This window comes from Podarcis gaigeae (assembly GCF_964106915.1).
Source record: "Podarcis gaigeae genome assembly, chromosome: 1".
NCBI classification, from domain to species: domain Eukaryota; kingdom Metazoa; phylum Chordata; class Lepidosauria; order Squamata; family Lacertidae; genus Podarcis; species Podarcis gaigeae.
Window position 1 is genome coordinate 352,453 of NC_139678.1, and position 142,710 is coordinate 495,162.

At 49.6% G+C, this 142,710-nt stretch overlaps 1 protein-coding gene across 3 annotated transcripts; it reads left to right on the top strand.

The window, feature by feature from the left end:
* The first annotated feature begins 42,337 nt into the window (after window positions 1-42,337).
* Window positions 42,338-117,450, top strand: LRFN5 (leucine rich repeat and fibronectin type III domain containing 5). 3 transcript variants are annotated; one of them, XM_083733183.1, is made up of 4 exons: window positions 42,338-42,545; window positions 97,960-99,382; window positions 110,624-111,399; window positions 116,956-117,450. In XM_083733183.1, exons 2-4 carry the CDS (start codon window positions 97,980-97,982, stop codon window positions 117,075-117,077), a joined length of 2,301 nt encoding a protein of 766 aa, XP_083589309.1. In that variant the 5' UTR covers window positions 42,338-42,545; window positions 97,960-97,979; the 3' UTR covers window positions 117,078-117,450. The 3 variants fall into 3 exon arrangements, with proteins under 3 accessions (XP_083589309.1, XP_083589307.1, XP_083589308.1); XM_083733182.1 differs by having other exon boundaries at window positions 42,386-42,545; window positions 110,624-111,639; XM_083733181.1 differs by lacking the exon at window positions 116,956-117,450 and having other exon boundaries at window positions 110,624-112,250.
* Window positions 117,451-142,710: the final 25,260 nt, after the last annotated feature.

Consider the following 142,710-nt stretch of genomic DNA (forward strand, 5'->3'; position numbering starts at 1 on the left):
CTCAGCATCAGGACGTTCTTCCAAAGGTTGACTTGGAATCTCCTCCCCTCGGGAGCAGCAGAAGACACTGCAATGCTCCTCCAGTGGAACTGGATTAGCAAACGCCTTGGGGCTCAAACAACTTGGAACCCAAACACTGCAAACCTGGAAATGTTCCGATTTGCGAACTTTTTTCGGAAGTGCTCCATTTTGAGCGCCATACTTCTGTTTTGAGTGCTACGCTGAGGTCTGTCTGTTTTTGCTATTCATTTTGAGCTCTGTTTTTGTTTTTGTAGCTCTTTGTTTTTCTTTTGGTGACAGTGTGGAACCCAGTTCAGCTACTGATTGATTGATTGATTGATTGATTGGTTGGTTGTGTCACTGCAGTACATTGTTTATTGCTTTCATTTTATGGATCAATGGTCTCATTAGATAATAAAATTCATGTTAAATTGCTGTTTTAGGGTTGTTTTTAAAAGTCTGGAACAGATCAATCCGTTCTGCATTACTTTCTATGGGAAAAAGCGCCTTGGTTTTGGAACGCTTTGGTTTTGGAACGGACTTCCGGAATGGATTAAGTTTGAGAATCAAGGTACCACTGTCTCCTCCTCCTTGGCAATGCTGCTGCCCAAGTGATGCTCCACCTGAGGGGCCTTATGGAGGGAGGGGGGCTAGGGAGAGAAGATTCTGCTCCAGCACCTGGTTTGGCAGCCCCCCCCCCCCCGCATCTCAGAGCAGGAGGGAAAAGGGGTTATGAGTCCCTGCCTCAGGATTGGGCCTTTGCCCATGACTTTCTTTAGGGTTGCAGGACAGAGGCAGGATGGAGGGGGCAGCACAAAGGGAGACACCCACTATACCCCCCCCCCCCCCGTTTGAGCACCCCTGATGTCTGGGTGGGCTCTTAACTCAGAAAGAAGCCTTGCTCAGGCCCTTTTCACACACACCCTCCCCACCTGTTGTGTTGGAAGCAGGAAGGGGGTGGGGCAAAGGCAGCCAAATGAGTGGCAGGTGATGCTCCCATGGAGGGAGGGAGACGCAATCAGGAGAGACAGAAATCTGTTGAAAAGGTTAAAGAATGCATGAATAATGCAAATTTCAATTGCTTCTGAATAAACGAGGGGCTGTTTGAGGCTCTGCTTGGGAGTTGCCCAGGGAGGGGCTGAGGGGAGCAAGGTCTGTCTTCCTTCATGGGAGAGAAATCTGGGGGTGGGGGGAGACAGAAAGAGGGGGGGAGGGGGAAAGATGTTGGCTTACCATAAATAAGAGCATGAGAGCATGAGAAGTGCCTGCTGGATCAGGCCAGTGGCCCATTCTGTTCCCACAGTGGCCAACCAAGTGCCTGTGGGAATTGTTATGGCTAAAATCCATAACAATCCCCCTTCCGTAACAGAATCCTGCAAGCAGAACCCCCAGCCCAAGAGCAGTTCTCCCCCTCTTTTAATATTCTTCTAAGATGAGTAGTGCCAAATCTTCAGAAGTCTAATGGGGGGGGGGAGCAGTTTTAATCACCTTCTATCTTAGAATAATCTCAGCAAGCAAACAGAGTTCAAACCAGCAGAACCATTTCAAAGGCAAACCTTCCTTCCTTCCTTCCTTCCTTCCTTCCTTCCTTCCTTCCTTCCTTCCTTCCTTCCTTTCTTCCTTTCTTTAAAGTAAGAGTCACAGTCTGATCTTCTTTAGCAATCTTTAATGCTTGCCTCCTCCACTGTTGCCAGAGCGAAGGGTCGTTCTGTTGTCAGTGCAATACCTACAATGAATGAGAGAAGAGTTGAAAATGGGACAGTCCTCTCTGAATCCTCATCTACATCAGCCAAGAAACACGACATCAGCTGGTCACTTGCTCAGCAAGTTGAATCTTCTCGCCAGCCGCTTTGTCTCAAAACACAATGAAGAAATGGCAGCTCAAAGGCTCTGAATCAGCTTCCAGACTGAGGCATGTTCAAATAGTAAACAAGGCCAAAACTGCCAAGCCAAGTTCAAAACTAGAGACTGATAGACTCCATTTTTTTAAAGTGGCATGGTATTGGGAGCCTGGATGCAAAGAGAGCCAGTGTGGTGTAGTGGTTAAGAGCGGTAGTCACGTAATCTGGGTAACCGGGTTCGAGTCTCCACTCCTCCACATGCAGCTGCTGGGTGACCTTGGGCCAGTCACACTTCTCTGAAGTCTCTCAGCCCCACTCACCTCACAGAGTGTTTGTTGGGGGGGGAGGAAGGGAAAAGGAGATTGTTAGCCGCTTTGAGACTCCTGAAGGGGAGTGAAAGGCGGGATATCAAATCCAAACTCTTCTTCTTCTTCTTCTTCTTCTTAAACTTTGCCCTTCAGTGGGAATGCAGGAGGCTCACACACACACACTGAGGAAAAGCTGACCTTTGGAAGACTGAATGAAGGCCCCACCCCAGCTAGAACCACATATTACTTCCATCCCAAAATTGCAAAGAAGTAGAGCTATAGAACCCAAACACACAATTTGACAGTCCTTGGGAAGTTATTAATTTGATGGAGAGGATACAACACACATTAGGTGCGGGGGAGACGGACCAAAAACTGTCACCAGGCCTCTCTTTCCCAATTTGGTGACAAGAAAGTGCAAGAAAGCGTTCCTTGGGTCCCCTCCTGCTGTTTCTAGCAACTGGTATTTGAGAGCATCCCTGCCTCTGACTGGGCAGGACAGAGCAGAGCCATCATAGCTAGGAGCCATCGATCGCCCTCTCCTCCTTCATGGCCCAATCCTCTTTGGGAGCCATCCAGGTTGGTGGCACTGCTGAGGAAAGGAGTTCTGCGAGTTAACTATGAAGAAGGACTTCCTTTTATTGGTTCTGAAACTTCCAGCATTCAGCTTTCGTTGATGCCACAAGTTCTTGTGATAGGAGCGAAGGAGAAAGACTTTTTTCTGTTCACTTTCTCCATGTTGTGGATGATTTTAGAATTCTCTTACTTGTCTTTTCGCCAGACCAAAAAGTTCCAGATGCTGCGGCTGGTCTTCATAGGGCTGCAGCGTTGATCATTCTGGCAGCTCTCTTCTGAACTTTTCCCAGCTCTGTAATATGACCAGAACTATGCACAGCATTTCAAATGTGGCTGCACCACAGACTTGTCTGACGGCATTCGGATACTGGCAGTTTTCTTTCCCATCTATTTCCTATTGATGCCTAGCATGGACTTTGCCTTTCTCACGGCTGTTGCATCCTGGGTCAGCATCTTCCTGGAACCACCTGCTCTGACCCCGAGGTCTTGTTCTTGGCCTCCCTGTGAGACTCACCACATCTTTTTGCAAGGGTTGGGCAGGTGATCTGTCCAATGCCTCATGCGCAGCATATCTTTATATTTGTACTTTGGCCCATGGTGCTTCCTCCAAGGAGCTCATCCTGGCTCTCCTGAAGTTGATCCCATTTCATCCTCGCAACAGCCTGCTCGTGGCAATTTGTGGAGCTGCTCGAATTCTGCACGGATCCTCTGCTTCCCAGCCAAACCCATCTTTCATGTAACCGGCTGTGATTTATTGATTTGCTAGTGTTTGACGCTGCATCTCCCAGCAATAGCTCCAGGGGAGCCCACTTGGCAAATATTTCAGAAAAGCAAAATACTTCTCATAAAAAACTAGAGAAAGTGCAAACTGTTTTCACCCTGCAGAAAACAAGGTTCCATAAATCAGTAATTGCTTTTTTTGATTGGCAAAGGCAGGTCTGCAAACGGGGCTAGGATTTTAATTACTGGGGGAAGTCAGTTCACATTGCATCCCTTCACCAGGTTAGGAGAGCTGGACTCAGGAGGAAGCAGCAAACTCTTGCTTGAGATGGGATTTCCATGTTTGCAGTGGCTGCGGGGCCTGATGACGCCCCTGGAGAGGAGGAGCCTCGAGGAAGCGGAGCACAGAGCAGCTGCCAGACAGAGCGGGCCATAGGGGGCTAGGTGGATCAATGGCCAAACTCCGTGAAAGGCAGGCTTATAGGCTCATTTAGCTATTAAGCACAAGGAAGGGAAGGGGGGAAATATTTCCATTACATTCCTAAATAAATACTGATCCTGATTCTTTGTTGTTGGTATCTGTCTGTTTCGATAGACAATGGAATGCACCTCAGGGGGCAAAGTATAACTGCTGGAGAATGGCAGTGTCTGCCGTGGCGGCAGAACCGGGTGACTCCTTAACAGCTGCCTCCTGTGTTGTTTTTGCTGCATTAGCAGCACCAAAGCAGCCTCTCTGGGGTGCAAGGCGGGACAGGGGGTCTGGGGGTCCCGGGCTGCCCAGACAACAAGACCCCCTCTCTCAGCCTCAATGATGGGGTCCAAAAGAAAGCAGAGCAAGACATTTGACACCAGCTTGGCTGCAGGAGTTGCTGCAAGGAGGCTTCCGAGGCACCACCAAAGCACCTTAAGAACTCCACTCTGGCTTTGAGCAGAGTTTACTCCTTTGCCTTTTATTCTCCTAAAGTCATCCCACAAGGCAGTCAGTCTGGATTTTCCCTTGGGGTTTATTTCCAAAGCCACTCTCTAATTATTATTATTATTGCATATGCCCCCAGATGCCCCACTCCTGAAAAGCTTGATCTTCTTCTTTGGTGATCCCTTGTAGCTGAGTAAGTTTGTCTTCCATGAACACGGTCTTAACAGTGAGTCCGTAAGTGACTGTAGAGGCCAATTCTGGATCCACATGTCCTTCCACAGTGGGGACATGGGTTTCCGGGTGGGAGTTGATCCTGGTGAGGGTTTGCCAAGTGTGCCTTCCTCTTAGCACGTTTCTCCCTTGCGTCCTGAGTTCGAGTGTCTTCAAAGCCCAGGACACCTTTGGTAAAGGCTGATCTCCAATTGGAGCACTCGCAGGCCAGTGTTTCCCAATTGTTGGTGCTTATACTACGTTTTTAAAGATTTGCCTTGAGACAGTCTTTAAACCTCTGAGAGCCAGTGTGGTGTAGTGGTTAAGAGCAGTGGTTCATAATCTGGTGAACCGGGTTTGTTTCCCTGCTCCTCCACATGCAGCTGCTGGGTGACCTTGGGCCAGTCACACTTCTCTGAAGTCTCTCAGCCCCACTCACCCCACAGAGTGTTTGTTGTGGGGGAGGAAGGGAAAGGAGATTGTTAGCCGCTTTGAGACTCCTTAGGGTATCAATAAAGTGGGATATCAAATCCAAACTCCTCCTCCTCCTCCTCTTTTGTTGACCACCAGCATTACGCTTTCCATTTTTAAGTTTGGAATAGAGTACTTGCTTCATATCACCTGCATCAAATGAGTGAAACTGTCTCCTGTCACATCAATAGAAAAAGCTTTACCAAACAGGTCAATGTCAACATAGGAATGTCAGAAAAGCTGACAGCTGCAGCTGGATGTAGTCAAAGAGAGCCCATTTCACTCTGACTTCCTGTTTAATCCCATTTTAAAGCCATGTAAGCTGATGGCCACCATTTGCCTCCTCCTCTTGTAAGAACATAAGAAGAGCTTGCTGCATCAGGCCAGAGGCCCGTCTAGTCCACCCTCCTGTTCTCACAGTGGCCAACCTGGTGCCCATGATGGGAAACCAGCAAGCAGGATCTGAGCTCAAGAGAATTCCCCTCCCCTCCTGTGGTTTCAAGCAACTGGGATTCAGAAGCACGACTGCCTCTGACTGTGGAGGCAGAGACATCCTGGCCAATAGTCCTTGATCTCCCTCTGCTCCATGACTTTCTCTAATCCTCTTTTAAAGCCATCCAAGCTGGTGGCCCCCACCACCAGCTGCAAACTCTGCAAATTCCTTGTGTGCTGAGGATCCGGCAGACTCTCCTGCTCACTTCCTCCTCCTGCTGCTGCTGCTGCTCCTCCTCTCTGCCTTGTTGCTCGGTTCGCTTCCCCTGCTCTGCCTTCAGCCAGAAAGAGCTCACAGAGTGAAATAAGTCAGTTGCACGCTGTACAGCAACTCCTGCCAGGCCCTCCTGCCTGTCTCTTGCTTTCAACCTCAGCAGCATTTGTTGTGCTGTGTGTTATCGTTGGCTTGACCTGCCAGGACTCTGCAGAAACTTCCATCACCCCCAGAATGCAGCAGTCATGACTCCCAAGCCTATCCTGAGCCATCGTGGAAAGGGGGGAGCTGTGCCGCTTTGCCAGCGGCCTTCCCCTGCCCCCTTTGTTTTGTTTTGTTTTTTAACATAATTTTTATTAACAGGCCAATCATATCACATTATTTCAAATCACATTAATTCCAAATTATACAGCCGAATTTTCAAATTTTGTTGGGGGTACCCATACATCAAGCTCCGGACGAGAATCCAAACATCACTTCTATTACTGCATTAATTAAACAGCTGTATCCAGTTCTATCCAGATAGTCTCGTTTTTACTTTCTTCATTCTTGTTGTTGTCATATATTCCTTTCTTTGCGATCTCTGATAATCTTCACAGGCAGGTTAAGAACAAACATCGTCTGCGTGGGTTTTACGCACTCCATAAGTCATATTTCATAGGGACAGCCACCATTCCACTCCTACTTCAAAAAATTATTTTCGGTCTGCCCATTAGTTGTCCCAGGCTTGTAAAATATCTCCCAGAGGGCTCTGCCAGGTTAAAGATCAAATTCCATAGAATCATAGAATCATAGAATCATAGAGTTGGAAGAGACCACAAGGGCCATCGAGTCCAACCCCCTGCCAAGCAGGAAACACCATCAGAGCACTCCTGACATATGGTTGTCAAGCCTCTGCTTAAAGACCTCCAAAGAAGGAGACTCCACCACACTCCTCGGCAGCAAATTCCACTGTCAAACAGCTCTTGCTGTCAGGAAGTTCTTCCTAATGTTTAGGTGGAATCTTCTTTCTTGTCGTTTGGATCCATTGCTCTGTGTCCGCTTCTCTGGAGCAGCAGAAAACAACCTTTATCCCTCCTCTATGTGACATCCTTTTATATATTTGAACATAGCTATCATATCACCCCTTAACCTCCTCTTCTCCAGGCTAAACATGCCCAGGTCCCTTAGCCGTTCCTCATAAGGCATCGTTTCCAGGCCTTTGACCATTTGGGTTGCCCTCCTCTGGACACGTTCCAGTTTGTCAGTGTCCTTCTTGAACTGTGGTGCCCAGAACTGGACACGGTACTCCAGGTGAGGTCTGACCAGAGCAGAATTCAGTGGCACTATTACTTCCCTTGATCTAGATGCTATACTTCTATTGATGCAGCCCATCGTTCACTTTCAAACAGTCCTGGTTCTCCTCCCCCCGTCTTTCTTAAACAGGCCTGTCTTGCGAGACGCCATTTTAAAACTGCATCATAAAATTTTCCATTCTCCGATCTTTACCAATCCTCTCTTCATTCATCATTAATTCATCCCACACAGTTTTTAGATTCCTGCTTGTGTAGTAAAATACGGCGGTTCTTTTTTCTTTGGGCTGGAGGGTTATTAATACTCACATAATATAAAGAAAGAAAAGTTTTTCCTCCACCCCACCTTCTTAACTCCCAACAGACCCATCTCTTAATGGCGCTTCGTCTCTTGATTTATTTGTCTTTTGCCTGCCGCTCTGATCCCAGAAATCCATTAATCAGCAGTCTTATCTCCCGACCTTTGCTTGACATATGTGCCACAATGCGCCACATCTCCAATTATATATTTCCAATTATATTTTTGTGTTAAAGCAAACCAGCACGCGCGAATTGGAGACGGCGTCCGGGAAGAGCCGAACACACCGAGGGCTTAGCCAAGTGACCGGCGCACCCCCTTCTCTTGAGTCTGGGGGTGCATTGTGGCCACCACTGGCAAGGCAGTCCCCCCATATCCTTGGGGAGGGGGAAAGACTGCATACTTCCCATAGCAGCCTCTTAATTACCTCGTATGGGTCAGAGAGTTGTTATTGTCGGCCATCTTCCAATGCGCCACCTGGTGGCTCCCCCGTCCCCTTTGTTTTGACAGCTCTGCTAAGTTAGGAACCAAAGGTTTGAGTGGCTGGGGAAACCCAGCCAGATGGGCGGGGTATAAATAATAATTTATTATTATTATTATTATTATTATTATTATTATTATTAGAGTGGCTTCTTGGCCACGCTCCCAGTGGGCTTGAGGGGTGGAGGAGGGCTCTCCCAGGCACAGGGGAGTTGAAAAGGGGTGGCCCCCCGGGCAAGAAGGGGCTCTGCCTGCTGGCTGTGCTGGAGGTCCTTTGTGGAGAGTGAGGAGGCAGAGGAGAGGCCCCTCAATATGTTGCCCAAGAGCCGTACCGCCCTCAACTCCCAATTCTGTGTGTCGGTGTGTGTGTGACAAAAAAAAAATATTCTGCACCAGGTCCCACCTGACCTTGCTCCACCTCTGCTTGCAGACTTCCTGTTATGGGAATCTGGCTGTTCACTGTGAGAACAGGATGCTGGCCTGATCCAGCAGAATTGTCCTCTGCTCTTACCGTTCTACTCCAGCTTGGTTCTTGCCTTGCACAAGAATGCTGAGCTGATCGGGTGAACTTGACCAAATTCCAAAAGACAACTTCATAATTAACAAACTCAGTGGCTTTGAACGATGCCGTCCAAATCAAAACAGCTTTTCAGATTATCATTAAAATTCAAGCTATCTGACAGGCGCTCTCTGGAAGTACTTGGGCAGTGAACATTCCCAAATGGATGCCTGTATTTTTAAAAAGGCATTATTTATTAAGGGAAAGTAGAGAATAATGTGAGACACTTTCCTCAGGGAAATCACTAAAGTTCCTTATGTTGCTGACGATCAACATTCATGCGCTGCTTTTGAAGCAGGCGCTGGGATGTAAATCTGAATGAATTAATGAATGGGCTTTGGGAAGAGCAAGAGGCTCAGCCCTCTATAGTCATTCTCGCCTTCACCACCAAGCAATCCGCCTGGGACCCTGACGGCAGCCACGCTCCAACATCTTCATCCTTTGCAGGTCTCCTCCTTCCCCAGAATACAGAAAATGCATCACCGCCCCCCCCCCCCCGAAGCTCCATTCCAGCCATGGGAAGGAGGTTCCACAAGCCAGGGCCGGGCTAAGCCCTCTGGTGGCCTCCAGGCAGTCAAAATCTTCTAATAGGTTTTTGTAATTTTCTTCCAAGATCAAATCAATATTATTTTGATCCGTTGTCACGGGGCCCCTAAAAGGCGGAGGACCATAGGCTGCTGCCTACTCTGCTTATGGGGTAAGCTGGCCCTGCCACAAGCTGCCTCTGCTCCTTCTCCGGGGGGGGGGGGGGGCTATAATCAATTCTGACCAAACTAAGCCTCCTAGGAGGCATTTGCTCTCGGAGGCTTAGTTTGGTCAGAATCCAGTAGACACTTCCAGAGTCAATGCTAAAGACATTCCTTCTGGAAAACGAGGGCCGTGAAGATTTGTGTTCCGAGCTTTTTAGGCATGTCTATCCATGTACTGTCTGAAACCAAAGGGGCTCATTGGTTGCCAGAGGCGAGCTTTTTCCAGCTCTCCTACCCCACTACTATGGCAACTAGCCTGTGCTCTGCCCTCCCCACTTGGAGGCAGAAATGCTTCTGAATCCCAGTTGCTGGAAACTGCAGGACGGGAGAGTGATCTTGTGTTCAAATCCCGCTTGCAGGTTTTCCATTGGGGCACCAGGTTGGACATTGTGAGAAGAGGATGCAGAACTAGATTGGCTATGGGCCTGATCCAGCAGGCTCTTCTGATGTTCTCATGTTCTTAACTGCCTCCAGTGTGGCAGAGAGCCAGTGTGGTGTAGTGGTTAAGAGCGGTAGTCACATAATCTGGGGAACTGGGTTCGCGTCTCCGCTCCTCCACATGCAGCTGCTGGGTGACCTTGGGCCAGTCACACTTCTTTGAAGTCTCTCAGCCCCACTCACCTCACAGAGTGTTTGTTGTGGGGGAGGAAGGGAAAGGAGGATGTTAGCCGCTTTGAGACTCCTTAAAGGGAGTGAAAGGCGGGATATCAAATCCAAACTCTTCTTCTTCTTCTCCCCATCAGGCAGCCTCTCTCACATCCTTCAAACACCTCTTCCTATCCCGCTTCCACCCGGGCTCAGGTGGCGCTGTGCTCTAAAACGCTGCTCTGTCCCAGCACCTGCCAACCTAGCAGTTCAAAAGCACGCCAGTACAAGGAGATAAATAGGCATCTCTGTCACGGCGTCCTGTTGCGCCAGTAGTGGTTTAGTCCTACTGGCCACATGACCTGGAAAGCTGTCTGCGGACAAACACCCGCTCCCTCGGTTTGAAAGCGAGATGAGTGCTGCAACCCCATATTCACCTTTGACTGGACTTAACTATCCAGGGGTCCTTTACCTTTCTTTACCTATCCTGACTTTCTTTCAAAGTCTTTGGCACAACCCCTCTGCCCCCCCCCCCATTGAATCAAAGGCTCAGGCTGCTCAATTTCATTTTGGTGCTCAGCAGATCTCAAGGTCTTCGATATTAAGGTGTTTAAAAGAAATGGAAAGGTTTGGATTGACACCCCCTCCAAATTATTTGTCCATGTGGATGAGTGAAATGGGGGTTATTTTCTAACAAAAGTGTTCCATTATCGGGTGGGGGTGGGGTCACACTGAGTCCAGATCAATGAATGAGGAACACCATCGTTTTTATTTAAGAAATGAATAGAAGTGTCCTTCCTTCAGTTCTTGGCAACCACCCAGTAGCCTAACAAACAATGCCATGTGCAGGCCTAACATCATATCCATAAAACCCACACGGGGGAAAACAGATCTACAAAAAGAATTCATGGCAATAAGCACAATACCCAATAATATGCAATGCATAATAACAAGACATAATCAGGAGCCTTTTCACAGTGTCAACCCAGATATAAATTACACAACTCAAGCCCTGCAAAATGCAAGAGTCTAACAACATGCATTATTATCTACTCCTCCCAGGTGCTGCTCTAAAACATAATGCATATTTAACAACAGCAGTGGGCATATATATATATATATATATATAGAGAGAGAGAGAGAGAGAGAGAGAGATTTTTAAAAATGTGGTCATTAAGCTTCTGGAATGAAAATGGAGACGAAAGAAGGATATCCCAGACAACAGGTGATTGTTCAATGCTTGCAGGCAGAAATGCTTCTGAATACCTTTTCTGAAACTGAAGAAGGGGAGAGTATCTCTTGTGCTTGGACCCCACTTGCAGCCTTCCCCTATTGGGCATCTGGTTGGCCCCTGTGAGAATAGGAAGCTGTTTTTATCATGATTATTTGTATGGTTTGACTGCCTGTGCATCTTTTCTGGCTGCTGTATGAGGAAGCACATGAACCTGACCTTTGAAGAGTTTTGTAAGTAAAACCATTTTATGACTTACCAAGTGTGTGGTCTAGCTCTGTGCTAGGGAAGTAGGATAGCTTCAAAAGAGATTTTAAAAGGGGACATTTTGGGGACTCACTGGAAAGGCACATTTTAAAGGATTTACAGCCACAGTTCTATGCTTTTCTTGGCTCCATGTTTTGCAGCTGGGGTTCTCTCATCAAAGATTGCTGGCTCCAAACTTTGGTCTTGGCTTCCAGGACTCCAAAAGTATCATGGGATCTCCAAAGAAAGGCCCCCACCCCTCCAACCCTGAGCCCCTTGCAGATGTTTCTCTCCCAATTGTTTGCCATCATGTGTTCCCTCCTACAGATGACATTGCTGGCCTCATTCCCATTTCTGCTCAGGCACCCAATTAACATGGCAGAAACCTTGGCAGCTGCACCAGGCAGGCAGAATTGCACCTGTGGAGAGTCATGAGGCAGCCAGCCGGGCAGATACTACAGCAACACGTGGCTCTCCTCCCTCCCTCGGAAGTTTCAAGCTCATGCCGAGTCACCGGGTCACCTGTGCAGAGTGTAATTGGCTTCCCTAACTGCTGCTCATTATGCAGATGTGTTATTTACAAACACCATTAGGCTGAAGCGGCTGTGATCTGAAAGCCTAATCAGCACCACTTTTCTTGGGAGCAGGAGAAGCCACCCTGTGGGAAGGCGAGAAGGAGCTTGCCTAGGAACATAGCAAGGGAAGTAATGGTGTAGCTCTGTTCTTGGGGCCTGATCAGGCCCCACCTGGGGTCCCGTGTCCAGTTCTGGGCACCGCAGTTGAAGGAGGATATGGAGAAGCTGGAAGGTGTGCCAAGGAGGGCAACCAAGGTGATCAAGGGTCTGGAAACCAGGCCTTGTGAGGAATGGCTGAGGGAGTTGGGAATGTTTGGAGAAGACAGGATCGGGAGGGAGTGTGAAAGCCATTTTCAACTACCTGAAGGGCTGTTGCAGAGAAGATGGAGAGGACCCAAACAAATGTATTCAAGTTGCAAGAAAACAGATTCTGACTAAAGCTTAGGAGGTTTGACGGACACCCTTGGAAGATGGTGGACTCTCCTTTGTGGGGGATGTGATACATAAGTAGCAGTCAAGTACAACATTCCTTGTTTTCCTAGAGTGGACATGCGGGGAAATGTTTGGTCCAGCCAGTCGAAAACGTCTTGTTTCCTTCTGGCTGGGACATACATACTTCCTTTGCATGGGACTAGAGGTGGGAGTGACCTTACCTGTCCAGGTAACCAAAGGACAGTTGCCTGTGGGAAACCAGCAAGCAGGATTGGAGCACATGAGGACTGTTCAGCCCACTGCCTGCAGGTGCTGCTGTCAAGAGGTCTCCATCCTCCTGCTGGTGATTTGCTCCAGCTCCTTCCTACATGAGGTTCTTGCCCGGTGGCCCTCATTAAACCATTGCAGAGACCTGACAGCCAGCATAGGTTAGAGCAAGGCTGTCACAGCTCATTAGGGGCCTGGCAGTGCTTCAAGAAAGTTGCCGCAGATGCCATTGTCTTTTGACAGCCCCCTCAGCCTCAACAGGCTCCACATCCCCCTGCCCGCAAAGGACAGGGTGACCACTTCATCAGGGAACTGGAGGGCCTGGTCCTGGGAGCAATCGGCCAAATCCTGCTGAATGGTGCTGGGATCGGGCACCCCGATGCTCAGGAGTGTTAACCCCTGGGGTTTCTGCAGATAATGCTTTTTTTATTTATTAAAAGATAATATTCTCCAGAAACAGCCAGTGAGACAAGGGCCTCCCACTGCCAAGAGGAGTGTTTTCCCAGGTGTTACGTAATCTTTTCTCAGGTGCTTCTGGAAAAGCATAGAATCATAGAATGGTAGAGTTGGAAGGAGCCCTGAGGATCACCTAGTCCAACCCCCGCCATGCAGGAATCTCAACAATGCTCAGCCTGCCCTCCCTCCTCCTCTCCCTTCCCTGTGGGCCAAGAGAGGCCATCCTGCTAGCATGGCCAGGACTACCATCCCAGGCACATTGGGGGGCTACAGATGAAGCTTGTGAGACCTGGTGGTCCTCCTGCCATGGACAAGATCAAGGGATGTCTGACCAAGGCTTGCTAGCTTGGCAGGGGAAAGACTCGCCTAATTATCTTCCTGAGAAACTTTATGCACTGTGATAAGTGGAGAGTTGTCATTCCGCTTGATGATCCCAAGGCTGCTCCGTCTTCCTAATGATTACAACTTGCTGTGTTTTTCCTTCTGCCTTGACACAGGGAGCTGGTGGGCTGCTCTGCTCTCCTGCTCCACTCACAGGAAAGGCACAAAGCCCCTCCCCCACCCCGATGATGATGCACTGCATGGCCAGGCACTGGGATGAAGCAAAATGAACACCCCTAACCCACCCTGAGAAACCCAAAGTCCTGGTGGCCAGGGACCTTCGCTCTGCTCTGCCTTCCTGCTGCTGAGGCACCTCAAATAGGTGATGGAGGACACCATGAAACAAATCCAAGTGTCGTTCTTTTTTTTTTTTTAAATAATAATTTTTATTAAGGTTTTCCAAATTAAAACAAATCAAACAAATTAAATCCAATCTATAAACTTTTTGCCAATAACTAGGACTTCCCCTCCCTACCCCCTCTTGTGTTCCAAATCTTCCAAATAAGCAATTAAATTCAACAAGTTCTTATCCCCAAATTACACTCATCATCAATAACCCAATTTATCCAAATTCCCATCCCCTAAGATCGATCTATACCCTTCCACGAGTTTCCCCCTTTCAAACATAGTACAGATGGAAATAAGATAAATATGAATAATAATTTTACAGCCTTTGGATTCCAATTTTCCCTCCCCTCTTTCCCCTTTGCGTTTCACCTATCCCTCCACTTCTAATATCTTCCTGGAGTTCCCACATTACACTATGTCCCTCAGGTTCTTTGCCAGTCTTTAATTACGGATGTCCAATCGTAGAAGGAGTCTATCAAATAAGGGCCCATTTCTTCTATCCAGGTTTTTATATCCAGGAGTAAAAACTCCAATTTTGTATCCATAAGCTTGTCAAACCTGAATATCCCAAATGTTCCCCCAGTTCTGTCCAGTTCTTGTTATTTCCTTGTTCTTGTCAATCATTCTCCTCCTTTTTATTTCTCTGTTCTCCCACAGAAATGTTCTTTTTCCAAAAGTTTCTAATGTCTCTGCAGAGGCTTGTTATTCATGGAGCAAAGCATTGCATCATGTTCCTTTCATTTTCCAACAAATAGTTCCATTGTTTCCTGTAGTGTGTAGACCTCTGTAGACAAAATAATGTTCCATTCCTGCAGTTTCCCAGGAGATTAAAAGTTCCATTCAACTGTTCAAGTTTCCTGTGAAAAACACATGCAATATCCCTCGGCTCCTCTAGGTGGATTGCAGTAGCAAAGTTCCCTTCCAGAATCACATCCACCAGACCAAGTATCTTGTTGACCGATATTTAAAACAGTTTATATTCAATTTATGACAAATATAACCGGCAAAGTCCTCATAACAAAATCTCTATTTTAATCTTCCTTTTTGACAGCTCTTTGACAGCTGTCAAAACCTCCATCGCTTTTCTCCAGGCAGTTTCACGAATCGCTCCAGGGATTCCGGGGGGGGGGGGGTTGCTTTTTTTAAAACAATTCCACTTTTCTCCTCCAGCTCAATCTTATAATTTTCCCTCGCGAAGTTGCTGATTCGACAAGATAAGGTTACACTCGATCTTAGTTGTCCAGTCCTTTGTTTTGGCTCTTCTACAATTTAGGGGTGGGCTGACTTCCTTTTTTCCGCCTCCCCCGTTCGCTCCGAATTTTAAAAATTTATCCCCTTTTTTTAGTCCATATTCCAATTACTCACGGGTTCTTCTTTAGAGCCGAATTTTCAATAGAAGAAGTCAGCGCTCTCCGCCGGATGGCATGCGGCTGCGCTCGGCAGGGATAGCAGAGAACTCAAAGCACCACGCTTCTCCCCGGCACCCGATCCGTAGCCTTTAAAAAGGCTCCTTCACGAGTCGGGAGAGCGCTAATGGTGCCAGCCGAGTCTCCATGTCCACGGCCTCCTCTGGCCGTGGTTTTTGAGGGTCCCCGCATCGCCGGTGCGGTAGGACCCAGCCCCTGCCAAGCCGGCTCCCTCCGGAGCTCGGAGGGAGTCCGCCATTCGGCGATGGCGCCGACCCGGAAGTCCCAAATCCAAGTGTCGTTCTTAATTGTGATGTGGGGCTTCCTGCACCCAAAACATTGAGCATGGCATGTAATGAGAAGTCATTACATCGCTTGATTCTGCCTTGGTTAGACCCCACCCAGGGTCCTGTGTCCAGTTCTGCACACCACAACTTAAGGAGGTTGTTGACAAGCTGGAAGGTGCACAGAGAAGTGGCCAAGATGGCCAAGGCTCTGGAGACAAATCCTTGTGAGGAACTGTTGAAGGAGTTGCGTCTGGAGAAGAGAAGACTGGGAGGCAATATGAGAGCCACCTTCACATATCTAAAGAGCTGCCCCACAGAAGATGGAGCATTTTTTTTATTCTTTTCAGGGGAGAACCAATGGATTCAAATGACCAATCAGGAGATTCCAACTCAACAGTAGGAAGAGCTTTCTAACAGTAAGAGCTCTTCAACTGTGGAACAGACTCCCTCAGAAGATGGTGAGCTCTCCTTCCTTGGAGGTTTTAAAGAGAGGTTGAGTGGCCATCTGCCAGGGAGTCTTTCGCTGTGATTCCTGGACCACAAGGGGTTGGGCTGGATGACCCTTAGTGTCCCTTCCAGCCAACTCTGCAATGCTGCACTTCTCTGATCCACGTGCGCAACCCACCCAAAGCTTCATGTGTCCTTTCAGTGATGCAGTTTCAGGTTGGTGCCGATGCGCAATTTGGATCTTGGCCAACCCAGACTGTTTTTCTTTATGCTGTTGAGTCTTGGAAAGCTGTTAAGAGGCTGTTAACATTTGGGGTTTGTACACTGTGGTTTTATTTTAATGTTGATTTTGATTATTTGCTACTTTTCTCATGTGACAGCATAATTGCAGATGTAGAAATCAAATGTTTCCATGCAGTCATTCAAGCGGAATTTATGGGAAATAGGAAATGTTTGCTTCCTGGCAAACAAGACCAATTCAGTCTAAATACAGGAACCATTTATCACACACACACACAGACACACACACACACACACACACACACACACACACAGAGAGAGAGAGAGACTGTCTTAAGAACCTTAGAAGCCTGTTTTTATTGTTGTTGTTGTTTAGTCGTTTAGTCGTGTCCGACTCTTCATGACCCCATGGACCAGAGCACGCCAGGCACTCCTGTCTTCCACTGCCTCCCGCAGTTTGGTCAGACTCATGTTTGTAGCTTCGAGAACACTATCCAACCATCTCGTCCTCTGTCGCCCCCTTCTCCTTGTGCCCTCCATCTTTCCCAACATCAGGGTCTTTTCCAGGGAGTCTTCTCTTCTCATGAGGTGGCCAAAGTCTTGGAGTCTCAGCTTCAGGATCTGTCCTTCCAGTGAGCACCCAGGCTGATTTCCTTAAGAAAAGCCTGTTTTTAGGATTTCTTTAAACTTCCCCTTCATTTATTTATTCTGCTTTTCAGATGTGCTCAGCAAGAGTGGAGGGCAGCTTTGGACCATGCCAGAGGGGGGTAGAATCCTTAGGTCAGTCCCAAAATTGCAGTCTGGTGGAGTTCCCAAGAGTCAAGCCATGGTCCACCAACAGTGAACGTTGAGAGGACACAGAGTCTCTGACTTGCTTCTCTTTTTATTCCTCCCCATCTTCTTAGATGCCCCTGAGCTTGTGCCAGCCAAGTAGCCTTGTCTCTCCCCTTCAGGAAGCATGTGATCCTCACTTGCCGGGAGCTCCACCCAGCTGAGTGATCACAATCCTCCCCCCAGACCTCACCTGTCACAGTCTCTTAAAGAGCACTTTTTGCTGATCCTGATGCCTCAGAGCCCGTCTGTTCATGGAGAAAGAGGCATCTCCCACTCTGGTGATGCGTCAACTCCTCCTGGCTCCTGTAAACTGTCAGCTGTCTCTTGGACTTCCCCCGATGTCCTCTGAGTACCTCCTAAGTCCCCAACCTGCCCTTCCCCATCTTCAGCTTGTCCCGGTGTGTCCCAATCATGGCCACACACCCCAATTGGGATCCTCTCCCCCTTTCTCGGTGCCCTGCCAGTACTGACCATTTGTGTTCCGATTGGCAGGAAAGTTTGGGGTTGTCAGGCTGGGTGAATCTGCTGTGCAAAGAGGCCAGAGAAGATTCCCCACCCCTGTGAATGTTGGACTAGCCAGTAGAAAACCAGCTTTCTGTGTCTGCCATATGCAAGAGTGTCGTCCATCGAGGGAAAGATAACCTAAATGCCCAAAAGGCTAATGCCACAACCAGAACTATCTTTGCTGACTTGAGGACTTCTTGAAACTTTGCCTCCCTCCAACAGCTGTGGTGATCAGGCAAGTTTTCTTGCACTTAAATTGAAAAATACTACTTCTCTGAGCGTCGAGTTGTTAAGACTTTTGCAAAAAATAAAAAAATAAAAAATGTGGAAGCAGATTTTTGTGCAAAGGGCATCAACAAAGTGCTTATTAATACCCTTTGCAATTTAAATGCAATCAAGGAATGGCTCTTTCTGTGAAACTGGCTCAACTAATCTGCATTACACACTTGTTCTCTCTCTCCCTCACCAGTGGCAAGAATTCTCTCCAACAAGCAACAAGCGATACGCCCAAGGGTGGGGCAGAACTGTGTGCTGTTTGCATTGGGCTGATGCCGCAGGGAGGACCTCCAGACCTGCCTGGAAGTGAGACCCACAACTTCATGGAGACTTCCTCAGGAGGCGGTGGCCTCTCATTGGAGGGTTTTAAGCAGAGGTTGGATGGTCGCCTCACGCTTGAGCTGTGGTTCCTGCATTGCAGGCAGTCGGGCGAGATGAGGATCCCTTCCAGCTCTCAGTTCTGATAGCCAGCCCCCAAGGGATTCAGGCCTAGGGGGAGATGAGTGGACAATCATTATCACCAGGACGTTTCTAACATGTAGTTTTGTTTTGCTTTCCTGTAAGTGTCCCCCCTCCCTTGTGGCATAGCAGAAGCCTTGCTATGCTTGCATGAATTTGCAGACTACTCTGGTAAGAGAGATAAGAATCTACCAGCTTAGCAAAATACAATGAATGTGACCCTTAGGGTCTGGAAAGTACTCGGGTCCTGTAACCACAGAGCACAATAGAAAGCTGGGGGCTTGCCATAGTCATGTATGAAACTGCGAATGCAAGCAGGGAACAAACATGAAGCCCCCACAAGTGGGGAGGAGACCAATAAGAGCTTAGCATGCTTTGTCCGTGCCGGCTTCCAGCCAGTTAGGAAGCTTACAGAGATCGAGAATGAGCTCAAGTCTATCTGCCAAATGTATAGGTTCCTGCTTACCCCAATGCTCAGTGCGCAGGCTGTCTTGATTGGTGCATCGCTCAATAAACTGAATACCTTTCCCACCCATTGTCTCCTCAATTGGCTTTAACGGGGGAGACCCTTTTGAGGGGTTACAATTCTATGATTCCCTTCTGTGGGAATGTTTAGGGAGACAGGAGAGGATATATTGTTTATTAATATCCTTCCTAACTTGTGCTAGCAAGTTCTATAACTTAGCAGAGTTTTAACATTCCCCTTTAAATGCACAGCGGGTAGCTGGTTGCAGGCTTGCTTGAGCATCTTAATATTAGATTCCTGGTAAGTTCCCTTAGATCCCTCTTAAAAGAATAAACATGCCACAATCTTGGGTTAAGTATATAAAAGAAGTTTACTCACACCATCAGTTCACAGCTGGATCCCTAAGGCAGAACTAAGGCAGACTTAGTTACAAAGTTTATACATGTGGAACATGGAGATAATCCCAGTGTCCTCTCTTGGTTGGAAGCCAACAGATCATCTTTAGCTAAAAGCTGCTGTTCCAACAGCGAAGAAAGTCATAGAGAGAGAGTGGCTGGACCAAACATTCCGTCGCATGTCCACTCTAGGAAAATAAGGAATGTTGTACTTGACTGCTACTTATGTGTCACATCCCACATCTTCCCCCACCCAAGACCTACCTCCTTCAAAGCATGATGCCAAGTCTCTCCCCACACCCCCCCCCCTGCCGCCCCAGTTTTCCTCTCTAGGGTAAAATACTGAAGGCTGGCGGCATGCAAGTCTCCTTCCGCTTCATTTCATTACTAAGTCATTCATTTTCATGAGTGATTCAGAACTCCCTCAACTGGCGTGACTTTCTGTCAGTCCCCCTTGCTTTCGGCAGGAGACCCAGACATGCTCTTGCAGCCGCAGGTGAGGGGTGGATGGGAGGAGTGGCAGTTCTTACCTGACCTCCGGACACCTGAGTCACTGCCGTTCACAGTTAGTGCCATTCCAGTGCACCAGTGGCCCCAATCCGGTGCTTCCACTGGTGTGTTTGCACCAGGCTGAGCTCCGCTGCGCATGGCACTGCCCCCTCCAGGATGCTGGGCAATTTTTAAAAGGCTCCATTTCCCTAGCCTGGCCATCTGTTATTTATTTAATTGTTTAAATATGGTCACAAAACGGCATTTGACTGAGAAAGAGGCCCAGCAAGCCTCTGACCGAAACAAACAAGAAGCTAATGAAATGAAGGCATTCGGAGCTTTTCTGCTTGAATTCCTTCTGTAAAAAAACAGAAATATTTGTTTCCTTTTCTGTCTATTTTGTTGAAGGAAGGCTGGTTCCAGGTAAGCAGCTCTAGGACCCAGCACCAAAGGGCGCTGGCAGTGTTGCCACGGGGGCTAGGGATGTGGCCATTAAATTAGGGTTACCTTTTTTTTTTTTAATGAATCCAGGGACACTTTTCAACTTCAGTAGGAATGGTAGGATTTTGTATGGGGACTGATTTGTAAATCCGGGGACTGTCCCCAGGAAACGGGGACATCTGGTAACCTTATATTAAATACAAGAAGTTTTGTAAGGAGAACTATATGAACTATTGCAAAAGAGAACTAAGTAGGAGTTTATTTAGGATTTGGATTTAATAGCAATAAGTATAATAATAAAATGCAAAATTAGAAAGGAAGTTAGAAAACCATCAGTTGAGGTTGATGGAAGTCCTAGGCTGTGATAGCCAAAGGTTTGTTACGTTGTTTAAAATGGGATGTTATGTTTGGAAAACATGTCTAAAAACCAATAAAAAATTATATATATAAAAGGGATGTGGCTATGATTGGCCCCCAGTGCATTTTTTTCCCAGAGGGGGTGTCCCCCTGTCCCCACCTGTCCTGAGGACCAAGTCTTGGGTTGGGTGGCATTGGGCTTCCTCAATCCCAGGGATGATCCATTTGCAGGTTTGCTTGGCCCGATGAACACCATCTGTGGGGAAATTAGGGGTTTAGGAAGCGGCCACACACTGAGCCATCCCCTTGGGCTGCCTGCCAGGACTTCGGAGAGGACCTCTAGAGCCCCTGGCCACTGTGCAGATCCCAGCATCCAAAACCATGAACCTGGGTCTTCAGGGGGGATTGAGAAGCATCACTGCCCTGATTGCATTTTAGAAAAATTTGAAAAATTAATGAAAAATATTATGAAGGGGAGAAAAATATTCTTGAAGAATGGAAACATTTTGTGGAATATTTGAGAAAATACCATATAAAACATATGCAGGATGTGTCTAGCAACAGATGAATAATTTAATAATTAAGTTTGTTTAATAATTCTAAATTTAATAATTTTGAATTAATGTATACAATGGATGAAATATAAGTAACATAGCAGTTTGTAAAGGAATAAAAGTACATCATGGGAGGGTGGTTGGGAAGACAACGGATATAAGAGATCTGTTCTGAATGCATTTTTAAAGTATTTGTAAAATTTGAAAATTTAATAAAATATATATTATGAAGAAGCACTACTGCCTCTGGCACATAACCGTTGTAGCCAAGAATTTGTCTGGCCCTCTTTTGAAAGCACCCATGATGCTGCCCCCACCGATTTGTTCAAGTCTGCTCTGCATGAAGCGGGACTTTCTTTTCTCTGCCTTGAATCTCCCGACTTTCAGCTTCTGCTCTGCTCTGGGGCTCCTGCAGACTCCTGGCCGCCCCCTCCTGCCTCGCTCTTTGAGCAGACCCCCTGTCACCACCAGAACGGCGCAAATTCGACTTTGCTACAAGTTGACGGGATGCAAAGCCTGATTATGGCTCACATTTGGATGACATTTCATTAATGAAAACAACAAGGCGCATCAAAGGCGAAGAAGAAAAATTAATATTTCCAGTGACATTTTCAGGTTTCGTTTGCATAAGTAGGAAGAGGGCCCTCTGGTCAAACGCTGCTGCCTGGGCGATGGCTGCTCCTGCCCAGACTCCCCCATGGCCTGAAGGGAGGTTTACCTGTATGGCTTTTCACTCAGGTGATCTTCCCCGAGGAAACACTCACGGCAAACACCCCCCAAAGTCCTTCCACCCTGAGATTTTGCCCTGCAGACCCAGAGATGGCTCCAGTTTCCCCTCCTTCTTGTGTTTACGGCAAGAACTGAGATAGCTGCTTCCCTGCTCCCCTGACAAAAATTCTGCTACCTACTGCGTGTGCTCTCAATTATTTTTAAATTTTATTTCAGTGCATTTCCTCCGAGGAGCTCAGGGTACAGTATCTGGTTCTCCCCCTCCTCATTTAATCCCCACAACAACCCTGTGAGGGAGGTCAGGCTGAGTGGCAGTGCCCGGCCAGGGGGGGATTTGAACCCTGGTCCTAGTCTGACACGCTAATCACTGCACCATGTTGCCTCTTTGGAGAACAACCCACAGGGCATCCAGGCACAGAGTATTTTGAGGGGGTGCAGGGTCACCCAGGGCCAGATTTAGGTTTGATGAAGCCCTAAGCTACTGATGGCAATGGGGCCCTTTATATGTCCAGCTGTCCTTTGTCAACAACTGTTTTTTGAATATATGCTATATGGTAATTTATGGACCTAATAAGTATCTAAAGCCATTTGCACATGCAGAATGTAGGCACCCTAAATAATAATAATAATAATAATAATAATAATAATAATAATAATAATAATTTATTATTTATACCCCGCCACTCTGGGCAGCTTCCAACAAAACACTAAAATACAACAACCTATTAAACATTAAAAGCTTCCCTAAACAGGGCTGCCTTCAGATGTCTTCTAAAAGCCTGGTAGTTGTTCTTCTCTTTGACATCTGGTGGGAGGGTGTTCCACAGGGAAGGCGCCACCACCGAGAAGGCCCTCTGCCTGGTTCCCTGTAGCTTTGCTTCCATAGGCGCCGACTCCATGGGGCCTGAGGGGGCCCGAGCCCCCTCAAAAATTCGTTTGGGGGGGCTCTGCCCCCCCAATAATTTAAGAAAATTATTACCGTATTTTTCCGGCCTTCTGCCTCAGGGTCTTACTGCCCACCCTGCTCTGTTTCCTTGCTGTGTTTGCTCAAACGGAACAAAGAGCAGGGAAAGCCCCTCCCCTCCAGGCAGAGGGAAAGCAGCGTGTGTCTCTGTGCTCCGTGCAGGAGGGAGAGAGAGAGAGAGAGAGAGAGAGAGAGAGAGAGAGAGAGAGAGAGAGAGCTGGCTGACTTGGGTGGGAAGGTGAGGGAAAACTGTTGCCTTCCTTTCCTCCCTCCTCCTGTTATACCCCTCTCCTGCATTCTTAGCCAGCTGCTTCTCTGCACACCCCTCTCCTGCTCCATGTCCCTTCTGTGTTTTTCCTTCCCTCCCCACTTAAAATGTGGTTAAAAAGCATGGATCCACATGGATCCTCAGGATCTTTGCATTGGGTCAGCCCAAATTCACCATCAGAGCACATAGCATGTCCATGGCTACAGCCTGCCCCCCCAAAATCACGCACCCACTGTTGCCTGGGGCTGCAGTGGTGCAAAAACGTGGTTACAAAACATGGATCCACATGGATCCTCAGGATCTTTGCATTGGGTCAGCCCAAATTCACCATCAGAGCACATAGCATGTCCATGGCTACAGCCTGCCCCCCCCAAAATCACGCACCCACTGTTGCCTGGGGCTGCAATGGTGCAAAAACGTGGTTACAAAACATGGATCCACATGGATCCTCAGGATCTTTGCATTGGGTCAGCCCAAATTCACCATCAGAGCACATAGCATGTCCATGGCTACAGCCTGCCCCCCCAAAATCACGCACCCACTGTTGCCTGGGGCTGCAATGGTGCAAAAACGTGGTTACAAAACATGGATCCACATGGATCCTCAGGATCTTTGCATTGGGTCAGCCCTAATTCACCATCAGAGCACATAGCATGTTCATGGCTACAGCCTGCCCCCCCTCCAAAATCACGCACCCACTGTTGCCTGGGGCTGCAATGGTGCAAAAACGTGGTTACAAAACATGGATCCACATGGATCCTCAGGATCTTTGCATTGGGTCAGCCCAAATTCACCATCAGAGCACATAGCATGTCCATGGCTACAGCCTGCCCCCCCAAAATCACGCACCCACTGTTGCCTGGGGCTGCAATGGTGCAAAAACGTGGTTACAAAACATGGATCCACATGGATCCTCAGGATTTTTGCATTGGGTCACCCCAAATTCACCATCAGATCACATGTCTGTGGCCACAGCATGAAGCACAAAAAATGATATATCCACTGTTTCATTCAGAATGTTTTTTCCCCTTGTTTTCCTCCTCTAAAAACGATGTGCGTGTTATGGTCAGGTGCGTGTTATAGAGCGAAAAATACGGTAGTTATATTATGCTTTGTAAAATCACAAAATTATGTTGGTATTTTATATTTTCCTTGTTTGATGATAGTTACCTTTTAAAATACATTCAGTAATGAGTTAAAACAAATAATTATTACGGTAGTAAAAGAGGCGGCGCGAGTAGTTTTGCTCGGTGCGTGCGACTGGCCCAGCCCCTCTTTCCTTTTCCTCTCTTCTGCTCTCCCGCCGGGCGCCTGAGGGAGAGTTACTTAGCGGTTCTGAGGAGCCGCTGTTGTTTCGGCAGGGGAAAAACCGCCGCCCGCGAACCGCCGAGCTCCCTCTCTCTTTCCAGCCTCTCTCTCTCTCTCTCTCTCTCTCGCGCTATGGCCAAGGAGGAGGAGAAGCCCTTCAGCCAGTCTATGGCCGAGTGGCGGAGGTTCATCTACAACCCCAACAGCGGCGAGTTCCTGGGGCGAACGGCCAAGAGCTGGGGTGAGGAGGGCGAGCGAGCGAGTGCGGGCGGGGAAGGGAGGGGAGGGGGCGGCCGGCACGAGGGGCGGTGGGAGGCGCGGCGCGGCGGGCACTTGCCTTGCCCACCACGCATCTCTCTCCTTCTCGGTCTCTCTCCCTCCCTCAGCTGGCGAGGGGGCCACGAGGCGGGCGGCAGCAGCAGCAACGGGCCGGGAGCGGATCTTAGAAAACTTCCCGGGGCAGGACCCCAGTATGGGCCCCCCCAATATTTTTTATAAGTCGGCGCCCCTGTTTGCTTCTCACAGTGAGGGAACCGCCAGAAGGCCCTTGACGCTGGACCTCAGTGTCCAGGTAGAACAATGGGGGTGGAGACGCTCCTTCAGATATACTGGACCAAGGCCATTTAGGGCTTTCAAGGTCAGCACCAACACTTTGAATTGTGCTCAGAAACGTACTGGGAGCCAATGTAGGTCTTTCCAGACCGGTGTTATGTGGTCTCGGCGGCCGCCCCCAGTCACCAGTCTAGCTGCCGCATTCTGGATTAGTTGTAGTTTCCGGGTCACCTTCAAAGGTAGCCCCACATATATATAGAAAGGAGCAAACCAGTGATATTTTAGGGAGCAGGCTAGCAGGAGGGGCCCATGACTTGCATCATAGGAGCCTACACAACACAAAACACTGTTGCTGGATGAAGGTTTTATTTTATTTGGATTTTATCTTTTTTTTGGAAATGTACATCCAGTTTTTTCTCCTTTAATTTTTTTGGGGCGGCCCCCAGGAGAGTGGAGCCCTAAGCTATAGCTTGTTTGGCTTATACATAAATCTGGCACTGGGGTCACCATCCCAGGTCAAGAAAAGGGGAGATGGAGTGGCTTCGGAAAAACCGCTTCTGAAGGAAGGGAAAAGGTGGGATCTGGATTTGCCCCCCCCCCCCAAGGCAAGTTCATCCTCAGTGCAGTTGTCGTGGCCAGAGAAGCAGAAGAGAAAGAGCCTCTCTGGGTGAGGACTTGACAGGCGAGCGGCGGCAGGAGGAGGCAGAGCCCGGGAGACCCAGGAAAAGACCTGGCTGGAGGCAACAGGCCTGAGCAGGGGGCTCTTCCCTGTCCCTCCCCCCACTCAGGTGCCTGCTGCCTTGTGCCTCCTTGCGTGGGTGAAGAGCTCTCCGGGCGCACCTTGGCCCAAGTGAGCAGGGCGACGTGACAGCCCCACCGCCATCCTGCCAGCCACTTAATATATGCGGCTGCGGAGCAAGAACAACAGATTCCATCTGACAGCTCAGACGGGCGCCCGGCCCCTTTGCGCACACGGGATTAAACCGAACAGAAAGGTGATCATATTGAGTTTGCGCATCTCTGGAACCAGCTGGGCTGTTGCGGCAGACAGTTCATGGGGAAGCAAGGAGAGCCGGCTGGATCCGGCCAAAGGCCCATCTAGCTCAGACCAACCAGAGGCCCCGATGGGAAACCAGGGGGCAGGAGTGGAGCACCAGAGCCCTCTCTCCTCCTGCCATTTACAGCCATTCAGAAACATCGCTCTCTCTGACTAGGCAGGGTGGAACACAGCCATCATGACGAGCAGCTCAATGACCATCCCTGCCTCCTGTGGGAGGGAGTTCCACAGTTTAAACTGTGCTGCATGAAGAAGGACTTCCTTTGACCTTTCTGGAATCTTCCAACATTCACAAGTTCTAGCTATAGGAGAGAAGGAGAAACATTTTTCTCTATCCACTTTGTCCATCCCATGTCATTAAAAATAAAAATAAATAAATGTCTGTCACGTTGCTGTTTACTCACATTTTCTCCAAACTGAAAAATCACAAACACTGCAAACTTCCATAGCTGAGGTGACCCTTTTCTGAGCCGTCTTCAACTCTACAATATCCTTTTTGAGGTGAGGTCACCAGAATTGCACACAGTGCTCCAAATGCAGCCACACCATAGAATGAGGATATTGACAGTTTTATTTCCAACCCCTTCCCTAGTGAAGCCCAGCATGGAATCTGCAGGAAGCTGGTCTGAGACTTCAGTGCCATTATTCCTGAAACTCTTAGTCAATATTTCTTCTTTCACTTTTAAAAATAATAATTAAAAAACCTAGCCACCAACACAAAAGAAGCTATCCTGGGGGTTATTCATATAGTTGCCCAGAAGAAACTTTGTCTGGACTGATGCTTTAGTGACCAGCTGTGTTAGTGTCTTCTTGGTGGCTGCAGCAGACAGAGGCGTAGCAAGGTCAGCTCGTACCCAGTGCGGAAAATTTCTTGTCACACCCTCCTGCCACATTGAACTTATTAAAAGAAGGAAAAATAAGATACTTACAGTTGCAAGTGTTACTTTCTGGTTTATTTACTGAACATTGTGAGCATAAGCAGCTTTGGCTTAGCAGCCCAGGAGGTCGTCCAGGTCTAGCTTGTCACTCCCCTCAATGGGGACACCTGGGGCAGCCCACCCCTATGCAACCCCCTTCCTCCACCACTGGAAGCAGGTAGTGTTAAGAACGCAAGATGAGCCCTGTCACTGGATCAGGCCAGAGGGAGTCCATCTAGTCCAGCCTCCTGTTTTCACAACTGCCAGTCAGACGCCCCCATTGGAAACCAGCAAGCAGGATCTGAGCACCGAGTCCTCTTCCCTCCCAGCTGTGGAGGCAGGGCAGGGCCATTGTGGCTAGGAGATCTTGGTAGCCCTCTCCTCCTCCATGATTTCATCTAATCCTCTTTTAAAGCCATCTAGCTTGGTGGCCATCACTGCCTCCTGTGGCAGGGAGTTCCAGAGTTCTATAGGGCAAGGCAATGACTATGGGACACATCTTCTTCTTTTTCTTCTTTGGCGATCACTCATAGCCGAGTAAGATTGTCTTCCAAAAACACGGTTTTAACAATGAGTCCGTAAGTGATGGTAGAGGCCAATTCTGGATCCACACATCCTTCCACAGTGCAGACATTGGTTTCTGGGCAAGAGTTGATCCTGGTGTGGATTTGCCAAGCGCGCCTTCCTCTTAGCACATTTCTCCCTTGCGTCCTGAGTTTGAGTGTTTTCAAAGTCCATGGCACCTTTGGTCAAGGCTGTTCTCCAACTGGAGCGCTCGCAGGCCAGTGTTTCCCAGTTGTCAGTGTGTATACTACATTTTTAAAGATTTGCCTTGAGAGAGTCTTTAAGCCTCTTTTTTGACCACCAGCATTACGCTTTCCATTTTTAAGTTCGGAATAGAGTACAGTAGTTGCTTTGGAAGATGATAATCAGGCATCCACACAACATGACCAGTCCAATGAAGTTGATGTTGAAGAATCATTGCTTTGACACTGGGGATCTTTGCTTCTTCCAGTACACTGGCATTAGTTCACCTGTCTTCCTGAGTGATGTGTAAAATTATTTGGACACCCTTCCACCCACTGCTCAGAGCACTCCCTGCACCTGCAGTTAAAGCTCAGCTCAATCCAAACTCTGGAATTTCCATAATCCACATTTTTACAGCACAACGGCATCTATTTTTGGAAGCAATAAAGGCCTGACTGCCTTTTGCACACAGACACTGGTTTCACCAATGTCAAAATCGCAACAGGAGCAGCAGCTCATCCACCTGGCTTGCAAAGGCAAGTGGAGAAACCTCAAGCAGGTAAGCGGGAGCAGCAGCTGCCACCCCCTTTGGCCATCCTGAGCGACTCACAGAGTGAGTCAGGCATGGGAGGGGGATTACTCACGACAACATCTCTCCCCCATTTCATTCATGGGTCTCTCCAGCTGGACTTGTAAACAGTGACTCAATTCTCTTTGGAAAGCTGAGAGAGTGGCAGAGAGAGAAGCCTTGTCCTTCAGATCTGCCAAAGACCCAGAAAACACACAAAGGATGGAGCCTAAGCAGAGGCTGGGTGGACATCGGTCAGCGATTCTTTAGCCCTGAGGACCAAAGCTGCAGACCCCTGCCGGGCACTCCTGGGCACCTTCTCCACGGTGGTCTTGCAGCAACAGGATTCCTGAGCTCCCATGCTGAACCTGGCACATGTCAGAGCTGTTGAGTGAACTGGGAGCTCTTAACTCAACAGAGGTATTAAACGAGACACACATGTAAATAGCCAACTGCCAAGAAAATCCAATACAGTCACGTTTGGGTGCGGCAGCCCTTCAGGTATTAGAAGATGTCTCTTAGGTCACCTCTCAGCCGGCTCTCACCTTCCCTTGGAGAGGCTTCCATTGGATTGAATGGGATTTGCTTCTGAGTGGAGATATGTAGACAGGATTGCTCCGTTACTGGTCTGGGCAGGAGGAAGTTCTTAGGATGGGCCTGAAGACTTAGCAATAGACGTGTTTTATTGTAAGGGACGCGGGTGGCGCTGTGGGTAAAACCTCAGCACCTAGGACTTGCTGATCGTATGGTCGGCGGTTCGAATCCCCGCAGCGGGGTGAGCTCCCGTCGTTCGGTCCCAGCTCCTGCCCACCTAGCAGCTCGAAAGCACAATTAAGTGCAAGTAGATAAATAGGTACCGCTTTATAGCGGGAAGGTAAACGGCGTTTCTGTGTGCTGCACTGGTGCTGGCTCGCTAGAGCAGCTTCGTCACGCTGGCCATGTGACCCGGAAGTGTCTCCGGACAGTGCTGGCCCCCGGCCTCTTAAATGAGATGGGCGCACAACCCTAGAGTCGGACACAACTGGCCCGTATGGGCAGGGGTACCTTTACCTTTTATTGGTAGCTGCCTTGTTAATGTTGGCCATTCCTTTTAGTTAATTAGTCAAATTGCTGCTCTCTTGGAGAAGAGGAGGTTAAGGGGTGATATGATAGCCACGTTCAAATATATAAAAGGATGTCACATAGAGGAGGGAGAAAGGTTGTTTTCTGCTGCTCCAGAGAAGCGGACATGGAGCAGTGGATCCAAACTACAAGAAAGAAGTTTCCACCTAAACATGAGGAAGAACTTCCTGACAGTAAGAGCTGTTTGACAGTGGAATTTGCTGCCAAGGAGTCTCCTTGAGAGGTCTTTAAGCAGTGGAGTCTCCTTCTTTGGAGGTCTTTAAGCAGAGGCAACCATATGTCAGGAGTGCTCTGATGGTGTTTCCTGCTTGGCAGGGGGTTGGACTCGATGGCCTTTGTGGTCTCTTCCAACTCTATGATTCTATGATTCTTTAATGTCCCCATATATCTCCCTATCTCACTCCACAGATTAATTTTCTATTGTTTCTGTACTTACAGCTCATTCTACATTTTTGCGTTTTCTTTTTCCAGTTAATCATTGATTGCACCTCAAACGGCACTTTCCCATTTGCATGCCTCTTTCCTTTATATTTCAGAGTTTGCTGAGTTTTCATTGTTTATCCTCTGTGATTTAAATACATCTTGCCAATTGTATTTTTACTCTTAGCCTAACTCTGGCCTCTTCCTGGTCCTGGAGACAAGGAACTCACTGGAGCAAGAACTCCACTCAGCTAGAAATATACTTGTGTTATCAGGAAGGGTGACTCTTTTAATGGAAACAAAAAAAATTCCTTCCAGTAGCACCTTAAAGACCAACTAAGTTAGTTCTTGGTATGAGCTTTCGTATGCATGCACACTTCTTCAGATACCAAGTGTGCATGCACACGAGAGCTCATACCAAGAACTAACTTAGTTGGTCTTTAAGGTGCTACTGGAAGGAATTTTTTTTGTTTTGACTGGCAGACCAACACGGCTACCTATCTGTAATTCGTTTAATGGAGACACCTGGAGGTGCAAAGGGAAATGGTCCCCCTCTATGAATGGGAGCACTTTTAAATTCACTATTTTTGTTAGCAATTCACTGTCCGCCAACATGTCCCCAGATTTGCAAATCTATCCCCAGGAAACGTGGCAGCGGTAGCCTCAGCATCCCAGAGCCAGCCTGGTAGCACAGTTGGCTCTGGCTGGCTTCAGGAGCTGCTTGCTGCCATGTCACCCGCTATTTTTCCTTGCCAGAAGTCCCCGTATGATTTGTCTTGTGTGCAACACATCATATGGGAACTTCCGGCGAGGAAAAATGGTGGGCACCATGGCAGCAAGAAGTGAGCAGCTCCTGAAGTCAGTCCGGGATGCCGACTGCCACTGCTGGTGGACGTCTGGTAGTACAGATCTCCTGCCCCCTTCCCCCTTTGTTTTGACTGATGGGGGGAGGCTCAGGAGTCATGGGTGGGCGGCTCGCTGTTGCCCAGTTTTTCAAAACTCTGCACATTTATGTTTCACAGGGTCTGAAGGAAGGGCTTTGCACCTTTATACAATATGCATGTGTGCTTGGGCCCAGGGTCTTTGGCCTCACCTTCCCCACTACTGTATCCCTGTTGCTACTCAGCTTCAAAAAAGAAAAAAGGAAAGAAAAAGGCCCCGGATTCATTGAAAAAATCTGGTAACCATAAAGTAATAGTCCCTCTCTATTCTGCCTTGGCCAGACCCCACCTGGTGTGCTGTGTTCAGTTCTGGACACCCCAATTTAAGGAGGATATTGACAAGCTGAAACGTGCAGAGGAGGGTGACTGAGAAGATCAAGGGTCTGGAAACCAAGCCTTGTGAGGAACAATTGAGAGAGCTGGGGGTGTTTGGAGAAGACAGGATTGGGAGGGGATGTGAGAGCCATCTTCAAATACATGAAGGGCTGTCCCACAGAAGATGGAGCATGCTTGTTTTCTGTGCTCCAGAGGAGAGGATCTGAAGCAATGGACTCAACATCAGGAAGAACTTTATGAGAGTAAGAGCTGCTCAACAGTGGAATGGACTCCCTGGGAAGATGGTAGATGCCCCCTCCCTGGTGGTTCTTAAGCAGAGGTTGGATGCTTTAGTTGAAATCACTGCATTTCTACAATTCTTGGATTCTAGGTTTTGAACAGAAGAGCCCTCTCTCCTCCTGTACCTTGGTACCTTGGTTCTCAAACTTAATCCATTCCAGAATTCCGTTCCAAAACCAAAGCGTTCCAAAACCAAGGCACGCTTTCCCATATAAGCTTTCGTATTTTGTGTACCCAGAACAAACTTAGTTGGTCTCTAAGGTGCTACTGAACAATTTTTAAATTTATTTCAAAAAAGTTTGTTGAGAATAGGGGAGACCAATGGTTAGAGGAAGGCAGACACTGGGCTGCTAAGAGGGAAAAGATGAGCAGGGTAGGGAAGGCAGCCCAAACCTTCCATGGTGCTCCTGGCCTCTCTCTTCTTTGTGCAAGAAACATTTATTCACAAGTATTGCACTCTCTTTTTCATTGATGTCCCCTTGCTGTGCAACACTCTGTCTCTGTGAGGGAAAGCTGAGTGAAATGGCCTGGAGGCTGTGATGTTGGCTGGCTTGTCTGAGCAGTTCCTGCTGCTGCTGCTTCTGGTCAGAGGGGGAGATGAGTGGATTTTGGCCCAATTATCTCTCCAGTGAGGAGGTGTGAATGTGAGGACAGAGTCAGAGACTCCCTTGCAGCAACAGACAGCAAGAGGTTAAACAGTTACACTCACCCCTCCTTAATTATTCAAAATACAGATAATTACGTGAGTCATTTACATGGAATTATCTCAGAAAGATGTGCCACAATTCCCATTAATTGCTGAATATCTCAATTTCCCCTAATTAATGACTGTTGCTCCCAGAACATCACAACTTAATCTGGTAAGAGAGATCTCTATTTTTAAAATAAATCCAATTCCGCGTTAATCTCTTGGGGAGGAAGGAGGCGCAGGCAGGCCTTCCTTAGAGGAGGAAGAGGAAGAAACACACCCAAGCTTGCAATTCTTGAAAATATCAGCCAGCCAAGGCTGAAGAGCAGGAAATGTGCCTCCTTCTCCGGGATTTCTACCTCATCCCAGGTAAAACAAGTACAGTTTAGAATCCAAATACATTCAATCATGGAACCATAGCGATGGAAGGGGCTGAAAGGGTCCACAATTCTATGGTTTTATGAAAGGGATTTGGGTTAGGATAATAACCCCATTAAATGGGGAAGAATGTGGAGCAGGGTGCCTAGGAAATCAGCTGCAACAAAGATTCAAGAATCGACTCTCCAGATCATCTTTAGGTGGCACTGCACACCAGTCATTGTGTCACACATTAACCCTGGTCTGTCCCCAAAATGCCGGTGCTGGGGGAAAAAACATCAAAGAGCACTGTAGTATTTCCACTCACAGTGGGAGTGTCACTCAGGGCAGTTTTTGGGAGGGGATGTTCCTAGAAATCAATTTATAAACTCAACCACAATGGGATGGTCAAGCAAAGATGTTTGGATAAAGAATGGATTCTGTATTTATATTGTGACTCACAAGAATGGCTATTGCAAAAAATAATAATAATGGAGAAATTTAGAGGAATAAGGATTTACGATGTAATCAAATCTAGTCCGTAGCTATTGCAGAAAAATTAACTCAAAATTCAAGGCATGCTAGAGGACAAACGGGGGGAGGGAATCATTTTCAACCACGTGGCAAAATATTATTTTGCATATGGGCAATAGTAACTATGTTCAAAAGCACCTTAAAGACCAACTAATTTAGTTCTTGGCATGAGCTTTTGTGTGCATGCACACTTCTTCAGATGCTACTGGAAGGAATTTTTTTTGTTTTGACTATGGCAGACCAACACGGCTACCTATCTGTAATTGGAACTATGTTCAAAAGCTTCCTGTGGCATATGCTTCCAAGGGGATCTCGGAGTGACTTTTCAGCTTTACGTGAGAACATCAGACCTCGAGGGCAATTTCCCTTATATTTACAGATGAATCAATATTTTAACAATGTTTCTCTCCCTCACAACACCAACTTTAATAAATAAGTTAATCCCTTTTTCAGGGAATGCGAGTGAAGCAGCGCGAATTGGTACCCTCTGTGTGCAGCTGTGTAGGCTTCAGCTTAGTTTTCGCAGAATCATAGAATTGTAGAGTTCAAAGGGTCGTCTAGTCCCCGAGTGAACATGTTTTAGTTTAAATAAATAAATAAAACTACATATATACATATGTGGGCAACCCCCCGCCCCCAGCCAAGGTCTTCAGGCCCCTCTCCGTGAGAATATTCCACCCCCAGTGACCGGGTCTGGGGTTAGATGCGGGGGGCGGGGGCGGACACGCGTATCCCGACCAGGGCCTGCAAAAAGGGGGTCCCTGAGCAGAGCAGGAACTGTGGGGCAGCAGGGCAGGGAGGGAAGAGTCAGAGGGGATGCCAGGGAGGGCTCCCTCCCCCGCGGGAGTCTCCTCGGGAGCCGGGCTGGTTTGCGGCTTCCCGTCTGTCGGGCAGGGTTTTCTCCGAGGCAGCAGCGGCCCCAGCCTACAGACCGAGGAACTTCAAGATAACGTCGGGGGAGAAGGAATCCGAACTGGGCAAAGTCTTCGCCCCCGGCCATTCTCACTATTCCTAGCAAGAAGGGGCAGCAGGCCCGTCAGGAGGAGGCGGGTGTGTGTGTGTGTGTGTGTGTGTGTGACATTTTCTCTTTTGGAAGAGAAATGGGGGTTGGGGGTTGGGGTGGGAAGTCTACTAAATCTCAGCTTTGCAGAACTTGGGTGTGAGAGAGATCAGGGCACTGGGGGGGGGCTTGTGAGGAAGAGAAAATGGGGGGGGGGCTCCTCGAGGGGGGGGGGAATATCCAAGATGGGTGTGGGCTGTGCAGGAGGAAGTGCGCCCTGGAAGGATTCTGACAGTTCCTGCGGAGAGAGAGAGAGAGAGAGCGCACCTGGCTTCCGATTTCTAGCAAAGCTGGAGGCTCTTCCAAGAGTTTGAAACACCTACAAGGTGTCAAGTCCCTGAGAAGCAGAATTTGGAAGGGATTTCCTTTCAGGATAACATTGCAAAAGCAGCCGCTTCTGGTTCAGGTGGGAAGAAGAGCAGAAACACGTGGCTTTCTGAATTTCATCAACAGAAGCACCCCAAATGGCGCCCTCCTTTCGCACCTATTGAAATGGTGGCCAGGGCTTCAGGCACAGTGTGGCACTGGGTTCAAAGTTCATAGGACTTTGAGATGGTTACAAATCTATCCATATATGTCTCTAAAATTCAGGGCAGGTCGCAGAGTATTACTGCATCCCAGAGAGAAAAGAGATGCTTTTGTTGAAAATATAGGAATGCAAGATTGTAATATTTGCAGAAGACTGGGAGGGATAGCTAATGCTGAAGAAGACAGAGTTTGGATTCAAAATGACCTTAACAGATTGGAGAACTGGGCGTAAGCTAACAAAATGAATTTCCATAGGGACAAATGTCAGATTCTGCACTTAGGCAGGAAGAACCAGATGCACAAATATAGGATGGGGGACACCTGGCTTACTAGCAGTACATGTGAAAAGGATTTAGGGGTCTTGGTGCATCACAAGCTGATATGAGCCCACAGTGTGATGCAGCAGCAAAAAAAGCTAATGCTATTCTAGGTTGCATCAACAGAAGTCTAGGGTCCAATCAAGGGAAGTAATAGTCCCACTCTATTCTGTTTTATGTCAGACCCCACCTGGAATACTGTGTCCAATTCTGGGCACCACAATTTAAGAAGGATAAATTTAGGAAGCAGAAGCTGGAATGTGTGCAGAGGAGGGCGACCAGGATGATCAAGGGCCTGGAAACCAAACCATATGAAGAACGGTTGAGGGAGTTGGGTATGTTTAACCTGAAGAAGAGGAACCTGAGAGGTGATATGATGGCCATCTTCAAATATCTGATGGGCTGCTTCATGGAAGATGAAGTGAGTGTGTTTTCAGAGGGCAGAACCTGAACCAATGGATTCAACTTGCAAGAAAGGAGATTCCCGCTAAACATTAGGAAGAACATTCTGAGGGCAAGAGCTATTAGACAGCTGAATGGGCCACCTCAGATGGTGTTGGACTCTCCTTCATTGGAGGTTTTTAAGGAGGGGTTGGATGGCCGTCTGCAAGGGATTCTTAGGTTGTTCTTACTGCAATGCTGAAGGTTGGAGTAGATGACCCTCAGGGTCCCTTCCAGCAGTTCTATGATCCTATGCAATCCCAGCCTGCAGGATGCTCCCTCTCATCACCAGCTCACCACCACACAGAGCTGGTGGTCTTCTCTGTGGACCCCACTCTGCCTCTCCATCTCTTTATCTGTGGAGAAGCATCCCTGCTCAACGCGTTGAGTCATGCTGCACACAGCAGGAGCCGCTCGCCATGGAGAGGCAGACGGCTGCCACAGCAGGCAGCAGAACACAGGAAACTGCCTTGGTGCATCTGGCTCAGTACTGCCAACACTGGCTGGCAGCAAGAGCTTTCCAGGGTTTCAGGCAGGGGGGCGTTTCCTATCATACCAGGGACCTTCTGCATGCAGAGCAGGTGTTCTGTGGGGGTGGGACTGTATCCCCCAAACAGCAAAGCAGCCTCCATAGACTGTCTCCTTGAGGCTCACAATGACTCCTGTTCTGCAAGTTACAGGCAGAGTGAGGGATGGAGAGCCCATAGATTCCTGGCAAAATTCACCCTGGTCTATGGAGTGGAGCCTGTCTGGCCCTCCTGCTCTGCAATGCAACGTCAGGCGTCCTGGCTGGATGTGGATTATGTGGTCCCTTGGAATCAGCCCTGGCCCAGGTCCAAACTCACTCCATGGGGTGAGACACCTGCTTTCCAGGAGGAAGGTCCCAGGTGCCAGGCTCTGGGAGGAGAAGAGGGCACTGGGCTAGACAGGCCCTCTTTGGCCTGATCCAGAAGGCTCTTCTAGTGTCTTTATGGAAACTGCGGGTGGGGAGAGGGCGTTCTTGTGCTTGAGTCCTGCTTGGGGGATTCCCCTGGGGGCCCCTGGCTGGACACTGTGAGAGCAGGATGCAGGGTGACATGGGTCCTTGGCCTGATCCAGCGGGATCTGCTTATGTGTTTACCCAAGGGATGAAAGAGGAAGCTGGGCAATTGGGGCCAATAAAAAGAGCAGCTCAGTCCTGGAGTTTTGACTCAACCCATGCTGAGGCTCCAAGACTTTGGCCACCTCATGAGAAGAGAAGACTGCCTGGAAAAGACCCTGATGTTGGGAAAGATGGAGGGCACAAGGAGAAGGGGACGAGAGAGGACGAGATGGTTGGATAGTGTTCTCGAAGCTACCAGCATGAGTCTGACCAAATTGCAGGAGGCAGTGGAAGACAGGAGTGCCTGGTGTGCTCTGGTCCAGGGGGTCATGAAGAGTCGGACACAACTAAATGACTAAACAACAACAAATGATGTGGAAAGCCCCGCTGTGTATTATTTCACATCCCTCTCTTTTGTTTCCCCAGTAACTTGCATGTCGCTTCCTCCAAATTGAAAAGGCCCAAACATTTCCATCTTCCTCACCTTTGGCCATTGCAAGGATAGGGTGCTGGACTAGGTGGGCTCCTAAGGGCTGACCCAGTTGCCTGTTGGCCTCATGCTCTGACGGGGGAACCCCCCCCCCTGCATTCTGATCCTGAGGCCACTCACTTTTTTCACTTCTGCCATCCCTTCCTCAGGCCAGGGAGCCAGAGAGCAGCACATGCCATTCCAAGTGGAGTCACATCATTGATGCACATCAGGGCGTTACGGCACCGACAGGTTTTCCTCGCAGCCCCCTCCCCTGACAACCCCCAACACAGAACCTGCCTTTCTGCAGCTGCCACACCCCACATGGGGGAATACTTTCATTGAGCTGCCCACTGTGACCCCCAAATCCATTTCCCCATTAGTCACTGCTGGCTCTTTTCTCTATATCGGCGTGTATGTGAAGTCGGGGTCATCCTTTCACAAAAGGTCTGGCCAGGAGAATCTGTCTATCAGTTGCTCTTCATCTAATGGTGCCTCCGGGCACAAGGGATGCAGTGAATGAAAATGCGGCAGTTCTACGGCTCAGGCCGTTTCGGTATTTATTTGTTGACACTTTTATGATTTTTCATACATTTGGGGTCCATCTGGATGTTCTGGGCTATCATTTCATCTTCAAATATCTCCAGGGCTGTCACATGGAAGATGGAGCAAGATTGCTTACTCCTGCTCCTGAGGGGAGGATCTGAACCAACGAATTTGAATGACAAGGAAGGAGATTCCAGCTAAACATCAGGAAGAACTTTTTGATGCTAAGAGCTGTTTGACAGTGGAACCGTCTCCCTAGGAAGATGGTGGACTCTCCTTCCTTGGAGGTTTCTCAGCAGAGGTTAGATGGTCATCTGTCAGGGGCCATTTTGCTATGATTCCCTCATTACATAAGGTTGGACTAGATGACCCTTGGGGTGCCTTTAAACTCAGGGGCGCCGACTTATAAAAAATATTATTTTTCCTGCCCCGGGAAGTTTTATAAGATCCGCTCCCGGCCCGTTGCTGCTGCTGCCGCCCGCCTCGTGGCCCCCTCGCCAGCTGAGGGAGGGAAAGAGACCGAGAAGGAGAGAGATGCGTGGTGGGCAAGGCAAGTGCCCGCTGCGCCTCGCTTCCCACCGCCCCTCGTGCCGGCCGCCCCCTCCCCTCCCTTCCCCGCGCGCTCGCTCGCTCGCTCGCCCTCCTCACCCCAGCTCTTGGCCGTTCGCCCCAGGAACTCGCCGCTGTTGGGGTTGTAGATGAACCTCCGCCACTCGGCCATAGACTGGCTGAAGGGCTTCTTCTTCTCCTTGGCCATAGCGAGAGAGAGAGAGAGAGAGGCTGGAAAGAGAGAGGGAGCTCGGCGGTTCGCGGGCGGCGGTTTTTCCCCTGCCGAAACAACAGCGGCTCCTCAGAACCGCTAAGTAACTCTCCCTCAGGCGCCCGGCGGGAGAGCAGAAGAGAGGAAAAGGAAAGAGGGGCTGGGCCAGTCGCACGCACCGAGCAAAACTACTCGCGCCGCCTCTTTTACTACCGTAATAATTATTTGTTTTAACTCATTACTGAATGTATTTTAAAAGGTAACTATCATCAAACAAGGAAAATAAAAAATACCAACATAATTTTGTGATTTTACAAAGCATAATATAACTACCGTATTTTTCGCTCTATAACACGCACCTGACCATAACACGCACATCGTTTTTAGAGGAGGAAAACAAGGGGAAAAAACATTCTGAATGAAACAGTGGATGTATCATTTTTGTGCTTCATGCTGTGGCCACAGACATGTGATCTGATGGTGAATTTGGGGTGACCCAATGCAAAAATCCTGTGGATCCATGTTTTGTAACCACGTTTTTGCACCATTGCAGCCCCAGGCAACAGTGGGTGCGTGATTTTGGGGGGGCAGGCTGTAGCCATGGACATGCTATGTGATCTGATGGTGAATTTGGGCTGACCCAATGCAAAGATCCTGAGGATCCATGTGGATCCATGCTTTTTAACCACATTTTAAGTGGGGAGGGAAGGAAAAACACAGAAGGGACAAGGAGCAGGAGAGGGGTGTGCAGAGAAGCAGCTGGCTAAGAATGCAGGAGAGGGGTAGGGAGGAAAGGAAGGCAAAAGTTTTCCCTCACCTACCCACCCAAGCCAACCAGCTCTCTCTCTCTCTCTCTCTCTCTCTCTCTCTCTCTCCCTCCTGCATGTTTTCAGCTTTCCCTTCTGCTTGCCTGGAGGGGAGGGGCTTTCCCTGCTCTTTGTTCTGTTTGAGCAAACACAGCAAGGAAACAGAGGTGGGTGGGCAGTAAGACCCTGAGGCAGAATGCCGGAAAGCAGCTGCTTCCTCTTTTCAGATTTCCCTTCTAGGAGAAGCGCGATTTGATTTTTGCCTGCTTTTTTTTGCCTCCCCTTGCACCAATTGGCTCCAGGGACCACACATTCGCTCAATAACACGCACAGACATTTCCCCTTCCTTTTTAGGAGAAAAAGTCTGTGTGTTATAGAAGGAAAAATACGGTAATAATTTTCTTAAATTATTGGGGGGGCAGAGCCCCCCCAAACGAATTTTTGAGGGGGCTCGGCCCCCTCAGGCCCCATGGAGTCGGCGCCTATGTTTAAACTATACAATTCTATGATTTCACAACAGCTAAATTTCACTAAGCGGCTCAGGAGCCTGGTGGGCTCCTTGTGGACTGCAGAACCTCCTTTTACATCTTGAGTTGAAGAATAAATTTGGGTCTTGGCACAGGGTGTATGGCTTCCCTTCAGCTCAGAATACAGACAAGCATTAAGAGTTGGACAGAGGCCGATTCCAAGCCAAATAATTAAAAACTCACTATTCCCTACTAATTAAGAAGCCGGCATCTCTCTGCATGGAAGAGGAGGGCTTATATTGTAACTGCTCGAACAGGGAGTTTGGAGATTCAGTGGAGAGAGTGTTGGATTAGGACCTGGGAGATCAGGGAGATGAAGGCGTCACACATGGTTCTTCCCCTCCTCATTTGATCCCAACAACAACCTACAAGGTAGCTTAGGCTGAGCTTCATGGCTGACTGGGTGGGTGGAGATTCAAACGATGGTGTCCCACGTCCTAGATGAACACTTTAACCTGGGCCTGGCCAAACTTGGCCCTCCAGATGTTTTGGGACTACAACTCCCATCATCCCCAGCTAACAGGGCCAGTGGTCAGGGATGACCTGCTCTAACCAAAACAAAAAAAAATTCCTTCCAGTAGCACCTTAAAGACCAACTAAGTCAGTTCTTGGTATGAGCTTTCGTGTGCATGCACACTTCTTCTGCTCTAACCACTACACCACACTGGCTCCCCCACTGGTCCACAGGGAGTCCTGCCTGGCCTACTGCATTAGGATCTGCTGTTGCCAACAGGTCCCCTCCATTTCTCAGAGAAGGAGGTCACCCACTTTCCGGCTCTTATTCCAGGATCTCCCGCTTACTCAGGGAGCAGAGGGTGAGTCACCCAGGTGAGTCACCTGCTTGCAAGGTGCATGTAGCTCCTCAGTGTCCCTCGGGTGCTTTTGAGTGTTCATAGTGCTTCATATCAATTGGAACAACCTTGTAAGGTAGGTCAGAGGAGGCCAGGTCTAAGAGACTTGAGGCCTCTTGGCAGAGGCAAGTTTCAAGCCAGCCATTTCCTGCCTCAGGAGGTATTCACCCCCCCCCCCTTGGAAGTCGACTCCCTTCATCCCTGGAGAGGCTACAGCAGAACTCCAGGATGAGCTCCTCCCCACCTCAGGACTTTCTACCTTACCCTGCCAAGGAGGACTTGACTGTGTGCAGGGAGCTGCCTTCTCCTCTCCAGGCTGCTCCACAGTACCATCATCAGCAGACCAACTCAGGGGGCTGTGGGGAAGTGAAAGGATCTTCCTGGACCTCAGGCCACCATTTGCTGCCCTCTTGACCTGGGTGTCCTGGCCTTCAATGCAAGCCCTGCCCTGAGCTGTCAAATGAGGGGACAACACTGCAGGGAGAGTGGCTGGCCTAGTGGTTTCAGCCAGCATGTTCCTTGGAGAGAGAGCAGGCAGCTGCCTCAGGCCAGCCAAGCAGGCAGGGATGAGGGCTGCACAGAGGCTCTGGAGCTCAGCCTGAGAGATGCTCAGTTATTGCACAGAATCATTATCACAGAATTGCAGAGGTGGAAAGGACACCCAAAAGGTCCTCTAGTCCAACCCCCTTCAATGCAGGGCCATCATCCCCACCAGGATTGTGCTCTGAAAGAACTTCCAAGCCCCCTCAGCACTCCTACAACCCCTGCAAGGTTGGCCCATGAACTTTATTATCATTATCATTATTTATTAAACCTGTATGCCACCCTTCATCTGAAGATCACAGGGTGGTTTGCAACTTAGAATACAAAATGAGAACAAAGCACACATGATAAAAACAAGAACAAATCAATACCCCCCACTCCCACAAACACATTTAAAAGGATGTCGCCGCTGTCAGCTAAGAGTCCGGCCTGCTGCCCGCTGTCCCTCCACGCAGGCAGATCGCCTCGGCCCCGTTGCCCGGTGAAAGCGAAGCAGCACCCCTTCGCCACCTCCGCCACGGAGCGGGGCTCCCGTCCAGCCTCCCCGCCGTCGGAAGAAGCGCCCGCGCCGCGCCCTGGAGCGGAGCTGGAGAGAGGCCGGCAAAGCGCGAGCCCCGTCGGGAGGAGCGCTTCCCTTCTTGGCTCAGCTAGCTGCCCTCGGGCCCGCTCCGGAGGACAGCAGCACGTCGCAGAACCACTGGCCCTCGTGCTGTTGGCCCTGCGCCCCCGCCCCACGCCGGGCACCCCACACACTCCATCCTCTTCCGACGGGGCGTCCGGCCGGCGTTCCATTCGTCGCTTGGAAGCGCGGCGCCGCGGACCTTCTCCCGCGCCCCGGCAGCTCCGCCGTCGGCGTCCTTGCCATCCGAGAGGGAGCAGCCCCCGACGGAGCCGAGACCCTGCGCCCCGTCTCTTTGTTGCTGGAGGCGGGGAGGAGAAAAGAAGCGGGGGTCGCGGCAGAACAGGCGGGCACCGCCCGGAGGAAGAGACCGGGGGTGGGGGGCGCAGGAAGGCAGCCCCCTCCCCGACGGCCTCGGCGGTGCGTCCCGGCTCAGCCCCGGCCGCCGCCGAGTGGAGGGGCGTCTGGGCGGCGGGCGCCTTTATTGGAGGCCGGGCTAGGCGGGCGCCGCCTCGCAGCTCCTGCGCCGGCGCCGCCCCCTCCCCGCCCGCCCGCTTGCCCGCCCCTCCGCGCCGCCGGACGCTTCCCGTCTCCGCCACTCGGGCGCGCTTCGGACTGCGGAGGAGACGCCGCCGCCGCCGCCGCCGCCACAAGGCTTCATGCGGCAGCGAGGCGAGCGGGCTTCGGCCGGGCGGCAGCCGCCTCGTTCCGGGGCTTCTGGTGGTGCGGCGCCGGGGATGGAGCTGGCCGCGGCGGGCGGCGGCGGCGGCGAAGGAGAGGCTCGGTTCGGCGCGCTCGGAGGAGCCCAGGCGGGCGGCGCTCGGCTGCCACTGTCCCCGCGCCGCCGCCACTGAACGGCGCCCGGCCGAGGCTCCGGCGCGCCCGCTCCTCTCGCTCGCGCTCTTTCCTTCGTGCCTGGCGGCGGCTACGACGGCGGCGGGGATGTGATCGGCTGCCGGGGCGGCGGCGGCGGCGCTGGGGCGGAGGGGCCCGGGGCCAGCGAGGGCGCGGCGCGCCCGGAGGGATCTTTGCGCATCGCGGGAGCGGCGGGCGAGGCGGCGCGCAGGGCGTCGGGGCCGGGCAAGGTCACCCCCGGGCCGGTGGAGCCGCTTCCCGCCGCCCGCGCGCTTCCCATGGGGCGAGCTCGGCGGCTTGAGCGCGCCCGCCGAGCCGGGCGCTCCGGCCCCGAGCGCAGCCGCTCTTGTGCCGCCGCCGCCCGGGGCCGCCGCCGCCTCTCGCCTCTAGGATGCGGCGCCTGCCGCGGCGCCTGGTGAGCGGCGCACCGGAGCAGGGAGCGGGCGGACGACGAGGAAGGCGGCCAGCAGCAGCAGCAGCAGCAGCAGGAGGAAGGCGGCCGCCGGAGACGGAGCGCCCCGGGCGGCCGGTCGGATTCCCCGGGAGGCAGCAGGTAAGCGCCTCGGCTCGCGCTCTCTGCATTGCAGCCCCCGCGCGGGGAGGGGGGAGGGGGCGAGCTACCTCTTCCCCACGGGGGCCTGTTTCCTCGCGCCCTCCCCGTCGGAGGGAGGGGGAAGGGAGGGGAAGGTCCCGCTGGGCACGGCCAGGTGTGGCTGCTGCGCCCTTCTCCCGGTCTTCCTGCGCGACGAGGGGGCGAGCGCTGCCCCTCCTGATCTCTTCCCGGTTCTGTAACAGAAGGACGCCCCCGCCCTCCCCGTCCTGTTCAGGGAGAGAATGGAGGTTCCTGCAAAGCACTCCCTCCCTCCCCCCACCTGCCAAAGCCTCCCCCGTTTTCGGGGCTCCGGAACTCGCTTCTCCGCTTGCCTGCCGCTGCGGCTCTGGCAGGTTGGGGGAGCTCCAGGGTCGGTTTTGAAGGGTCTGGATGCGGGAGCGGCACCCCCCCCCCGCACCGGGGGGAAGGAGTCAGCCGACAGCCCCCGATTCCCCGCACGTAGAACCAAGGGCCTGGCGCCGAGTGGGTGGGATTTCTCCGGGGTGGGGGGAGCACCGTTCGTGCCGCCGAATCTAGGCTCCCCCCCCAAAAGCCTGGACCCCTCGGGGGACTCGCTCCGCTTCTTGCCTGCGCAGATTTTTTTTCTCCGCAGCAGCGCGCGGGGGGGGGAGGGGGGGAGTGTCCCTGCTGGTTTCTAGGCGAGAGGGTCTTCGGGCTGCCCCTCCCCCCGCGCTTTGGATCTGCCCGCTCCTACCCCCCTCCTGCTGGTGCTCTCCGAAGGTGTGGGGCGCCTCCTGGAAAGGCGTGATGCTGGAGCCCCGAAGCGAGAGGGGGGCGGGGAGAATGGCAGGTTTTTTGGGGGGTGCGGTGGGAGGAGGAGGATGTGGACAGAGCCCAGGCAATGGTGGGGTCTGTATCCCTCCCCCCCCCCGTCGATGGGCATGGAAATGGCAGGCTCCCTGGAGGGGGGGGCAGGGGGGAGGGGGGTGTCTCTGAGGAAAGAGGTTTCCAGCTGTTAAGTTGCGCCTCCTGTTTCTTTGGCGTTGGGGACCTAAACTGCTGCTGCATCTTGTCCCCCTTTTGGGGGTGGGGGTGGAGAGGGGCATCTTTCTGTAAGGCCCTTGTGAATTGTGCTTGTAGGGCCCGGGTCTCTTCATCCTGGCTGCTGGTGAATGGGGCAGGGGGCACCCTTAATGGTGAGCTGGTGAGAGCTTCCTTCTCCCTCCAGGCCCTGAGAGCAGGTCTGAGGTCTTTGCAGAGCTCTGGAGCAAGTTGGGGGGGTGGAGGGCAAGGAGGCCCCCCATGTGGGGGAAGGGTACTCAGCATCTCTGGACATTGTTTTAGCCTCATGTCCAGCCAGTTTCTCCCTGGCCTGGGGATATGCACTTGGCCAGAGGAGGCTCCTGACCTGTCCCAGTTGAGACTCTTCTCTGAGCCATGGAGCTCATCCTGCCCACACTCAGACCCAGTTCGACTTTCTCTTTGCCCCTTTTATTTGCACCAGAGGACAGATGCACAGATTGGTGGAGGGGAACATTCTCAGGGGAAAGGCCAGAGCTCAAGGGACAAGTGCCTACTTTTCCTGAAAATGGTTCCAAGTCGGGGCTGAGGGAGACCCCGGACCCCTGGAGAGTCTGCTGCCAGGCAGTGTAGATGCTACAGAGCTCCATGGCCTGTTGGCCTGGATCCCACATAAGCAACTCCCTGAGTAGCGACTGGTTGGAAGGCCAGTCCTCTGTCCAAATGTCACCTTGGCTGTATGAGGTGGCCTTAGGAAGCCTGTATTTCCTTGGCCCCCAGCTGCGATTTGGATAGGAAAGGTGGCCCCTTACAGGTCTGTTGCAAGAATTGCTCTGATAATGCATGAGGATGGCTGCTTCATTTTAGGGCCTAAGGCATGAAGGCTTTGCTACTTGCCAAAACAGTGTATTGGAAGAGCCTGGCTGCCGGATCAGACCAAAGTGGAAGCCTGACTAGTTGGGCATCCTGGTCTCCCCACCTGCAAGCAGGACCTGACAGCAACCTCAGCAGCAGCAGCAGCACTCTCTCTCCCCAGGATGTGGTCTCATTTGGGGGCCTCCTGAGGGTCCCCGTGGTGGAGCATCCAGCTGGGAGTGGGAATGTCCCTGGCCTGAACCCCTGGAGAGCCATCACTGGCAGCCAAGGTAGACAAGACCAAGGTAGATGGACCCAGTGGTCTGACTCAGGAGAAGGCAGCCTCCAGAGTTTCCTGCCTCTGGCAGCGGAGGGAGGACGTTGACCAGCCCCCACCAACCCCCACCTGCCCAAGGAGCCCCAAGGCGGTTGTGGAGGAGGAGACCCCCAAAGCCCCATCCTTCCTCCTGACCAAGGAAACCTTCAAGGGGGAGTCCAGCCTTTCTTCTCCTTCTGGGCAAGGAGAGCTGGATGTGGGCAAGTCTCCTGGGCTGCAATTGCTTGCCCTCCCTCTCCCCCAGGGGATCGATACTCCTTCTGCTCGAGGGCTTGATAACAGGGCTGGTTTTATAGGAAAATCTTTGGGGATGCTACCAGAGCAAACATTCTGCTCGGGAAAATCGTTAGACTAGCTTTGTCTTTAGCAGGCTGAGCCGAGCCCCAGCTAAGTAGGCGAGGTCTGCTGGCAAGGAGAGCTGGCCCCTTGTGGAGAAGCCATGGCGCTTGCCGGCGTGTCATTTGGAGCAGGTGTGCTGATCCAGATAGGGCAGGGGGACAAGCCTGGCAAGGAGGTCTTCCCTGCCCCCACCTCGCCAGAAGAAATTGAAATATGGACATGGTTCAGTCCTTTCCAGGATTTGCCTGGAGAGTGTTTGGCTGCCTATGGAGGGCCAACTGCCCAGGAGCTCAGGCCCACATGTGAATACCCAGATGTGACCATCACCACTTGAAGCTGAGGGGAGGAGGAGGCAGGCAGCGGTTGTCAGAGGAGCGATTCAGCCCAGCAGGACCAAAGGCTACCTTCGTAGCGGCGGCTGCTTTCTCCTCTCGGTGTCTCCCGTGCCCTTGAGCCTGAAATAGATGCTAGTCCAGAACAAAACAACAAGCCTTGCAGGATTGTGCCGGCCTCGCAGCCCCGCGTGCGTCTGTTCAAAAGGTGCAGCGGTTGTAGAAGCACCACATGCAGTGGACGGGTGGGGGAGGCGAGGGGCAGGATTTGGCCCCAGAGGTGCACCTGTGTGTGAGAGAGGGAGAGAGGGAGTGGAAAGGGGGCTGTGCTCTGGGCACCTGAGACCGATTTCAAGGGAGACGAAATGCTTCTGAGCCTCTCCCCTCTGTGGGTCACGTGTGCGAGGTTTTGACACACAATTGGACAGAGCGAGGGAGAGACATCAGACCTTGGTTCCTGCCAGCGTGGATCTTGCCAGTTTTGTGGACTAGCCAGTTCCAACATCACGCTTGGAAGCAGCTTCTAAAGCTCCAGCCTTCAGCCTTTTCAGACCCAGGGTGCACTTTGCATAGAATCAGAGTCATCTAGTCCAACCCCTTGCAATTCAGGAATCACAACTAAAGCATCCGTGACAGATGTCTGTCCAACCTCGGCTTCAAAAAACCCAGTGCCCCCCAACATGCATTGGGGGACCCATTTCTTAACCTTTTCCATCTATTTCCCTGGTGGCCGTGCTTCTGTTTGAGCTGCTGCTCAAATCAGTCCATGACCTGCTACTGGTTCTTGCCCCACCAGCTGAAGATCAGAGCTCGAAAGAAGCCCCCTTCAAATACTGGAGCATTTCCCTTTTCAACTGGTGGAGTCCTAGTTTGTAGCTTGGAGGGGAAGATGGCCCAAGGCATTTTGGTGGCCCTACAAGGCTGAGTTCCCGGGGGGGGGGGGGCTATGGAAGCTGCCATTTTGGATTTCTGTTTGGTTGATGAGGATTTGAGCAAAGGCTCTGTGGAGAACTGGAAGGATCAAATGAGCTAAAGAGCATCCTTGGGCTGTGGGGGTGTCCCGATGCCCCCACTTCTCTGGTCCTGCCCACTGCCTGAAATGTTTCACAGACGAGAGGTGGTGGTCTGTCCTGGACAGTGCAGAGTTCCCAAGGCATGGATATACCAAAGTCTGGGGTGCTGATGTCCTCTCACCACCAAGGGGCTTGAAAGCAGACACACCTGCAAGGATCATACCTGTGGGAGTTGGCATGGGAGAGCTGGAGGAGATAAGAGGTTCATAGAATTGTAGAGTTTGTCTAGTCTATGCACTGCAGGAATCTCAGCAAACATTCCAGCCAGAGAGGAGGTCACAGATCAGTCCTGGGTCACGGGGTTGTCCTGCTGAGCTTCCCAGACAACCCAGAGAGCTCAGTTCAGCCTGGCAAAATCCCTGGCCTCCTGCTCCTCCTCACTGGTTTTCTTTTCCATTTATGGGAGAGGAGCAGATCTTGAAGCATAAATAAAGGAGAAGCTACACAAGAGCAGGTGCTTGTTTCAATTTGTTATCCTGGTTGTTGATGGATGTCTCTGGACTGCAGCAGTACAAGGTATTTGTTCTCGGATCAAAAGGACCCTTTTGCGGAAGAATTAGGGCTGCTACAGATCCGCTGATGCTCCCCAAAGCATTAGAAGTTGAGGCTCCTGCCTCAGCTTCCTGCACCACATAAACAGTCAAGAGATGCCAAACCAGTTTGTCATGCTAAGCCCAACCATGGCTTCATGTGGGCATGCAGGTGTGGTCTCTCAGAGAGGAGAATGTGCCCACTTTGCAGCTGAGAGCTAAGTCATGGTTTGGCAGACCCTGTCCTCTGAATCTGGGCTTGGGGGTTGACAGACTCCAGACAAACCAAAAGCAGGTGATACGAAAGCAAACCATGGCTTAGCTCCCAGTGGGGCCACAGAACCTGAGGAGGAAGGAGACAGTCGCCATCTCCTCTCCAGAGACCATGGCTTTGTGGGTCCATGTGAAGCTATGGTTTGTTAGGCTACGTTACTGTTTATTTATATGCTGCCTTTCCGCCAAAAGACTCCCAGGGCAACTCCCAGGACCAAACACACACACACACACACACACATTTATATACCACTATTTCATAAAAATATATCACAGCAGTTTGCAACAATATAAAAACACAAAACCATACAGTAAATTCATAAGGCGTTAGAAGCAAATACGTACAAACACAATGATACAAATACAGAATGATGCACATCCAAATGATGCATATTCAAAACAGCCACAGAATCAGAGAGTTGGAAGGGATCCCAAGGGTCATCTGTTCCAACTGCGTCCAGTGCAGGGATCTTAGCTAGAGAATCTCTGATCAGGGTACCAGGCAGGGTCAGTGTGGCAAGGCAGATGCCCCATGGTGGGTCCCCCAGACCCTCCCCTGCCACTCGGTGTTGCAGGAGAACAGGTCCCTTCCCTTGCGTTGTGCCCGTGCTTCCCTCTTTGGCTCCAGCCTCCCTCTCTCCTTGGCCTCCTACCCCCTCCTGACTCTGGGCCCTGAGCCCCTTCCCTCTCTGCATTCCTCTGGCTTGAGGAGAAAGACACATCTTGGTAAGGAGCCCAGAAGCAGCCGGATCAGGCCAATGGCCTCCCTGACCCTTTCCCCCTGTTGACCAACCAGAAATCCCTGTAGATTCCAAGGTCTTCTTTGGTTTGGAGGGCCAGGCTGCTGGCCTGAGGGAGAAGGAGCCGGAATTGACGCCAGGGCTGGGAATCCTTCCAGCCAATTGATATTTTGTAATGGAACAGAACAATCGGCTTGAGCCCACCATGGTCCCTTCCTTCTCTCCACCTTTATTATGTTCTTCCTATGCCAATAAACCTCACAGAGATTATCTGTCTAAATCGAGTAGCTCCTCTCCACCTCCCTAGCAGTGGCGGAGCTTCAGGCTCTGGCGGGGGGCGGGCAGAGAGCAGGCGGGGGCATGGCTGGCACGCATCCCGGGGGCGTGGTGGGTCACCCTCAGGGGCGTGGTGCACATCCTGGGGGCGTGGCGCCCAGCACAGGAGGGGGGAGCCATGATGGTACCCCACCAGGATCGTGCTGCCGGGGATGGTGCGCTCCCCCCGCACCCCTGTTCCTCCGCCAGTGCTCCTTAGTGACTCATGTGCAAGCAGGTACCAGATTGAAGAACATCAGAAGAGCTTTCTGGATCAGGCCCATCTAGTCCAGCCTCCTCTTCTCACAGTGGCCAAACAGATGCCCTAAATGGGAAACCAACAAGCAGGATCTGAGCACCCCTCCTGGGGTTTCCAGCAACTGGAAGCATCTCTGCCTCTGACTGTGGAGGCAGAGCAGAGTCCTTGTGGCCAGGAGCCATGGAGAGCTTTGTCCTCCATGAATTTGCACAATTCTTTTAAAAAGCCATTCAGGTTGGTGATGGTCGCTGCCTCCTGCAGAAGTGAGCTCCATCTTTTTCAGCAAAGCTGTCTTCCTGGCCTGAGCCTCTTTGCCCTCTAACCTGGGGGTGGCAGTCTTCCCAACAGGAGTGCATGCCACAATTGTGCGCCCTGTCCCTGTGAGGGCTCCCCTACCCATGTCCTTGGGCCTCTGCCATGTGTTGCTCCTTCCCTTGCTGCTCATTCAAGGGGGTCTCCACCCCCCTTTGTTTAATCCTCCTCATCCTCCTTTGTGGCTTCATGGGGCTCATTCTTCACATGGGGGCAGGGAAGACTTGCCCCCTTTAAATGTCTTGCTGGAAGAAGATTTTAGTTTTTGTTCTTTGCTGTTTTTATCTGATTTCAGCGTCTCCACTGTGTTTGCTCTGAAAGAAATCACCTTGAGGTACCTGAGCGCAAAAAATTCAGCTTATATTTATTAATAACGTCAGCTGCTGCTACTGCATTTCTAACCTGCCCTGTATCAAATGATCTCAGGGCAGGTTGCAATCCATAAATATGCCAATACAACGTAAACTGTAAAAACCACAAAAATCACCCATGTGAAATCTAATAACCAGTGGCAAAATCCAATATAGGGCCATTATACAAATCGGTGGTGTGACTGGCTTTGGAATACTGTGCTGTTCTGGTTGCCTCCTCAAAAAGGACACTGTAGAGTTGGAAAAGTTTCAGGAAGGGGCCACCAAAGTGATCCAAGAGGCAACAAGGCTGCCAAATTCACCAACGAATTTGGGACCTAGAATTTCAGTGTCATGTGAGTGAGATGAATAAGCACCCAGCAGTCAAAGACGGTTTTACCCCAGCAATTTAGCTGTCAAAATTACAAATATCTAAATATAGACGGTCGTTCACCCTTGATAGATTCAACGTGCTGCCATCTGCCTTATTGCAGGGCAGATCTGTGGGTAAACTGTATGTGGAACGAGTCTGCCCCTGCGGCCTGACAGAGGTGGAAACTGTCTCTCATGTCTTGCTATGATGTCATTTTTATGAGGATATATGCTCAGTCTTTATCACCCTTGTTATACAGAAAATTCCAAGTGGGTCTGAACCTCAGTGCTTAAAATCCCTGCTAGAGGATAAGGATCCAGATATCACGCTAAGGGGGGGTAAATTTTGCGTGGCTGCCATAAAACTCAGGGAACAAGCTGTGCTATTACAAAGACTAAGGTCTTAGGTGCAAACTCTAGATAATATTTTAGAGACTAAGACCTAAACCACATTTCTAATGGCTGTCATATTCATATGGTTTATTGTCATAGTCGATTGTTAATTCAGACTTAATTCTATTGTGTTTTATGTTTGCTTAGTACGGTTTGTGAATCTGGTCTGGGACCATAATACATTTCATTCATTCAAATACCAGTTGCTGGAAACCCCAGGAGAGGAGAGAGGAGCTCTTGGGCTTGGATCCTGCTTGCGGGTTTCCCATAATGGGCATCTGGTTGGCCCTTGTGAGAACAGGATGCTTGGCTAGTTGGACCCCGGTCTGCTCCAGCATGGCTCTTCTCATGTTCTGAACCTCTAGGCATGCAGCTCAGACACCACAACTTCCACTAAGAGCCACTCACACCCCAAATTCACTTGGTGCCTGGACGAGACCAACCAGGCCTAATCCTGAATTCACTGAGAACAGGAGGCACGCTAGACTAGATGGCTGGATCCAGCAGGCTGTTCTTGTGTTCTTTTGCACTTCCTGGCTGCCTGAACAGTCTAGATCATGGGTAGGCAAACTAAGGCCTGGGGGCTGGATCTGGCCCAATCGCCTTCTCAATCCGGCCCACGGACGGTTCGGGAATCAGCGTGTTTTTACATGAGTAGAATGTGTCCTTTTATTTAAAATGCATCTCTGGGTTATTTGTGGGGCATAGGAATTCGTTCATTTCCCCCCCAAAATATAGTCTGGTCCCCCACAAGGTCTGAGGGACAGTGGACCTGCCCCCTGCTGAAAAAGTGTGCTGACCCCTGGTCTAGCTCAAGAGGTGGGGACCCCAGGGCACTGCATGGGTTTCTGGTCTCCTTGTCAGCCCCCCCAGCAGAGTGGCCAGTGGGGGGCTGATGTTGCTAGACCCCACTGGCATCCCCAATGACTGGCAGTACAGAGAAGGGCAGAGGGGAGGGCCACAAGCGGTTTCTTCATCCGGTGCATGCACATTCCTCCGCTGCTGACACTTTCCTCCCTTGGCCTGTGTTTTGCAGGGCATCTGGGGGGGGGCAGCAGTGGGGAGATGGGGGCCCAGAGGAGCCCTGTCGGCTGAAAAGAAATGTTCCTTGACGCTGTAAGGGCAGCACCGTGGGGGCTCCACAGATCAAGAAATGAATGGAAATATCTCTGGTGCCGGCATTCTCTGAAGCCTCTTTTCTGAGTTTATCTTACTCGGGAAAATGGATTGTTTACAATATCAACTGTTTCCTTAGTAAATCTAAAGCCCGTGAAATGGGGAGAATCTCATCTCTTAACTGCAAATATTGTGTGAAATGGCAAATCTGCAGAATTGCGCCCCCCCACCCCCACCACTACTGTTGCAGCAGTCATTGTGCATTGCTGAATTACTTTCCAGGGTGTATTTTACCAATACACTCTTAATAGCTGAAAGGGGAAATAGAAAAAGATATTTCTGCTTATTTCTTTTTGTTTGGGTGCATTATTATTATTATTATTATTATTAAACACATCGTAATTCCGTTTTTTGATACTTTTGTGCTGTGAGAGCGAAGGAAGGGATTATCCATCTTGGGTGGCTCCTCTCATCCGTCAGAATAATATCTAGGCAGGCATAATCGCCAGTGTTATCTGTGATTCTCCTGTGATTTCTGGGGGCCCCTCACCCTGGTTCTGCAGTCAAGCAGGGATGTGTCTGTCTGTGCATTTGTGGTCATGCTGGATTCAGCAGGATTTGTCAGCAAACATGCTCATCCTTGGTGCGCATGCCGCAGTCCTCCCACTGACCTCGTGAGGCGCATGGCTTGTTCTAGAGCTGTGGCTCCCAAAGTGGGTGCTGGGACATGAGTGGGGGGCACTGAGAGGCAAGGGGGCAGCAGGGGGAAGCTTGGGGTGTAAATGGCCACCAGACTTTGAAAAGCTGACAGATCAAGTTCATCCATTTTGTTGCATTAATTGGTTACTGTTTTGAGTTTTCATGTTTTCATGTTATTGCCTTCCTTAGTGTGTTGTGCAAACTGCTATTATGAATAATGCTTTTTGTAGGGTGCAGTAGAGGATGAGTTTGTGGAACCAAGGGGGTGGGGCCCCCAAAGGTTTTGGGAACCCCTGAACCGTAGTTAAATTGTGCTTTGAATTGTCTTGCTGGATGGTCGGCTCAGTGTTCTGCTGACTCCTAATTCTTCATGCCAGCTGTGGTTATAAGAGGATGTTGGAGAGGGTCTGGGTTGCACCTTAACAGCCCCCACACTATGCAAACCTCCAGAGAGGAGGACTTGGCTGCTTTGCTCACACCCCAATTCTCCTCCTTCCCCTCTCACCTGAGAAAGGTCACCTGAACCCAAATCTTGTGGTCTCGCTCTCCCAAGTCCAGGCAGGCCAGGAGGAGAAACCAAGGATTGTCAGAGTGACTGGAAATTCAGCATGTCAACCCAGCTACGAAAAGGGCAAATCACAAGGAAAGGAATTGGAAATAAATCTGTCGATATCAGAATGCTGTTCTGCAAATCTATGGTGCAACCAGATCTGGGATGCTGTGTCCAGTTCTGGTTTCCTCGCCTCAAAGAGGAGATTGTAGAGTTGGGAAAGGGCCAGAGAAGGGCCGCCAGAATGATCATGGGGGCGGAGAAAGGCTGCAGAGTTTGGGACTTAATCTTAAACAGAGAAAAGGCAAGTAAGAGGATAGAGGTTTGTAAAATTGTGCACAGCATGGACTTCCTCTCGCATAATACTGAAACTCACGGACATACCAGGAAGCTGGAAGATTCCGGACAAATATATCAAGAAATGACTTATTCATGTAGCAGAGTTAAACTATGGAGCTTACTCCCAAAGGAGGCAGTGATGGTCGCCAACCGAGATGCCTTTAAAAGAGGATCCGACCAATTCATGGAGATGGAGGAGGAGGAGGAGGAGGAGGAGGAGGAGGAGGAGGAGAGGGATATTGATGGCTCTGCTCTGTTTTCATGGTGGGGGCAGTAAATGCTTCTGAATACCCACCGCTGGAAGCTGCAAGAGGGAAGGTGGCTCTTGAATCCTCCTGATGGGTTTCCATAATGCCATCTGCTTGGCCCCTGGGAGATCAGGATGCTGGAGTAGGTGAGCCATTGCCAGGATCCAGCAGGCTCTTCTTAGGTCCATTTAAATGGGATTTATTCCCCATATTTATAGACTATTTTGTAACCCTTGAGTTAGGCCCGAGAATGGGATTTTTATTTTTTATCCCAGCGGATCAAGACCCACCGCTGCATCCTCCACACTCGGCTACCTGCTCAGCCTCAGCTTCCTTCCTTCACTGCTTACCTTGAATATGAAATTGTAAGTTCAGATGCTGTTCCACAGAGAATCTGTGAATTTGGAAGGTACTCCAAGGGTCATCTAGTCCAGCCAACCTTTGCTCAGCAACCTCCAATGAAGGAGAGTCTGTTGCCTTGCAACTTTCTGCCTCTCCAATCTCTTTCCTGGTCACTGGCCGGAGTTTTGTGCTGGTGAGGAAGAAGAGCACCAAGATTTTGTTCTGATAAATATCAGGTCGCAGGGAGATGGCATTGGGGCCCCCCACGAAAGGCCACTTCCCACTGGGGCTTGCAGCAGGAGATGAATGGTTGTTGCAGCTTCCTCTGGCCAGCCTGAGATGGTCCTCTCTTGGCAATGCATGGAGGAGATCAGGGAGTTCAGGTGGGTGGCCCTAGGGATGTGGGCTTGCTCTTGGAAGCTGGTGGCGAAGTTTCTAATCTTGAGCCCCAGAGTTGTGGCCTCGGTGGGTGTTTGGCTGCTGCCATCCTGCAAGCTGTTTGTCTCATGGCTCCAATAGCCAGCTGGGGCTGGTGGTTCGTAGCACCCTCTCCTAGCATTGGGGACTCTTTAGTTTTAGAGAAAAGGCAAATGAGAGGCAGCATGATAGATGTTTATAAAAAGCTGCATGTCATGGAGAACCGGGCCAAAACTAATAAAGTGGATTTCAGTAGGGAGAAATGCAAGTTTTTACACTCAAACAGGAAGAACCAGTTGCGCACATAGAAGATACTTGGCTGTTATGGAAATGACATGCCCCCCCCCACATCTTTAAAGTTGTTACAATGTTACAAATATTATGCCTGAATGTATCCTTTTGACTTGAAAGCCCAGGGAAGATACCTAGCTTTATAAATTTGTAGAAAATCCATTCTTTAACCAACTCTCCTCATCCCAACGCCATTTTAAGCCTTAAAGAAAGGTGAATTTGGGCTCCACCTCCCTCCATGAACCAAGAAGCAGGAAGTCATGTAGGCAGCAGGAAGAGGGCATAATTCCCCAAGAGTGAGAGCACATGCCCCCCAGGGAGCACCCCACCCAGGGAGTCACCAAGGGGGCAACAAGTCAGGTGCTCTGAAAGCCCACCTCCAGATAAGTCCTGAGGGCAAGGAGATGTAAAGAGTTTTATTGTTCTTTCGGAGATACTTGAGAGGTGTTGGAAAAGGTGTCTGAGAACGTGACCTAATGTTGAACTTGTGTAACCCTTGTAGACCCCTCCCCATTTGTGACATGCTAGTGATGTAGAGGCGATGTGTCAATGATGCTGCTCAAAGTGTATTCTGGGGGAAAGAGGGAAGGTTTAAAAGAGGATGTCACCCCATGCTTGGGGTTCTTACTCCTAGGGGGAGCTGTTGCGCAACAATAAAGATTGTGGTCTACTGACTGCTGTTTTGCTCCTATATTTGGCTGGAACTTCCTTCCTTTCTGACCCTATAGACCCACAGGCTCTGTCCGACGAGCTGGGCTGTTGAGTATCCTCTCAACCCAGAATTTTCCTTAACATGGCTTACCAGCAGTACATGTAGAAAAGGTCTGTGGGTCTTGGTGGACCACAAGCCTCACCTGAGCCCACAGTGTGATGCAGCAGCAGAAGAAAGTGAATGCTATTCCAGGCTGCATCAAGAGAAGTCCAGTGTCCAGACCAAGTCATGGTACCCTCTCTTCTGCCTTGATCAGACCACACCTGGAATATTGTGTCCAGTTCTGGGCACCACCCAGGACCCACAAGCTGCCCTTGCCGCCTGCCTTCCCTGCTGTGTCAGGCGCTGGCCTTCGTGAGGTGGGGCCTCACTCTGGCTCTCTGGAGCCATTTTGTCCATCAGTGCCTGTGAGGTTGCCTTTCCTGGAACAGTCATGAGCTTCTCCTTTGCAATGCAAGACTCCACAGATGACATCAACCTGGCAGGTGGGCTGTGGCTGCCGTGGGTCCCTCCCCACAGGTCTGAGTCACTCTTCCTGGCTTCTCTTTGGGGGAATGGGAAGCGAATGCCATAACCTCCTTTCTTCATGGCATCCCCCTGTCTTTGTGTGGGATGGAGACCGAGAGCAAGTTTCACAGCTGCCCTGAGATCTCCCAGAGGGTTGGACCTGAAGTCTGCTGGGCTCAAATGGCAAGAAAGAGGATTTAGATGAAACCTGAGGGAGAACTTCCTCCTGGTGCCAGCTGCATTGCTGTGCCTCAGGCTGTCTGGGAACTGGGTGGCCTCTCCTGGAGAAGTCAGGGTTGTCATACTGGACTTCCTGCCTGAACTGGGCAACTTTCAAGACTAGGATTGCAAGAGCACTCGGTTTTTTTGCTGGATGTAGAAATGGCTGGAAACCCTTTAACCCACTAAGTGCAGCTTCACTGTGAAGGTTGGTGGAGGAATTGTGGACCTTGGATCAGAGGTGAGGCCACAGAGAGCTTGGGGAAATCATTGTATTTGGGCAATGGATCTGAGTCCTGGTATTTTAGGTGCAGCTGGACACTGGCTGTTTCCTAACTGTCCTCTACCCCTTTAAGGTAATCCATGAGCCTGATTTCAACTTCTGACTTTACAAGGGGTTCAAAAACAGAATTTAAAAGAGATTTCTGCCTGGCAGATGTTAGAAGGCTTTTGAATATTGCAGCAGAGAACATGTGTGTGTAAATTGCCTCCCAGAGTTAGTCTTAACGGCACCTTAAAGGCTAATTGCAGATATATCATTATATTGATTGATTGATTGATTGATTGAATGCATATATATTCCACCGTTTTCTCCAAGGAGCTCAAAGTGGTGTAGATGGCTCTCCTCCTCCTCATTTGATCCTCATAGCAACCCTGCGAGGTAGGGTTAGGCGGAGAGGCAGTGACTGGGCCAGGGTCACCCAATGAGCTTCAGGCTGGGTGGGATTTGCACCCAGTTCACTCCTAGTCTGACATTCTAACCACCACATCACACTGACATGGTGGGCCTCAGGGATCCCTGGTCATCCTTGAGAGTGATGTGCTGGGCACTCCCACCTGGAAAGGGGCACATGGCACAATTTCATGCCCCCAAGCAAGGGAGAAAGCTCCTTCAATGGTGCCAGCTTCTCCTGGTTGTCTCTTGGCCTGCAGGGAGGGGCAGGGGCAAGGGAGAGGGCTATCAGGGGCTCCTAGCTAGGGAAGAGGGCTCTTGTGCTCAGATCCTGCTTGCTGGTTTCCCACAGGCAACTGTTCAGCCATTGTGAGGGCAGGATGAGGACCCAGGTGAACTACTGGCCTATTTCAGCAGGCTCTTTGGATGCTCCCTCTCCTTCCTTGGGGAGCAGAGGTTGGATGGTCATCTGTCCTGGAGACTCCTGCATTGCAGGGGGCTGGACTAGATGACTCCTGGGGTCCCTTCCAACTCTACCATTCTACGGTTCTATGATTCTCATGGAAACACAGGAGAGCAGGCTCTTCTGGTGCTGTTATGCAAGGGAAATGCCGTCATGCTCTTCAACGTGCTCGAGCAAGCAGCCTTCTTGGTAGCAACGGCAAGAGCAGGTCCTAGTAAATGACAGATGGAGAGAGCTATTCTGGCAGCAGGCTGGGGAGATGCAGACTGCTCTTCATCAGAGCATCGGAAAAGCCTGCTGGATCAGGCCAATGGGCACTACCTCGTAGGGCATCCCGTTCTTGCCCTGGCCATTGGATGCCCCAAGGAGAAGCCCACAGGCAGGAGCTGAGCATAAGAGCCCTTCTCCAGCACACCCCCCACCCAGCCCACCTTTTGGAAAATGGAAAGCTGGCTGGAGTCTGTTCCCTCCCTTCCTCCCACAAAGGGATCACCCAGCAGGAGGGGGAAAGGATCGGGCCCAAGAGTGAGCAGCCTCCATGCCGAAGGAAAGGGCTTGGTGCCAAGTGGTGCTGGCATGGCTGCCCCTTAATCACATCTTGGTTTCAACACCTGTTTGGAAATCTGACTCGAGGTGTGTGGCACCTTGAGAGCTCTGTGCTCCTAGGCAGAATGAGAAAGCTGCCGTGTTGGCGTTCCATGTGGCAAGCACCAACGATTCGTGATTTCCCCTCCCTTGCAGGCCTTGGCACATACCGTCCTGCGAAGTATGGGTGGGCTGACTCCTCTCAAACCACCTCGCCACCTATGAACGCCCTTCCAAAAGATCAGGATAAAATGGGCTTTGGATACCTTAACTGCAATGAGTTTAGAGTTGCCCACCAAACGTTTTCCCGAGTCCAGAGTGGGTCCCATGTGGGTCACACTTTTGACACGTGGTTGTGATGATCAGGCCTCTGGGCGGATGGAGGAAAAGGCATCTTGGACCTGTGATGCTCCTGGTTTGGCGGGTGGCTTTGAGCAGATCTTCCTCTGGTCTTGAGCCAAGAATTGTAGTGGAATCACGAAGGCGAAGCCAGGAGGGGGTGGCGTCTCAGCAAAGCACCTCTGGGGGGCTGAGCTGGTGGATGTGTAGCCTGGCTGTGCCCTTTGTGTTTGTGCTGCAGGCAGTGACTTAGCACCTGAATTTATCTCCAGGCAAAGCTGAGGGTTGTGTAAGTTTCCTAGATAAATAAAGGAATTGGGCCACTCGCCCACACCCTGCCCTGTCCGGCCATCTGGCCAAGGAGGGCCGGAAGCCAGAATTGAGAGCCGCCGCTTCCTGAATTCTCCTCCTCCTTCTCCTCTTTCTTCAAGTGGCTCTGGAGTCGAGAGCTAGTGGTCCAGGGACCAGGCACTGCCCCAGCAGGGGACAAAGGCCTGGTCTCCCAGGATGACGCTTGCCAGCCCTCCTTGTGCAAAAAAAAGAAAAGAAAAGCTTTTTTGCCCCAGAGAAAAACCCTCCAAATAAGTGAAACAGAAAAATGTTCCCTTCGCCCGCATGGTTGGGGGTTTGATGGCCACTCTTGTTTTGGAAAATCTCCCAACCCTTTTATTTTGTCCTGCCACTGGAACATCCTGTCAGAGGAAGGATTCCCCCTGTGGATCCCTCACAAATCTGTCCTTGGGTTCCCCACAGAGCAAACACCTTCAGAAGGTGGTGGAGTCTCCTTCCTTGGAGTTTGGAAGGTCCTCTGTCGTGGATGCTGGAGATTCCTGCAAGCCTCCCAACCCCACTGTTCTATGATTTGATGAACTCTCCAGAATGGATTTGAGGCTGTCCTACAGCACATCTAATGCCAGAAAATACCTTCATCAGTCGGAAGGATAACCAAAGCAAGAGCCTGGGGTGGGGCTGGTAAAAGGAAAGCTGTCTTGGCACTGAATCTGCACTTCATTTTTGCCTTGGGCTCTAAATAGTGTGTCTGTGCACACAGCACAACTGGTCATCCCATTCCAGCAATCCTTAAAATCTCTGGCATACCTGGCCAACAGTTAGTTGCCCAGAGTGGTTGGGGCATCCCAGTCAGATGGGTGGGGTATTACTATTACTGTTATTGTTAGTGTGCATGTCTGTGTTTGGGGGAAACAATTCAGAATCTTGACTGAGCACCTTTAGAAGCTGCCCATTTGTGGTCAGATACTTAGAGGAGGGCTAGAAAAACCCCCAGAGCTTGTGTGAGAAAAAGTCCTTCTTCATGCAGCGCATGGTTAAGTTGAGGAATTCACTCCTCAGGAGGCAGTGATGGCTGCCAACCTAGATGGATTTAAAATTAGATTCAACAAATTTGTGGACGGCCATGGATGGCTCCTAGCTGCCTCCACAGTCAGAGGCAGCCATGCTTCTGAATGTCAGTTGCTGGAACTGCAGGAGGGGAGAGCTGCTCTTGTGTTTGAATCCTGCTTGTGGGTTTCCCACTGAGGCATCTGGTTGGCCCCTGTGGGAACTGGATGCTGGACTAGATGGGCCTCATCCAGCAGGGCTTTTATTACATTCTTAGGCTGCCCCTTCAGCCTTGAACTGCCTTCTGAGCACTGGGCAGGCTTGATCCCTGCAACTGGAAGTGGTCTTCCATAGATCCCTGTTTGAACTGGGAGCTGCTTCAGCCAGTGTTGCGTGGACCCCTGGCCTTTGGGAGGGAGGGAAAGGCCCATTTAGCTGGAGCCCCCACCAAGGGTCCCACCACAAAGTCATCCCTTAGCAAGCCTTTGCCTGAACATTGCCCCCCACCGGATTTCGTCTCTGTGCCAGAGCTGCGAGTGTGTCTCCTATCTCAAAGGCTCAGATGAAGAGAGTGCTGAGTTAAGAACATTAGAACCAGAAGGCCCATAAAGGCCAGGCGAGAGAAACACAAACAGAGGCCGCCTCCTGCAAGGAGGACCTTGATCTGCCTCCAGATACAAATCTCGACTTGCTTCCTTCATGCAGTGAGAGTATTAGTGGGGGTGGGGACAATGGGAGCCAACAGTCTTGTTTGGGAGGTTAAAAGCATGGTTTGCTAATAATAGAATATGAGTTTATGCTGCAGTTGTGATGTTTGTACTGCCTTTTAGTTGCTGGTTTGTTTATTAGCGTTTTGTAGATTGCAGTTGTTTTGCTGATGATTTGCTAATTATATTATATGATTTATGCTGCATGCTTTATGTTGTTCTCTTATGGTTAGTTATTGTTTGTAAGCCACTTTGGGAAAACAGCATGGGAGCATCATCAATCAACCAACCAACAAGCCCCTTTGGAGCAACTAATACTTTTCCTGGGAAAGGGCCTTTCAACATCAGTGGAAGGTTTTCGCGTCCCCCGCCCAGGCCCTTCTCTGTTTTCTGCCTTTTCCAGAGAAGGCTGCCTATTTTTCAAAGCCCTTTGTGGTCTGGCAGTTCGGATGTTTGATCTGCCTCTTTGAAAAAAGGACAGGGGGAGATAGATTCCTTCAGGGTGCTGGGATTGATTAAAACGGGCCTAATAATAATTAGGTCGAATCAAACTTGTTTTTTTAAAAAATGTAATTGGATCTGAGATTAAAGTTCCACAATGATGATCCTTGTTCTGTTCTGTAATCTCCAGACGGGGTCTGGGCTGGGCTGCCATCTCATCTGAGGTCTGATGGGGGCTGTTATGGGTGGGGAGAGGGCAGGACACCCCTTGAGTCTCTGAGCCCAACTTATGGGGGGGGCTTAATGCTACTTATGGGGGTGAGTAAGGGAATATGGAAGCCAGGAATATGGAAGCCCTCCTGTCCCCATGATGTGTTGTGGGATGATTAGAATCCCCATCTCTTCACCTTGTTCATAGAATCCCAGACGTAGAGTTGGAAGGGATTCTCCCAGCCCCTGCAATGCAGGAATCACATCTCAAGAATCCCTGACAGATGGCCATCCAACCTCTGCTTAAAAACCTGTGAGGAAGGAGAGTGCACCACTTTCCATCAGAAAGTTCTTCCTAATGTTTAATCCAATTCACAAGCCATTCAGCCTGGGGAGTCCCCTTTAAACAGGCAGGCAAGGGGATGGGGACCAGTTGCTGCTTTGTCGTGATACAGCTTCATCCAAGATGATGGGCGACCAAGAAGATGAAGGGTCTAGGAAGCAAGCCTTGTGAGGTGGAGGGAGTTGGGTGTGTTTAGCCTGGAGAAGAGGAAACTGAGAGGGGACATGAGAGCCACATTCAAATATCTTGCAGGCTGTCATATGGAAGAGGGAGCAAGCTTGTTTTCTCCTGCTCTGGAGGGGAGGACCCAAACCAATGGGTTCAAATGACGAGAAATGAATTTTGTGTACTGCAGGGAGATGGAGTCAACGACCCTCAGGGTCCCTTCTAAGGCTACATTTCTATGATTAACTGTTGAGAGACCATGTTTCTGAGTGTTTGTCTGCCCCAGACATGCAATCAGACATTCCCCAGAGGAAGTCTGAAGCCTTCTCCCTTAGCTGCAATTTTTCCAAGTGCTGGTTTTGAACTTCAAGCCTCTTCATGGTGAGGTGCCTGTTCCATAGAATCATTGGAAGGGACCTGAGTGTCATCTAGTCCAGCCCCCTGCAATGCAGGAATCACATCTCAAGAATCCCTGACAGATGGCCATCCAACCTCTGCTGGAAAACCTCAGTCCACCACCATCCAAGGGAGTTCATTCTACTGTTAAATAGCTCTTGCCAGCAGAAAGTTCTTCCTAATGTTTAGCTGGGATCTCCTTTCTTCTCATTTGGATCCATTGAATATTCCACCTTGGTCAAGCCCCACCTGGAGTCCTGTGTCCAGTTCTCAGCACCCCAGTTGGAGGAGGATATGGAAAAGCTGGAAGGTGTGCCAAGGAGGGCAACCAAGATGATCAAGGGTCTTGGAGACCAAGCCTTATGAGGTGTGCTTGAAGGAGCTGGGTATGTTTAGCCTGGAAAAGAGAAGACTGGGAGGAGATATGAGAGCCACCTTCAGAGATATCTCAAGGGCTGTCACATGGAAGAGAAAACAAGCTTGTTTTCTCCTGCTCTGGATGGTAGGACTCGAACCCATGGCTTCAAGTTACAAGAAGGAGATTCCAAGCAAACATCGGGAAGAACTTTCTGAAAGCAGGAGATGTTCCATAGTGGCATGGATTTCCTTGGGAGGTGGTGGACTCTCCTTCCTTGGAGGTTTTTGAGCAGAGGTTGGATGGCCATCTGTCATGGATGCTTTAGCTGAGATTCCTGCATTATAGGGGGTTGGACTAGATGACTCTTCTCCTCCCTTCTAAGTTTACAGTTTTAGGATTCTATAACAAACAGTATCCAAGACTGCTGAATAGAGCTTCCTTGTAGAGTAGCAGTATATTTGTGTGGCTTCTCCTGTTTCCATGCCCTTTTTGTAGCCTTTGCAGAGGCCTCTGGCTGGCTGGCTTTTGCTGCTGGGAGCAGCTCTGGTGGGACTTCATGGTGGTGTGAGGGGTCTGGCTAGCCTAGTGGGATCTAGCAGAGCAGTCTCTTCTCTGCGTAGAAGCTGGTTGTGGTGGTAGCTGAGGAGACTGAAGATCAGGAAGAGCACTCTGATGGCAAGAGCTGTTCAACAGCGGATGACCTTGGAAGGTGGTGGACTCTTAGCCACCTGCCAGGGATTCTTTAGTTGCACATTGCAAGGGGGTTGAGCTAGATGAGCCTTGGAGTCCCTTCCAACTTTATAGTTTTATGATTCTAGGAGACCCAGAGAAGGCGGTGCCAGGGCTTAACTGCCGCCCCACAGCAGACGTCGGCCATCCTGGGATGAGCTGGAGCTCTGCTCCTGCTGGCGATGAGTTTGATGCACCTCCGGATGAGTTTATTAAAACTCTTCTCTCTTTGCTTGATGAATTTTTCATGTCCGCAGGATGAATTGTACATAGCCCAAAAAATAAATTAAAATAAGTGCACATAAATCATTTACCTTTCTTGGCTCCTGGAGAAAATTTGTTTCCATTGCAGGGCTTGTCCTTTTTTAGACGGCATTATGATTATCCCCATCTTCTGCGGCGTGAATATTCCTTGAGATGATAAGGACGCTGTGTCTCCGAGAGATCCAAATCACATTCTCCCCCCCCCCCCCCCGTTGAAGATGGTCGGAGGAAAGCCTCTGCCTCTCTGCAGTGTCCTGGAACATGTTGGATTAGCTTTATCTCACTTTCATACGGATAGAGCATCCGTTAGTGGGAAAGGCTGCAAATAAATATTGCTTCTTAAAGGGCTGAAAGAGAAGCTCTTGTTCTCGCACAATAAGACCCAGATTGTGTCTGCGCTGCACGGAGCCATCAATTTTCTCTTCTGTCCTTGTAGCAGCCTTAGAAGTCTGGTGCCTGTTTCTGGAACAATGCGCATTACAGAAGGGTGGCCTAGTGGTTAGAGTGCAGGACTCGGAGCAGGCAGAGACCAGGGTTCAAATCCCCCCCCCCCGGGGCTGTGTTACCTCGGAGGCCAGTTGCTGCCTCTCAGCCCAGCCTACCTCTCAGGTGTGTTGTGAGGATAAAACAGGAAGATGAAATCCATATGTGCCACCAACATTTGAGGAAAAGTGAGATACAAGCTGAATAAAGGGACCCCAAAGGTCACCTGCTTCCACCCCCTGCAAGGCAGGAATCCTGGCTAAAGGATAATAATAATAATAATAATAATAATAATAATAATAATAATTTATTATTTATACTCCGCCCATCTGGGCGGCTCTCAATCAAATGTTAAAAACAGTACAGCATTAAATATTTAAAACTTCCCTGAACAGGGCTGCCTTCAGATGTCTTTTAAAGATAGGATAGCTGCTTATTTCCTTCACATCTGAAGGGAGGGTGTTCCATAGGGCGGGCGCCACTACCGAGAAGGCCCTCTGCCTGGTTCCCTGGAACCTCAACTTCTCACAGTGAGGGAACTGCCAGAAGGCCCTCAGTGCTGGATCTCAGTGTCTGGGCTGAACAATGAGGGTGGAGACGCTCCTTCAGATCTACTGGACCAAGGCAGTTTAGGGCTTTAAAGGTCAGCACCAACACTTTGAATTGTGCTTGGAAACATACTGGGAGCCAATGCAGATCTCTCAGGACCGGTGTTATGTGGTCCCGGCGGCCGCTCCCAGTCCCCAGTGTAGCTGCCACATTCTGGATTAGTTGTAGTTTCCGGGTCACCTTCAAAGGTAGCCCCACGTAGAGCACATTGCAGTAGTCCAAGCGGGAGATAACCAGAGCATGCACCACTGTGGAGAGACAGTCCCCGACCAATGGCCCTCTGGCCTCCAAGGAACGAGAGTCTCACCCTCTTTGCTGCCCAACAGCTCTGCCTGCATCTGCATTTATTTATTTCACAATCATTTATTCACCCCCCGACTGTGAAGCAACAACACCCTCAAAGTGGTTTACAAAGGGAAGAAGACAATGACATTGTCAGTAAAAACAGCTCTTCTTTCTTAGTCAGAATCTCCTTTTATAGAATCATAAAAAAAGGAAAGAAGATTTCCTTGTTAGAGACCATTAGGAACGGTATTTTTTATTTTTATTTTTTAAAACGCCCTGTCGTCCTATAATTTTTAAAATACAGCAAAGGTGTCAAAAATATATCTGTCCTGATTTTCTTAAAATATACATTTCGCACCAGTTGACAGAATTAAAAATTGACAAAATATTAATGTAAATAGTAATTAAAAACCTAAGAAAGCCAGGAAGACGGTCTGAAGCTGGGAATGTGGCGTGATTCATGAGGCCTCTCTTGAAATCTGTAGCAGAGCCACCCTTTAAATACTCAAAGAATCATAACGTTGTAGAGTTGGTGGGGACCTGGGGGTCATCTAGTCCCACCCCCGTAATCCAGGAAATACAGCTGAGGGATCCCTGACAGGTGGACACCCAACCTCTGCTTAAAAAGCTCCCATGAAGAGACTCTGCCTCCCACTTTGGGCAGTTCTGGTTGGTCTGCTCCAAAGAGGACATGGCAGAGCTGTAAAAGCTCCAGAAAGGGGGACCTGGATTACAACTAGAAGAGATGGCCTCAGGAGGATCTGGTTCTGTACTAGAGAGAATTCTTGAGAAATTGGAGTCTTTGGAGAGGAAAGTTGACCAACAAACTGCGAAAATTGACCTTAATACAGAAACTTTAAACAAATTATCTGGGCAAGTTGCACAGAATGCACAAGCAATCGGACAACTGAAGGAGGCTGCAGGTGAAAATCAGAAACTGGCCGAAGAGACCAGCCAAAGAGTGGGAGAGTTGGAAAAAGAAGTAAGGCCGCTCAGTAAGCAGGTTGGGGAACACCAGACCTATCTCTCCATGTTGGAACTTCGGAACAGGGAGATTAATTTAAGGATAAGATCGATACCAGAAGTGGAAGAAGGTAATCTAGCTGAGTTTCTGACCAAAGAATTCTCCAAGTTCTGGGGTCTAGAGGAGGAAGATTTTAAAATTGTGTCAGCCTTCAGACTTGGAAGACTCACAAAGAGAGAAAGGCCCAGAGACTGTTTGATTACGTTGAGATCAAAGGAGGAAAGGGACAAGATTTTGGGCCTGCACTACGGAAGCTCTTTGAACATTTCGGACAAAAGAATTGAGATTTTTAAGGACATTCCTAAACAGCTGTTGGATCTTAGATCTGAATATTTGGATTTAGTAAAACTGCTGAGAAGCAACTCAATCATCTTTAGGTGGGACTTTCCCCAAGGACTATCTTTTACCTTTAGAGGGAAGAAGATTAAAATTAGAACTTTGGAAGACAGGGATAAGTTTTTGACTGCCTACGGAGAGGACCTTCATAAAGGACTTGAACTACCCTCAGGGCCTGAACCACCACAGGTGCCTGTACCTCAGAACCCTGAAGACTTACAGAACAAAATACCATCCCAAGGAAACTAAACAGATCTATCCAGGATGTCTCTGCAACTTTTAAGTTGGAATATAAATGGCTGCAACAGCCCGGAAAAAAGGAAGAAAATCTTTCACATATTAAAAAAGGAGCAACTAGACATTACTTGTTTACAAGAAACACATGTGACTAGGCTCCACAGAAAAATATTGGTAAATAAAAGGTTAGGCCAAGAATTTATATCTTCGGACTTAGTTAAGAAGAGAGGAGTGGTGATATATGCAAAGGAGAGCCTCTCACCAAAATTTCTATTCAAAGATGAACATGGAAGAATTTTGGCAATTGAAATACAGCACCAAGGAGAGAAAATTTTGATATTAGGAATCTACGCTCCAAATGAAGGGAAATCAGAATTCTACAAGAAGTTGCATGAGATTATGCTGGATTATCTGGACTATGATAACATCATTATGATGGGAGATATGAATGGGATCGTTTCTACAAACATGGATAGGTCACAAAGCCAAAAGGTTACTAAAGAAGGCAGACTACCAAAGACCTTTTTTGAAATGACAGACAACATGGACTGGATTGATATATGGAGGACAAAGAACCCCTTAGGGAAAGAAGGAACATTTTTCTCTGAAGCCCAACTGACTTGGACAAGAATTGACCAAATATGGATTTCTAGAGGTCTGGCTCCTAAGGTGAAGAAAGTGGAAATCTGCCCAAAGACCTGCTCCGATCATAACGCGTTGAAAATGGACATGACATTATTACCAACCGGCTCCTTTAGATGGAAGATGAATGACAACTTGTTTAGAGATCAGGAGATTATCAAGAAGGCCAAAAAAACAATAAAGGACTATTTTGAGATAAATTTGAACACTGCTGTGGAAAAAAGAACAATCTGGGACGCAAGCAAAGCTGTGATGAGAGGGTTCTTGATACAACAGAACGCCATAAAGAAAAGACTACAAAATGAGAAAAAGGACAAGATTTTGGGGAAAATTAAAGAGTTAGAGAAGAAACTAAGAGTAAACCCGAAGTCACAGCCGATTTTGAGAGAAATTAAACTTCATCAGGCACAATATTCCAAACTGATAAATCAGGAAATAGAATGGAAGATTAAATCAATGAAACAAAAAACATTTGAATCGGCTAATAAATGTGGGAAACTGCTGGCATGGCAGTTGAAGAAGAGACAAAAGCTGAACATAGTAACAAATTTGGAAATAGAAGGAAGGAATATTCAGAACCCGGTGGAAATTAGAAAATGTTTCCAGAAATATTTTAAGAAATTATACACTCAAGGGCCACAAAAGGAGGAAGAGATTGCAAAATTTTTGGAGAAAAATGGACTTAAAAAACTATCACAAGAAAATAGATCACTCCTGAATAGTAAAATAACACGACTAGAGATAGAACAGGCCATTCAGAATATGAAGTTGGGCAAGTCTCCAGGGCCAGATGGCTTGACCTCCAAGTACTATAAGACATTAAGTGACTATTTGATTCAACCATTGATGGAGGTCAGCAATGAAATTATGGAGGGAAAGAAGGCGCCTGAATCGTGGAAGGAAGCTTTCATCACATTGATACCAAAATCAGAAACTGAAAAGACACAACTTAAGAACTACCGCCCCATTTCCCTTTTAAACGTGGATTACAAAATATTTGCTGACGTTTTGGCAGGAAGACTCAAAAGAGTTTTAAATGAGATAATTCATAAAGACCAGGCAGGCTTTCTCCCAGGAAGACATTTATTTGCTAATACAAGGAACATTATTGACATTTTGGAACTTTTGCAAACAAATATTAACACTAAAGCAGTTCTAATTTTTATAGACGCGGAGAAGGCCTTCGATAATATTTCTTGGAAATTTATGAAGGGGAATTTAAAAGAAATGGGAGTGGGGCGGGGTTTTGAAAATGGGATTGACGCGATTTATTCAGAACAAAAGGCAAAACTGATAGTTAACAATGTGGTTACAGAAGAGTTTAAGATTGAAAAAGGGACACGACAAGGCTGCCCGATTTCCCCCTTGCTGTTTATTTCTGTCCTGGAGGTGCTCTTGAACTTGATTAGAGGGGACCGGTTGGTGCAAGGGATTCAGATCGGAGTGAAACAATTTAAACTTAAAGCTTTTGCAGATGACCTTGTTTTGACATTGCAAGAGCCAGAATCTAGTACAAAAAGAGTGTTACAATTGATTCAGGACTTTGGTCGGGTAGCGGGCTTTAAATTAAACAAACAGAAAACTAAGGTGTTGGGAAAAAACTTGACAGATGCAGAGTCAGAACGGTTTCAGAGAGAAACAGAACTAGCTGTGGTTAAAAAAGTAAAGTACCTAGGGGTAAACATAACAGCAAAAAATCTGAGTCTATTTAAGGATAATTATGAAAAATGCTGGTCTGAAATTAAGAGAGACTTGGACAGTTGGTCAAAATTGAAGCTTTCTTTGTTAGGCCGAATTGCTGCTATTAAGATGAATGTATTGCCTAAGATGTTGTTTTTATTTCAAACATTGCAAATTGTGGATAAGACGGAGTGCTTCAGGAAGTGGCAGAGAGATATTTCTAAATTTGTCTGGCAGGGCAAAAAGCCCAGAATTAAGTTTAAGATATTAACTGATGCGAAAGAAAGAGGGGGCTTTGCCCTGCCAGACTTAAGGTTGTACTACGAAGCCGCAGCTTTCTGCTGGCTAAAAGACTGGCTACTTCTAGAGGACACTGATGTGTTAGATTTAGAAGGTTTTAACAATGCATTTGGCTGGCATGCATACTTATGGTATGACAAAGTTAAGATCAATAAGGCCTTTAAGAACCATATTGTCAGGAAAGCAGTGTTTAATGTCTGGACAAAATACAAAGACCTATTGGAAAATAAAACTCCAAGATGGCTATCACCTCTGGAGGCTAAGGCCCGAAAAAGACCCAATATGGAGGCCAAATGGCCGAAATATTGGGAAATAATAGAGAAAGAGGGCAACAATTGGAAATTGCAGAGTTTGGAAAAAATGAAAGACAAAGTGCGAGACTGGTTACATTACGCTCAGATTCAAGAAATTTTTAAAAAGGATAAAAAGTTAGGATTCCAGGTGGAGAAATCGAAGTTGGAAACAGAATTGTTAGAACCTAAGACTAAAGTACTTTCAAGAATGTATAACTTGCTGTTGAAATGGAATACACAAGATGAAATGGTTAAGTCGGCCATGATAAAGTGGGCACAGGATATTGGGCATAATATTATGTTTGAGGATTGGGAAAGGTTGTGGACCACGGGGATGAACTTCACGGCATGTAATGCTCTGAAGGAAAATGTAATGAAAATGATATATAGGTGGTACATGACCCCAGTTAAACTAGCCAAAATATGCCATGTGCCAGACAACAAATGTTGGAAATGTAAGGAAAATGAAGGAACATTCTTTCACCTCTGGTGGACTTGTCCCAGGGTGAAGGTCTTCTGGGAAATGATATATAATGAGCTGAAAAAGGTATTTAAGTATACCTTCCTTAAGAAACCAGAGGCCTTCCTCCTGGGCATTGTCGGCCAGATGGTGCCAAAGAAGGACCGAACATTCTTTTTGTACGCAACAGCAGCAGCAAGGATACTTATCGCCAAGAAGTGGAAAACTCAAGATCTACCCACTCTGGAAGAATGGCAGATGCAGCTGATGGACTATATGCAACTGGCTGAGATGACTGGCAGAATTCGAGACCTGGGAGAAGAGAGGGTTGAAGAAGATTGGAGGAAATTTAAGATTTATTTACAAAAATATTGTGATTTGGTGGAAAGTTAAGTAGGATGTTTGATCATAAATAATTGGCCACCACAAAATCGGATCGAAATGGGATGTAAAGTGAGATTAAGGGAAATTAATTTACAGAGGATTATATTTAAATAAGTGGTTATAAAATTTGCAAATTAGATGATAAATTGCTGGGAAAAATTTATGATGATGAAAATGGCAGCGGGAGATGTGAGGAAGTCCAAAGAAGTCATGAAACTTTGTTGAGATAAAAGAAAGGTTGTTTATTTTTGTACTTTATTTTGTAAAAACCCCTAATAAAAATTTATTAAAAAAAAAACAGAAAGGGGGACCTGGAGGGGCGAAAGCCCTTTCCCTCCAGGAAGAGGTTTCTGTAGTGGAGACGAGAAATGGGGAGATGCAGGAGGGGTCTGCCCTGGGGGGAGGGCAGGTCTTTTCCCACCAAGAACTCCTTGGCTCCCCTCTGGAGAAGAACAGGGACCGTCTCACCTCAGGCCGACTCTTGGAGGCAACGGGGAGGGTGGGGTGGGACTTCAGAAGGGCTCCAAGTCTCTGTTTAGGTCTCACTTTTCCATGAATAACACTCAAAACACCTAAAATCAAAATGGAAGAATACAATGCTATTTTTTTTAAAAAAACAAAACAGCAAGAAGAATTTACAGTATCTTAATATATAGAACAACTTGGTAAACCTCATTAAGGTTATAACATAAATGCAGTGGTACCTTGGTTCCGGAAGTCCATTCCAAAACCAAAGCGTTCCAAAACCAAGGCACGCTTTCCCATAGAAAGTAATGCAAAATGGATTAATGCGTTCCAGACTTTTAAAAACAACCCCCAAATCAGCAATTTAACATGAATGTTACTATCTAACGAGACCATTGATCCATAAAATGAAAGCAATAAACAATGTACTGCAGTCACACAATCAATTAATCAGTAGCTGTACTGGGTTCCACACAGTCACAAAAAAGAGCCGCAAAAACAAAAACGCAAAATAAATAGCCAAAACAGACAGGCCTCAGCATAACACTCAAAATGGAAGTGTGGCACTCAAAACAGAGCATGTTCGGCTTCCAAAAAAAGTTCGCAAACTGGAACACTTGCTTCCGGATTTGCAGTTTTTGGGTTCCAAGTTGTTTGAGTACCAAGGCATTTGAGAACCAAGGGACCACAGTATCAAGATATCAAATCATGAAAAAGCCCCTAACCATTCATCAAAATATTTAAGCCCATGGTTATAGCCTGCTGGATCAGGCCAGCATCCTGTTGCCACTGTGGCCAGCCAGAAGCCGAGCGCAGGAGCCTCCCCTTCCCTGCTGTCCTGTCCAGCCACTGCCTCCAGATGCATTGCTGCCTGGGGAGGCCCAGCAGAGCCACCAGGAGCCTTATTCTGCTCCATAAACCTGCCTTTTATGAGCCATCCAGGTTGGAGGCCATCCCTGCCTCTTGTGGGAGGGAGTTCCACAGTTTAACTATGCTCTGCAAGGGACGCAGCGTGGCGCTGTGGTCTCAACCACTGAGCCTCTTGACTTGCTGATCTGAAGGTCGGCGGTTCGAATCCCCCGACGGGGTGAGCTCCTGTTGCTCTGTCTCAGCTCCTGCCAGCCTAGCAGTTCGAAAGCATGTAGATACAGTAAATAGGGATCGCCATGGCAGGAAGGTAAACGGTGTTTCTGTGCGCTCTGGTTTCCGTCACAGTGTTCCATTGTGCCAGAAGTGGTTTAGTCCTGCTGGCCACATGACCCGGAAAGCTGTCTGTGGACAAACGCCGGCTCCCTCGGCCTGAAAGCGAGATGAGCGCCGCAACCCCATAGTCGCCTTTGACTGGACTTAGCCATCCAGGGGTCCTTTACCTTTATCTTTACCTGCATGGCAAAGGACTTTAATCTATCTTGAGTCTTCCAGCTTCATGGGACGTCCACAAGTTCTAGTGTTAGGAGAGAGGGAAAAGGGCATTTCTTTTCCCACTCTCTCCATGCCATGTATCCTTTGAGAAACTTCTCTGTGCGTGGCTTGAGACCCCTGAGTGCGCTTCCTTTCTCCGCCCGTCCCGCGCAGGTGCCAACTCTTTGTACATTGGGGTGCGTGCATCATTTCACTGAGAGGAGAGTCACATGTGAGGTGGTGGCAGCTCCACCTGCCCTTCAGCAGCTCATGGTGGGCAGAGGTCCAAGCTGCGTTGCGATTTTGCATTGCCATTTGGCGTCCAGATGGTTGTGTGAATCAGCTTCGAGGCCGAGAATGAGGAAGAATATTTGGTCAGCCGAGATGGAGGCCTTCTTGAGTTCTGCTCTGCTCAGTCATCTACTCTCTACATGGCTTAAGCATGTGAATTAAAACTGAGTGAAGCTCGGTGACTAAAAGTGAAAAGGGATGATTCAAACTTGTTTATTGTAATCTTTGTGCCATCAGCTAATTAGCAGAAAATCCTGTCTTGATTCCCCTTGCAGCCTCCTAGTCAGATGGGCTGAATCAGCTGGGCTGACGCTCTGCAGGGTTCCTCCAAAGTTCAGTCCTACTGGGCTCAAGGGAGCTTACTCCCGAGTAGGACTGTGCTGCAGAAGACTTAGACAACAAACTAGTCATGAACTTTGTCTCTTAAGCAGGACAGGCCTAACTCGACCAGATACAATTAAGTACAGCACCACCTAGTGAATAAATGATACGAAATTTCTATCCACGCAGGGAGCACAATATTGCGCCCTTGATTTGGTGCCAGTGCCAAGGGGATTGAATTCTTCGATGAGAAAATGTTTAAACATTTAGGACTCTTTAGTCGCTCCATCTTCCATGAAGCAACCCTTCAGATATTTGAAGATGGCCGTCATATCCCCTCTCAGGTTCCTCTTCTCCAGGTTAAGCATACCCAACTCCCTCAACTGTTCCTCATATGGCTTGGCTTCCAGCCCCTTGGTCACCCTCCTCTGCCCACCTTCCAGCTTGTCAACACCCTTCTTAAAATGTGGTGCCCAGAATTGGACACAGTATTCCAAGCGTGGTCTGACCAAGGCAGAATAGAGTGGGACTTCAGCTTCCCTTGATCTTGACACTAGACTTCTGTTGTTGCAACCTAGAATAGCATTCACTTTTTTTTGCTGCTGCATCATATTGTTGACTCATGTTCAGCTTGTGATCAACCAAGACCCCTAGATCCCTTTCTGATGAGCATCCCCTCAATTCCTTCATCCAAGTCATTTATAAAGACGTTGAACAACAACGGCCTAGGACAGAACCCTGCAGCACCCCATTTGTGTCCCTGGAAGTGCTGGATAATAACAATAACTACTACTACTACTACTATTCTTATTATTATTATTTATACCCCTCCCACCTGGCTGAGTTTCCCCAGCCACTCTGGGCTGCTTCCCACAGAAGGTTAAAAATACATTAAAACATCCATCATTAAAAACTTCCCTAAACAGGGCTGCCTTCAGATGTCTTCTAATAGTCAGATAGTTGTTGATTTCGTTGACCTCTGATGGGAGGGCATTCCACAGGGCGGGCGCCAACACCGAGAAGGCCCTCTGTCTGACTCCCTGCTTGAGCATCTCTATAAAATCTCAGGCATTAAGGAGAAGAATCTGGAATCTGGTTTTCCTTTGCTCTCTTCTGGGCAAGAAAGTTATTCAGAAAGCTTTTCTTTCTGGTGGCTGTTGGGAGGGGATGGGGGACAGCAAATTATTCCATTGATTATTTAGTGAACATGGGGATGCTGAGAGCTTGATTCAGATTCTCAAACAGCAAGCTGGAAAGTTGTATGAAATTTCACACCTGCTATGTTACAATGGAGGCTAGAAGATGCTTTTCATGTCAGTGGTCCTGGGGTCAATTGGGGGAATCTCAAGGATCCAGTGCTGTCTGACTAAGAACTGGATGCTGGACTAGATGGGCCATTGGCCTGATCCAGCATGTTCCTACGTTACCCTCCATGAATTCATCTTTTGAAGGCATTCAAATGGGTGGCCATCCCTGCCTCCTGTGGGAGAGAGTTCCGTAGTTTAAATTCCTGAATATTCCAACCTTCAGTGTCCATAGATGCTCCCAAGTTCCAGGGTTAGGCAAGAGGGAGAAGTTCTCCCCTTCCGTTTTCTCCACGCCTTTTTAAATCTTACACACTTCCACTGCGCCGCTTCCCCTCTCCTTTTCCTCTGTGCTAAAAAGCCCCAAATATTGTATTCCCCCCCCCTCAGAGGATCACTGTTGGGTCCACTGGATCATTTTGCTTTCCCTTTTCTGCAGCCGCCAATACCTACAGGAACCTTTTTGAGGTGAAAAGGCTGCAAATGTACACATTTGTAGAATGGTGTTAGGATGCTGACAGGGTTATCCTGAGTCCTCCTAAGGATTCCTAACATGGAAAGCCCCAGTTTCCCCCACTGACTCAATGTTTCCATTCGGCTGTCTGCTCTGGTCCAAATATCCTGGTCATAGTCTGGAGCTCCTCACAATCCCACCGCCTGCCATAATCATTCCAAACAAATTTGACCATCTCACTCCTGCTGCGTTTGTGGTTCATTTAGGAAATCCTGAGATGTCTCCCCACCTGGAGTGGGATGTGTGTAAAGCTGCACTCCATGTAAGGGGGCTTTTGGGAAGCCCCTTTTGGCTAGTTTTAGGAGGTCCCCTCTTGGGTCTCCTAGTGAGTGGATGGAAGGTCTCAGGTTTGGAGAGGATTTTGGATGACGTGGATGCTGATTAAATGAGAGGCACAAATACAAGATGGGTGACACCTGGCTTGAGAGCAGTACATGTGAAAAGGATCTAGGAGTCTTGGTTGACCACAAACTTGACATGAGCCAACAGTGTGACGCGGCAGCTAAAAAAGCCAATGCAATTCTGGGCTGCATCAATAGGAGTATAGCATCTAGATCAAGGGAAGTAATAGTGCCACTGTATTCTGCTCTGGTCAGACCTCACCTGGAGTACTGTGTCCAGTTCTGGGCACCACAGTTCAAGAAGGACACTGACAAACTGGAACGTGTCCAGAGGAGGGCAACCAAAATGGTCAAAGGCCTGGAAACGATGCCCTATGAGGAACGGCTAAGGGAGCTGGGCATGTTTAGCCTGGAGAAGACGAGGTTAAGGGGTGATATGATAGTCATGTTCAAATATATAAAAGGATGTCACATAAAGGAGGGAGAAAGGCTGTTTTCTGCTGCTCCAGAGAAGCGGACACGGAGCAATGGATCCAAACTACAAGAAAGAAGATTCCACCTAAACATTAGGAAGAACTTCCTGACAGTAAGAGCTGTTTGACAGTGGAATTTGCTGCCAAGGAGTGTGGTGGAGTCTCCTTCTTTGGAGGTCTTTAAGCAGAGGCTTGACAACCATATGTCAGGAGTGCTCTGATGGTGTTTCCTGCTTGGCAGGGGGTTGGACTCGATGGCCCTTGTGGTCTCTTCCAACTCTAGGATTCTATGATTGGTGCAGAGCAAGCCTGCTTGACCATTGGGTCTTCCATATCTCTTGTCTTGGGTAAAGACATGAGCCCTCTTGGATCAGAGGTAGCATCCTGTTGAGAACAGCATCCTGTGTCCTTTCCCAGAGCAGCCAGCTAGATTTCCCAGTGGCAGCTGCCAGTTTACTGGTGGATTCAAATTACAGGAAAGGAGAAAGAACTTTCTGATGGTAAGAGCTGTTCTAACGTGGAACGATCTCCCTCGAAAGGTGGTGGACTCTCCTTCTTTGGAGGTTTTTAGCAGAAGTTGGATGGTCACCTGTGATGGAGGTGTCTCCGTGACCTCTGGCTTCCGTCACAGTGTTCCGTTGCGCCAGAAGCGCTTTAGTCCTGCTGGCCACATGACCCAGAAAGCTGTCTGTAGACAAACACCAGCTCCCTCGGCCTGAAAGCGAGATGAGCGCCACAACCCCAGAGTTGCCTTTGACTGGACTTTACCTCTTATATTTTAGTTGAGATTCCTGCATTGCAGGGGGTTGAACTAGACGACTCTTTGGGTCCCTACAATTCTGTGAGTTTACAAAGAAAAGCAAAAACCACAGCTCACCTTTGTTGGAGGCCATCTGTAAGGATGCTTCAGTTGAGATTCCCTCATTGTACTAGATGACTCTTGAGGTCTCTTCCAACTTGACACTTCTGTGATTCTATACATATCAGAAAGGTCCATTCTTGGCCTTTTCTCCACCCCTCTGAACCACCCTCCCTTTATTAGGGTAGAAATCTCTTTGGGTTCCTCATTGTGCATCAGTGACTGTATGTGGTGAACAGAAGAGACACGGGTTCTGTATCCCCATTTTTGGGGTGGTCCTCCTTTGACTGGTGGGAGATGATGGAGGTGGGAGGAGGTGTGTTGGCAGCGAGGCAGCTCCTCCTGAGCAGGTTGGAGAAGGAGGCAGCTGTTGTTGGGGTGGGGTTGCCATGGCATTGGCTTGGAAACCGCACTTTGGCAGTGGGATTTGCTGGGTGACTTGAGCATCTTGTGGAGCCCTTGCGCAACTGCCTTCTGCCATGCTAGTCCTTCACTGCCCCCGACCATGTGCTGAGCGCAAGAACGTGAGATGAGGCTCTTGGATCAGGCCAGTGGGGCCCCGGTCTCATCCAGCCTCCTGTTCTCATGGTGGCCAACCAGATGCCCATCCACAAGCAGGACCCGAGTGCGAGAGCAACTCTCCCCAAGTGCCTTCTCCATTAATGTCTCTAAATCCCCTCTTAAAGCCATCATGACTTCCTGTGGCAGGGAGTTCCACAGGATAACTATGTGCTGTATGAAGGACTTACTTTTATCTGTCCTGAATCTCTCAACATTCAGATGGTGATGGTGAGGATGATATTAAATTGATATACTGCCTTTCATCTAAAGATTTCAGGGCAGTTCACAAGATAAAAATTAAGGACTGTTACAGGAAAAATCCGAGGGCTCCCTTGGACAAAACAAAGACACCAACCAGGATAACTTGGAGCAAAACAGCAGCCTGTAGGCTTGGCCTTTATTGAACTGTTGCAACAGGGTGTTCCCCTCACTTGCAGGAGAGAGGAAAGACCCAGAAGAATAGTGTGCAAGGTCTTATAAAAACTTTTGAAATTCCCCTCCTCTAGGTCAAGCCCACCCCCAGAAACATCATGCATACATTACAGAAAGGAGGGGTTGAGGGAGGAGTTGGTGGTAACCTGAGTGTCCTGTCACCTGGCTGGTTCCTCCCTTCCCCCCTTCCCCTGAGTCACTTCCAGGAATTTCCAGGTGACAGAGGGGAGTTGGCAGTTTCCTGCCCCCTGAAGGAAGATCTGATCACTGTCCTTTGTTTCAGTCCATGCTGAATCCACTCCCATATGCAGGTTCTTTGTGATCTTGATTGTCTTCTGTCTGGGATCATCAGGGTTGGCATGGGCAGAGCTCCTGTGGATGTGCTGAGACAGTGAAGGGATTATGGCTGACCAGGACTAAGCCACCCCCCTTTGTTAGTTCTTGTCATATGGAGTAAAAATAAAAATGGAACAGTGCAAATCCGATGTATGGTTGATTTTCTATGAATTTATAACAGAAATGTGGCGTGTGTAGTGTGTGAGTGTGTAGTTTATACAAACAGAATGATTGGGGTGGGGGGTTCCTGCTACAGGACAAAAGCACAAAATAAATAGTTAAAAACAAAAACCATAACCCCATCATTGAATGTTCACGGGAGAGGAATAAAAAACTTCTCTTTCTCCTTGACTTATATCATGTTGCATGTTCTCTAAACTGCAAAGCCCCAAACATACCTCCCCCTCCGGTGTTTGGGTTTCCCATTTCCAAACTTTCCCAAAGCTACACAGTTCTTGACGGAAGGCAACCAGGACTGGAGAGTCTTCCAAAGGGGGTTCCAGCATAGAGAAAACTATTCTAAGTAGAAAACAAGGAAAGGGGTGATATGAATGCCCCCCCCCCCCATCCCCAGGAGAAACTGTGGCTGGGAAGTGACTTCTCTCAGTGCCTCATGGATCTCTTCTGAAAAACCCAGAAAGGTTGCTCTGGGGCTGATCCTTCTGCCGAGGAGGACCCATGGATCCGCCCCTCCTCGCCTGCCGCTCTTTGGCTGCCTGGAGAAGAGTCTCCAGAGCTCAGCTGCCCCCTCTGAGGGCTCCAAGATGCTCTTTATTGCAGGCGCGCGGCGCCGTTCTGCACCGCCGCAATTAAAAATGAAAAATAAAACCGAGAATGCATAAAAAATTCATAGGCCACAGCAAATTAATATCAAATCAGTGGTGTGTGCTGGTATCTGGAATTAACACTATTATGCTAATCACTAATCTGAATTCAAATTGGACAACTTGAAAGCGGAGAGGCATTAATAGCATTTTAAATCAGATTGGCTGAAACCTGACAATTTAACTACAGTCAGGTGGGCCTGACTGCCTCACTCTCTGCCTCTACAGTGGGGGGGGGGGTGCAAGGAAGGAGAGCCAGGGGAATGCTGCTGTATTGGGGGGGGTGAGGGGGTTGGGGAGAGGAAGGAGAGCTTTGGGCACTTCAATTCCCCGCCCCTTGCATTGGATTTTGTGTTTGAGTGTGTGAATTCAAGTCCTGCAAGAAGCTTCCATTATGAACCCAAATGCTCACTGGATTCTACTTGTGACAGCCTTGCGAGGTAGGATGTAGACTCAGGCCCAGGGAGGGGGAGCAGGGCAGCTACTTGGGGGCACCTAGTTGGCCATTGTGGGAACAGGAAGATGGACTAACCCCCCCCCCCATTTATTCTGACAGTCAGTAAGAGCTAATCGACAGTGCAGCCGTCTCCATTGGAAGGTGGTGGACTCTCCTTCCATGGCCCCCAACCTTTAAACACAGGTTGGGGGCCATCTGTCAGGGATGCTTGAGCTGAGATTCCTGCATTGCAGGGGGTCAGGCTAGATGATCATGGTTCCAGCCAAACTTCACAATTCTATGATCTTATGATATCCTTCCTCTTTTTGGTGATCCCTCGTAGCCGAGGAAGATTGTCTTCCAGGAACACGGTCTTAACAGTGAGTCCATAAGTGACTGTGTAGGCTAATTCTGGATCCACACGTCCTTCCTCAGTAGGGACATAGGTTTCCAGGCGGGAGTTGATCACGGTGAGGGTTTGCCAAGCGTGCCTTCCTCTTAGCACGTCTCTCCCTTGCATCCTGAGTTCGAGTGTCTTCAAAACCCAGAACAAAAAAAATTCCTTCCAGTATAATAGGTATCTGAAGAAGTGTGCATGCACACGAAAGCTCATACCAAGAACTAACTTAGTTGGTCTTTAAGGTGCTACTGGAAGGAATTTTTTTTTGTTTTGACTATGGCAGACCAACACGGCTACCTATCTGTAATTCAAAACCCAGGACACCTTTGGTCAAGGCTGTTCTCCAACTGGAGAAATCATAAGAGACTCCTTCCGTGGAGGCCTCTAAGCAGATTTTGGGGGGTTATCTGTCATGGAAACTCCAGCTGAGATTCCTGAATTGCAGGGGGTCAGACGAGAGGAGCCTTGGGGTCCCTTCCGTCCTGTGATTCTATGCTGCTCTTGGCTCGAGGGTTGCAGCTTCAGAAGTGAAAGATGGCCCAGGTGAGCAGGAGCAGCCTGTAATCCAGTCCTCTTGCCTCTCCTCCTGAGGAGGGTTTGATCCCCTCATCCCTTGCCAGAGCGGTTGAGATGTTACCCTTGAGCCCTTCAGCCTCCCGGGCTGGAAAAGAAGCCTCCCCTCCCCGCCCCCCCCCGCCCCGGTCTGTGCCATGCTGCCTTGTGCTATTTCTGACCCTCTGGCCACGAATAGCCCCACGTGGGTCTCATGGTGTAATGTGCAGGATGCTCTGAGTGACTTAGCGTAACTGGATTACACCTCGCGGATGCTCTGCACACTCCATCTTTGTCACTGCAGACCCTGGGGCTTTGCTGGGGCTTACGTGTCATCAGACTGCGGCTTAGGCAGAATTAGGCCACTCAGGGGCCAACTGTCTCGCCTCGAGGAAGAGCAGGCGGCAATCTCTAAAGGGGAGGCCGGCTGGGAGACACACTCATCCCGTGGGGCAGGCGGGAGCTTCTCCCACCTCCCGGGTTCCAGAGCGTTTTGCAGGTAGCGCACCCAGAAGCTGCCTGATCAGCCACACGCAGGAGGGGAGCAGCAAGAGAGTCATTGGCCTCATCCAGCAGGGTGACTCTTATCCCATGTTTGTGTCCTCAGAAATGCATCCTTGCTAGGGCTGGCCAATGTCTGCTTTTCAACATCTTCTTCTTCTTTGGCGATCACTCGTAGCCGAGTAAGATTGTCTTCCATGAACACAGTCTTCTTAACAATGAGTCCATAAGTGACTGTGGAGGCCAATTCTGGATCCACACGTCCTTCCACAGTCCAGGTGGGAGTTGATCCCAGTGTGGGTTTGCTTCTTCTTAGCACGTTTCTCCCTTTCGTTCTGAGTTTGAGGGTCTTCAAATCAAATGACACTTTTGGTCTAGGCTGTTCTCCAACTGGAGCCCTCACAGGCCAGTGTTTCCCAGTTATCATTGCTTATACCACATTTTTTTAGATTTGCCTTGAGAGAATCTTTAAACCTCTTTTGTTGACCACCAGCATTACGCTTTCCCTTTTAAGTTCAGAAAAGAGTAGTTGCTTTGGAAGACAATCATCAGGCATCTGCACAAGATGACCAGTCCAACGAAGCTGATGTTGAAGAATCATTGCTTCAACGCTGGTGATCTTTGCTTCTTCCAGTACACTGATATTAGTTCGCCTGCCTTCCCAAGTGATGTGTAGAATTTTTTGAACACCATTGATGGAATCTTTCAAGGAGTTGGAGATGGTGTTTGTAAGTGGTCCATGATATATCACCAGCTAAACATCGCAGTATGTCAATATATCACGATGTCTGAAATGAGGGTGGAGCTATGTAGAGGCATCGGCTGGCTTTGAGGTTTTTCCTCCATCGCGATTTTTGCCAGCTGCTGCTCTCGGGATTCACTGTTCCCTGCAGGAGGCAGGGGGGAACTCAGCCAGCAGAGTCAGCAGACTCGAGAGAAGGATCGACTCCCTCCGTGTTTCCCCCCACATTGATTTTTGCATAGCACACACAAGCATGCATCATGATTTGCGATATATTGCCAGGTCAAAAATTATGAACCCTGTATCATGATATGCATCTCATGGCAGTTTTGGGCGATATATTGAAATATTCCCCAGCCCTAATCCTCGCTCTTCTTTGTGCAGCACAGAGTTAAACTGTGGAACTCCCTCCCACAGCAGGCAGGGGTGACCACCAAACTAGATGGCTTTAAAAGAGCTAAATTCACCAAGGAGAAGGCTTTTGATGATGACTAGTCTCAGTGGCTCATCTCTGCCTCCACAGTTGGAGGCAGGAATCCTTCTGACTGTCAGTGTTGGAAACCTCTGCTTGTTGGATGGGTGATACGGAATCTGGTCATGATGCAATTAATAAAATGGAAAATAAATCCATGTCAACAATCTGCTAGGAATTTCTAGGTTACTGTCATGAGCAGTGAAGCAGTTTTCTGAAATGGTTGTGCTGACCTAAACAAATTGGGATCTGAGTTATGATGTTTGATTTTTGCAGTTTAGTTGACTGAACAAGTGCACCATCCGCATTTGACCTGCTCAAAATGCCCCTCCTCCCCAAAATAGCCGTTAACTATAACTGAAATATTTGATTAAGGAGAAAGCATCTCTCCAATGCACTTAACAGTCAAATCCTATGTGCATCTTTTCAAAAGGAAGTCTTGTTGAGTTTTATGGGACTTATTCTCATGGAAGTGTCTATAGGATCACAGCCTTAATCTGGTTTCTGAGTAATTTTCAGTAGATTTATCCCTTTCCTTGGAAATTAATATGCGAGTTCTTGTAAATGTTTTCAGACACGGCCAATTAGTTGCATGAGACAGAAACCTAAGGAGATCTTGCACATCATCTTAGTTTATTTTCATGCTGCCTTTCCATCGTTAAAAGCCTCAAGGTGGCTCGCAACATGAAACGATTTGCATATTTACAAAAATAGAACAAAAGCAGTCATAAGCAATAAGGGGTCTCATATCAAAATGTACACAACAAAATTAAACAATCCCCACATAAGTCATAATAAGTTCTCAAAATAAAGATATGAAAAGAAGCTGGTCTCTGGTCTCTCTGGAAACCTCAGCACTGGCAGCTGACGTCCGTCAATCAGTCAAGGGGGGCGGGGCTCTCTGCTCCAGCACCCCAAAACCCTTCCTTGCATGTTTGCTAGGTTTAGGGAATTTTGCAATTATATTCTTCCCACCGGTCACCTTCCGAGTCTGGCTTACTAAAAGAACAATGAAACTGGGCCAGCACAATCTGCTGCCTGTTTGGGGCAGCCGGAATGTGGGACTGGAATAAGGAGGAGCTCAGCCCTGAGCTGGACTCTGTCCAAAGGCAGCAGCAGGACGGGCGGGGGGGGGGGGGCGGGCTGCACACACTGCACAATCCTGATGGAGGAGGACATCATCTTGGGGTGGGTGGACCTGTCAGTTTGGGGGTTTTTTAAGTCCTCATGAAAATTCATCAGCATTTCAGTGCAGAGTTCTCCTGGTAAACACACATTTCTGCAAGCAATTTTCCCCAATGCAAAGCATTTTTTCCACAAATGCATGCCACCCCCCCCCCCCCGCCTAATACTCCAGACATGCACCTTTGTACCCCTTGCTTGGTTGGAGAAATCAGGAGAGCTGCAAATTCCAAAAGGGAGGCTGCATTTCGGTTCTTGTATTGATTTAGAAAGGGCACCTGAGGCCTGGAGAGCAGTTCTGGCCTCAGTTCTGGTCCAGACCTGTCCTGGCTAAAAGGCACAAAAGGGATTTGCACAGATGTCCTCCAGAGCTTCAGGTTTTGCTCTTGTGCTTGGAGTTCTCAATTTGGAAGGGAAGGAAGCATCTCTTCCTCCTCCCTGCCGCCCTGAATTAGGATACCATTTCCCAGGGACCAGCAGTCAGTTGAAAGGATTGTACGCAGGGGCCAGCGAGCCGTCTGCTGGTGGGGGCTGTGGAAAGATGCCCCCACACAGGACAAGGGGCTTCGGAGGCAATAGGCCACAATTTCATTGATCACAGATGTCAGTAGGTTTGGGTGGACCGGATCCTGAATCTTCCAGCCCAACTGGGTTAAGGATCTCCCTATGAGTAAGGGTGACCCCACAGGATTGCCCTCTGAAGGTGTGCTGTGACCCACTGAACTCTGACTGGGCATCTGGGCAGAAGCCCCTCTCCCCGGACCCCTTTAATGAGGCACCCCACATCCTTGGAGGAGAGCAGAGCTCCTTCAGGAAAGATCCAACTCTTAATTGAGCTGTCAGGTTCTGCCGCAGCCTCCTTAAATGCCCCAAGAGGGGACCGCACTGGCAGAAGGGACTGGGAAGGCTCCCTCTGCTTCGCTCCCCAGCCCACACCCACTGGCCCACCCAGGACTGGCTGGTGGCAGAGCAGGCACCACCAGCGTCCTCTGCTGGCCACGCAAGGCGCAACAGGCTTCCCTGGCGCAACAGAGAGCCGGTCCAAGCCACCAGCCCTGCTCTCCATGGAAGGTGGACAACCCTTCTCTGCTCTGAGGATGGAGGCTGAGTCAGGAGGAAGAGTCTTCGCCCCCACTCCGCCTGCTTGAGGGTGTCGCCAAAGAGGAGCAGCACCTCACTCGCCTCTGAGGCAGGCGGGAGCCAAGGGCAGGACCCCTACCCAGCAAAGCAAGGACCTGGAAGTGGGAGAGGTGGGCTCATGGTGGGGAAGGCAGAATTCGCCCCCTGCCCTGCAGCATGAGTGAAAGGAGAATTGGGTGCTCACAGTCTTCTGGAGAAGACTTACACTTCTGTTGATACAGCATAGTATGTTGTTGTTGTTTAGTCGTTTAGTCATGTCCGACTCTTCGTGACCCCCTGGACCAGAGCACGCCAGGCACTCCTCTCTTCCACTGCCTCCCGCGCTTTGGTCAGACTCATGCTGGTAGCTTCGAGAACACTATCCAACCATCTCGTCCTCCGTTGTCCCCTTCTCCTTGTGCCCTCCATCTTTCCCAACATCAGGGTCTTTTCCAGGGAGTCTTCTCTTCTCATGAGGTGGCCAAAGTCTTGGAGCCTCAGCTTCAGGATCTGTCCTTCCAGTGAGCACTCAGGGCTGATTTCCTTCAGAATGGAGAGGTTGGATCTTCTTGCAGTCCATGGGACTCTCAAGAGTCTCCTCCAGCACCAGAATTCAAAAGCATCCATTCTTTGGTGATCAGCCTTCTTTATGGTCCAGCTCTCACTTCTCATAGCACAGCATGAGCTTTTTTACAGCTGCATCACACTGTGGACTCATGTTCAGCTTCTCGTCCACCAAGACCCCTAGATCTTCTTCACATGTACTGCTAGTAAGCCAGATGCTCCCCCATCCTATATTTGTGCATCTGGTTCTTCCCACCTAAGTGCAGAACCTGACATTAGGATAGTCTTAGGTTCTTGTTTCCTTAAGGCAGGGACAGGAACAGGCAGGTCAGAAATTGAACCAAGAAGCAGGTCTAGTTTCAGGCATGGAGCCCTTCCCACCCCCACCCCCCAGCTGGAGATGCTGCCAGGGGCTTATGCAGGAAGCAGAGGGACTTCTGAATGACTGGTCCAGCACCTTCCCTCCTGATCCACCACACACACTCAGCCAGGGGCCACACCCTGTTCCCAGGCAGTGGTGCTGGAGGAATGCCCAACTGAGGGGGTGGGTGGGGAGAAGGAGGCAGATGCCCTTGGCTATCACTGCCACAAGAATGTGAGAGTGGCCTGCTGTTGTTGTTGTTGTTGTTTAGTCGTTTAGTCGTGTCCGACTCTTCGTGACCCCATGGACCAGAGAACGCCAGGCACCTCTGTCCTCCACTGCCTCCCGCAGTTTGGTCAAACTCATGTTGGTAACCTCAGCAACCTGCTAGATCAGGCCAAAGGTCCACCTAATTCAGCATCCTCTTGGTTGGCCAGATGCCCCCAATGGGACACCCCCAAGTGTCACAGAGCTCTCCTCCTCCTCCTCTTCTTTTGCAAATTATCTTTATTGGTTTCTTTTTATTTATATTCATAGAATCACATTATAACATCTCAGTTCTCCTACGGCTAAACATGTATTTTTAAATAATAATAAAGAAAACAAAAACAAAAAATTGTGCTTAATTGCTTGATTCATTTGTATTCCTTTTATACTTCCCTCCCCTTCTTACTTGGGTCCTCAGTTTTACTTCTTTGAATGCCTCTCTTAAGACACCTGAGAGTTTGTTTTCCTGTTTTTCCCACTATATTTTAGTATTGTTTTTCTTACAGAAGTTTTTCTAAACCAGTCAAAATTTCGATTTCCCCATCACGGTCTTTCAAATGTTGTTTGAGTATGTTCCAATCTTTTTAAAAAAATTCTTTTGTTTGATCTCTTATCTGCAAAGTCAGCTTGTCCATCTCTGCACTCTCCTCTTTCTGGATTTCCAGCAACTGGCATTCAGAAGGACTGCTGCCTCCTGCTGTGGAGACAGAGCAGAGCAACCCTGGCCTTCTCCTTCCCCTCTGTGAATTTGTCCAATCCTCTTCTGCACCATCCTTGCCTCCTGTGGGGGAGAGTTCCACGGTTTAACTGTGCCTTGGAGCAGGGAGAGAAGGGGAGGCACAGGCCTGGCCTCTTCCTCCTTGCACCAGCTGGGGAGGCCTGCTGTGAGGAGAGGGGTGGGTGAGGTCCTCTCCCCCCACCTGCTCCCTGCGCATTATTGCTCCCCCATCAATAATTCACAGGCTGCTGCTGTGGCTCCACCAAGACTCTCCGGCTGCATCCATTAGAGGAGAGATGAGAGATGTCAGGAACCCGAGAGCCGCATCCTGGAGGTGCTGCAGCGGCTCCTGCGAAGCAGCTGACCTGGCGCTTCTCTCTCTGGCAAAAGGAAAGGCTGCGGCTTCTGCTCTCCTCCCTTCCAGCCTCCACATGTTGCCACGGGGTTTCCTCTTCATTTGCAACCCATCGTGCCAGCCTTGGGAGGCTTCGCTCGAAGCAGATGGGCTTGGAGCTTTGGGAGCCCGATAAAAAGGCAGAGCATCAAGAGGCGTTGATGCAGGAGGAAACGTGACTTTTGCACCCGCAGAAGAAGATTGAAGAGCCTGCTGGATCAGGCCAATGGCCCAGCTTGTCCAGCATCCTGTTCTTGCAGTGGCCGACCAGAAGGCTGGAGGTGGAGCCTGGTAGCCTTGCAGAGCCCTCTCCTCCTCCTCTGTGAATTTGTCCAAACCTCTTTTAAGCCATTCCAACTGGTATCCCCCGAGGGAGCAAGTGCCACAGTTTAATTCTGTGCTGCTTGAATGCCTCAACAAATGAAACGGATTTGTAAAAACGTTACATGGAAGAAGAAGAAGAAGAAGAAAAATATGAGGCACTACACTTCTGTAAAACAAGAAAATCCTTAATAAAAATATTTAAAAAAAATAAAAAATAAAAAAAAATAAAAAGAAGGCCCTCCTTTTATTTTCCCCGACTCCTCTAACGTTCAGCTTCGTGGGATGTCCAGGAGTTCTCCGTGTTTGGAGAGAGGGAGGACACTTCCCTTTCCCCACTCCTTGTGACTCGGCTCCTACCAAGCTGCCCTTCAGAGCTTTCTGGAAAAGTTTCTTCTTCCCCTCTCTTCTCTCTCTCTCACCCCCCCCCCAATGCCCTTGCAAAGAGAGGGAGTCCACCTTCAAGCCCTGTGAGACTTGCCTTGGTCTCTGTTTCCTGGATCTCCCCCTCCCAATATAATTTAGATTAGGCCTGTGGAAATCTGCCTTATCAGACCAGACCAGGCTCTGTGTCCAGCTCCCTGACACAGGCTCTTGGGGGGGGGGCGGGAAAGAAGTTGGAAGGGCCCCCAATGCTCATCTCTTCCAAGCACCTGCAATGCAGGAATCACAGCTAAAGAATTCTTTCCATCACCTGTCCCCCCTTTGGATCTGCAAGCAAACCATGCCTTCTACCATTGAACTCTGGTCTCTTCCTCTGGGCTTCTCCCCTGGGAGAATGGAGGCTGGGCTGGGCAGAGACCTTTCTTAGAGGGACAAACAAACACAGACATATCTTCTCAGTGAAGCCTGGGGTGAGCCTTAGAGGGAGAGGCCCTGTGCCTTGATGGTGCGGTGTAAGAAGTGATGGCAGTGCAGGGGTTAATCCAAGTGGAGCAATTCAGGAGTTGATGGATGGCTTGCAACTTTTCTCAGAGCTTTCCAGGAAAGGTGGGGGTGGCATCTCTGAGCCACTTTGCTTCCAAGCTTGCATGGAACTTGCGTGCCTATTGATCTCTTCCATCTTTGGTCTTGCTACTAGGCAGCTCATGATAAGTGTCCATAAAATATTAACATTGGATAATTAAAACAATACACAAGCAGCAGGATAAATATACGTGGAGGTCCAGGGAGAGAGCCGCCCACCCCTCTTCCGAAACAAAGATGTCTTTTCCGGAGACGGGGAAGGAATGATCTTCTCTTTCTCCTCCCTCACTTACAAACCCCTCCAAGAAGAGACTCTGAGCAGCGATTCTCCTCAAGGTCTCCGCAGAGTAAAGGAGTCTGGCTTCACTGAGATGCAGAGGGTGCTCAAAGAAACACCAAGGCTCTCTCCTCACTCCAGATCCTAACACTGGAAAACTCAGGGCAGGCCAGAGTCCTCTGTCAGGGATGCTTGAGTTGTGATTGAGGGGGGGGGGTTGGACTAGATGACACGTGGGGTACCTTCCAACTCTACAGTGCTGTGATTCCCATGGTGCAGGGTTAAACCCTGGAATGTGCTCCCAGGTGTGGACAGATTCATGGAGGAAGAGGAGGAGGAGGAGGAGGAGAGGGCTAACAGTGGTCACTATCCAGGATAGCTCTGCTCTGCAGTTGGAGACAAGTCAATGGTTCTGAATACAGTGGTACCTTGCTTCTCAAACTTAATCTGTTCCGGAAGTCCGTTCCAAAACCAAAGGGTTCCAAAACCAAGGTGCGCTTTCCCATAGAAAGTAACGCCAGACTTTTAAAAACAACCCCTGAAACAGCAATTTAACATGAATTTTACTATCTAACGAGACCATTGATTCATAAAACGAAAGCAATAAACAATGTACTGCAGTCACACAATCAACCAGTCAGTAGCTGAACTGGGTTCCACACAGTCACAAGAACAAAACAAAAAAGAGCCACAAAAAACAAAAATGCAAAATAAATAGCAAAAACAGACAGACCTCAGCATAACACTCAAAATGGAAGCGTAACATTCAAAATGGAGCACATTCGACTTCCAAAAAAAGTTTGCAAACTGAAACAGCTACTTCTGGGTTTGCAGTTTTGGGGTTCCAAGTACCAAGGCATTTGAGAACCAAGGGAGCACTGTACACGGGTTAGAGGAAACCAGAGGAGGGGAGAGGGAGGCTCATGGGGTCGGATTCTGCTTGCAGGTTTCCCTTGGGGCATCTGGGGGCTACTGTGAGCCCAGGACCCTGGACTGGATGGGCCCCCTTTGGCCTGATCCAGCAGGCTCTTCTGGTGCTCTTCGGTTTATTCTCAAAATCCCTTTCCATTTTAATTAAGCCCCCCCCCCCCCGAAGACAGGCTATTCTGTGGTCGCAGGCGGCTCACCCTCTCAGCCTCATCTGCAGGGCAGGCCAGGCTGGGGCCTCCAAGCAAATGGGCTCCTGCCATCCTTTCGAGCTGTCTTGGCTGCAGCAGCAAGAGAAACTGGCTGCTCAACATTTTAATTAAGCTTACAAGGTGGAAATAAAATGAAAAAGCTGAAAGGAGCAAGTAGCATTGAGGAGTTGTACAGTTCAATTCCCGTGCCTTAGCTGTGAGGGTGCGAAGGAGGGAGAAAGCCCAAGGAAGCTGAACGTTGGAAGAGGAAGGGAAGTCCTTCTTCACAGAGTTCAACTGTGGAACTCCCTCCCACAGGAGCCGGGGTGGCCACCAACCTTGGTGGCTTGAAAAGAACATTGGGCAAATTCATGGAGGAGAAGGAGAGGGCTATTGATGGCCACCAGCCAGGAGGTTCTGCTTTGGCTCCACAACTGGAGGCAGCAATGCTCTAAATACCAGTTGCTGGAAGCCCCAGGAGGGGAGAGTTGCTCTTGTGTTCAAGTCCTGCTTGTGGCTTGAGGCAGCTGGCTGGCCGCTGTAAGAACAGGATGCTGGACTAAGTGAGCCGTGGGCCTGATCCTGCAGGCACTTCTTATCCCTGGCAAGAGATTGGCCAGCCTCTTGTTCTTGGGGTCTTGTCATTACAGGGTCTTCGCTGCGAGATCACATTCACCCGGTGCTATACCAGGTGCACTGGCTCCCGGTGGAGTACAGGATCAGGTTTAAGGTGCTGGTTTTAACCTATAAAGCCCTATATGGTCTAGGACCCTCATACCTACGGGACCGCCTCTCCTGGTATGCCCCACAGAGAAACTTATGGTCTTCAAATAAAAACATTGTGAAGGTCCCAGGCCACAGAGAAGTTAGGCTGGCCTCAACTAGAGCCAGGGCCTTCTCGGCCGTGGCTCCGATCTGGTGGAACGCTCTGTCACAAGAGACTAGGGCCCTGCAGGACTTGACATCTTTCCACAGGGCCTGCAAGACAGAGCTGTTCCACCAGGCCTTTGGCCAGGGCACAGCCTGACTCCCTCCTTTGGCAATCTTCCGGAGCTCTGGCCCAATGGTTGCCATTGGCTTGATTTGAATCAATTTTATAATGAATGATTTTAGAGTGTTGTGTTGTGTTGTGTTGTACTGTTGTACTGTTTTATTGTTGTTAGCCGCCCTGAGCCCGGCTTCGGCTGGGGAGGGCAGGATATAAATAAAATTTATTATTATTATTATTGGGACAGGCTCTTCCATAGCTGAGCATCTTGTATCAGGAGGAGTTGACATTTGCTTCCCTGTTGCAAGACCCACCGGTTTGGGGTCAGGCCTGACCTTTGGAGCAATGGAGAGCAGGATCCTGCTCCCTCTTCAGCTCTTCCAGGGCAGCTGCCAGGTCCCCTTTTCACCTTCACCTGAATCATCACCATTGTTTATTTGTGAGCTGCCTTTCCATAGCTAAATCCTTTCAAAATGGAGAGATTCAAAACAAATGAATCAAAACAAACACAGCAAAATTAAAACACTCCCCACGTAAGTCGTAAAAGGATTGAAAAATACAGATGCAAAAAATAATGATACCAATAGGAGTGAAATTAGCATCTCCAAAGTTCAGTCTTGACCCCAAGAAAACACCCTAAACAACACCCCACCCCAAGGGTCTGCAGGCATCCTGAGAAGAAGGTCTTTCAGGGCTCACAAGTAAGAAGGCCTCTGTGGAAGCCTCCGCTCCTGTAGCTGGAATCAGTCCGTCTGTCGGTCCAGCCACCATCTGTCAGGGCCCCAGAGCCCTCCCTTGCCAGGTGTCTCAAGAGGCTCGCAAGGCAGGGAGCAGGTCTTGCAGGACTGGCAGCCAAGAATCTTCTCCACTCTGGACCTCCCCAGCTCCTCCAGCCTCCGTCCTGGTCTGCCTGCTCCTTATAATGTGGATTTCCGTGTGTCTCGGACTCCAGACCAGCCTGGTCAGCGTAGAAGACTCTGTGTGTTTGTCTGCTGGAGACTCTGTTCCCACCCAAGCAGCCTTGGGTTGCCTTTGTCCTTTCAGCCACCTCCTGGTGACCTGCTCAGGCCAGACCCTCCTGGCGCCTCCTGCTTGCTGAGCTCGCAGCTTCTGCTTCCAGCAATGGGGCCTTTGGCTCTTGGGACCGAGGTCCAGGGTTTATTTTAAAGGGAGGATGTCATCTCCCTAGTGCTGGCCCAGCCTTCCAGCCTGTCAACATCATTTTCCATCTCTGTCAAATCTGTAAACGTTTCTGACTTTTTCCTGTCATCCGTTAACATTTTGCCGTTTCCCCCTAAGCATCAAACTTCACCTTCCATTGACATCCTCCTCCTTACTCTACACAGCTGGGCAAACCCATTTCTGTTGTTTTCTAGCCCCCTTGCCAATCTCAGCTCCTTCTGGGAAGACAGGGCTGCTGCTGCTGCTGCTCTCGCACTCGGGCCCTCCTTGCTTTTGGGTTCTCCGTGGGGGCTTCTGGTAGGTCTCTGTGAGAGCCTCATGCTGGACATTGTAGTCTGCTATTCTAGGCTGCATCAGCAGGAGGTTGGAATAGATAACCCTCAGGCTTCCTTCCAAAAATACAATTCTATGATTCTAGTGTCCCGATCAACAGAAGCAATAGTACCGCTCTATTCTGCCCTGGTCAGGCCACACCTGGAATTCTGTGTCCAGTTCTGGGCACCAGAATCTAAGAAGGATGTTGACAAGCTGGAAGGTGTGCAGAGGAGGGCGACCAAGAAGATCAGGGGTCTGGAAACCAAGCCTGATGAGGAACGGTTGAAGGAGCTGGGTATGTTTTGCCTGGAAAAGAGGAGACTGAGAGGAGATAGGAGAGCCATCTTCAAATATCTGCTGCTCTGGAGGGGAGGACTCGAGGCAATGGATTTAAGTTCCAAGAACAGAGATTCTGACTAAACATCAGGAAGACAGCAGGAGCTGTTCCATAGTGGAACGGTTTCCCTCGGGAGGTTGTGGACTCCTTCCTTGGAGGTTTCTAAGCAGAGGCTGGATGGTCACCTGTCAGGGATGCTTTTGCTGCCTTGCAGGGGGTTGGACTGGATGACCCTTAGTGTCCCTTCCAACTCTATGGTCTATGATTCTGCACCTGACCCTTCACCAGCCACTTCCTCCGTGGAAGCAAGTGCAGGATAGCAGAGTTCCAGGTACAAAACAAAAATTTTTTTTTCCAGTAGCACCTTAAAGACCAACTAAGTTAGTTCTTGGTATGAGCTTTCGTGTGCATGCACACTTCTTCAGATACTTCTTCAGAGTTCCAGGTGTTCATTCTTTCCTCCTTGGCTTGAAACATAGAATCATAGAGTTGGAAGAGACCACAAGGGCCATCGAGTCCAACCCCCTACCAAGCAGGAAACACCATCAGAGCACTCCTGACATATGGTTGTCAAGCCTCTGCTTAAAGACCTCCAAAAAAGGAGACTCCACCACACTCCTTGGCAGCAAATTCCACTGTCAAACAGCTCTTACTGTCAGGAAGCTCTTCCTAATGTTTAGGTGGAATCTTCTTTCTTGTAGTTTGGATCCATTGCTCCGTGTCTGCTTCTCTGGAGCAGCAGAAAACAACCTTTCTCCCTCCTCTATGTGACATCCTTTTATATATTTGAACATGGCTATCATATCACCCCTTAACCTCCTCTTCTCCAGGCTAAACATGCCCAGCTCCCTTAGCCGTTCCTCATAGGGCATCGTTTCCAGGCCTTTGACCATTTTGGTTGCCCTCCTCTGGACACGTTCCAGTTTGTCAGTGTCCTCCTTGAACTGTGGTGCCCAGAACTGGACACAGTACTCCAGATGAGGTCTGACCAGAGCAGAATACAGTGGCACTATTACTTCCCTTGATCTAGATTCTATACTCCTATTGATGCAGCCCAGAATTGCATTGGCTTTTTTAGCTGCCGCGTCACACTTGAGAGATGATGTTGTCAGCAAGGCATGGATTTATGGGGTGATCTTCTCCCAGCAGAGTTAGATTTCCAGCAGATGCCAGGATAGCTGAAAGCCCCCATCACTACAGTTCTTATCTGCAAAAGTTCAGTCATCTGTTTCAGGAGAGTTTCCTCCACGTCTTCTGGCTGCCTAACAGGAGATGCCTGTCCGCTCTCCTGTCCTCAGATGTCTCAAATTCCCCTAACTAACGTGTTCTAATTGTTATTTTAAGTATTCCCCTCCTCCCTTTTGTACACCGCTTTGACCTTTCTAATACGAAGCAATTAATGAGTTGTGCAAATAAACGAATCAAGCAACTAAACCTTTAGGTTTCAATTAGAAAAGCAAACAATCTTGCAAAGGAGTTGAGCTGCTAGCATGAAGCAGGAACCTCATCAAAGGGGGAAACAGGCAACAAGTTTTTCTTGGTTACAGTGGTACCTTGGTTCTCAAACTTAATCCGTTCCCCAAGTCTGTTCCAAAACCAAAGCATTCCAAAACCGAGGCCCGTTTTCCTATATAAAGTAATGCAAAATGGATTAATCCGTTCCAGACTTTTAGAAACAACCACTAAAACAGCAATTTAACATGAATTTTACTACCTAAAGAGACCATTGATCAATAAATAAAAGCAATAATCAATGTACTGTACTATAAAATAAATAAGACAGTATTGTAGACGCTGAAAATTAAATTATTATTATTTTCTTCCTTGCTCTGATGATAGTCATTGTTTGGAGGGGGAACTTTTATCCATTTCTGCAGTCACACAATCTGCCAATCAGCTGAACTGGGTTCCACACCGTCACAAAAACAAATTAACCGAAAAAGCCTCAAAAACTAAAACGCAAAATAAATAGAAAAACCAAAAGCGCCAAATACAGTGGTAACTTGGTTCTCAAACGTAATCCGTTCTGGAAGTCCGTTTGACTTCCAAAATGTTCGAAAACCAAGGGGCAGCTTTTGATTGGTGCAGGCGCCCCATGGCCATCGGATGTTTGGCTTCTGAAAAAGGTTTGAAAACCAGAACACTTCCTTCCGGGTTTTTGGTGTTTGGGAACCAAGGTACCGGTGTATTATTATTCATAATAATATTATCCCTGGCCACGATCCCTGGGGGAGAGGGCTAAGCTCGGCCTCCACAGTCGGAGGCAGCAGTGCTTCTGAGTCCAGGAGGGGCCAGGTCCCTTGGTTTTTGATCCTGCTTGCAGATTTCCCTCTGGGAGATCTTCTCTGCTGCCGCGAGAGCAGCATGGCGGACTAGATGGGCCATTGCTTTAGCCTCTCGGCATTCAGAGGCAGAGTCATGCACAAGCGAGACTCTTTCCTGCACATTTCCTGGTGCCAGTTGCCTGACACGATGGTCCTGCGCTCGCGTTCCCTGAGCCAGCCTGGCCTCCTGTCCCTGGCATGTGGCGTCTGTTCCTCAGGGGCCACTGGGTGTGGGGGGGGGGGACTCTCTCCCATCTGCTGCTGGGAGGAAGAGCAAGTGCTCCTGCCTGGAATCTGCTTGCAAGGAGTTGTGTAGGGAACGGGAAAAGGATAGTTAGCTGGACTTTATTTCCATGCCGCCTTCTGGCCAGAAAGGACTCCCAAGGCAGCTCTCAAGGAGCAGAAGATAAATAAAACGGAAGCAGTAAAATGCAGCTTATAGAAATCTGGGGTAAAATCCGAACATCTCTCTCCCCCCCCCCCCAGCAAAATAAGGTCACTCTTCCCAAATGCACACAATACTCTTCCTGAGGACAAAAGCATTTATGAATGTAAGAAGAGTTTCCTGGATCCGGCCAGTGCCCGTCCAGTCCAGCCTCCTGTTTCTGTGTCTGGAGCCTCGCTGCCAATGGCCCGCCTTCCCCAGGGTCAGAGAAATTGGGGGCCTTTTCCTCAAGGATGCGCTTCAACATCACCCTTGGAAGTCCGAATTAATGCAAAAGAATATTCTCCGCGGAAAGGCGTAAATGGTTTTATTCCAAAAATTTATGGTTCCTTCCCAGAACGACCTGCCTCCCTCAATGTTCAGGGCTGTTGGGGAAAGGGAACAAGTTTAATTGGTACATTTATAGTCCTGGACTGCCTGGCTCTCCGCGAAGGAGCCCAGCCACTTTCTTTCCAACGCAACGTATAAATTGGAGCAATATTGGATTCTGCAGAGAAGAGATTACCCTCTCAGCTGCCTATAAAAATGAATTTGTTTCTGTAAGCTTTTTCCCTTTGTCCAGTGGACACAAGAGTCTCCTGGGCGTCTGTGATGGAGGCAGCAAATGGCCCACCAGTGGCATTGCTCGGCCTCTGGGCTCCCGACACCCCTGGATGTGGGGCAGAGGCAGACTGTCCCCCATCAGGGCAGGCCATGGGGGTCCTTGCCTGGGGGCTGGGAGGCTGAGCCCCCTGGACATGAAGGGAGTCGGCAGAGGTTGCACACTGACATTTCCTAAACCACAGAGAGCATTTTAATATGTTTTATATCCTGCCTTTTCAACAAAACAGTTTGCAAGGCGGCTAATGTTAAGTGCACAGAACCATGCGGGACGGAAATAATTAAACGGAGGCAGAAGAAAATCAGCAGCAAAGTAATATTCAGCCCTCATAAAGAAAAAGCACAATCTCCTTCCAATAAAATAGTTTTAACTTGGAAGGAAAGCAAAGTTGTAGCCAAGGAAATTTATCTGGGGGGAAGGGCGATTGCGCGGCCTGCATCTTCGGCTTGCCTGTGGTTTCAGATATGTGCTCCTAGGATTGCAGAATTGGGAGGGACCCCAAGGGCCATCTAGTCCAACCCCCTGCAATGCGGGAGTCAAAGCTGTTTCGCCTCCGCGGATGGTTGAGAGGGAGCCAGGAGCTGCCGGGAGACACGAGTTTGGGATGATGGCAAAAACATTGCAGGGGGTAATCTTAATGGTCCTGAGGGTCTCTTCTAAATCTTCAATTCTATGAAAAGAAAAAAGGGACTTAACTCCAGAGGGGCCTCTCCAAAATTGAGGAATGGGCAACAAACCGGCAAATAAACCAGGAAAGATGGAAGGGTTGCCGTACACAAATCCGGACACAGAAGTTATTGAACTTTTTGGGGGGAGGCAAAGTTGTTGAGCTATTTTTAAGGAAATTTGTCCAAAAAAAATCCCAACACTTCTGACAATGGGTTGCCATACGTCTGGGTTTACAAGGACATTTTTACCAATTTTTTGAAATTTCACCTGGACATTATTTCCAATGGACCAATCCTGAACGTATGGAAGCCCTAAAGTATGGTTCAGTGCCAGCCTGGGCCAAGCAGTGCCCCATTGGGGCAAATAATCTGAATTTCCACATATCTACTCTGATGTGGTCTGAGCTGCTGGTGACAGACCAGAAGGAGACTTTGAGTTTATGATCGCAGTTCCCTGTTGGAGGCCATGGAGACAGCAGCCCCCCAAAGGCAAAAGTTCATGCAAGGAATCATTGGGAAAGTGGTCAAAAATGAAACTGCTGACATCATAATGCTATCCTACGATACCTTGCATTGTTTGACGGTGGTTAGAGGGTCAGACTAGGGCCTGGGAGACTTGGGTTTAAATCCCCACTTCTTCAAGGGGTGACCTTGAGGGCAGTCACTTCCACATGAAGAAATGTTTCAGTCTTTGGTATTTTTTAGCATTCCTTGGCAACCTTTCCACTGTGCCGTCTTTGTGATTGGTGATGCCAATGGGGTGATTGTATAGGGCCTTTGGTGGCACTTTCCTCAGCCTGTGCACCTCAAAGGGTTTTGGGTGGTCATATTGTTGTAAGCCAAAAATGGCTTATCTCTTGCGTTTATGCCAATAAAACCCAGAAACATGAGGAGTTAGGAGTCCATCGTGGTTTATTGCAAAGCAATAGGTTACAGTCGGATAGTTCCACAAAACTGCAACCCCACCCAGTAGCCCAGGCAGTGGTATTTATAAAGTTTCAGACAAAGCATTTCAGTTTTCACCAATCATGTACATCATTACCTCATTTCATGTTTAATACACATGCACAGTAAGCACTGATTCAGTGCTAATTCCTACCCTGCTCTGTTACCTTGTGTTAGTACGCATGTTGCGCATGTTGGGAACCTGTGTTACATGCAGTCATTTGCACAATGTAGCAACCTACGTTCTCGCTTACAGCTGTATCTTTTTGATTCACATATTACATGGGTAGGCAAACTTAGGCCTGGGGGCTGGATCCGGCCCAGTCACCTTCTAAATCCGGCCCACGGACAGTCTGGGAATGAGCATGTTTTTACATGAGTAGAATGTGTCCTTTTATTTCAAATGCATCTCTGGGTTATTTGTGGGGCATAGGAATTCGTTCATTTTTTTATTCTTCAAAATATAGTCCAGGCCCCCACAAAGTCTGAGGGACAGGGGACCAGCCCCCTGCTGAAAAAGGTTGCTAACCCCTGAGTTAGCTGTATTCCTGCCCCAATGGGGGGCGGCAACTTGCAAAACCACCAGTTTCATAAAGCAACAGGTTGCCATAACTTTTCTATTAGAAGCGCACTCAAGGAATTCCAGGGGTACACATTATCACCTTTATGCTGGCCCTTTGGGCAGCTGCCACAATATTTCTTCAGCTGCCACTCGTGCCTGCCTCCTAGTTTCCTGCTAAACTCCTGCAACTTTCCTGCTGCAAATGCTCCAGTTCTTTTGGTGTTGTTGGTTGTCCTGCTTTTAATGTGCTACAGCACAAGAGCACCTTTGCAAAACACACAGATTCTTTGTGATGGAGCCATCCCCAATTTCCCGTTGCTGGAAACCTCAGGAGGGGAGCTGGTTTCCCATAATGGGCATCTGGTAGACCTTTGTGAGAACAGTTTGCTGGGCTGGGTGGTCCCCTTTGGCCTGATCCTGCAGAGCTGTGCTTGCCTTCTTTGGTTCTGCAGATGCCCTAATGCCTGCATTCCTGTTGTCCTTTGTGCATGGATTTAAGCAGTGGTCTAGAGCAGCAATCACAGCCAGAACATAAAAGCGTTAAATTCTATGATTCTATGGGGGGGAGGACATTATGGTGGCCTGGCTGGTGTCATAATGCAACTAACCTTTGCCGCAGGGGAAGGTGGGATTTGTGGATGGGACACAGACAATGGGATGGGCAGAGTTATATGAAGATGATAATTGATTGATTGATTGATTGATTGATTGATTCATACCTGGCCCATCTGGCTGGGCCTCCTCAGCCACTCTGGGCGGCTCCCAACAAAATAGGAAAATATAATAAAACATCAAAGAATCATAGCATTGTGGAGTTGGAAGGGACCTTGAAGGTCCTCTAGTCCAACCCCTGCAATGCTGGCATCTCAGCTAAAGCATCCATGACAGATGTCCCTCCAACCTTGGGGTGAAGTGGGGCTGCAATAATGCAAGAGGGCCCCCGGAAACCCTTGCTCAGCCTGGACTGGCAGGACCCCTTGGGGGGTTCAGGTGGGAGTCTTGGCTGGAGATGCTGTGTGTGTGGGGGGGTGAAGCTGGGACCTATTGCGCAGGGAAGGGGGAGCCAGCTTGTTTTCTGCTGCTCCACACGGGAGGACACATTGGATTTCAGTGGCAAGAAAGGAGATTCTAGGGGGGGTTGCCATGCGTCCTCTTTTTCCAGGACATGTCCCCCTTTTCAGGAGTAAAATCTCTGCCTGGGTGGATTTTAAAAATTTACCAAAGTGTCTCTGGCTATACTTTCTGGAGGAGACAGAGACACAACTGGTGCCTGAAGACTTGCTTTCCTCTTCCCTTCTCCTGCCCCCTCAGCAATATTTCACAGCTTCTATAGCCTACATATAAAAGGAGAGTTGTCATAGCGTCCTCTTTTTTGCTCTTCAAAATGTGGCAACCCAAGTTCTGATCTTATTTCTTGAAAGTTTTAAAGAGGTGTTTTTTTTAAAAAAAACCTGATAATGTTATTGTCGTATTCAGCTTGTAAACCAGTATGAGGTCATTGTAGTTTGGGGTTTTTTTTTGCAATCAAGTGGTGTATACATTTTATGAAATAATAAATACACAAATAGCTGTTCCAAAGTGGAAGAGACCACCTTGGACTCTCCTTTGCCAGAGGTTTTTATGCAGCGGTCAGACGACCCCCTGATATGGGTTCTTTAGCTGTGTTCAGGGGGGAGGTCCAGATGGCCCTGGGGGTTCGCTTCCAACAATTCCACACCTCTACGAAACAAATTGCGCCGGTGGGGCTGTGTGTGGGACTCGAACCCGGTGCTTCCTATGTAACCCCTCTCCTCTCTTTCTCTCTTTCTCTCTCTCTCTCTCTCTCTCTCTCTCTCTCTCTCTCTCTCTCAGCATCCTGACCCCGCTCTACAATGGAAAAACTGCTTCTGTACCTGCTCTTCATTGGCATAGCGGCGAAGGCTCAGATCTGTCCCAAGCGCTGCGTCTGCCAGATCTTGTCCCCCAACCTCGCCACCCTTTGCGCCAAGAAGGGCCTCCTCTTTGTGCCCCCCAACATCGACCGGAGGACCGTGGAGCTGCGGCTGGCCGACAACTTTGTCACCAGCATCAAGCGCAAGGATTTTGCCAACATGACCAGCCTGGTGGACCTGACCCTCTCGCGGAACACCATCAGCTTCGTCACCCCGCACGCCTTCGCTGACCTGCGCAACCTGAGGGCCCTGCACCTGAACAGCAACCGGCTGACCAAGATCACCCATGACATGCTGAGCGGGCTCCTCAACCTGCACCACCTGATCCTCAACAACAACCAGCTGACGCTGATCTCTGCCACGGCCTTCGACGACGTCCTGGCGCTCGAGGAGCTGGACCTCTCCTACAACAACCTGGAGACCATCCCCTGGGACGCCGTGGAGAAGATGGTCAGCTTGCACACCCTCAGCTTGGACCACAACATGATCGACAGCATCCCCAAGGGGACCTTCTCCCACCTCCACAAGATGACCCGCCTGGACGTAACCTCCAACAAGCTGCACAAGCTGCCCCCCGACCCCCTCTTCCAGAGGGCCCAGGTCTTGGCCACCTCAGGGATCATCAGCCCCTCCACCTTCGCCCTCAGCTTTGGCGGGAACCCCTTGCACTGCAACTGTGAGCTGCTGTGGCTGCGGCGCCTCTCCAGGGAGGACGACCTGGAGACCTGCGCCTCCCCGCCGCTCCTCTCGGGCCGCTATTTCTGGTCGGTCCCCGAGGAGGAGTTTCTGTGCGAGCCGCCGCTCATCACGAGGCACACCCATGAGCTGAGGGTGCTGGAGGGGCAGAGGGCCATCCTGAGGTGCAAGGCCCGCGGGGACCCCGAGCCGGCCATCCACTGGATCTCGCCCGAGGGCAAGCTGATCTCCAACGCCACGCGCTCGCTGGTCTATGACAACGGGACCCTCGACATCCACATCACCACCATGAAGGACACGGGCTCCTTCACCTGCATCGCCTCCAACCCAGCCGGGGAGGCCACGCAGTCGGTGGACCTGCACATCATCAAGCTGCCCCACATCGTCAACAGCACCAACCACATCCATGAGCCGGACCCCGGGTCCTCGGACATCTCCACCTCCACCAAGTCCGGCTCCAACGCCAGCAGCAGCAGCAGCAGCAGCAGCAACGGGGAGACCAAGGTCAGCCCCGACAAGAAGGTGGTGGTGGCCGAGGCCACGTCCTCCACCGCCCTGCTCAAATTCAACTTCCAAAGGAATATCCCCGGAATACGCATGTTCCAAATCCAGTACAATGGGACGTATGACGACTCGCTTGTTTACAGGTAAGGAACCCCGGACCAGTTTGGCTCATCAGTTGCTCTCTTCGCTGGGGGAACCCTTTTCCTTTCACCTCTTCTTGGCTCTTGGGGGGGGGGTCAGGTGGGCTCAGCAGGAGATGGGGAGATACCCTCTTCATTCAGGTCTTGCCAGCACCAAATACAGGACCTTGTGGGACTGGACAAAGGAGGAATGATGGAGACCGACTCGCCCTCCTGAGTCTTCCAGAGAAGAGGAAGACAGTATAGATTTACAGCAGTAGTTTGAGGAAGGTCATGGCTCAGGGGGAGACGAAGAGCAAAGTTAGGAAATAATGGGAGAGGCTGGATGACACATTATCGCTAGACAGCATTTCAGGGCCCCCTTCTCCCAGAACCCGGCGGGCAGTGAAAGTAGGCGAGCAAAGGCTAGGAACCAAATGGCCTTGAGTGGCAACTGTAAGGTGGGTGGTGCTGCTGCCAACCGAGGAGAGAAGGGGGGGTGGAGATTGCTCAGAGCAACGCCATTGCTCCAAGAGGTATCATTTCTAAGCCTCCCTCTGTGAATATTGAATAAAAGCCATCGGTAAGAGCTTCCTGGTCTTATCTTTTCCTGCCAGCCTGCCGTAGGGGATCAGATTCCTTGACGCCTGGCAGGAGGTGGCTTCCCTGCAGAGGGCGCGGAGCCAAGGGGGCACAAAATCCAGAAGATCCATAACTGAGAGGATCCATTGGTGGAGGGGGGGGGAATTTTGGCCTCACACAAGAGAGCCATATTACAAAAGATTACCAAAGTCCAGCGGCATAGCTAGCCGCTCAGGGGCCCTGTGCCTGGGGTGGGGTGAGCTACAGCAGGGTGTGCTGCGCGGAGCCTCCCTGGGGTCTGCCCCCACCTCCCCCTCAGCTGTAGAGTGGCTGAGGGGGAGGTGGGGGGCAGACACAAGCCCCACAGTGCCGTCTGGGGCAGCATGGAGCCTGCAGGCACCCGAGCCCTTCGTCGCCCCCAGGAGAGATGCATGACCCAGAGCATCTCTCCCCCCCCCCCCCCCGCCCGCTACACCTCTGCCCAAGTCCGCCCCGGTCTTGCAAGACTTCTCCCCACAGGCATTTGGGAACAGACTGCTTTTAACAAAAAGGCTGGCGCTGTGCCAGTTTAATTGTAATTACTGCTATGGCTTCCATCGGTGTTATCTATGCGCTTAGTTTTAACGCTAGCAGTGTTTAATTGTTTTTTAAGGATTGCTTTCCACCTCGTGGTTTTAGAAGTCTTTATTTTTATCTGTATGCCACCTGAAAACATCGAAGTGCAGAGCACTGGAAGTGCAAGTATACAAAATGCAATTTATGGAAGTCGATTAAAAAATGACAGAAAGCAGTTTGGGCAAATGGAGAATAAAGTCACTATTACCATTCTGAAAAGGCAATCTGGGCTTAGGTACATGGAGACACAGCAAGACAGGAGTTAACCAACAGTAACGTTCCTGGCCCTGGTTTAGCTGCCCCCCGAGGAGCCTGGCTTCAAGGCAAGGGAGAGGTAGCTGGTCTGCAGCTGGCTCCCATAGCCTTACTCCCGAGGAGGCTGGCAGCAGCAAAGGGCAAATGTCTGTAAGGGCAAGGAAGGCAAGTCTTTCTCCCAGCCTCCTAATATATAAAATAATAATAATAAATTGTCCAGCAGCACCTTAGAGACCAACTAAGTTTGTTCTGGGTGTAAGCTTTCGTGTGCATGCACACTTCTTCAGATACACTGAAGCAGAAGTCACCAGACCCTTCTATATAGTGGGAGGGTGGGGAGGGGTTTTTCTCAGGAGGGGAGTAGGAGACGGGTGATTGACTCAGTGGGTATGGTAAACCTGTGACTGTTAATGACTGCAATTAGTCCTACAGGAAAAAGCAAGGGATACTATGCAGATGATTAGCATATATAATGAGACAGGAATCCAATATCTCTATTAAGACCAGGTCTCTCCATAGTTTTCAGTTTAGTGGTAAGTTGTAATTCAGCAACTTCTCTTTCAAGTCTATTTCTGAAATTTTTTTGTAATAAGACAGCTGCTTGGAGATCTTGTATAGAATGTCCTGGGAGGTTGAAGTGTTCTCCTACTGGTTTCTCTGTCTTGCGATTCCTGATATCAGATTTATGTCTATTTATCCTTTGGCATAGGGTTTGGCCTGTTTGTCCAATATAGAGAGCTGAAGGGCACTGTTGGCATTTGATGGCATACACAATGTTAGAAGATGAGCCATTCAATAGGCCTGAGATGGTATGTTGGATGTTGTTGGGGCCAGTGATGGTGTTGTCCGGGTATCTGTGGCAGCAAAGTTGGCATCTGGGTTTACTGCAGTCTCTGGTACCAGTGTCCATGTTAAGTCTGGTTGCTGTATTATTGTGGGTTAGGAGTTGTTTAAGACTGGGTGGCTGTCTGTAGGCGATGAAAGGTCTTCCTCCCAGAGCTTGAGAAAGAGAACTGTCATTGTCTAGGAGAGGTTGTAAATCTCTGATGATGCGTTGAACTGTTTTAACTTGGGAGCTGTATGTGATGACTAGTGGTGTTCTGTTATTTTCTCTTTTGGGTCTGTCTTGCAGAAAGTTCTCTCTAGGGATCAGTCTGGGGATTAGCCTCCTGGAAGCCTCCACTGCTGGTGCAAGTCTTGTTGAATTTCAGGGAGTTTTGTGTGGGGTTAGGAAAGCGAGGTGAAAGAGTAGCTAGATATGCACACCTGAAATATGTTCCGTGTTCTCAGCCCAGTCCTTTGGGACTCTCTGCCACTGGAGACTCAGCAGGGACCTTCTGTGCCAACTTCTAAAAGCCTGCTGAAAACCTTCCTATTCTATTCCTCTAGGCCTCTGCAGGCCATTAAAACTGCAACCTTCCACAATATTTTGTTGATGTCTGACTTTTTCTTTTATTTTGTTGTGGTTTTTATGGGATGGTTTTATGGTTTTATTGGTGTAAACCACTTGATATTTTGTATGACACAGCAGTACAAATATTCTTCATAAATAAGATGTCTGATGGTGGGGAATGTAGTTCATTTCAATTTTTATTTGCATACTGCCTTTCTGTATCTCTGCACACAAGATGCTTGCAAGCAGCAGAAAGAAACAAAATAAGCTGCAAAGATCAGACATCGCAAAGCAATCTGATCCAATGCAGATAAGAATATGACCTTCACATAAACAACTTATATCAAATAAAGAAATAGCAAATAATGCATTTAGAATGTAATAACACCTAATAATGAAATAGAAATTCACTCTCAACAATTGCAATAAATCATTACTAGATTATAATCAATAAAAATAACAGAGAGTCGGAATGTATAAAATGCCACAATACACAAAAGATGTAAAAGGACTGAATTGATCAACAAAGTCAAATAACTTATATATATATTTAAAAAACCAATCAACATCTGGCAGGCCAGATGTCCCCCAGACCTGCTTGAAATGTGTTGCAACCAAAGTGTGCCCTCAAAGAGGAGAATGGCTCTTTGTACATTGCCTTAAGTCCCATCGGGGAAAAAGGCTGAGTCTGAATAAATACCGTATTTTTCGCCCTATAGGACGCAGTTTTCCCCCTCCAAAAATGAAGGGGAAATGTGTGTGCATCCTATGGGGCGAATACAGGCTTTCGGTGAAGCCTGGAGAGTGAGAGGGGTCGGTCCACACGCTCAGCGCGTCTAGGCTTCGCGGACCTCTCCGCAAGCAGCGGGAGCCAGCACTGGGCTCCCACGGCTTGCAGAGAGCTGCCTGTTTGGGGGCTCGGGTCGGGGGAAGCTCGGGTGGGCCTCCCCCGCCCCAGCCCCGCGCCTGGGGGAAAAATAATTTCCCCCCCGTTATTTCCTCCCCAAAAAACTAGGTGCGCCTTATGGGATGGTCCATCCTATAGGACGAAAAATACGGTATGTAATGTACAAAAACAGAGAGGTGAGAGGTGAGGGAGTCAGATAAACTTCTAGATTCGCTTTGAATTAATTGTGCAGAAGTCTCTTAGCCACAATGAGCCTGTGGTCAAAGCGACTGGCGATCACCACAGACGTCCAGTGATCTACCTGTTGGACATGCCTGCCATATAGCATATATTCAACACACAAAACCAGCGACAATTTGCTGTTGACAAAGGACAGCTGGACATATCAAGGGCCCCATTACCTTCAGGAGCTGAGGGCCTCATCAAACCTCAATCTGGGCCTGGCTCTCTGTTGGAAAGGTCTTCGTTTCGTCAGAATCTAACCCTGGGACAGCTTGTGATTTCTGTCATTCCTGAATGCTCTGCACTTCCTATAAGATGTTCACTGCCAACTCTTGGGAGTTGACTACCCCAGCTATATGGTAATTGATGGACCTAATAGGTATCTAAACCATTTGCGCATGCAGAATGTAGGCACCCTATATATAGAAATCAGCAAACCAGGGATATTTGAGGGAGCAGGCTAGCAGGCGGGGCCCATGACTTACATCATAGGAGCCTACACAACACAAAACACTGTTGCTGGATGTAGGTTTTATTTTATTTGGTTTTTATCTTATTTTTTGGAAATGTACATCCAGGCTTTTTTCCTTTAGTTTTTTGGGGCCCCCAAAAGAGTGGGGCCCTAAGCTAGAGCTTGTTTAGCTTATACGTTTAGCTGGTGAGAGCTGTTTGATGGCGGGACAGAATCCCTTGGGAGGTGGTGGACTCTCTTTCCTTGGAGGTTTTCAAACATTGGTTGGGCTGCTGCCCATCAGGGACCCTTGAGCTGTGATGCCTGCATTGCAGGGGGCTGGACTAGAGGACCTTTGGGGTTCCCTTCCAACTCTGCAGCTCTTTGATTCTCCACCAGCATCAACCAGCCTTCAGGCAGGAGGAAAGCAAAGGCCTTTTGCAGCCATCAGGTTTGATTTGCGCTTTATTTTTGGCTCATCCCCACTGACCTTTAATCCTTTGAGGTAATCTGATTAGTGCAAGGATTGGAAAGTTAGCCCTACTCAGGAGACACTAACACCCTCTGTTTGGGGGAGGGAACGACAGGGGAAAAGGATATCCATAAATTGTTTTTTATTTATATATATCCATGGATGAATGATGGAAGAGTGTGTGGACAAGGTGGTGGATTTGCTAAGTGGATTTGCTTTGAAGCCTCCTAATGGAGCAGTCACACCTTTCCAAACCCATTTGTCATAAATTATTCCCTTTTTCTTCCCCACTTTTCAAAGCCACGTCCTTGGGGAGGGAGTGGGATCCTGCAGATCAAAGCCACCCACAAGCCCCCAGACTCTCCCAGGACGCTGGCAGGTTTCCTTGCGGTTACTGCATCGGACAGAGAGCGTTTGCCAGGGACTCCCCTTGGGGGCTGTGGGGAGGGCTGTGTTCTGAGAGAGGATGCTCAGCCAGGGCAGTCCTGGGTCTTCGGAGGCGTCTCAGGTTGTGTCCTGAATGGGGTAACTGTGGCCCTGAAGGACCAGGTGCGCAGCCTGGGAGTCATTTTGGACTCACAGCTGTCCATGGAGGTGAAGGTCAATTCTGTGTCCAGGGCAGCTGTCTACCAGCTCCATCTAGTACACAGGCGGAGACCCTCCCTGCTCGCTGTCTGTCTCGCCAGAGTAGTGCATGCTCTAGTTATCTCCTGCTTGGACTACTGCAATGCGCTCTATGTGGGGCTACCTTTGGAGGTGACCCGGAAACTGCAATTAATCCAGAATGCGGCAGCTAGACTGGTGACTGGGAGTGGCCGCCGGGACCACATAACACCAGTCCTGAGAGATCTGCATTGGCTCCCAGTACGTTTCCGAGCACAATTCAAAGTGTTGGTGCTGACCTTTAAAGCCCTAAACTGCCTTGGTTCTGTATACCTGAAGGAGCGTCTCCTCCCCCATTGTTCTGCCCGGTCATGGAGGTCCAGCTCCGAGGGCCTTCTGGCGGTTCCCTCATTGCAATAAGTGAGGTTCCAGGGAACCAGGCAGAGGGCCTTCTCGGTAGTGGCGCCCACCCTGTGGAACACCCTCCCTTCAGATGTGAAGGAAATAAGCAGCTATCTTATCTTTAAAAGACATCTGAAGGCAGCCCTGTTTAGGGAAGTTTTTAATATTTGATGCTGTACTGTTTTTAACATTTGATTGGGAGCTGCCCAGAGTGGCTAGGGAAACTCAACCAGATGGGTGGGGTATAAATAATAAATGATGATGATGATGATGGTGGTGTCTGGGCCCCTTGGACTCCTTGCCCCCGATTCTGGGCCAATTGAGGCCAACTTGCAGCAGGCAGCTGACTGGCTTGCCTCTCCCCTTTGCTTTCTCGTTTCCCCTATATTTACAACCCACCCTATTTTCGTGACTGTGGTTTATGATGTTGCTTTCCTCCTGGCGTCTTCCCTGGGACCTTCGGATGAAGGGAACGTCATAAATAAAATTATTTGCTTCTTCCTCCAGCCTTAGGCAGCCAGCAAGGGGCCTCGATACAAAGTCAGACCTGCTGGTCTAGCTAGATCTGTATTGCCTGCAGACACATTTTCCAGGGGTTCAGGCAGGGAGATGCTCTAAGCCAGGCACCCCCAAACTCGGCCCTCCAGATGTTTTGGGACTACAACTCCCATCATCCCTAGTGAACAGGACCAGTGGTCAGGGATGATGGGAATTGTAGTCCCAAAACATCTGGAGGGCTGAGTTTGGGGATGCCTGCTCTAACCACTGAGCTACAACCCCACAGTAGTCCTAAGCTCACAGTTCCCTATTTTCACAGCAGTTTGCCACCATTATTGTTGCTGTTACCCCACTAACGTTTTAGTGTGATTTCCTCTAAATGGACACACCTCTTTGCAATTTTGCTTGATAAAGACATTTTTTTGCAAAACAACTTTCCATAATAAGATGCCTCTTTGTTTGCTGTTTTCCTCCGTTCATGCCTTGATGTGAGCATTTGCCCTTGCAAGAGCCACTTTGCAGAACCGCATTGCCAAATCTGTAGAAGTGTGGGTTTCTGAAGGGTGGCCGTGTGTTTCAGTTCACATGCTGGTCTGGAAAAGCCAAATTTTGGTGAAAAGAGGACCATGGGCCGGTCGCTGCCTTCTCTCAGACCAACCCGCCTTGCAGGACTGTTATGGGGATTAAACGAGGAGGGGCTGAGAACCATGTAAGGGTCTTCACCATGTAAGGTAAAGGAGCAGCCCCCACCAGAGGTGGCCATGGGGGTCTGATTCCTTTACCCACCCCTCTGTGTGTTGGGGAGCTTGTCTTTTTGCCATGGGGTATTTGCAACAAAGCCACCTTCTCCTCTGGCTTCTGCACTACTGAGAAAGAGGCGGCTGGGTGCCCTAAATGACCTCAGCCCAGTATACCCAAAGGAGCATCTCCACCTCCTTCGCTCAGCCCGGACACCGGGGTCCCTCTCCCAAGAGCCTTCCTTCCCTGCGAGAAGTGAGGTTACAGGGAACCAGGCAGAGGGCCTTCTCGGTGGTGGCACCTGCCCTGTGGAACGCCCTTCTGTCAGATGTCAAGGAAATAAACAACTAAAGTGGTACCTCAGGTTAAGAACTTAATTCATTCCGGAGGTCCGTTCTTAACCTGAAACTGTTCTTAACCTGAGATACCACTTTAGCTAATGAGGCCTCCTGCTGCTGCTGCACCACTGTCGCCCGATTTCTGTTCTCATCCTGAAGCAAAGTTCTTAACCCGAGGTAATATTTCTGGGTTAGCGGAGTCTGTAACCCGAAGTGTCTGTAACTCGAGGTACCATTGTATCTGACTTTTAGAAGACATCTGAAGGCAGCCCTGTTTAGGGAAGTTTCTAATGTTTGAAGTTTTATTTTGTTTTTAATGTTCTGTTGAAAACGGCCCAGAGTGGCTGGGGAAACCCAGCCAGATGGGTGGGGTATAAATGATAATATTATTATTATTATTATTATTATTATTATTATTATTATTATTATTGTTATTGTTATTGTTATTATTATTATTATTATTATTATTATTATTATTACTATGCGCCCCACCCCCACCCCATGAGGCTTCTCTCCAGGCCTTCCAACCTGTTCCAGGTGGGAGGCAGAAAGTGGCTTCATCTTTTGCTAGGGACAGGCATCATGGAGCCTCCAAGCTGGCTAACAAAAGTGGTTCCAAAAGTGGGTGGGATGAGAAAGATGAGCTACATTGCTAAGAATTTTATTCCTAACTACGCAGACAGAAAAGAAATATACATCCTCTCTCTTTCAAAGCAGAGAGGCAACTGGTACAAAGAAACAGGAAACCAGTAAAATCAACATCCGTCTCCCATGAGACTTCCAACAGTCTGGAATCTCTGGAATGTAAACAGAGTCTTGTGACTCCAAGCACTGCACTGTGGCAAAACAGAAACCTAACAGGGGATACAGACAAAAGGGGGGGGGCGAGGAGGGTCAGTTGGAGGGAAGTGAGAAATGTCCCTATTTTCAAATGAGGAGTGTTGGAGGGTGTGCTGGAGGTTCAACTGCTTACGTGCAAAAAGAGAACAAATCCCATGTTATGCAGGGAGCAGGACAGGCCATTTCTCTTTGCTTACAGCTCCTGCTCTGAGTTTGGGGACGCCCCTTTCCGTGTCCCCTGGTGCTGCTTCCGAGTCTTCCTTATCCGTTGTTTGACTCTCCTTGGCACAGCGAGAAGCGCTTGTTTCTTTCCTTTGTCTTCTTCTTAAATAAAGTCTGTTGAATTGTTTCTGCAAAGGTTATACCAAATTCTGCAAAACGTGGCCTGATCCGACAGGATCGGCTGACAATTCGCATAGTCCCCGTGCAACCGCCGGCTGCACGGTTTTATATTGCCGGAAACTGCTCTGCTACGATTTTTATGATGCAGGGGTATATACATATTTTTAATAACTAATTAAATAGAATGATGGATCACTGTTGAACAAGGACAGAGGAGAAACAAAACCAAAGGAAATAAACCACAGGTGCGTGGATGCGTCAAATGCAGCAACTGGAACTATTTCTGGCATAGATATTGAGGTTAGACCAGACAGGGTTGCAAAACGTGGGGCCTGTGATGGCCAGCGAAAGGAACTGAAAGTATTTGCAGGCCCTGAGTCACTGTACTGGCCTTACTCGCTTGTGGACTGAGGGGGCTTCCAGATCATGCTCCTCCTTGCTTGCAAATGAAATAAAATCAAGCTAAACAGGTAATGAAATTGCTGACCCCATGTGCAGCAGCCAGGGAAAAGGCAAATTCTGTGCTAGGGATAATTAGGAAAGAAAGGGGAAGCAAAACTGGCAGTATCCTAATGCCTTTGCCCAGATCTATGGCACAACTGCATCTGGAGTCCTGCGTGCAGTTCTGGGTGCCTCGCGTCAAAACGGATAAAAATGAAAGGAGTCTGAAAAGGGCCCCGGAAATGATTGAGGGGCTGGAGCAGCTTCTCTACAAAGAAAGGTGGCCGTGTTCGGGACTTTTTAGTTTTGAGGAGACACTAGACCTCATGGACATCCAATGAATGAATGTGGGGAGATTTGATCCTCCTTCATGCAGTGCATAGTTAAACTATGGAACTCACTGCCACAGGAGGAAAGGAACAATGGTCACCAACAGGGCCATCTTTAGCATATGCACCACTGGGGTGCAAAGATCTGCCCAGTTCCCCCAAATTTAGTTTAGCTACCCCCAAAAAATTTAGGGGGCAAACTTAAAGTTGTTGAGCTATTTTGGGGGGAGGAAAGTCTCTCACCTGTAACAACGACGCAGCGGAAATAACTGCTTTTGTTTCCTGACTCGTCAGGAATATTTGATGCTAGTTATATGTACTGATTGCTATCTACCCTACTCAGCTGCTTCCACAGTCAGAGGCAGCCGTGCTTCTGAATCCCAGTTACTGTAAACCTCAGGAGGGGAGAGGGGTCTTGTGTTCGAATCCTGCTTTGGGGCTGCCCACAACAGGCAGCTGGCTGTGAGAACAGGGTTCTGGGCAAGATGAGCCAATGGCCTGATTTGTGGTTACCATTATTCCTATCTATTTCATCGCATTTGTACCTCTTCCTCCCTACATTTCATCCATTTCCATTTTTCCATTTTAAATAAATATAAAAAGGTATAAATCATAAACATTACTTAAGTCAATCCTGCCAATGTTGTTAATTGTCTGCAAACATCCTTCAAATATTGTATAAATTTACTCTAGTCTTTTGGGAAAGCTTCATCACGCTGGTTTCGGATTTTCAGCTTCGCCAGTTGTGCATATTCCATCATCTTCACCTGCCACTCTTCAATTGTTGCTCATTCCAGTTGTTTCCATTTTGGGGCTAATAGAGTCCTTGCTGTTGTTGTTGCATGCATAAACTATTCTTGGTCTCTTTGTAATTTCTTCACCTACTATGCCCAGTAAAGATGCTTCTGGTTTTTTAGCAAATGTACTTTTGTACATTTTCTTTAACTCATTATATATCATTTCCCAGAAGACTTTGACTTTACTGCAAGTCCACCACATATGATAGAAATTTCCTTCCTTTTCTTTACATTTCCAAAATTCCTTATTTTTTATCTTATACATTTTGGCATGTTTAGTTGGTGTTAAATGCCACCTATATAGATTCAGGTAGGTAGCCGTGTTGGTCTGAAGCAGTCGAAATATATTTTTAAAAATTGTCCAGTAGCACCTTAGAGACCAACAAAGTTTGTTCTTGTTATACGCTTTCGTGTGCATGCACACTTCTTCAGATACATTCAGATGCACACGGAAGCGTATAACAAGAACAAACTTTGTTGGTCTCTAAGGTGCTACTGAACTATATATATGTGTGTATGTATGCATAGATATATGTTTGTATATCTATCTATCTATCTATCTATCTATCTATCTATCTATCTATCTCAACCACCTATATAGCTCTTCTGGGACACGGGTAGTGCTGTGGTCTAAACAACAGAGCCTAGGGTTTGCCAATCAGAAGGTCAGTGGTTCGAATCCCCGCAATGATGGGGTGAGATCCAGTTGTTTGGTCCCAGCTCCTGCCCACCTAGCAGTTCAAAAGCACATCAAGTGCAAGTAGATAAATAGGTACCACTCCAGTGGGAAGGTAAACGGCGTTTCCGTGCGCTGCTCTGGTTTGTCAGAAGTGGCTTTGTCATGCTGGCCACATGACCCGGAAGCTGTACGCCGGCTCCCTTGGCCAATAAAGCGAGATGAGCGCCGCAACCCCAGAGTCGGCCACGACTGGACCTAACAGTCAGGGGTCCCTTTACCTTTATATAGCTCTTCTAAGATTGTGAGGTTGCTCCTCCCAGTCCAGCCCAGTGACGCATTTTTTCTTTCTGTTCCTCTGCAGAATGATTCCCCCCACGAGCAAGACCTTCCTGGTCAACAACCTGGCGGCGGGGACGGTCTACGACCTGTGCGTCCTGGCCATCTACGACGACGGCATCACCTCCCTGACGGCCACCCGCGTAGTGGGCTGCATCCAGTTCACGACGGAGCAGGACTACGTGCGCTGCCACTTCATGCAGTCCCAGTTCCTGGGGGGCACCATGATCATCATCATCGGGGGCATCATCGTGGCCTCCGTGCTGGTCTTCATCATCATCCTCATGATCCGCTACAAGGTGTGCAACAACGGCGGGCACCCCAAGGCCGCCAAGGTCAGCAACGTTTACTCCCAGACCAACGGGGCCCAGCAGGCCCAGCAGCCAGGGTTTGGTGGCGCCGGCGCTGCCCTGCCGCCGTCGGGCTCCAAGCAGGCCATGGGGCGCGAGGAGAGCCTGCAGTGCTGCAAGGTGGGCGGCGAGGGCTCGGTGCGGCCGGCGGACGCCTTTCCCGGCCAGGACTCCTGCTCCGCTTCCGCCGGGGCCGGCGCTACCTCTGCTCTGCCGCCCACGTGGACTCCGGGGCCCCCCGCTTCCCAAAAGCTGAAGCGCAAGCCCACGCCAAAGTCCGGCAGCCACGACGCCGTCCCCGGCGAAGGCGCCTCCTGCTCCTCCGCGTCCGGCGGCCTCGAGTCACAGAACACGAACCGCAACAACTCCACGGCGCTGCAGCTGGCCGCCCGGCCGGCGGACTCTTCCCCGGGGGCGGCCCCCGCCTACAAGAGAGCGCCAGCCAAGCCAAGTAAGTTCCTCACCTTGCCCGCCGACCCGTCCCGCGCCAAGCGCAGGTACTCCCTGAACGGAGAGATCATGGAATACCACTGTTACCTTAACTCCCCGAACCCGGGCGGATTTTGGTCTAAGCGGAGCCTGTCCATGAACGGGATGCTCTTGCAGACAGACTCCTCCGAGGCGGATAGTGGCCAAGCAACTTTCTCCAGTTCGGAGTGGATATTGGAAAGCACGGTGTGAGCCTCTGGGGGTGTGTGGCTTTTCTTTTTTTATTTTGCCAGTCCTAAAAAAGGACGGAGGGTTCCCCCGCCCTCCAAACAGTGTCCGAGAACTCGTCTCCGGGTGGGGGCAGTGGCTGGCTTTCTCCTGCCCCTCTCGCCTCTCCGCCCAGAGCCGGGCGTGGACCACCGTGGAGCGCCCCTTCACACCACCTTTTCTCTCTTGGGTTTTCCGTTTAATCCAACAACCGGAGGGAAATATTGGCAAGGAAACAAAGATTTAAGGGGAAAGCACAAAAGTCGAGCGGGGTCTCCGCCTCTGCTAGGATTGGCACCCGGGTCCCACCCTAGCCGATCGAGGACCCAGGAGAGAGAGAAGGAGCCTTGGCCTGGGGGGAAGAAAGAGCCACTTGTAGAAGGGCCTCGTTGCTCTTTCCTCTGTGCCAACGGAAGGCTGCCTTTCTGATGGATCAGTAGACAAAAAAGGGAGAGGGAGCATTTCTAAATCGAGCCGAGTGTCTTTTCTGCCCTCTTTCCCCCTGTGACTTTGGTCCTGCCTTCCTTTCTGGGCCAACGCTGTACAAAACCCATCAACTCTGTGTTGCTACGTTGTGTAAAATAAAATATTCCTTCAATACCTTCAGCCGGTGTGGCCGGGCGATGCCCTTGCAATGACCCTCCTTGGTTCAGGGGTGCTGGGGGTGCCCTATCCGGATGGCCGATGGGGAGAGGGGGAAGGAGGAGGTCTCTGCCCCTGCCCCCTGGCCAGGCTGCCCAATGGGCGGAGGTTGTCTGCTGTAGGCAGGACAGAGCTGGGCTGGAAGTGTGTCCGGTCAGAGAGCCTGTCCATCTCTCTCTCGGTAGCAGTGAGCAGGAGTCTGGGGTCTCTAGCACCAGAGAAAGTGGGTCAGTGGTGCTGCAGGCTGGCCAGCCTTGCTTTCCGTGGGTCTTGTTGGCGGCAGGGAGATTTCTCCAGGCTGAGTCAGCAGCATTTATATTTGTGCCAATTTTGATCTTTTGTTCCTTCTGTTTGTGCAAGGCTATGAGTCGGCTTTCCAGGCAGAAAAGACGGCCTGTTGCAATGCCCTATTACCGATAAAAAGCAGTTATAACACCCCGAAACAGAGCAGCCGTAAGACCTCTGCGATGTTCACCCGGGAGATCTCTTGAGGCTCCTGCAAATTCCTTCTTGGGGTCCTAAATGGCTTAATCTTGTTTCTGGAGTTGCCCCGGTGCTGGATCGATCCTTTGTTCTTCTGGACGAATCCTAGAAGCTGCTCACTGTTTGGCTGCACGCTTTTTGCCCCAGGTTGCCGATGGATCCCACGGTGCAAAGAGGGATCTCGGTATGATTTCACAATTGCATTAATATCCCTTCTTCATTTCTTCCATGATAGAATTAATGCATATGAAAAAATGGGCTCGCTTGGTTGTCCGTTTTGAGAACTTGTGTGGGGAAAAGAAAAAATACAACTGAAACTCAAAGTGTGCCTGTGCCAATTCAGAGATGAATGCCCCCCAAGTACTCACATCACCCCCCACCCCACCCATGGGTGCTTCCCTTGGCCTTGCCTGATTTCTGGGTCCTTCCTTTGGGGTTACTTTGGAGCCCCAATGAGCTGCTCTCCTTGCTTGGGGCGAATCTGGTGGGGAAGGAAGATGAGTCTCTGTTGCATTTTCTCCCTCCAGAGTCAGCTCCTCTTGTTTGTAAAGCCTCCCCTCCCCCCAACTCTCTTTTTTTATCTATTAATTTTATATTTTATTTATCCCCCTCCCATTATATTTATTATTCCCCCTGATATGGACTCAAGGCTCTGTGAATGGCATTTTTAAAAGTCACTTCTCTGGCCAAGTCCACCCAAAGCAGCTTGCAACATTATTATTATTATTATTATTCCCACATGCAAATTTAAACGACACAGAGGGAATGCAGAAAGCTAAAAATGTCACAAAGACAATAGTTGAAAAGTAATTCTCGTAGTAAGTAACTCGCCCGAGGAGACGTTGATCCCGTTTTGCTAGACTAAAGGCTGCCTTACTCTGTGCACAAAGAACGACGTGTGTGAATGTGCGCCATTGTTATTTTTAACAAAATGTGCGTGCAGCTTTCCTGAAAACAAAAGTACTAGCTGTTTGCAAAGCACATAAAATATGCTTTAAAAGAATGCAAAAGATACATTAAAATAAAAAAGCAACATTAAAAGCAAGTTCGGGTTGGACTAGATGTCCCTTCCCAGCGGCGTAGGGAGGGGGCAGCGGAGGGGGCGGGCCTCCCCGGGTATCACTTTGGGAGGGTTGACAAGATGGCCCCTGCCTCCCCCCAGCTGTAGAGGGTGTGCGCAGTCCATATGGGCGCCGCTCACATGCTGTCCATACAGGATGCCACTTGCGCGGCAGTCTGTATGGTCACCGTGAAAGCGGCAGCCCCTGCAGCCAACGCGCGCCAGCAGCATCCCGTATGGACTGAGCATGTGTGGCATCCCATACAGTCGCTGCACATGCACAGTCCACATGGGCTGTCACTTGCATGGCGTCCATAGGGGTGCCGCTCACGCACGGCGCCCATACAGCCACCGCACGCGAGTGGCAGACCATACGCACAGGACATGTGCGACATTCCGTACAGAGTGCGCGTGTGTGGGATGCCCACACATGCGCAGTCCATATGGGCTGCTCCGCCCCGGGTGCCGGAGAGGGTTCCTCCGTCACTGTCCCTTCCAACTCCACAATTCTTAAGTTCGTAGAAAAGCAGAAGGAATAAAATTCACAGTTAAAAGCACACATTCTAAGCTAAATAGGCAGATTTTAAAAAATGCATCGACTTTGCAAAATGCACATACGTTCTTTAGGTCACCGTTTACCCTGAGCCCATCATGGGCCATATATTTTGTGATGCTCTCTCCACCCCACCCCCACCTCAGGTGCCGGACGTTTCTCCACAGGGATGAGAGCTTCCCTTTCTCTTCCGCCTTCTGGGCCATCCTGCTTGGCGCTGGCGGGTTGGAATCAGAAACAATGGTTTGGTGCTGAACTTTCCCAGCAAACTGTGGTTTGTCATTTTCATGCATCACAATAAACTGTGGTGAGTTCAAAGCATGAGGCAGATGCTTCCAAACTCCTTTGGGGGACAGGAGACAGGCAGGGACCGACTCTGCTAAGCAATGGTTTGGCATTACGACCAAACTGGGTTATTCATCATCATCATCATTTTATTTGTACGGCGCCTTTCCATAATTAAAACAATGCTCAAGGCGGCTTACCTCACGACAAGATTCACCGTATTTTTCACTCTATAAGACGCACTTTTCCCTCCTAAAAAGTAAGGGGAAGTGTGTGCGCGTCCTATGGAGCGAATGCAGGCTGTGCAGCTATCCCTTTTGCTGTTCTGGCTTCAGGGATAGCCGCACAAAGCCTATCCAACAACATTTGATTCAGAATATTATTATTTTTTCTTGTTTTCCTCCTCAAAAAACTAGATGCATCTTATGGTCGGGTGCGTCTTATGGAGCGAAAAATACGCTGCGTAATTACATAACATAACAAAAGTAATAAACAATCAATAAAACACATCAAAAGGTACACAACCATTTCCACATAAATCATACAATCTAAAACTAAAAATACAACATTAATCTCAATAACAATTTAAAATGGCATAGATAAAAAATATAAACAATCTTGAAAAAGGAGCCCTCTCTGTCCAGCAGCAGCAGCAGCAGTCCTTGTGTCCTAATGCTTGACTTTTCCTGTTATTTGCCAGCCTGCCTTCAAGGCAGCTTCCAAGAATGAAATGCAGGGAGGCGATAAATCTGGCTGGAGCCAACATGATAAAAGGGCCGTGCAGAGCTAGGTGCAAACAGCCCGGGAAGGAGAAAACATTTAAGAATCAATAGAAAACCACAAATAATAGAACCTGGGCTTTTTTTAGCAGCTATAGCTAAAAGGCTAATTATAGAACACATTAGCTTCCAGCTCACCATAGCTGGAAAGACATCTAGTTCTTCATGCAGTGCAAGGATGAACTGCGGAACTCCCTGCCACAGGAGGCAGAGATGGCTTGAAAAGAGGATGAGGCACATTCATGGAAGAGCATCAGGCTGTGTCAATGGCTCCTCGCCCCAGGGGCTGATGCCTTTCCTCCACAGTTGGGAGCAGTGGTGCTTCTGAACCCCAGTTGCTGGAAGGGAAGGAGGGAAGAGTTGTGACGGGGCTTGAATCCTGCTTGCCAGTTTCCCATGGAGGCATCTGGCTGGCCTATGTGAGAACCGGAGGCTGGACCAGATGGAGCATGGGCCTGATCCAGCAGGACTCTTTGAATGTTCTTATGTGTCTCCCCGGGAAGAGAATGCCAGAGTCAGGCCACCATCGCTGAAATCTTCTTGTAGCGGCCAACCAAGTGCCAATGGGGAACCCCCCATGAGTGAACCCCCTATGAGGAAAGGTGGCAGCATTTGGGGCTGCTTCGTGAGAGGAAAGAAAGCAAGAGGGAGCAGGACAGGAGTTTGTAAACTCATGCTTGGCGCAGAGAAAGGGGACAGAGAGAAGTTCCCTTCTCTCTCACACAACACTAGAACTTGAGGACATCCAAGAGGCTGAAGGTTGGAAGATGCAGGACAGATAAAGTCCTCCATGCGGTGTGGAGTTAGGCTGTGGAACTCCCTGCCACAGGAGGCCGTGAGGGCCACCAGCTTGGATGGCTTGAAAAGAGAACTAGACAAAAGGGAATTCTTGGAGGAGGAAAGGGCTCTGGAAGGCCCAGGAAGGGAGAGTTGCTCTGGTGCTCCTGTTCTGCTTGCTGGGTCCCCATGGGGGCATCTGGCTGGCCCTGGTGAGAACAGGAGGCTGGAGCAGATGGACCACTGGCCTCATCCAGCAGGAGGCAGAGATGGCTTGAAAAGACAATAAGGCACATTCATGGAAGATTCAAGCACAAGAGCACTTTCTCCAACTGGCCTCCAGCTGTGAAGACAGAGCAGAGCCACATGTCTCGCGCCCATGGAAAGCCCTCTCCTCTCCCAGGAATTTGTCTCATCCTCTTGCAAGGCCATCTAGGTTTCTGGTCATCTCTGCCTCTGCTGGCAGTGAGTTCCACAGTTCAGCCAGGCACTGTGTGTCAAAGCCTTTTCTTTCCTGGGTCTGGAGTCCTCCTGGGAGTGGGGCGTTGTGGAGACCTGGCTCCATCTCTCCTGAGTGGAAGATGCTTAGATGGGCAGGTGGGTGGCAGGGAGGGAGGGAGCTGGTGGAAGTTCTCCCCTTCCAGGTTGGTTCTGCTTTTGTTGAGGAGCTGAGCCAAGCCAGGCGTTATAGATCTCTCTCTCTCTCTTTCTGTTTCTCTTCCCCCCACACAGAAGCTGGCAGCAGCCTGAAGAGTGCTTGCCACCCTCCTCCTCCTCTTCCTCCTCCTGAAAACGTGGCCGCCCACGTTTGCACCCGACAAAAATCCATTCGGTTCCAACTCACCGGAGACTGAGAATAGGGCCAAATTCTGCGCCACCAGCAGGGACGTCACACCCCCGGTGCCTCAGGCCTGCGTTGGGAACCCACAGAGACTGGAGATGCTGGAGGGATGGATGGTCTCCCCTGTCTCCCCCTCCTCCACCCCCCTTTCGCCCCACCCCACCCCCAGGAAACCCTGCCCAGGCATTGCAAGTGTCTTCTTCTGGCCTTCAGGACTTTATTTTTCTTTTGTACAGCAAAGAATTAACAGGGAGAGGGATCTGGGCCCAGCGTGGCCTCCGCTCTTCCTCTTCGTGGTTGCTGGTTGGTGGTGGTTGAATTCACAGACCGTACGACTGATTCTCCATTATGTCACACCACCCCTGGAAATAAATGTTTTAATATGAGCGTTTCCCCACTGGTTCATTGACAGGAGTGGGGAGGGCAGGCGGGCGGGTGGGGGGCGTCTTTGAGACACATCCTGCAACATCTTGGAGCAGCTTCCGGGGGGCTGGGAGAAGGTCCAGCTCACTCCCTGCTCACCAAGACTGGAACAGAATTAAGTGTGTCGTCTTCTGAATCCAGCTCCTTCCCAGCTGTAAACGAAGCTCTTGCCTTGTTCTGTAAAAGGGTCTGCCAGCCTGGAGGGCCAGGGGGTCACGAGACCCTTTCCAGGAAGATCATGTTGAGTCAGTGGGGCAGATTTCGGGAGGGAACACAGTGGTGTGGAAAGTCTGGTGACCATCATGCACATCCCACCTTTTCCTCAAAGGAGCTCAAGGGGGGAGGGGTTCATGACTCTCCCTCCTCCCCATTTCATCCTCACAACAACCTTGTGAGGTAGGTTGGGCTACGAGGCACCAATTGCCCCCCAACGTTACAGCCAGTGAACTCCATGGCTGAGTAGGGAGATTCAACCCTGTTTTGCCAGGTTCCAGTCCAATGCTAAGAATTATTATTATTATTATTTTATTATATTATATAATTTGTATACCACCCTTCACCTGTGGATCTCAGGCTGGTTCACAACATAAAAAATACAAGGTAAAAAGACAACATACATAATAAAACCAAAACCAAAACAGAACAATAATCCTTGCTCTTCTACAAACACATTTAAAAGGACATAGGATGTCAATCAGCCAAAGGCCTAGTTAAAGAGGAACATTTTCACCTGGTGCCTAAAGGTGTACAATGAAGGTGCCAGGCAATCCTTCCTGGGGAGAGCATCCCACAAATGGGGAGCCACTGCAGAGAAGGCCCCGTTCTCGTGCTGCCACCCTCCGGACCTCTCGCAGAGGAGGCACACAAAGAAGGGCCTCAGAAGATGATCTCAGGGTCTGGGTAGGTTCATATGGGAAGAGGCAGTCCTTGAGGTATTGCGGTCCTGAGGCGTTTAAGGCTTTATAGGTTAAAACCAGCACTTTGAATTGGGCCTGGAAATGAATGGGCAGCCAGTGCAGTTGGGCCAGGATCAGTGTAATATTCTCAAACTATCTTGCCTGACTGCCAAATTCTGCACCAGCTGAAGCTTCCAAACCGTCTTCAGAGGCAGCCCCACATATAATGCATTGCAGCAATCTAACCCAGAGGTTACCAGAGCATAGACAACAGACGTTAGGCTGTCCCTGTCCAGATAGGGCACAGCTGGGCCACCAGCCGAAGGTGAAAGGTACTCCGTGCCATCGAGGCCACCTGAGCCACAAGTGACAGCAAGAGATTCAGAAGGAACCCCGAGTTACGCTCCTGCTCCTTCACAGAAAGTGTAACCCCATGTAGAGCAGGCAACCCCCCCCCATCACTCCAGTCTAAGGGAACCGGCCACTAAGAGTGCCTCTGTTTTATCCAGATTGAGCCTCAGTTTGTTGGCTCTGATCCAGCAAGAGTCCAGCACATCTGCTGCCCCACACTGGCTCTCTGGAATGGCATCTGGCCCCCACCCAGCACAGAGAGAGTTGCAGGCAGGCAGCCCAGTGGGCAAGAAGGACATCAGGAGGTCGGACTCCACACTGGAGCGTGACCAACGAGCCTTTTGTTTCGCCCTGTGCAGTTCAGCAATCTGCCTCGTGAATCGGACGGGGCCGTTCTTTGGCACTGCCCGGGGGTGGCCTCCTGTTGGGATGTTACCACCATTTTTTGGGGGGGTGGGCCTTCCTTCCTAGATGCCAGGTCACAGAGAGAGGACGGCGCTGGAGACGCATCTTCTGGGTTTCTGTCAAGCATGTGCAGGAGCGCAAAAGGTGTGTTTGTGCTTGGTAAAAGGGAAGAGAGTGTGCCTTGCACCCTCCCCAATGGATTGGCTGCTGGGGCCTCTCCATCCTGCCCAAATGGGAGGCGCCTTTGAGGATCCGGCTAAAGGCAGGCCGGCCTCTCTGAGTCTTTTGGGGCAGCTTGTGGACCTCTCAGAAGCCATGGCTACCAGGGAAGGAAGCACAAGGCCAGGGGCAAGAGGACAGAGAGACATTCTTCTCCCTCTCTCCTAACACTGGACCACTCATGGTCAGCCAGTGGAGCTGAACAGTGGAAGATCCAGGACAGAGAAAAGAAAGTGCTTCATGCACTGCATCGTCCAACTCTGGAGCTCACTCCCGCTGGGGGGAACTAGCTTGAATGGCTGTAAAGGAAGTTTAGGCAAATTCCAGGAGCCGAGGTCATTCATGGCTGCTGGCCAAGATAGCTATGGTCTGCCTTTCTCAATGGGAAAAAGTAGAATAAGGAAAATTAAAGGCGTGTCTTAATTATGCATTCTCAATGTATTTTTAATTTTAATTTTCCTTATTCTATTCTACCTGTTAATTCAGTGCAATTTTATTACAGTTGATTTTGACAGCTTGGTGACTAAGATCTTTAGCGATGAAACGTCAGATAACTGGAATGACGTCCGAGCACTGAACCCCTGGAATATCACAAGCGGGCTCTTTATTATTGTGTTTGCAGTTCTTCAAGATAAAATCTATTTTGGAAAGAGAAGCAATGAGCACTGAACCACTGACATATTACAAGTGATCTCTTTATTTACTGCGTTTGCAATGGTTTAAGATAAAACCTATTTGGGAAAGAAACTACTTTTGCCATTTTTATGGGCGTTTATTGTTTGTTTACAGATAGTTGCCTTGGGGATATTGCCTTGTGTCGATTGCAGTCGTCCTGTATCACCACCTTCTCAATGGGAGGAGGCTAAGCCTCTTCTGAATCCCAGTGGCTGGAACCCACCAGAGGGGGGGAGGGCTGCTCTTGTGCCTGGATCCGACTTGCTGGTTCCCCACAGGGCTGGCCTTTCCAGAGTAGCCTTCGTAGCATCCTTTGAAGGTCCCAAGAAGAGCTGCTTTCCCTTTTGCCCTTGAGCGAGAGAACAGTTAAAATTATTTATGATAAAAGTTTAAGTTATATACCACTTTTCTCCAAAGATCATAGGGCAGTTTACAACATGAAAGCACAATAATGTAACATCATAACAAACACAACAATGAGCCTTCTTGCTCAGTTTTGAAGACCATAGACTGTTTAATCCGCCAAACCATCTTGTCCAGGAGAGGAACTTGGCCGCCAAATTCTGCACAGCTGAAGTTTCTGAACTGTCTTCAGAGGCAGCCCCCTGCATAATGTGTTGTGGTAATCTAACCTGGATGTTATTTGAGCCTAGATGACAGAAGTTAGGCTATCCCTGTTAAAACTGATGGAAAATCCTCACCACCCTGAGGCCACCTGAGCCTCAAAGGACAGCAAAGGATCCAGGAAGACCCCCAAGCTATGTAGCTGCTCCTTCAGAGGGAGTGCAGCCCCACCCGGAACAGGCCACCTCCCAGCCATCTGCTCTAGGGAACCACCCTCTAGCAGTGCCTCCATCTTCTCTGGTCTGAGCTTCAGCAAATTTGCTCTCCTCCGTTAGTGAGCCAAGGCAGCTTTATCCCTCACAGCCTTAATTAAAAGTGATACAAGCTCCTGCTACATTTGAGAGCTCTTTTAGTTTGCAAAGAAAATGTTCTTCACATATAATCATAGAATCGAAGGGTTGCGAGGGATCCTAGGGGTCATCTAGTCCCTGCAATGCAAGAACCAAAGCGAAAGGATCCAACTTCTGCTTAAAAACCCTCCGATGAAGGAGAGCCCACCAGCTTCAGACAGCTCTTGCCATCAGAAAATTATTCCCAGTGTTTAGTTGGAACCTCTTGAAACTTGAAGCCATTGGTTGGAATCCTCCCCTCCAGAGCAGCCGAAAACAAGCTTGCTCCATCTTCCATGGGACAGCCCTTGAGATATTTGAAGATAGCCAGCTCCTTCAACCATTCTTCACAAGACTTAGTTTCCAGACCCTGGATCATCTTGGTCATCCTCCTCTGCAAACCTTCCAGCTTTTCAACATCCTTCTTAAATTGTGGTGCCTGGAATTGGACACAGTATTCCAAGTGTGGTCTGACCAAGGCAGAAGGGAGTGGAAGCAAATACTTCCCTTGATCTGTTGCCTGTTGACAGCTTCTAGGAGCTACAGGGGAGAACTTGCTTGCTCCGTCTTGCATCTGACAGCCCTTGAGATATTTGAAGATGGCTCTCATTTCTCCTCTCAGTCTCCTCTTTTCCAAGCTAAACATACCCAACTCCCTCAACTGTTCTGAATCTTCCTGCATCACCTTGGCTGCCTAACCCAACAGCCCTGCGAGGAAGGACACACAATCCAATTTTCCTGACTGCCTCTCCATCCCAGCCCCCCTTCCCATCATGGCCTGGGAGAGGGACAGTGTGCTGGTCCCGAGGGTTAACCGTGCGGTGAGGTCTAAGTCCAGTACAAGGTCGAGGGTGCGGTATGGAGGCTGTCCGTCAAAGCTGAAGCGGGGTCCAAGGCAGGGTGTTGAGGGAGGTCAGGAACTCTGGCAGAAGAGCAGGACAGGGTTCAGGCAGGAACTGTCAACCAACAAAGTTGCTCCCGCAACTTGGGACTGGGGCTGGCTAGCTTTAATCTGCCCCAAGGCATAGGGCGGCCCTGATCCTCTGGTGACTCACCTCTCCTGGCCTGGAGGAGAGCCCTCCTCCTGTGAGAACTCAGTTCCCTCTGCCTCTCTGCCCTGAGCCTCTGCAGCTCAGGAGAGGCTGGAGGGTGACCGGACCCAGAGGCAACCTCTGCTTCCTCTGACGGGGCTGAGAGTGGAGCACCAGGAGGCAATGGGTCCTCCATCACCTCAGGAGCCAGAGCAGACTCAGCTGGTGCCTGCACCTGAGGATCCAGAACAGGTGAGGACCCTTCAGGCTCAAGCTCCAGCCCTGGCTCAGCTGGTTCTGGAGGTGGGGACTCCTGTGCAGGCTGGGATTCCTCAGGTTCAGCATCCGAGTCCAAATCCCAGGCCATCACAGACAGCTTGCAATGGGGGGGGGGGGGTTTCCCGGGTTCCTACTGGCCTGTCAGGACAGCACCAGGTGTGCGCAGGCTCTCCCCCGAGACTTCCCTCGACCCCAATGATGGGTGTGCCCCTCCTGCCCCATAAGGGTGATTTGGTTGGACCTCAAACCATGAGGGGAAATGAAAGAGCCTTTCCCCTCACGGGAGCCAGCCAAGAGCCAGCCTTGCCTCTGGAGATGCTCCTCTCCTGCCCAGCTGCTTCTCCTGAACACCTTGGCAGCCAGACATAGCTCTCTCTGCCCTGCAGACGTCTCCTTGCCAAACCTGGCTTCCCCAGAGCCTGGATCAGGCCATATGCTCCCACTTGCACCCTGGCAGCCTTGGAGAGATTGCAGAGAGACATTTCAAGCCAGAAAGCTCCCCGGGAAGACTTGCAAGCAGCAGGGCTGCCATTTATTTCATGTTATTTTTGCAGAGAAGCTGCTCTGCCCCGATGCTTCGATGGACGGGCAGGCTTCCTCTGAGCCAGAGCTGGCCCAACTGCAAGGCAGCGGGAGGCAGTTCTTTAATTCTGTGAAATCTGGTGCCTTTTTCTCAATCTCAGCCTGCAGAAGAGGAGACGGAGAAGAGAAAGGATAAACATCTCCAAATATCTGAAGGACTGTCACCTGGAAGATGGAGCAAACTTGGTTTTCGCCGCTGCGAAGGTGAGGACCCAGATCAAGGATTCCTACACTGCAGGGGGCGGAGAAGATGACCCTTTGGGGCCCTACTAACTCTGTGATTGTATGATGATTCAATGGATCCAAATTCCAGGGAAGGAGATTCCAACTGAACATCAGGAAGAACTTTCTGACAACAAGAGATGGTCAGCAGTGGAACAAACTCCATCAGAAGGTGGTGGACTCTCCTCCCTGGGAGGTTTTAAAGCAGCGGTTGGATAGCCATCGCTCAGGAATTCTTTAGCCCCGAGTCTTGCATTGCAGGGGTTGGACTAGATGTCCCTGAGGTGCCTTGCAGCTCTATCATTCTATGTTAGGGCTGCCGTGTTTCAAAAAAGTAAAAGCCAGGGCACCCCAGAATTCTTGAGCTTTTTAATAGTACCCCCCCAAAAATTGTTGAGCTTTTATTTACAAAAACACCTCCCCAAAAGCCATGCAATTTTTTGATTGACTTACCTAATATCCAGGACAAATCCCCCCCCCATGTCAATTCTGCCTTTGAAATCCTAATGATATCCAGGAAAATCCAGACGTATGGCAGCGCTATTCTGTGGCTCCTTGGGAAACAGAGAGAGAGGGAGGGAGGGAGGGAGGTGTTTCAAAGGAAAGGTTCCTGCAGGGACAGGACCTGGTCTGCAAGCACCAGGGGCTTTTCTTTTGCAGAGAAGCTGCTCTGCCCCTCTGCTTCCTGATGTGGGCTTGTGGGGGGAGGACTTGCCCTGAGCCAGAGCCGGCCCCACCATGAGGCAGAGGGAGGCAGGCACCCAGCCATCTGTTCAAAAATGTCCAGAAAGGGCAGAAATTGTCTAGCAAACAGTTATTCAGTTTATTAATCTTGGTTCACCCCCCCCCTGCATCTCCCCTGCATCTCCCCCTCTCCCGCCTCCTGGTCCCTATGCATTAGGGAGGCTTAAAATAATTCTAAAACCGTACTACAATAAGGAATATATTTAAATTCAAAGAATTCAAACGAGAACAATGCACAAGACACACAGCATTGGAAAACAGCAACAATGAACGGAATAGGGCTGGTCTTTTCTGTATTCCTGGGGGTGGGGAAGGCACTTGGGGGATTTTCCACCTCAGATGCCAAAATAACTTGGCTCTCCTTGAGGGATCCCCTGTGGGCACCTTAACTGGGGCAGGGGAGGGGAGGCCCTGTTGGGTGCTGGGTATTTATAGCCCACCTTTTTCTCCCAGAAGCTCAGAGTGGCTCCCGTGGTTCTCCCCTTATCCTGTTTCATCTTCACAACAACCCTGTGAGGTAAGGTTGGGCTGAGAAGAGGTGGTGACTGGCCCCCAAAGTCAACTGGTGAGCTTTGTGGCCATGTGGGGATCTGAAGCCTTCAGAGGGCCAGGCTTTCTTCAGCCTTGCAGTCCTGTGTCCACTTCTGGACACCACAATTTAAGGATATGGGCAAGCAGGAAGGTGTGCAGAGGGGGGTGACTGAGATGATCAAGGGTCTGGAAACTAAGCCATGAGGAACGGTTGCAGGAGTTAGGTATGTTTAGCCTGGAAAAAGAGAATCATAGAACCGCAGAGTTGAAAGGGAATCCAGTGGCCATCTAGTCCAACGCTGTGCAATGACTGAGAAGGGGGCATGATAGCCATCTTCAAATATCAGGGCTGTCACATGGAAGAGGGAACAAGCTTGTTGTCTGGTGCTCTGCAGGGTAGGACCCGAACCAATGGATTCAAGTGACAAGAAATGAGTTTCCAGCTGAGCTTTTGGAAGAACTTTCTGATGGTGAGGTGTTGGACAGCGGAATGGACTTCCTCAGAAGGTGATGGACTCTTCTTCATGGGATGTTTTTCAACAGAGGTTGGGTGGCCATCTCTCCATGATTCTCTAGCTGTGATTCCTGCACTTCGGGAGTTGGACTAGATGGCACTTGGCATCCCTTCCAACTCAACAATTTGATGATTCTACCCTAGGTTGCAGCAAGACCTTTCCATCATAGGACCCTCTTCCCATGGATGTCTTTGAAGGCCATCCCAGGGCTGCAGCAAAATCTGAGGTAGCTCTGTGGGTAGAGCATGAGACTCTCAATCTCAAGGTTGTGGGTTTGAGCCCTACGTTGCAGGGGAGAAAGATTCCTGTATTGTGGAGGGTTGAGGGTTGGACTAGAAGACCCTCATAGTCCCTTCAGCTCTACAATTCTATGATTCTACCAGTGGGGACTCCAGTGCTGTGGATCTGAAAGGGCAGCCTGGAAGTTGGGCCTGGAGCTGTCTGTGGTGCTGGCTGATCTCTCCACGCTCTGAAAGGATGTAATGACAAGTGAAGCACAAGAACAAGACAAGATGGTTTCAGGCAAATTCACAAGTTTAATTAAACGTGTTATCAACCAGCTTTCTGCCCTTGGAAGAGTTTTAGCGAGGAATGGGGGAGGGAGGGATGTGTCTCCGCAGAGGATGATGTCACCCGCTGTTGGTAAATATTCAAGATCCGTGTTGTGAAGGCAGCTGGAACTTCTCCACACCTCGGTGGGAGAAGCTGAGCAGGCAGGCTGCCATTCATACCAGTAAGCGTCACAAGGAAGCTGGTGGCCTCGGATGGTGCTTGGTGATCTGTAGAGCTGTGGGGTGTGTGTGTGTGGGGGGGTGTCAACTGGGAGGTCATGGGGTTAAGAGCAACACACCCAGTGGGGTGGGGAGAGCAATGCTTCTCATCTTGCATTTCTGCCAGAAGTGTTTTCTGGATTCCAGGTTGACCTCTTTCCTTGTGTGTCTCTGAAGAACATAAATACCTCTCTAGAAATAGAAAAGAGCATCTCCGAGGCAAGAACCATCTAGGAGCTTTGGGAATCTACTGTGTCCAGTTCTGGTGGCCTCACCTCATAAAGAAGTGGAGTTGGAGAAGGTTTAGGAAAGGGCCACCAAAATGACCAAGGGGGTGGAGACTTGCCTCTGAAGAAAGGCTGCAGTGTTTGAGACTTTTCAGTTTAGAGAAAAGGAGACTAAGAGGTGCCATTTTTGAAATTTATAGAATTCTGCGTGGCCTGGAGAAAGTGGACAGGAGGAAGATTTCCTCCCTCTTTCATATCACTAGAAGATGATGGGCAGATATCTAGAGAGCTATCGGTGGCTGCTGGTCACCATGGCTCTGCTCTGGCTGCTCTTGTGTTTGGCTCCTGCTTTTGGACTTCCCACTGGGACATCTGGTTGGCCTCTGTGAGAAAAGGATGCTGGGCCGGGTGGGCCATTGGCCTGATCCAGCAGGCGCTTCCTGTGTTCTTAAGAGCATCTTTTCCAAGAGGCCTGGAGACTCTCCCAGGCTTGAGGGCTCAGGAACGCAGGGAAGTGCCTGGTGCCCAGTTAGACCATTGTTGGTCCATGAAGAGGTTGAAGCTGGGACCTCCTGCATGCCAAGCAGAAGCTCTGCCTGGCAAACCACACAGCCAGAAGAAGGCTGCTGTGAAACCTTGAATATCCCCAGCCATTCACAACTGCAAAGTCATCCCTGCTCACGGAGTGTGTGCAGAAAAGGCGGCTCGGTCCCTGCCAAATTGCAGCTACTGCTATTTGCATTTCATTATCTCTGGAACTATAAATACCCCCAACGTTATTTTCACAGCACTCGCTTGTGGTATTTGAACATTTTGCCAGTTAGCAGGAGAACGGGTGGCAGAAGGGATACTGGGCTCTGTGTTGCTCACTTCTGCACACATACACAGCACATTTGATATGAGAGACGGGAGTAAAGTGTGTGTGTGTGTGTGTGTGTGTTGCCCTTGCATGTCTGAAGGGACCAGACACACACACAGAGGCAGCTGCTGGGGTGTGACTCTGTGAACCAAGGAGAACAAGCTCCCCAAATAGTGATTCGTGATCACAGTTGCCAGCCAGTTTTCACTGTGGGAAACCTGCAAGCAGGATTCGAGTGCGAGTCTCCTCTGCACCCCTGTGGCTTCCAGCAACTGGTTCTGCTGGTTTTCCACTGGGGCATCTAGCTGGCCACTGTGAGGACAGAACTGGCTTTAGAAGAACGCAGTGCAAGTTCCCTGGCACCCAAGGAAGTAGGGCTGGCATTGTGAGTGCAGCTCAAGGCATGGGAGAAGAGGGATCCTGCCCACCCCAGGATGTGGCCTTGCCCCCTTCAGTGGGAGCTGCCCCCTTTGCCCTGATCCCCTCATCCAGATCCAGATCCAGTTTGGAGACATGTCTGAGGAGGGGGAGAGAGTGTGTTGCTGCTGCTTACTATGCAGAGGTGCTTCCAGATTCTAGACTTCCTGATATGGCAGGGAGAGCAGACAGAGAACTTGCCGCCTTCATCCAGACGGTCGGATGTGACTGGGCAGGAAGGGCAGGTTGGTTTCCTGTCAGGGAGGAGAGGAGGCCCTTGTTCCAGGGGACCTTCAGAAGGGCCTGGAGATTCCCTCAGTGGAGGGAAATTCCTTAGGCAGCTGCAGATGCTTTGGACAATGGACAAATTAACGGAGGAGGGGCCTATAGACGGGGCAGCAATGCTTCCGAACCCCAGTGGCTGGAAACCCAAAGAGGGAAGAGGGTTCTTGGGCTCAAATCCTGCTTGCAGGTTCCCCATATGGGCATCTGGTTGGCCTCTGTGAGAACAGGATCCTGGATTAGATGGGCCGCTGGACTGATCCAGCTTCTGATGTTCTTATGTTCATCCTCTCCTTTATGCAGGCATCCTGAGGGGGTGTCAGGAGCCTGAGAGCCACAGGGGGAGGGGGAGGACTCAGGAGTCCTCCATACTCAGCTTTTGAAAAGAAAAGCACACATCTTTTGCCTGCAGCTGAGCAGTGGGGAGTCTGTGTTCTGATGCCCCACCCACACTGCCTTGGGGGGCAATTCCCAGGGCTGGAGATTCCCTGGACCACCCTTTCATCTGCAGAGGATGTCTTCCTCCCAGGAGTAAGGGGTGTCTCCTGCTCACACTTAGGAAGGTTTCTGTAGGAAACCAAGAAGCAGGGTTCCCCTCCTGCGGTTTTCAGCCACCAGTGTTCAGAAGCAAAGATTTGTCTCCCTTCCCTCGAGTGAGATGCACACACAGGACTGATTCTTCTGTGTGTCATAACAGGCAGCGCTAGAGTTTTAAATGAAACCTTTGCCAGGGCAACCAAGAGGTGAGTGAGGGGGGGAAATCAACTGGGTTCCCTACCGAAAACCCGGCTCTCTCTTTCACCGCCTGGCCCCCGCAGAGCTTGTTAACATTTCCTAGCAAATTCTCCTTCCCTTAATAGCCTCTTTCCATGGCAAAACCCAAACACCTCCTGCCCCTCTTGCCGTCCTTCAACTCCACACATAATTGCATCCTTGCCCTGCTAAATGTTTCCTTCCTGCTTAATCTTTCCACTCGCTCGGCTCCCTTCATTACAGAGCATCTGAATTAAGAGTCCTTAATGGCCTCTTGTGGGGACCATTATTGAAGGTCTTGTGAACCTTCTAAAATGTGTTTCTGCCACCCCTAAGGAGCTCAGAGACTGAGCGCCTGCGTGGGCTCCCTGGGATCCTTCTCCCAGTCAGAGGTGTGGACCAGAATTCTCCTGGGTTGGAGGGAGGAGGCCCTGGGAGGGGCCAGGAGATGTGGCAGGAGGTCAGACAAGAACACTCAGCTTCGCTTTTTCAGCTCCCAACACTGGATTGTTGAAAGGTGAACTAAAACTGGAGACAGTTTTCACTAACAGAGCTGAAAAGGTCTTTTTGCACATCTTTGCACACTTTGCAGAAATGTGGACAGGTGACCTCGCTGAAGTGCCCTCCCTTGCTCACAGTGAATGGCTGAAAAGCAAGAAGAATACAAGAAGAGCCTGCCAGATCTGGCCAGTGGGGGCCCATCGAGTCCAGCATTCTCACAGTGGCCCACCAGACACCTGTGGGAAATCTTCAGGCAGGATTTGAGCACAAGAGCAGCTCTCCACTTCTGTGGCTTCCAGCAACTGGGCTCCAGAAGCATTGGCCTGTGGAGGCAGCGCATAGTCATCGTAATCAGTAGCCACTGAGTTCTCTTTTAAAGCCATTGAGGGAGGGGGTTCCATAGTTTAACTATGCACCGTGTGAAGGACTTTCGCTTTGTGCAGGGTCTTCTTGTACCTTGATGTCTGCTTCCTCCCATCCCATGGGCATCAGACACCCATTTCCTGAGGGTGGTGCTTGTGGGATACATAAGTAGCAGTCAAGTACAACATTCCTTGTTTTCCTAGAGTGGACATGTGGGGCAATGTTTCCTCCTGGCTGGGACATACTTCCTTTGCATGTGACTAGAGGTGGGCGTGACCTCACCTGTTCAGGTAACAAAAGGACAAGGCACGCAGCACACTCTCTCTTTTTGACTTCCTCTATCGTTGGAGCAGCTTTTTAGCTCGATTTGAACCACAATTTGAAGATGGAACAAGCTTGTTTTTCCCCTAACCTCTGGAGGTTGGGTCCAAACCAATGGATTCAAGCTTCAAGACAGGAGATTCTGAGGAAACATCAGGTAGAAGTTCCATCTGTCATGGAAGCTTTCATTAGCTCAGTGGGTAGAGCATGAGACTCTTAATCTCAAGGTTGTGGGTTTGAGCCCTAGGCTGCAGGGGGAAAAGATTCCTGCATTGTGAGGGGTTGGACTAGAAGACCCTCAAGGTCCCACGAGAGCCAGTGTGGTGTAGTGGTTAAGAGCGGTAGACTCGTAATCTGGGGTACTGAGTTCGCATCTCTGCTCCTCCACATGCAGCTGCTGGGTGACCTTGGGCCAGTCACACTTCTCTGAAGTCTCTCAGCCCCACTCACCTCACCGAGTGTTTGTTGTGGGGGAGGAAGGGAAAGGAGAATGTGAGCCGCTTTGAGACTCATTAGGGTAGTGATAAAGCGGGATATCAAATCCAAACTCTTCTTCTTCTAATGCTGTAGTTCTATGACTCAATTGGTTTGGGTCCACCCCTCTGGAGCAGCAGAAGGAAAGCTGGCTTCACCTTCCATATGGGATCCCTTCAGATATTTGAAGAGGCCTCTTCTATCCCCTCTCCGTCTTCTCTAGGGCTGCCCTATGCCAGAAAGGTGGGACTTTGTCCTGGATTTTGGGCAAGTCAGTTGGTGGGGGATGCACTTATTTGGTGGTTTCCTAAAGAAAACAATTCCAACAATTTTGGTGGGAGGAAAAATAGGGGACTTCCTAAAATGCTTAACAACTTTTGGGGTGTCCTGGTTTTTAGTTTTTGAAATATGTCAACACTCGTCTCCATGCAGACAGGAGGCAGGGAGGGGGATGCTGCCCCCGGATGCAAATCTGCCACCCAACCCAGAGTGTCGCTTGAGGCAGCTGCCTCAGAGAGCCTCATGGGAGCCCTGGCCAGGGGTTGCTTGATACGCCACAGCTAATAATAGAGGTTAATTGAAACCAGCCAGAGAAGGAAACCAGCCACAGGGTCTGCGGGGCCATTAGAGAAGGAAGGAAAAAGCCGAGAAGTGAAGGAATAATTGAGGGAAACGGCAGGGAAGCCAAATTGTGGTTTCAGCCATGGAAGAAGAAGACGTTGAAAGGAGACCCACGCTTGGAACGTTATTTTTGGAGAGGGCCTCTCAAGTGGAGGTGACAAAAGGATGACATTTCAGAACTTAGCTGACAAATGAAAAAATAATGAGCCGCTGAGGCCAGATGGCATTCACGTTGCATGAGAAAATGCAAGCTGCACTCAGTTATTTGATAGTTCATAGGACAGCCTACACACACACACACACACACACACACACACACACACACACACACAAAATTGCTTCTGGGTGCTGCTGGACTTCAGCTCCCATCAGTCAGAACAGCCAATGGTCAGGGATGAGAATGAGGATGTGGAAGGAAGTCCTTTTCCGTGCATAGCTAAGCTTTGGAACTCACTGCTACAGGAGGCTGTGGTGGCCACCAACCTGGATGGCTTTAAAAGAGGGTTAGACAAGTTCATGGGGGAAGAGAGGACTGTCGGTGGCTCATAGACATGGCTGGAAGCAGCAGTGCTTCCAAATGCCAGTTGCTGGAAACCACAGGAGGGGAGAGGACTGCTTATAGAACGATGGAATTGCAGAGCTGGAAGGGGACCCAGTGGTCATCTAGACCATTGAAGAATCTCAGCTAAAGCATCCATAACAGAAGGCCACCCAATCTCTCCTCTCCAAGGAAGGAGAATCCACAACCTCCTGAAGGAATCAGTTCCACTGCCAAACAGCTCTTACTATCAGAAAGTTCTTCCTGATAATCCAGTTGGAATCCCCTTTCTTGAAACTTGAAGCCATTGGTTTAGGTCAGGGGTAGGCGGTGCTGTGAGTTAAACCACAGAGCCTAGAGCTTGCTGATCAGAAGGTCAGCAGTTCAAATCCCCACGACGGGGTGAGCTCCCGTTGCTCAGTCCCAGCTCCTGCCAATCTAGCAGTTCGAAAGCACGTCAAAGTGCAAGCAGATAAATAGGTACCGCTCCAGTGGGAAGGTAAACGGCGTTTCTGTATCTGAAGAAGTGTGCATGCACACGAAAGCTCATACCAAGAACTAACTTAGTTGGTCTTTAAGGTGCTACTGGAAGGAATTTTTTTTGTTTTGACTATGGCAGACCAACACGGCTACCTATCTGTAACTGGCGTTTCTGTGCGCTGCTCTGGTTCGCCAGAAGCGGCTTAGTCATGCTGGCCACGTGACCCGGAGGCTGTATGCCGGCTCCCTCGGCCAATAAAGCCAGATGACCTGTCTCGGGGATTCGAACCGCTGACCTTCTGATCGGCAAGTCCTAGGCTCTGTGGTTTAACCCACAGCGCCACCCGCATCCCTAATACTAATAGTGGTGACTCCTTAAACTGTGACTCCATACTAATAAAAAGGTAAAGGTACCCCTGCCCGTACGGGCCAGTCTTGCCAGACTCTGGGGTTGTGCGCCCATCTCACTCAAGAGGCCAGGGGCCAGCGCTGTCCGGAGACACTTCCGGGTCATGTGGCCAGCGTGACAAGCTGCATCTGGCGAGCCAGAGCTGCACACGGAAACGCCGTTTACCTTCCCGCTAGAAAGCGGTCCCTATTTATCTACTTGCACCCGAGGGTGCTTTCGAACTGCTAGGTTGGCAGGCGCTGGGACCGAGCAACGGGAGCGCACCCCGCCGCGGGGATTCGAACCGCCGACCTTTTGATCGGCAAGCCCTAGGCGCTGAGGCTTTAACCCACAGCGCCACCCGCGTCCCCACTCCATACTAATAGTGACTCCTTAAACTGGGCCCTCTAGCAAACCAGCAAGCGGTGCCGATTTCTCTTTCGGTTCCCCTCCCCCCTCCCAGCACCTCCCTCTCTGCCCCCCCTTTTACACACACAGCAGAGGACGAAGATTGCCAGAGGGAGCAGAAGCAGAGGCTGCAGCATCTGGGTCGCTGGAGGATGCTGGCGGGGGGGGGGGCACAGTAAATGAAGCCTAGAGTTCCAGGAAGAGAGGAAAGAGCCTCTGTTCGTTTCCTGCTAGGGTTGCAAGGGTTAACCTGCTGCATCTGCACATTAACCCTCAGCAGGCCATGGAGGGGGGTTGGGGGCTTTCCTGGGGATTCCCGCAGCAAATTGCCTGCTTGCCTGTGCCATTTTGGAGGCTGGCATCTGTGGGGGGGGGGGGAGAGGTGGGCGGGGAAGGGGCTGCAAAGCAGAGGCCAACATCTGTTCGCCTTGTCAGCTAAACTGGGGCAGTTCCGGAGGGAGAGCGAATCCACACACACTGAATTGAGGAGGGGGGAAGGGAAGGCAGGCGGAGTGGCGGGGGGGGGGGGTGCTGATGCAGAAAAAGGAGCTCCGCACTCTTCTCCTGCAGGGAATCTGTTGGGGAAAAGAAGAGGCTTTGCTTCGCTGACACTCAGAAGCCGGGAAGATTCGCTCAGGGTCCTCAGGCGCCCGCCAGTCATAAGAACATCAGAAGAGTTGATGGATCAGGCTCAATGGCCCATCTAGCGCAGTGTCCTGTTCTGACGGTGGACGGGCTCGTGAGAAGCCGACAAGCAGGAGCTGAAGGCAAGAGGACTCTCTGCTCCTGTGGTCTCCATAAGGGCATCCAAAGAGCCCCCTGGACCAGGACAATCAATGGTTCATCTCGTCTCCTCCTGTGCTTTCTAGCAACCGTCATCCATCAGGCTCTCCTTATGATGTGCTTATGTTCTTAAGGGCAAGAAAGGGGACCTCCTCTTTGCACACATAAAACTCTTTTTCTTTGGCGATTCCTCGTAGTTGAGTAAGATTGTCTTCCATAAACACGGTTTTAACTGTGAGTCCGTAAGTGACTGTGGAGGCCAATTCTGGATCCACACGTCCTACCACAGTGGGGACATTGGTTTCTGGGTGGGAGTTGATCCTTGAGGGTTTGCCAAGCGTGCCTTCCTCTTAGCACGTCTCTCCTTTGCGTCCTGAATCTGAGCGTCTTCAAAACCCATGTCACTTTTGAACACAGAAAACTAACCATTCAGGGACAAAAGATAGAGAAAAGCCCTTTCCTCCCTTCTTTCTTTCTTTCTTTCTTTCTTTCTTTCTTTCTTTCTTTCTTTCTTTCTTTCTTTCTTTCTTTCCTTCCTTCCTTCCTTCCTTCCTTCCTTCCTTCCTTCCTTCCTTCCTTCCTTCCCTCCCTCCCTCCCTCCCTCCTTCCTTCCTTCCTTCCTTCCTTCCTTCCTTCCTTCCTTCCTTCCTTCCTTCCTTCCTTCCTTCCCGTACCCCCATCTCTCCATGAGAGCTCTGCTGGATGGTGCCCCCTTCCATCCCTTTCCCTACCGGTAGATTTGTAAGAAAACCAGAGTGAGGAAGAGGTCTCTCTCTTTCTCATGCGCAGGCCCTGCATGGGTACCCACCACAGTCACCAGGGCCACTGGCCCCGTGTCGTACGAGGTGCTAACAGATGGGGGGCAATGCTGGCGCCGCCACTGCGACCAGATACGGTGACGATTCCCGGGAGAAAACCAGGAGGAGGACAGGTCAGAGGAGTCCCAAGGGAACAGTGGGACAGTGAGGCCATAGAGCTGCAGGGGCCAGCAGGAGAGGCAGAATCAGTAAATACAGAGAGGACCCGTGAGGCCGAAAGGACACCAGAACCAGAACCACGACTGAGCGAGCCGGTTGCACCAGACCAAACAGCCCCATCCTTGGAACACGAGCCAGAACCTGAACCCCGGACCAGGGAACACCCCAGGCCACAACGCACACGTAGGCCGCTGGCGTACCTTGAGGACTATGAATGCGACCTCCCGGGCAGGACTGGAACTTAGAGGGGAGGGGTGTTATGTACTGAGCTGAATAGGATCCAAACTGCAGCAGTCTGATTGGTCCTAGAACAATGCAGCAGTATGATTGGTTAGCAGGAACCACCCAATCATGCTCCAGATAGCAGTGAATCCACAACCTGATTGGCTTACAGTAGAATTCCGGAATTAGCCAATCATGTGCAGCCTATTGTGTAAATAATGTATATAAAGCAGATACTTTGAGGGGACTTGCATTCATCCCTCCTCACCACTATGAGCTGAATAAAGAACATGAAATCACTTTGCGACTCTGAGTATATTTCACCCCGCTTCCTCAAATTGCGCCTGGCGCAGAGCCACTTCCCGGCGAGGAGGCCTCTTGCTGAGCGTGGAGCAAGGCTTGCGCTTGACAACAAGGCGAAGCACAAAGGCGTGCGCCAACCCGGAGGGCTCTTTGCCAAGAATACCAGGGCCTTGCTTGGAGAGAGAAAAAAGTTCTCGGCGGTGCAAGGAGTCGTTAATTACCCAACAATTAGGAGCAGATTGAAGCGGAGAAGGAGACGAGAGCGAAATGTCAGTATGAGCGGGGCTCCGTGATTTCCTGTTTGCTCATCGTACACCTGGCCTATTCTTCCAAATGTTCCTCCCTCATTAATTATGATAAAACCTTTCCAAGGCAGAGAAGAAGCATTTGTGGCTTCCAAAAATAAGTGTTTTGAAAATATTTAACTTCCGTGCGTCAGGCGTGATTGTGTTGGGAGACGTTCCCAGGTGCGGCAGCCTCTGTTGTGGATGCCTCCTCCCGGCAGGAGGGAAAGGAAGACGTCTTCCAGGAGGGAACCACCAGAAGACCCTTGGAAGTGGACCTCTTTCAACACCACAGGTGTGCCTGTTGTTACCTGGAAAGATGAGGGGGACCCCCAAATGTATGCTCTCCAAGTTCCTTCCTAGATGCTCCCTGAAGAATACCAACTGTGCAGACACAAATCCCACACCCCATGGTTTGACTATGCTGTGTGAAGAAGGATGTCCTTTGTCTGTCCTGAACCTTCCAACATTCAGCTTCCTGAGATGTCAAGGAGTCCCAGAGCCATGAAAGAGGGAGGAAAACCTCTCTCTCCTTGGATATGCAACCAGTGTTGATGGATGGGCACACACCCACACACCCCCACACCCCACAGCCCCATCAACTCAGTTTTATTGTTCTTATTACAGTATTGTCTTGTCAGGTTGTGTACCGCCTTGTGCTATTTTATGTAAAAGTGCCGCTTTCAGATATTGAGAAAAACAAGCGAAGAGAGACCCAGCAACCCACTGCCAACAACTGCAGATTCCTCCTCCCGGCCTCCCAGTTTCACTGTAACAACCGGAAGCGGATCTGGCTTCCTCCCAACACAAACCCCCCTCCCCAGGTTTTTGCGAGGTCATTTTTGTTTTTGCATGAATGAGCCGGAGCTCAAATCTGGGGAAGCAAAGAAGCCCCCGGTGAGCTGGTAAGACAGAAACACACAAAGGGCAGGAGATGGAATTATTCCATCTGGCTGAATCTCTTTTGTGGGCTTCTAAACTAATTTTGCATTGTTAGGACACGAGGAAACTCAGTTATGACAAGAGATTGAGAGAAATGGGCCTGACTCATCACCAAAACGCTCTCCACTTTCCCTCCAGTCTCCCTCTCCCCTTCAGCTGCACTCATAGATTGGTAGAGTTGGGACCCCGAGGGTCATCTAGTCCAACCCCCTGCAGTGCAGGATTCCCAGCTGAAGCATCCCTGACAGATGGCCACCCAAAGTCGAGAGAGCCCACCACCTTTCCAAACAGTCTGTTCCATTGTCCAACACCTCTTAGCCCCGGAAAGTTCTTCTTAATGTTTCGCTGTAATCTCATTTCTTGTCATTCGAACCCATCCTCTCTCGCCTTTGTATACCTGAAGGAGCTTCTCCACCCCCATTGTTCTGCCCGGACCTTGAGGTCCACTACTGAGGGCCTTCTGGCAGTTTGCAAGAACCAAAGCTACTGGGAACCAGGCAGAGGGCCTTCTCAGTAGTGGCGCCCACCCTGTGGAACGCCCTCCCACCAGATGTCAAAGAGAACAACAACTACCTGACAATCAGAAGACATCTGAAGGCAGCCATGTTCAGGGAAGTTTTTAATGCGTGACATTTTAGTGTATTTTGGTCTTTGTTGGAAGCCGCCCAGAGTGGCTGGAGAAATCCAGCCAGATGGGCGGGGTACAAATAATAAATTATTATTGTTATTATTGTTATTATTATTGTTATTTGTACCCGGGCTTACTGTCTGGAGGCTGCAGTTACTCTCTTGCAAAGCTGGGCAGCTGCCCTTCAGGAGCCAGCTGCATGCACAGCTCAGAACTTGAGCAGGACTCTGTGCTGAGGGGTTTGATAGAGGTGTGGAAAGAAAGGGAAAGGAAGATGCCATGAAATGCGGAGGAGAGAGAAGAAGTGGAGAAGGAGGAGAGGGAAAGCAAGGGATGCTTCCCCTCTCTCACCTCCCTTTCCCTTCTCCATTCCTCCCCCTTTCATCAACACACATTTTCCCTCTCTCCCTCGTCCCCTCCATTTCCCTTTTGTCTCCCTTGCTTCACCACCAACTTGGATGGCTTCAAAAGGGATTCAGACACATTCGTGGAGGAGAAGGCTCCTGGCCACAATGGTTGTGTTCTACTGCCACTCTTGGAGGTTGTGTGTTCTCCAACATCCCGCTGATCAAAATCAGGACACTTTCTTTTTGGTCCTGAGCTCTCGCAGGAGCTAGCCTACTTCTGCAAGAGCACGAGACAAAAAAAGGGGCGTCTTTTGGTCTGGCACTCTGGCGTGATCCAGAAAACTCATGCCAGAGTGCCAGTCCAAAAACTGGGACATTCCAGGATCCAGCTGGAAGCCAGGATGGCTTCTGTAATTCTGGGCTGTCCTGCTCAGATCAGGATGGTTGAGGGGTCTGAGGTGAGGTTGTTGTGGTTTTGTATCCCAGTTGCTGGGATACACAGGAGGGGAGAACCACTCTTGCTCTCAGGTCCTGCTTTGGGTCTCCCGTTTGGGGCATCTGCGTGGCCACGGTGAGAGCAGGAGGCTGGACTGGGTGGGCCTCCTTTGGCCTAATCCATCTGTTTTTATTTTCACTGCTAAATTCCCACTGGAGAGGCGGAGCTGAGTTGCACTGCTTTCTGGATCGTGGTGTTGGCCTGGAAGAATCCTGAGCAGATCAGGTGCATTTATTTCCGCCAGGGAAGATTTTCCTCCTGTGCAAAACCTTTCCAGTTCCAGGAGACAATTTGGTTGCAAAACAGCACGAGCCTCACCCAGAGCCCTGATTACAGCCCTTTGCATTGTTGCCGCCTGGCCGTGACTCCTTTCGTGGGTGTATTAAGAAATAAATACCATTAAATGAGGTTGTTATCACTGCAATCATTCCTTACCTTACAGAGCCTGAAATAACAAGATTGCCCTTTAAGTGTCTGATAGAAGTCTAGCACGGAGGTGTGATGCTCCTGAAAGGGTGGGCGAAGAAAAAATTATATAGTAAGATCAGCCCAAGGAGTTGGGAAAGTTTTGGATGTGAAGAAGGGGAGAGAGGCACCCTGGGGACCTAGTGGGAATAGGTTGGGTGGAGGTCACTGGGCAGGGGAAAGGGCTCCTTGCTATTCTTTGAAGACCCTCATTTTTTGCTCAATGCAGTGCCAGATTTACGTATAAGCTAAATAAGCTATAGCTTAGGGCCCCACTCTCTTGGCCCCCCCCCAAGAAATTCAAACAAGAAAACCCTGGATTTACATTTCCAAAATATAAGATAAAAAAGAAATAAAATAAAACCTACATATAGCAACAGTGTTTTGTGTTGTGTTGGCTCCTATGATGTTAGTAATGGGCCCCACCTACTAGCCTGCTCCCTAAAATACCACTGGTTTGCTCCTTTCTATATATAGGGTGCCTATATTCTGCATGGACTGGTTGCAGGACAACATGTGCAAATGGCTTGAGATACCTATGAGGTCCATCAATTACCATATAGCATATAGTTACAGATAGGTAGCCGTGTTGGTCTGCCATAGTCAAAACAAAAAAAATTCCTTCCAGTAGCACCTTAAAGACCAACTAAGTCAGTTCTTGGTATGAGCTTTTGTGTGCATGCACACTTCTTCAGATACACTGAAACAGAAGTTTCCAGACCCTTCTATATAGTGAGAAGGTGGGGAGGGGTATTACTCAGAAGGGTGGTGGGAATGGGGGATTGGCAGATAGCTGTGATGAGCCTGTTGACGACTCTTAACGACTGCAATAGGTATATATAGAATATATGCTAGACTGCATATAGCATATATTCAACAGAACAAACAGTGACCATTTGTTGTTGACAAAGGACAGCTGGACAGATAAAGGGCCCCATTACCTTCAGTAGCTGAGGGCCGCATCAAACCTAAATCCAGCCCTGGCTCAATGGCAAACGAACATCAAATTCACACAGGATTGGGTGTGTGTTGAAAGAGTGGTGGACCCAAGAAGAGCCTGCTGGATCAGGCCAATGGCCCCATCTGGTCTAGCATGTTGTCCTCACAGTGGCCAACCAGATGCCTGTGAGAAACCCACAAGCAGGATCCAAGCACAAGAGTCCTCTCTGATCTTCCAATTTCCAGCAACTGGTATTCAGAAGCATTGCTGCCTCCTTAGCACCCCAGACAAGGGAGAGAAACTCCTAGCTGGGAAAGGAGAGGGGACCCTGGCCCCAGTTTGGGCTCCAGCTAGAGGACCCCTTGGGTCCCTCCCAACTCTGCAATGCTATGATTCCATGATTCTAAGTTCTGCCCTGCTTTGGCTCAGCAATGGACACCCAGAGGCCCACTCCATCTGTAGGCTAGACCCTCTGGAGGGTGATGCAGTCAGGATCTTGTTCATTTCCTAGAGTAAGACCAAGTTCATATTTCCGCCAAGGCAGGCAGGTTTCTGGGCTCATTTGACTTAATAAGCACCGCAGTCTCTTTGGAGCGCAAAACTGCATGCAGCTGGAAATGTGCCGTGGGTTTCTGAAGCATCCCAGAAAAGGTTGTCTTTGTGTATCCTCCTGGCTTGCCAAATAATGTCACTATTCAAAGGGAAAAACAGCCTGGAGGCAAAGGGGCTTTGAAGAGTTTTGTCCCTTCATGTCCTGCCAAAAGAGGCACGGATCCCGCTTAACTTTTCAGACTTGGGAGTTGCAAAATGAAAACCCTTTCTGTTTTCTCACAATATTCTCGCACCTTATTAACTATAAGCCAGTCCTTGAGGGTGTGCTGATTCCTGGTTTTGTTTTTCAGGAGCTGTCTCTCTGTCCTCTCTGTCACACACTCTCACACAGCTGGGGGCCACTGAATTTTCTAAGCCAAGCTCAGCTGGGACCTCAGATTTCAAAAAGAGTCACTCACAATTCTGTTCAGGCATTCTGAGTGGTTTGGAGTCGGAAAGGCAGGAGATGGAAGGAGCACTTGCTAGAGAGTGTGGCCAGTCTGCCACAAGCCGCAGCTTCATCTTCACAGGAGGGTCTGCCGTGGCCCCCAGCCAGGAAGGCATGAATCATAGAATGGCAGAGCTGGAAGGGACCCAAAGCTTCATTTAGTCCAACCTCCTGCAATGCAGTTCTGGCACAGGATTTGTGAGGTCACAGAGTGAGAGAAAAGACCCCACAGTACGGTGCCTTGCTCAGCCCCCTCCTGGATTCCTACGTCCAGTTCTGGGCACCCCACTTGGAGGAGGGTATGGAGAAGCTGGAAGGTGTGCTCAAGGGTCTGGAAAGCAAGCCTTGTGAAGAGCAGTTGAGGGAGTTGGAGACGTTTAGCCTGGAAAAGAGGATAGCGAGAGGACATATGAGAGCCACCTTCAGATATCTCAAGGGCTGTCACATGGAAGAGGGAACATACTTGTTTTCTCATGCTCTGGAGGGTACGACCCAAATGTGGGATGTAATCTACTGGGAGCAGTCAAATACAACATTCCTTGTTTTGCTAGAGTGGACATGCGAGGGAATGTTTGGTCCAGCCAGTCGAAACTTCCTGTTCCTCCTGGCCTGGAGCATCCTTCCTCTTGCATGAGACTAGTGGGTGGGTGTGACCTTGCCAGACCTGGACAAAGGCCAAGTCATGTTCCTGTACTGCTGGCTGCCAGCCAAGCAGTCTCCCAGGTTATCTCCCATACTGGGTAAACCTGTCTGTACATGTTTGTAACTTTAAGCCTAAAGCCTGCCTACAGGGATCACACTGCAATCTGCCTGATCGTGAGTAAAACTACTTTTTGTTACTTATGAAAAAGACTGTGGTGTCTTTATTCTTTTAGGAGGGATCAAAGGAAGGGGTCTCACCAGGAATAATAGAACATATATCAATTTGGGCAAGCCAGACTGAATTGTTTATTGTCTTAAGAAACTCACACGAGTCTGCAACCAGTTTTATGCTGCGTAAAAGGGGAATACACTCTGCTAAGTGAAGAAACTTGCTAGTGCAAGTTAGGAAGGAAATTAATAATTAGTATATCCCCTCCTGCCACCCTCAACATTCCCACACCAAACCCATGACTTCCAGTGACAGGAAAGGAGATTCCTACTAAACATCAGGAAGAGCTTTCTGACAGTAAGAGCCATTTGACAGCGGAATTGTCTCCCTTGGGAGGTTGTGGACTCTCCTTCACTTGAGGTTTTTAAATAGAGGCTGGATCACTCTCTATTGGGATTCTTTAGCTGTGATTCCTGCTTTATGAACTCCCATCCTTACCTACATTTTTGTCCTCAAACTGCGAAGCAGGAGGGCATCCCTGTTGCCCTGGGGAGCAGAATGAGGAAGGGCAGAGAAGGACAGAGATGGTGTCCAGGTGTCTCCAACGGTGGGGCGCATCTGTGTCCCTTCAGATGTTTCTGGGCTGCTTATAAACCCCATCAGTATCCGTGGCTGATCTCCATCTGCTGAGACTGCTGGGAATTGAGTCCCATAGGATCTGGGGGGAGGCACAACTGTTCCCCACCCCTGCATGGCACACATCTAGGGAGATCAAGATGTCCAAAATCCAAGGTCTTGGTTTGGGCTAGTCTAGATGGCTGGGCTCCAATAGGAAGCAACCTGTGTTTTCAGGTGCAAAACAATTTCCAAGCAAATGAATTTATTCCTTCTTGAATAAATTCCTTCTTGAAGTGTCAGATGATCCTTCTTGACGTGTCAGATGACAGTCGTGACATTCAGCATATTCCTGTGAGTACTTGTTTTTGTTAGGGATTTTGTGATGGACACCTGTCTTCTCAGAATGGCCTTGGTGACCCTGCAGGCATCTTGGGTGGTTCATGACACACATGAATGCCCCTCTCTGGGCATGCTATTTTGGGGTGGGCAGAGGTTGGGCAGAGGCACAGGCAGATCCATAATCGGCTGTTTGGAGCATGGGAAGCATTGGTGACACCACATAGCACAGAACACAAACGCACCCCAGCCCTCTTTTAGCATTGATAGCAAAAACTGTGATTCTCAAAGACAGCTCCATTTAAATACATGAGCCAACAACTTCAATATATTGTGGAAATAAATTTAAATTTGAATCAGCGGAGACCCATGTTAATTATGCGGGCACTGCAAAGTTAATCACCTTAGGCAGGGCTTTGCCATGTTAACACTTTCAAACATCCTTTTGGTTCTTGTTTCAAGTAAGTGTAAATATTTTGCATTCCGGATCCTGCCATTCCCCTTAAATTGCACCATGGAAGAAGGGCATGTAAAACATTTGTCTTCTCAAAGAGAACCACAGGTTCTTGTTTAAATTATCAAGCCAGCGCTGTGCATAATTCCAGCCTGATTTACTCCCATTAATAGTCATTTGCATTTCATGATATCACTTCTATGTTCCCAGTCCATCATCTGCAAAGATCGGAGTGACCGTAAAAGGGGAAATGAATAATCTGCGCGAATGCATTCGTAGGCTCCACCTCACTGCCTCCTCCAATCTCTTTACCCACCCTCAAAAAACCGATATTCCTTGTGGTGCCCTGTGGCAGTTCTGGGGGGGGTCCAGTAGCCAAAGGAAAAAGGTGGTGGTGTCCTGGCAGGCAAGGGTCAGGGCAGGATCCAAGCAGACAGCAAGTGGTGTTGTGGACTTGGGGGTTGAGACTTCCTTGGGCAGGCAGCTGTGAGGACCAAAGGCAAGGCTGGATCAGGACCATGGCCCAGCTAATCCAGCATCTTGTTCTGACAGGGGCCAAACAGGAGCCCATTGTGGCATCAAGGAACTGGTACTCAGAAGCATGGCTGCCTCCAGCGGTGGAGAGCAGAGCAGAGACGCCCAGGACAGCCATCAATAGTCCTCTCCTCCTCCATGAATTTGTCCAACCCTCTTTTAAATCCATCTTGCTTGGTGGACATCACTGCCTCCTGTGCTGCACAAAGAAGGACTTCCTTTTTATCTGGGCTGACTCT

Coding starts and splice junctions, on each gene's coding strand:
- LRFN5 (XM_083733181.1), top strand. CDS start 97,980: ATGGAAAAACTGCTTCTGTACCTGCTCTTCATTGGCATAGCGGCGAAG. Junction 99,383..110,623: donor GACGACTCGCTTGTTTACAG/GTAAGGAACCCC, acceptor GTTCCTCTGCAG/AATGATTCCCCCCACGAGCA.